This window comes from Manis javanica, chromosome 3, assembly GCF_040802235.1.
Source record: "Manis javanica isolate MJ-LG chromosome 3, MJ_LKY, whole genome shotgun sequence".
Taxonomy (NCBI): domain Eukaryota; kingdom Metazoa; phylum Chordata; class Mammalia; order Pholidota; family Manidae; genus Manis; species Manis javanica.
In genome coordinates, this window is record NC_133158.1 from 26,783,154 (window position 1) to 26,927,332 (window position 144,179).

Below are 144,179 nucleotides of genomic sequence, written 5' to 3' on the forward strand. Positions count from 1 at the left end.
GTCCTCCCACTGGCCTGTTAGAGAGAAGAGAGAGGGCCTATGAAGTCCCACTTACCGGAATTTCCAGGGCTGCTTTGGTTCAAGACATTTCCAAAGCTTAGTCTACCAATATCCATCCACTAAGTCACCCCCTCCTTTTTTTAATGTTGCCCCGAGTCAATTTCTGTGGTTTACTTTTCCTCTACCAACCCTCCTTGTGGTAATCTACCTCTTTAAGAAATTGTTTTAAGTCCACCTTGCATCTTGCTTTGAGGATAATCCCCCTACCCCACGGCTGGCACATCCCTGCCAACATCCTCACTGCTGGCAGTTCCTCGCTGCCGTGTGTATGAATCCCTTAGCCTGGCTTCCAACACATTCCATATGTCCTCTACACCTTCCTTCAGGGAAGACATGCTCCAAGTGTCAGATGATGTGGGGGAAGTAATCAGAATAGGGACAGGCAGATAATACAGGGGAAGACCTGACTGATAACTGTTCTTTTCCTTTAAAAAGGTGAATGTAAAAATAGTAAAATGTAAAATCCTTTCCTTCTCTAACATTCTATGCTTGAAATCTTGTTTTCTTATTAGCATGCAATGGTGTTTTTTTTTTGCCCCTGTATATTTTAAGGACTATATATGAATATATATTGACAGTATTTGGGCCTCCTCCCAATAAAAATGCTTGTATATGAAAATCTGAGTAAGCAGTGTGTACATATGAAAAGCACACTGTGAAAATCGGTGTTTAAGCAGAGACTACAAATAAGTTGCACTGCCTGTGATTGCCATTAATTCTGCCATTTGACAATTCTTTGCTATCTTCAAGTTTGCTGTCCCAGTCTCTCCTTGGCTCTCGGGGGTTTTGCTTGGATATTCCCAATCTCAAGTTTTATACCCCCTTTTCTCTTTTTCTCTTTCTCAATGTATTGTATGCTTTTACATTCCACTGATACAAGATATGTTCGGGGAGTTAGTCGGTCCAGTGGAGGAAGGCAGAAGAGGTCTGTTGCTTGCTTGGATGGAAAACTGGTTTAACTGCTTTTGCCACATGCAGCTGAAATGGTAACACTTCTTCAATGGAAATAGATGCTAATTTTTGGTGTCTCACTTTGGCTTTTTCTAATGGCTCAATGTCAAGATTCATGCTAAAGCAGTTGCTCTTAATGCCTTTTAATTTAGTTTTTTTCCTTTGTCCATTCAACTACTATCCCCAGATCTAAAATCATTTTTAAAAGTATCTTTTCATGAAAGGAGTAAAAATGCATCCGTTGGATTTGAGCTATTTTCAGCAGAAACCTGTCAGTCACAGTGATGGACAGGAAGTGTATTTTTCCCAAATAAGTTTCTGCCTCACTTTCACCTTGTCCTTTTTATTTTCTTCAACCCTCTGATGACTGGCAGGGGCTTCAATTCCTATAGAGAAATGGCTTTGCCTTGTTGGCCATGACTCCTCTTTCCCATTTACCATTCAAGCTAAAAACATCTAAATTTACCTTTTTTTAGGTTGTCAAGTTGTATGGTCTGTTAACTAAAAATATGAGTAGTGATTCTTCTTCCCTGGGGTGTTTGCAAATAAAGTGTGGTTTCCATTTGAAGTTAACGTTAACAGACCTTGCTACCGAGCGACCCATGCCATTCAAGGAGACAGGATGCCATGGAAGACATGTCAACATTTCCTTCCTCTCTAGTAGATGTGTAAGGTCTTAGGGGTTTGTTCATTCATTCAGCAAATACCAGTTGAGTCCCTAATACAATATGTCAACTACTGTGATGGGCATTGGTCACATGTTTGGTGGGCACAGTAAGAAGCCGTCTCTGCCCTCTTTGAAGCTCATAGGGGAATCTTAATCGTATAATTATGCATTAGTTATGTATTCCTAGGTAAAGCAGAGCCTCAAACTTAAGAGTGGAGAACAACAGACATGTATCATCTGTTTCCGTGGCAAAGGGTCGGGAAGCTGGGAGCGCAGGGACCTTAGCTGAGTGACTCTGGCTCCGCAGCTCTCAGGGGTCTGTGCACAAGGTGGTGCGGGGCAGGGCCGCAGTCTCTGGAGATTTCACTAGCGCTGGGACGGCAACTTCCAAACTCAGCCGCGTGGCTGTGAGCCGGCATTTCAGGTTCTCCCCAGGGAGCCTTTCCGCAGGGTCCTGTGACAGAGCTTCTCTAAGAGTGAGTGGTACCAGATGGAGAGGGAGAGACAGAGAAGCCAGCGTGGAGGCGGCGGTCTTTTAGAACCAAGTCTTGGAAGTGACTTCTGCCGTACTCTGCGTGTCACATGGGTGCGCCCCGGAGCAGCGCGAGGGGACCACATCAGGAGGCAGGGTGCTCTCTTGGACGGTGGCCTCCAAAACCCATATGAATGAAAATAAATCTAAAACATAGTGTTCTAAAAGGTGACCTGTGGCTTTTTTATTTTAAAGTCATGAGCAGCATAAGAGGATTTGACTTGTCAGATCCAGAAGGCGACCGACCCTAAAGCATAAAGAATGACCTGCGATTTGAAGGGTGAGTAGGTGGTGACCGGGAGAAGAGGTCGGGCTGAGCGGCGCGGAGGACCTCACCTGTGCAAGGGCCTGTGAAGAGAGGGAACAGGAACGTAGTGCTTTCAAGGAACGGAGAGAAAGCCCTAGTGTAAAGGCTGGGGAGCCGGGAGAGGAGGGTACGAGGCTACAGAGGGCGCTGCTGGGTGGAGCACAGGGCGCGTTATCAGTGTAATCCTCATTGTAATTATTTCAATGGAAGTGGCTTAAGCAGAGTCACCCAGTAAGACCAACTAGTAGTTTTTTGGTATTAACTAATGTTTTGCTGTGATAAAGTATATATAACAAAAGTTACCATTTGAACCATTTAAGTGTACAATTCAGTGGCATTAATTATATCCCTAATGTTGTACAACCATTACCACTTTCTATTTCCAAAACTTTATCACCCCAGAAAGAAACTTTATACCCACTGAGCAATAGCTTCCCATTTCCAACTACTACAGCCCCTGTAACCTCTAATCTACTTTCTGTTTTTATGAATTTGCCTATTATAGATATTTTATGTAAGTGGAACCATACAATATCTGTGCTTTGGTTGTATCTTATTTCACTTAGCCTAATGTTTCCAACATTCATACACACTGTAGCTGCATCAGAATTTCATTCCCTTTTATGGTGGAATGACATTTCATTGGATTGCTGTTACCACATTGTGTCCACCCGTGTGTTGATGGACACTCAGGTTGTTCCCCCCTTTTGGCTGTCATGAACAGCACTGCCACGGACTTCGGTGCACAGGAACCTGTTTGAGTCCCTGCTTTCAGTTCTTTAGTATGGAAACCAAGAAGTGGGATTGCTGAGTCACATGACAGTTCTGTGGTGAGTTGTTAAGGAATTGTATAGCCGGTTTCCCCAGCAGCAAGGGTTGGTGCTTGCTCTGGCAGCAGGGTAGAGACCGGGCAAAGCAGCTCATCATAGGTGGCAGGAGATTCATGGGGAGGGTCAGATGGTTTTGGTGAGATGGAATTTAAATTTGAAGTATGTATTGTGGAGCCTTAAATGGTGCACGACCAAGAACTGTGTATCATGGTCACTGAATATGGAAACTGTAGATATGCATTTGAGTTTTGGCTGAGCCACCCAGTAACTGGGTGATTGTCTGGCAAGCCTAGGCTGCTGTTTTAGGCATCAGCCTTCTTGTAAGCAAGCCTAATGGCTTATATTAGTTCACCTTAGCCATTAGGAGCCTGTGACTGGAAAGGGGAATGGCTTGGGAGAAATTTAACCCTATTGGAAAAAGAACTTAAGTAGTACTCTGCAGCATCCTTAATTTCAAGGTTTTTTGTGGATGTAAACAACTCCTAAGTTTTTGCTTTGTTACTGTATTTCAATGAGACATAAGCATTTGGATTTAAAGGAGAATTCCAGAATGTCTTTGTGAGGAGACCCACACACATTTACCTTGCCTGCACTGCTGTCTGTCTTACGTGGCAGGTAGTTTTAGCCATTTTATAAAATCTCTCTTTAGGGGAGGAGGTCATTGTCACATATGTCTTCGCTTCTTCTTCAGTGTCTCATGCTTAGAAAGCATTTGGTAAATATGTGTGGAATGGCTGAGTGAATCTGATTGTGTTGAGACAGGCTAAATTTCCTATTACTAATTTGAGAAGTTTCAGCTTTCCTTTGTAAATTATATGGGAATAAAAATAATGTTGCAATAAAAACATTGGAATTTTGGAGAATATTGTAGGAATATTCTAGGGATTGCCTAGAGTGCAGATAGGTCTTCTGTCTTCTGTCCTCTCTGGAAGAAGTCAGGAACCATGTGCTGACTTAGCCATCACGTTAACTGTCCAATCACAGAGGAGTTATATTTTTATTAAATGAGGTTGAGCTCCCAGAACATCTTCTATTTCTTTGGTTTTTCTACCCCCTTTTCAAAAAAACGGAAATAAAGTAAGTGTTTTATTAATTGATTCATGTTGTTTTTGTACCAGAAGGGTTCCACTTGTTCAGAATTATGAATAAATTTGTGCCTGAGCCTTCTGTAAGCAGAAGTACAAATGTTCAAACTTTTTTCCCCTGAATTTGGTCATTAAGCCAAGTGAGATACCAAAATCATGATCTTGCCTTCACATACTCTGTTTTCCGATCATCCCTGTGCCCGGGTTGGGCAAGTACAACAGGTACTGGAGAAACGCTGCTGAGGAAGGCGAGGGACCCAGGCACGTCTGTGAGAGAGAAGAAGAGCCATGGGCGTGTCACCTGCCCCAGGCCTATAGCTACATTCACCCGGGGATTCTGGGTAGCGGGCTACAATTCCGCTGTGTTAGACCCTGTACCCCCCAGGCTCTTGCTCCTTTGCCTTTGACTGTGAGAGAGAGGAAGTGAACAACTCCAGCCTTAGGGAAGAAATCATACTGTGAAATGAAGCCAGCTTATCAGAAGATGGGGATACTTCTGGAGAAACAGAGCCTCTCACCCAGGCATTTTGCTGGCACAAATGCTGATGCGGGCCCTCATTAACTCTCCCATCATAAAGTTGTACAAGGTGGGCTGGCCTTGCTTCGGCTGTACCTGGTCGCAGGTTTAGAGCTCATAAAAGCTCACAGCTGTTGAGCATGGTTGGCACTTTTTCTGAGCCAGTGAAAAAATGTAATGATGTTTTGTTAAAATATAATAACTCTCTCTCTCTCTCTCTCTCTCTCTCTCTCTCTCTCTCTCTCTCTCTCTCTTTATCTATCTTTATATAGTGAAAGTTCATAACATAACTCTACACATATATATTTGCAGTGAAGATATTTATTACTTAATGCTTATATACTTCATGAATTACTAAAAACCTGTCACTTTTATAATTACCATGTCAGGATACACTAAGATATGTGTATGTGGCAGAATGGCAGTGTTTTCAAAAACAATACTTGGCATGTGTGATATGACTGGTAAGAATATGTTAGTAGATACCGGATCCATATGAGCAAATTTTTGAAATAATCCTGAAAAACCCAGGACTTCAGAACCCTGCCAGTTATGTATGCGACTGTTTTCTTAGTCTCCTTTAAGTCAGGAATAAAAGCTGATTTCTTTCTTTTCCTTCTTTCTTTCTGTCCAAGGTCACAAGTGGGTCTTTCAAGCCTGCACGTTGCCGAGGGACTCTGTAAACGGATCCATTCCCAGAGCAGCCTTTCCACATTCTACCTGTAATAGTTCTGGATCCCAGCTTTGCCCTGCAGGTAGGTTATGTGAGGGCATCAATAACAAGGTCGGGGGTCGAACTAGCTTCAAATAGAAGGCAAACTGAGGCAGATCCCAGAGTCCCATCACTCATTCTGCGGCCCAAGAGGGTGGGCGCCAATGAGAGTCACAAGGAATAAAATCGTGTGACTGAATAACCGAGGCCCCTGTCAAGCACACCGCCAAGCAGAGCACCACAGCTACTGCCAAAGGCAACAGCGGGTTTCAAGTGATTGGAGTGCAAACTGCTAAACACTCAGGGGTCTGGCCACTCAGCGCCGTGTGAAGCATGTTCAGGCGCGTCATGTTTTAAACAAGCAAGGGCTCCTTTTCCCTCCAGGATAATGACTCTCAGAAGCCCTGATCACAATTATATTTCAATTTGTCTCATTTTGCCACTAACAGCCCACAATGTTTGGGGAATTAATGTGGTTTCTGTTCTGTTTCTCCAATAAGTTTGAGTTTACAGTATTTGAAATCATATCCGAATGGAAAAAAAAAGTCTTTTATGTACTGAACCCCATCACCTGTGTAGACTACTGATGATACAAGGAAGCAGATTTTTAACATATTTGAATATGTTTAAATGTAAACAGAAAACCACTCAAGCTTGTTGTATGTTTGGAGTTATAACAGAAACTGTTATCTTTTTACTGAAAACCAGGAGTTATTTTTTAAGGAAAATTCTCATCAGCTAATAGGAATCACCTAACATACTGGGAGCATACATCATTTACAAAGTGGGGAAAAAATAGTTTCCTATATGTACTAACATGTAAATTGAAATACTAGATAGTTTTCTCTTTTGTTACTGTTACCTCCTTTATGGCTGGAGCTGTGCTTGGAGCTCAGTGAAGTGTCATCTCCAGTCAGCCCCAGATGTGGACTGTGAGTGTGTGGTGGTGTGGGATGAGCAGGCTGAAGACCCTTAGAGTGGAGTACCGTGGAGAGAGAGGCATCCTGGGAGAGCGGAGCTGGCCTGTGTGTTGTGGTGGCTGTACATGAAGCAGGAGGTGGGGGTTGGTCCCACCTGGGTTCTCTGACTGGTGCTTGTGGAAGTTAGGCTGCTAGCCTCCCACAGAGCTTGAGGGACAGGAACCTTCTTCCAGTGTTGGCTGGAACAAACAGTAAATTCATTTGGCAGCCTTGAGTTTTCTCAGGCAGACCCTTTAAGGAGAGTGAGGGTCCTCCTAGGGCTATAGCCCTGAGCTGTTAGAAACTGAGTTACTGCTTTGTTCAGCCCTTTATAGGTCAAGGTTGAAGCCTAGTTGAGAAGGGGTGCAGAGGTGCCGGGCTGGAGGTTGGTGATGGAGAGACTCACTGTCGTTACACAGGGCCAGCTTTGATTCCTGTGGGAGGGGACAGCGGAATGGTGTGACTGCCCGGGGTGCACATTATTGGGGGACCCCATGGAAGGTTAAAACAAGACCTCCAGAGCTACACTACCTGGGTTCAAAGCTAGCTTCAGTCTTTTTTTAAATTTTTTAAAATTTTGGTATCATTAATCTACAATTACAGAAAGAACATTATGTTTACTAGGTTCCCCCCTTCACCAAGTCCCCCCCACATACCCCTTCACAGTCACTGTCCATCTGCATAGTAAGATGCTGTAAAATCACTACTTGTCTTCTCTGTGTTGTGCAGCCCTCCCTGTGCCCTCCACACACTATACATGCTAATCATAATGCCCTCTTCCTTTTTTCCCGCCCTTATCCCTCCCTTCCCACCCATCGTCCCCAGTCCCTTTCCCTTTGGTAACTATTAGTCCATTCTTGGGTTCTGTGATTGTGCTGCTGTTTTGTTCCTTCAGTTTTCCTTTGCTCTTATACGCCACATATGAGTGAAATCATTTGGTACCTGTCCTTCTCCGCTTGGCTTATTTCACTGAGCATAATACCCTATAGCTCCATCCATGTTGTTGCACATGGTAGGATCTGTTTTTTCCTTATGGCTGCATAATATTCCATTGTGTATATGTACCACACCATCTTTATCCATTCATCTACTGATGGACATTTAGGTTGCTTCCATATCTTGGCTATTGTAAACAGTGCAGCGATAAACATAGGGGTGCATCTGTCTTTTTCAAACTGGAGTGCTGCATTCTTAGAGTAAATTCCTAGAAGTGGAATTCCTGGGTCAAATGGTATTTCTATTTTGAGCATTCTGAGGAACCTCCATACTGCGTTCCACAATGGTTGAACTAATTTACATTCCCACCAGCAGTGTAGGAGGGTTCCCCTTTCTCCACAACCTCACCAACATTTGTTGTTGTTTGTCTTTTCAATGATGGTGATCCTTACTGGTGTGAGGTGATATCTCATTGTGCTTTTAATTTGCATTTCTCTGATGATTAGCGATGTGGAGCATCTTTTCATGTGTCTCTTGGCCATCTGGATTTCTTCTTTAGAGAACTGTCTATTCAGTTCCTCTGCCCATTTTTTAATTAGATTATTTGCTTTTTGTTTGTTGAGGTGTGTGAGCTCTTTATATATTTTGGATGTCAACCATTTATCGGATCTGTCATTTACGAATATATTCTCCCATACTGTAGGATACCTTTTTGTTCTATTGATGGTGTCCTTTGCTGTACAGAAGCTTTTTAGCTTTATATAGTCCCACTTGTTCATTTTTGCCTTTGTTTCCCTTGCCTGGGGAGATATGTTCATGAAGAAGTCACTCATGTTCATGTCCATGAGATTTTTGCCTATGTTTTTTTCTAAGAGTTTTATGGTTTCATGACTTACATTCAGGTCTATGATCCATTTGGAATTTACTTTTGTGTATGGGGTTAGACAGTGATCCAGTTTCATTCTCTTACATGTAGCTGTCCAGTTTTGCCAGCACCATCTGTTGAAGAGACTGTCATTTCCCCATTGTATGTTCATGGCTCCTTTATCATATATTAGTTTACCATATATGTTTGGGTTAATGTTTGGAGTCTCTATTCTGTTCCACTGGTCTGTGGCTCTGTTCTTGTGCCAGTACCAAATTGTCTTGATTACTGTGGCTTTGTAGTAGAGCTTGAAGTTGGGGAGCGAGATTCCCCTTCCCCCCACTTTATTCTTCCTTCTCAGGATTGCTTTGGCTATTTGGGGTCTTTGGTGGTTCCATATGAATTTTTTAACTATTTGTTCCAGTTCGTTGAAGAATGTTGTTGGTAATTTGATAGGGATTACATCGAATCTGTATATTGCTTTGGGCAGGATGGCCATTTTGAAGATATTAATTCTTCCTAGCCAGGAGCATGGGATGAGTTTCCATTTGTTAGTGACCTCTTCAATTTCTCTTACAAGTGTCTTGTAGTTTTCAGGGTATAGGCCTTTCACTTCCTTGGTTAGGTTTATTCCTAGGTATTTTATTCTTTTTGATGCTATTGTGAATGGAATTGTCTTCCTGATTTCACTTTCTATTAGTTTATTGTTAGTGTATAGGAAAGCTACAGATTTCTGTGTGTTAATTTTGTATCCTGCAACTTTGCTGAATTCTGATATTAGTTCTAGTAGTTTTTGCAGTGGAGTCTTTAGGGTTTTTTATGTACAATATCATGTCATCTGCAAATAGTGACAGTTTGACTTCTTCTTTACCAATCTGGATTCCTTGTATTTCTTTGTTTTGTCTGATTGCTGTGGCTAGGACCTCCAGTACTATGTTGAATAACAGTGGGGAGAGTGGGCATCCCTGTCTTGTTCCCAATCTCAGAGGAAAAGCTTTCAGTCTCTCGCTTTTCAGTATGATGTTAGCTGTGGGTTTATCATATATGGCCTTTACTATGTTGAGGTACTTGCCCTCTATGCCCATTTTGTTGAGAGTTTTTATCATGAATGGATGTTGAATTTTGTCGAATGCTTTTTCAGCATCTATGGAGATGATCATGTGGTTTTTGTCCTTTTTGTTGATGTGGTGGATGATGTTGATGGATTTTTGAATGTTGTACCATCCTTGCATCCCTGGGATGAATCCCACTTGGTCATGGTGTATGATCCTTTTGGTGTATTTTTGAATTCGGTTTGCTAATATTTTGTTGAGTATTTTTGCATCTACGTTCATCAGGGATATTGGTCTGTAGTTTTCTTATTTGGTGGGGTCTTTGCCTGGTTTTGGTATTAGGGTGATGTTGGCTTCATAGAATGAGTTTGGGAGTATTCCCTCCTCTTCTATTTTTTGGAACACTTTAAGGAGAATGGGTGTTATGTCTTCTCTGTATGTCTGATAAAATTCCGAGGTAAATTCATCTGGCCCGGGGGTTTTGTTCTTTGGTAGTTTTTTGATTACGGATTCAATGTTGTTGCTGGTAATTGGTCTGTTTAGATTTTCTGTTTCTTTCTGGGTCAGTCTTGGAAGGTTGTATTTTTCTAAGAAGTTGTCCATTTCTCGTAGGTTTTTCAGCTTGTTAGAATGTAGGTTTTCATAGTATTCTCTAATAATTCTTTGTATTTCTGTGGGGTCCATCATGAATTTTCCTTTCTCATTTCTAATTCTGTTGATGTGTATTGACTCTCTTTTTCTCTTAATAAGTCTGGCTAGAGGCTTATCTATTTTGTTTATTTTCTCAAAGAACCAGCTCTTGGTTTCATTAATTTTTCTATTGTTTTATTCTTCTCAATTTTATTTATTTCTTCTCTGATCTTTATTATGTCCCTTCGTCTGCTGACCTTAGGCCTCATTTGTTCTTCTTTTTCCAGTTTCAATAATTGTAACATTAGACTATTCATTTGGGATTGTTCTTCTTTAAATAGGCCTGGATTGCTATATACTTTCCTCTTCAGTCTGCTTTTGCTGTGTCCCACAAAAGTTGGGGCTTTGTGTTGTTGTTGTCATTTTTTTCCATATATTGCTGGATCTCCATTTTAATTTGGTCATTGATCCATTGATTATTTAGGAGCATGTTGTTAAGCCTCCATGTGTTTGTGAGCCTTTTTGCTTTCTTTGTACAATTTATTTCCAGTTTTATACCTTTGTGGTCTGAAAAGTTTGTTGGTAGGATTTCAATATTTTTTAATTTACTGAGGTTCTTTTTGTGGCCTAGTATGTAGTCTATTCTGGAGAATGTTCCATGTGCACTTGAGAAGAATGTGTATCCTGTTTCTTTTGGATGTAGAGTTCTATAGATGTCTATTAGGTCCATGTGTTCTAGCGTGTTGTTCAGTGCCTCTGGGTCCTTACTTATTTTCTGTCTGGTGGATCTGTCCTTTGGGGTGAGTGATGTGTTAGAGTCTCCCAAAATGAATGCATTGCATTCTATTTCCTCTTTTAATTCTGTTAGTATTTGTTTCACATATATTGGTGCTCCTGTATTGGGTGCGTATATGTTTTTAATGGTTATATCCTCTTGTTGGACTGAGCCCTTTATCGTTATGTAATGTCCTTCTTTATCTCTTGTTACTTTCTTTATTTTGAGGTGTATTTTGTCTGATACTAGTATTGCAACACGTGCTTTTTTCTCTCTGTTGTTTGCGTGAAATATCTTTCTCCAACCCTTGACTTTTAATCTGTGCATGTCTTTGGGTTTGAGGTGAGTCTCTTGTAAGCAGCATATAGATGGGTCTTGCTTTTTTATCCACTCTATTACTCTGTGTCTTTTGATTGGTGCATTCAGTCCATTTACATTTAGGGTGATTATTGAAAGATATGTACTTATTGCCATTGCAGGCTTTAGATTTGTGGTTACCAAAGGTTCAAAGTTAGCTTATTTACTATCTTACTGACTGACCTCACTTGCTTATTGAGCTGTTATAAACACAGTCTGATGATTATTTCTTTCCCTTCTTTTTTTGCCTCCTCCATTCTTCATATGTTGGGTGTTTTGTTCTGTGCTCTTTTTAGGAGTGCTCCCATCTAGAGCAGTCCCTCTAAGATAGCCTGTAGAGGTGGTTTGTGGGAGGCAAATTCCCTCAACTTTTGCTTGTCTGAGAATTGTTTAATCCCTCCTTCATATTTAAATGATAATCGTGCTGGATACAGTGTCCTTGGTTCAAGGCCCTTCTGTTTCATTGCATAAAATATATCATGCCATTCTCTTCTGGCCTATAAGGTTTCTGTTGAGAAGTCTGATGATAGCCTGATGGATTTTCCTTTGTAGGTGACCTTTTTTCTCTCTCTGGCTGCCTTTAATACTCTCTCCCTGTTCTTGATCTTTGCCATTTTAACTATTATGTGTCTTGGTGTTGACCTCTTTGGATCCCATCTCTCGGGAGTTCTGTGTGCCTCTGTAGTTTGAGCAACTATTTCCTCCCCTAGTTTGGGGAAGTTCTCAGCAATTATTTCTTCAAAGACACTTTCTATCCCTTTTTATCTCTCTTCTTCCTCTGGTACCCCTATAATGCAGATATTGTTCCTTTTGGATTGGTCACACAGTTCTCTTAATATTGTTTCATTCCTGGAGATCCTTTTATCTCTCTATGCATCAGCTTCTATGCATTCCTGTTCACTGGTTTCTATTCCATCAGTGGCCTCTTGCATCTTATTCATTCTGCTTATAAATCCTTCCCGAGTTTGTTTCATTTCTGTAATCTTCCTCTGGACATCTGTGATCTCCCTCTGGACTTCATCCCTTAGCTCTTGCATATTTCTCTGCAGCTCTGTCAGCACGTTTATGATTTTTATTTTGAATTCTTTTTCAGGGAGACTGGTTAGGTCTGCCTCTGTATATCCTTTCTCAGGTGTAACTATCTTGGTCTGGACCAGATTTCTTTGCCTTTTCATAGGTGATTGCAGTGGCTGTAGGCAGGTTGCGGGTGTGTCAGCTGGGAGAAGAAAGTCCTTTCCTGCTTGCTGGATGCCTTGCCCTTCTCTGCTGCCTGTGACAGCTACCTGCACTCCTGGAGCAGCCACTGGGTTAATCTCCTAAGATGCTGTGGGCGGGGTGTCCGTCAGAGCAGCGCAGAGCCCTTTGGGGAGTGGCAAGCATGCCAGGTGCGCTCCTCCGTGCTAGCAGTGACCCTGCCGGGCAGCTGTGTGGCAGCAGCGGCCTTTGAGTCTGGCCCGGGCCGCTGTGCGTTGGGCTGGGATTCTGGTCGGCTCCTGGGAGTGCACCTGCTCCCTCTGGCTCCACTGCCAGTGCGCTTGGGGCTTTTCTGCACAGGCTTCTACCGGGCTCTGGCTTCACTGCTGCTGGTGCACGCGAGCCATGCCCGGGGCTGTTTGGTCGTGCCGCTTCAGGCTAGCCCTGTGGCACATGGATCTGCTCTCAATTCCTTCTAGCACTTCCGCCCCTGGCGCGTGCTCCCACTCTCCTGCTACTGGGCCCATGTGTCGGGGTCTGTGCCATTTGGAGGAATGACTGGCAGGCTTCCTAGTCCTGTGAGGGGCTTCAGAGCTGCACTGCCTCTGTTTAGGGTGCCTAAGTTTCCCTCGTACTCCCAGCTGCCAGGCAACTTCATCCAGCTATGGGGTCCCTGTCTCTTTAAGATTGGCAGAAAGCACTTGCTTTCCTTTTGTCTCAGGGGTGCCAGTTGCAGGGACCTGCCCACGGGTTTTGCTTTTCCATTTCTCTAATATCCAGCACCCATGCACCTTGTGTCTCTGTTCCGGGTGCGGATTTCTAGAGCTGGTTGTTTAGCAGTCCTGGGCTTTCACTCCCTCCCTGTTCTGACTCCTTTCTTCCCACCAGGTTTTGGGATGGGGGAGCGTTCGGGTACTGCCCCCTTTGTATCTTACCCCCTTTGTGTGATGCTGAGTTCTCGCAGATGTAGATGTATCCTGGCTGTTGTCCTGCATCCGCTGGTGTCTCTTTTAGGACTAGTTGTATTTATTTTATTTTCCATAAATATATATGTTTTGGGGAGGAGATTTCCTCTGAACTACTCACGCCGCCATCTTCCCGTGATCTAGCTTCAGTCTTTTTAAGCCATGCTGAATTTATTTCCTGACCTTAGGTGAATTATTTTTGATGCTAAAGCTTTGTTTCCTTGTTAGCAAAATGGAGGCTAGTAGTCATATTTACCTCAGATTGTTATGAGGATTAAAGGAGACAGAGCTTGGTAAGCAGTAAAGGGCTCAGTAAAAGCTAATTCTCATCACTGTCATGGTTGTCACTGATTTCATAGTTTACCTGATAATGTAAATTCTTAGAGGCTGAAGGTTCTCCTTTGTCACAGAGACCACTGAAAACTAATCAGCCTCCTTGTCCTCCCTGAGTGGGATCCAGGGCTCCTGCAGCTGTGTCTTTCCATTCCCACTCTCTCATGCTTGCCATTCAGGAAAGTATTAGAGGTGCTTTGTGTTTCTGCCCTAAGATAAACTAGGGTGAGGTCATCCACTGTGCACAAACCTCAGGCTAGACCACAGTGGACACCCTCCTGGTTATATGCGTAAACATGGAAAAGATCATTTCACATAAACATGCAATTCTCACCATGCACTTTTCATAAACTCTCCAGCATAAAGGTGCATGTATATTTCTGCTCTTCTTAGAGACTGATAACTGTATTTTGGCCTTTTCATCTGTACAATCCTCAATTCAGAACAGGACAATATTTTTATACATATAATTTATTTAACTATTTTCATTTTTATGTTAATGTACATACTACAAGATGTACAAATATTAGTGTACAGCTTGAATTCTGATGTGTATACACTCATGTAGCCATCATACAGATCAAGATACCACTTTTTTCCCTTCTCCTATCTTACCCACCCCTACACTCTCCTTCCCTGTGACAACTATCAGTCTGTTATAAGTTACTTCGGTGTTTGTTTTTCTTTTCTCAGTATCTGCCTTGTGTCCCTTTGCATATATCCTCTAGGTCTTTCATGTCATCACAAATGGCAAGCAAGACTTCTTTTTTTATGGCTGAGTTATATTCCATTGAGTATATGTACCAGTTCTTCTTTATCCATTCATCTACTGATGGACATGTAGGGTGCCTTTATATTTTGGTTATTATAAATAATGCTGCAATGAACAGAGGGGCACAGTTCTCTCCAGATAGGTGACTTTGTTTCCTTCAGGTAGCTTCCCAGAAGTGCAATTGTTAAGTCATAAGTTATTTCTAATTTTAGTTTTTTGATGAACCTACAGACTGCTTTCCACAGTGGCTGCACCAGTCTGCAATCCCACCAGCAGTGTACAAGGGCCCCCTTTTCTCCACATCCTCGCCAGCACTTGTTATTTCCTGTCTTATTGATATTAGTCATTCTGACTGGTGTGAGGTGATCTCTCATTGTGGTTTTGATTTGCATTTCCCTGTTGATTAGAAATGTAGAGCATCTTTTTCATGTGTCCATTGGCCATCTGTATGTTTTGTTTGGAAAAATGTCTATTCAGGTCCTTGCACATTTTGTAATCTGATTATTTGTGTTTTTGGTGTTGAGTTGTAAAAGTTCTTTATATATTTTGTATATTAGCCCCTCATTGGATATATCATTTGGAAATATATTTTCCCATACCCATGGTTGGCCTTTTCATTTTGTTGATGGTGTCCTTTTCTGTGCAGAAGCTATTTAGTGTGATGTGTCCTACTTGTTTATTTTTGCTTTTGTTTTCCTTGTCTGGGGAGCCATATCCAGAAAAAATTACAAACACCAGTGTTCAAGAGTTTTCTTCTGGGAGTTTTATGGTTTTAGGTCTTTAACCCATTTAGAGTTTACTTTTGTGTGTGGTGTGATAGTGGTCTAGTTTCATTCTTTTGCATGTAGCTGTCCAGTTTTCCCATCACCATTTATTGAATAGACTGTACTTTCTCTATTGTATATTCTTGTCTCCTTTGTCATAAAATAGTTGACCAAATGGGCATGGGTTTATTTCTGGGTGCTCTAATCTATAGAACAATTATTATGTATCATGTAACATATCAAATATGGTCAGTGTTAGAGCAAGAGAGCCCCATGTGTTCTCTACTCTTGTTAATACTTTTAGTTGGTGTTTAGGACACTCAGACCTGAAGTAGAATCAGTTATTCAAACCTTAGCAGTGCTCTCACTAAAAGCAGAGTTGATTTCACCAGTTCTGAGGACCCAGCAACTAAACCACAATGACTGCTGATGAGAAAATTGTAAGCAACACAGATCAGTTTACAATGGGAATTTCTCACCAGTGGTCGATAACACAATATAGACACACTCACTGTAAAATCACCTCTAAGTTGGGAAGGATCTGTCAACAGTAAAAAATATGAACACGTTTATGTCAAAAGCAGAATACTTTTGTAAAACTGACTTGCTTTATGGAGGACTCACTGAGAACCTTGCTGATAGTATGGAAAAATATTTATTCTCTTGCTCACCTCCTAAATGCCCAAATGTAAAACAATTTGAGATTTCACGTTTGCCCAAGGACATATGATAAAACTGAGACAAACTGGGCTCTTAAAATTTTGTCTTACAAAATAGTACATCATAATATTTGTATTTGACTTTACCCCAAGATACCACCTGTTCTTTTACAGGAAATATAAACTCAGTTTGGCATAATAGTGATGAACTCTAATTAAATAAACATTTCTTTTTCCCACAGCTGGGGTGAAGAAGGCCTACCAAAAGTTGCAAATGAAGTACCTATGTCCCAGAGGTGTTGATAAAATGGATTTTAATGTAAGAATCATATGAATAATTCAATGCTGTGGGTCCTGTAGTGGTGGGATTATTTTGCACTACACAAGAAACATGGAGTGTGCTTTACCTTAGATGTAGGCAGCCTAGTGGGCTGGAACCAGATGTAGGCCATTGGATTTGCTCTCAGGCTGTATCAGGTCAAATGGAGAGAGATGAAGAGGTCATGCTTCTTCGTTTTGATAAATCACACACATACATTTCCTTGGAGTGTAACAGTGACGTTGCCACCATTGTTTTGTTTTAAAACTTAGGAAATACTCAACCTGGTTGTAATAAAAGATGATAACTTAATGAATAATAGGGTCACCCATCTAGAAGAGAGTCTGCATAACTGTTCTTACATGAACAGTAGAGAATTATGGCCTTTGTTGTGCACAGGGATGCAATTCCCACAGGTCATCATTCCTGCATGGAGGTTTCTTTTCTTACAGGTGTTAGCTTGGACTGGTCTCAGGGGTCCGTCAGCTGCCTACTACATGTATAAGTATGAGCCTGACATGCATAGAAAATACCAGGTCCTTTCTCAAGATGCAGGTTGAAATAGATTCCCATTTGGCAGTGTGACATTTGCTCCAAGACAGCTTCTAAGTTGCCAGAAACATAAGGTTTTTCATTTGTTTCAAGCTGGACAGTTCCACTCACATCACAAGGCTCTTGAGACACTGAAGGAGAGCTTTGAAAAGGGATGGGTGTTATTGTTTTTGGAACTGGGACTGGAGATTGGCTTTTGATTGTTTTTTGCATGACACAAAAGATAATCCCAAAATACTAGCCAGTGACATAAAAAAAGATTACATTTCCCATATCTTCAAAAATAATGCTCTCTTGGGTCTCCATTCATGTGATAGTTAGCAGTGAACTCTTCTTAGAGTGACCCCCACCCTGAAATATTGCTGGGAGGCTCCCGAGGGATGTCCAGTATGTGATCACAAACCAGTTTGTTAGCTGAGCACCTAGCTATGTCTGCTTTGTCGTTCCTGTTAGTCAGGTTCCCACATAGCTGATCTTTTGCCCAAGACATAATTATATAGGCTTCACTGCTTATAGTCAGAATTATAGTATCCAAGTCAAGAATCAAGTCTACAGATCTTAAAACATTCATTCTTGAGTTGTGGATTAGTCAGGAGAGCTACACTACGCTGCAGTAACAAATTAACAAGTGTTTGTCTTTTACTCAGCAGTCAGTGCTCGATGGTTGTCTGTGGCCCCTTTCCTCTGAATGCGGATGATGCTATCTGAAACAGGCAGCCTCAGAAGCTACCACAGAAGGACAGCAGAGCTTCATGGCCAGGCTTGATGTCTGCATCAGGTCTGCCCACATTCCTTTCTGCAGAACTCAGTCACGTGGCTCCACCCCAACTGCAGGGGAGGCTGTGGAAATGCCGTCTTCCTGTGTGTCCTGAAGAGTAAAAGGAAACATTAGGTAAATATGTAACACAGAGTCCACCACACAGAAGCAGTGCATGTCTGAGTTCTGGGCAGAAGTCTGGAAGACGCAGCCTTCCCTGTCCTCCCCCACCAGGACTCTGGCCATAGTATGACCCTACCTGAATCAGAAACAGATCAGCTTGAGCTCAGAGTCCCACTATTATTTCACTTAATTGTGGCTCTTATATCTTGAACTATCTAAGTTCAAACCGATTCGGGTGGTCCTGCTTAGAACAGGATACCATGCTCTTCTCCTAATAGTCTTTCATTCTGTTCCTACAATTCGTATTTCTAAATCTTATTCCTTACTTAGTTATAAAGCCCAAGTTACTGGCCATGCATCTGTGCAAACACAGAGGAGGAAAGGGTAGTGGGAGGTCACTCACACTAACACCATTGGGGTTCTGCCTTTGTCAGCAAAAGGGCTTTGAACCATGGGTTCTACCTGACTTTCAGCCTCTTCAGAAGACTGTGGGATTGGTGATGGAAAGATGGAACCACTGTAATTTGGAAAGCTCAACCTCCTAAAATTGCCTTCAGCCCCAAGGGACCCAGCACTTGAACAACAGTGGCTTAAAATGGTAAGGGTTCATCTTTTTTTTACCTCCCTCACTCCTTCCATTATTTTTATTTTTATTTTTTACAGTCTGAAGGTAGGTATTTGCTGGTTCCACTCTTTAATGATCCTTAATATCCAGCAATTCTGGGGTTTTCTTGTTCTTTTGCTCATCTTTGTCAACCATGGTTGCAGAAGCAGAGTTGAAAAGGTAAGTAAAATGCAAAACAATGCTAGTGTCCTCATCATTTTTTTCTTTGAAAAACTATTTTTTATTAAGGTATCATTGATATACAATCTTATGAAGGTTTCACATGAGCAACATTGTGGTTACTACATTCACCCATATTATCAAGTCCCCCCAAGTACCCCATTGCAGTTACTGTCCATCAGTGTAGTAAGATGCTACAGAGTCTTCTTACTACTTGTCTTCTTTGTGCCATACTGCTTTCCCCGTGACCCCCCAATATTATGTGTGCTAATCAAAATACCCTGTAATCCCCTTCTCCTTCCCTCCCCACCCCCTTTTCCTTTGGTAACTGCTAGTCCTTTCTTGGAGTCTGTGATCTGCTGCTGTTTTGTTTCTTCAGTTCAGTTTTCCTTTGTTCTTATACTCTACATATGAATGAAATCATTTGGTATTTGTCTTTCCCCACCTGGCTTATTTCACTAAGCATAATACCCTCTAGCTCCATCCATGTTTTTGCAAATGGTAGAATTTGTTTTCTTCTTATGGCTGAATAAGATTCCATTGTGTATATGTACCACACATTCTTTATCCATTCATCTATTGACAGATATTTAGGTTGCTTACCTATCTTGGCTATTGTAAATAGTGCTGCAATAAACATAAAAATAAAAAACAAAAAAATAAAAAAAAAATATGTCTTTTGAATCTGAGATCTTGTTTTCTTAGGGAAAATTCCTAGTGGTGGAATTTCCAGGTCAAATGGTATTTCTATTTTTACTTTTTTTGAGGAACCTCCATATTGCTTTTCACAATGGTTGAACTAATTTACATTCTCACCAGCAGTGTAGCAGGGTTCCCGTTTCTCCACATTCTTGTCAGCATTTGTTGTTCCTTGTCTTTTTGATGTTGGTCATCCTAACTGGTGTGAGATGGTATCTCATTGTGGTTTTAATTTGTATTTCTCTCATGATTAGTGATGTGGAGCATCTTTTCATGTGCCTGTTAGCCATTTGAATTTCTTCTTCGAAGAAGTGTCTGTTCAGATTCTCCGCCCATTTTTTAATTGGGTTATTTGCTTTTTGGGTGTTGAGGCATGTGAATTCTTTATATATTTTGAATGTTAACCCCGTGTCAGATATGTTGTTTACGAATATATTCTCCCATTGGTAGGATGTCTTTTTGTTCTACTGATGATGTCCTTTGCTCTACAAAAGTTTTTTAGTTTGATGTAGTCCCATGTGTTCATTTTTGCTTTTGTTTCCCTTGCCTGAGGAGATGTATTCAGGAAAAAGTTGCTCATGTTTATATTCAAGAGATTTTTGCCTAAGAATTTTATGGTTTCATGACTTACATTCAGGTCTTTTATCCATTTCAAGTTTACTTTTCAGTATGGACTTAGACAGTAATCCAGTTTCATTCTCTTACACATAGTTGTCCAGTTTTGCTAATAGCAGTTGAAGAAGCTGTCATTCCCCACTGTATATCTATGGTTCCTTTATTGTAGCAATATACATGTGGGTTTATATCTGGGCTCTCTAATCTCAGTGTCTCTGAGTATTACACATATCCCTGCTTTCCAACCTCTCTAATCTCCAGAGCACCATGTAATGTGGGTTCGTGCTCCTGGAGCAGATGTCCAGGGTTGGGTATTTGGCAGTCCTGGGCTTCTACTCCCTCCCTGCTCCGTTTCTCTTCCTCCTGCTGGTGAGTGGGGGTGGGGGAGGGCTTGGGTCCTGCCGGATTGCAGCTTTGCTACTTTACCCTTTTCTGTGATGTGTTCTCTTTTCCACAGATGTAAGCCATCTGTTGCAGTCTACTTCCTGGTCACTCTTTAAGGATTAATTGTATTTGCTGTATTTCATGTTACATGTGGTTTTGGGATATTTCTGCCTTACTTCTCATGCCACCATCTTTATCCCCCACCTGTAGTCCTCTGGAAAAAATAACTTTTTAATACAAACATTAGTTCTGTTAATAGTTAATGAGTTTTTTATTGCAGTACATTAAAAAATGCACAAATCTTACTGTACACAGCTCAATGAATTTTGACATGTGTATACAGTGTTACCATTATCTATATAAAAATATCAGATACTCTCATTAATTTTTTCCACTTCACCCATTTCCCCATTCCTCTTCCCTATGACAACCACCAGTCTGCTCTGTGTGTGAGAGTCTGTTTCTGGTTTTTTTTTTTAGAAGCCACATGTAAGTGAAAGCAAAAGGTATTTGTCTTTCTCTGTCCCACTTCAGTATAATACATTCTAGGTCCGTCCATGTTGTCTCAAGTGGCAAGGTTTCATTCTTTTCTATGGCTGAGTTCCATCATACATGTGTACCACATCTTCTTTATCCATTACTCTATCCATGGACATTTACGGTGCTTCCATATTTTGGCTCTTGCAAATAATGTTGTGATGAACATAGGAGTGCTTATATCTTTTCAGATTAGTGATTTTGTTTTGTTTGGGTAAATTTCCAGAAGTGGAATTGCTGGGTTGTATGGTTTTTCTAATTTTAGCTTTTTGAAAAACCTCCATACTTTCTCCACAGTGGGTGCACCAATCTGCAATTCCACCAGGAGTGTACAGGGAATATCTTTTCTCCATATCCTCACCAACAGTTGTTGTTTCCTGTGTTTTTGATGTTAGCCATTCTGAGTGGTGTGAGGTGGTTTCTCATTGTGGTTTTGATTTGCATTTTCCTCATTAGTAATGTGGAGCATCTTTTCATGTGTTCATTGGCTATTTGCATGTCTTGTTTGGAAAAATATATTTTCAAGTCCTTGCTCATTTTTTAATTGGATAAATTGTGTTTTTTTGTGTTGAGTTGTATGAGTTCTTTATATATTTTGGATATTAGCCCCTTGTCAGATATATCATTTGGAAATATATTCTCTCATACAACTTTTTGTTTTGTTGATGGTTTCCTTTGATGTACAGAAGCTGTTTAATTTGAACACTTGTTCATTTTTGCTTTTGTTCCCCTTGTCTTGGGAGACATCCAGAAAAAATTACAAATGCCAGTGTTCTAGAGTTTACTGCCTGTCTTATATTTATGTCTTTAATCCATTTTGAATTAATTATTTGTGTGGTGTAAGACAGTAATCCAGTTTCATTCTTTCACATGTAGCTGTCCAAGTTTCCCAACAGCATTTTTGAAGAGAACTATCTTTTCCACATTGTGTATTCTTGTCTTCTTTGCCATATATTGATAGACCATTAGGCATGGATTTATTTCTGGACTCTCTTCTGTTCCATTGATTGATGCGTCTGTTTCTGTGCTCGTGCTGCACTGTTTTGATTACTGTAGCTTTGTTGGATAGTTTGTAGTCAGGTTGCCTAACACCCCCAGCTTTATTCTTCCTCAAGATTGCTTTGGATATTTGGGGTCTTTTGTGGTTCCATACATTTTTTAGGATTATTTGCTCTATTTCAGTGAAAAATGCTATGGTATTTTGATATGGATTGCACGAGATCTGTAGATTTCTTTGGACAATATGGACATTTAACAATATTAATATCTATCCATAAGCATGGAATATCTTTCCATTTGTCTCTTAAGTTTCTTTCATCAACCTCTTGTAGTTTTTAAAGTACATGTCTTTGGCTAGATGTATTCCTACATATTTATTCTTCTTGATGCAGTTGCACATGGAATCGATTTCTTCATTTCTCTGTTGTTTGTATATAAAAACAACAGATTGATATGATAATACATATTGATATTGTATCCTGTGATTTTACTGAATTACTTGTTCTCATCATTTTTCGGTTTTGAGGTCTTTAGGGTTTTCTCTACATAACATGCCATATACAAATAGTGACAGTTACTTCTTCCTTACCAATTCAGATAGCTCTTATTTCTTTTACTTTTCTGATTGCTTTGACTAGGATGACCAGTACTGTGCTGAATAAAAGTGGTGAGAGTAGGCATGCTTGTCTTATTCCTGACCTTAAAGAAAAAGCTTCAGCTTTTTGCCATTGACTAGGATATTAGCTGTGTGTTTGTCCTATATTGCTTTATTATATTTAGATATGTTCCCTCTATACCCATGTTGTTGAGGGTTTTTATCATGAATGGATATTGAATATTGTGAAATGCTTTTTTTAGCATCTTTTGAGATGGTCATGTGGTTTATTATCCTTCCATCTCTGAAATAAATCCCAACTGGTTGTGGTGAATGATCCTTTTAGCATATTTTAAAATTTGGTTTGGTAATATTTTGTGGAAGATTTTTGCATCTATGTTCATCAGGGATACTGGTGTGTCATTTTGTTTCTTTGTAGTAGCTTGGTTTTAGTATCAAGGTGATATTGGCCTTGTAGAATAAATTTGAAAGCTTTCCTACTCTTCAGTATTTTGGAACAATTTGAGAAGGATAGGTACTAACTCTTCTTTAAATGTTTGGTAGAATTCTCCTTTGAAGCCATCTGGTCCTATACCTTGTGGGGAGGTTTTTGTTACTGATTTAATTTCATTACTAGTAATTGGTCTTCCAGATTTTCTACTTCCTCCTCATTGAGCCATGGGAGATAGAATGTTTCTAGGAATTTATCCATTTCTTCAGTTGTCAAATTTGTTGGTATATATTTTTTCATAGTAGTCTTATACTCATATGTACTTCTATGGTGTCTGTAACTTCTATTTCATTTCTGAATTTGAATCCTCTTTTTTCTTGATGAGTTTAGTAAATGGTTTATCAGTTTTATTTGTATTTTCAAAGAGCCAACTCTCAATTGATCTTTTTGTTTTTTAGTCTCTATTTCATTTATTTTCACTCTGATATTTTTTCCTTTTTTCTGTTAATATTGGACTTTGTTCTTTTAGGTATAGGGTTAGATTGTTTATTTGGGGTATGTCTTGTTTCTTGAAGTAGGCCTTCATCATCACTATAAACTTACCTCTAAGAATAGCTTTTGCTGTATTGTAAAGATTTTGAATTTCTATTTTCATTATTCTCCAAATAGTCTTTTGATTTCTTTGATTTCTTCATTTGACCCATTGATTGTTTAGTAGCATGCTGTTCAGCCTCCAAGCATTTGTTTTTTCCAAGTTTTTTTCTTTTAATTGATTTCCAGTTTCATACTGTTGGGGTCAAGAAAGATGCCTGGCATTATTTCAGTGTTCTTAAATTTATTGAGACTTACTTTGTGGTCTATCATGTGAGCTCTCCTGGAGAATGTTCCATGTACACTTGAAAAGAATGTGTATTCTGTTTTGGGATGTTATGTTCTGCATATATTATTAAGTCCATTTGGTCTAATGTGTCCTTCCAAGCCATTGTTCTATATTGATTTTTTTTGTCTGAATGATCTATCTGTCAATATAAGTGGGGTGTAAAGTCCGCGTCTGCTATTGTATTACTGACAATTTCTTCCTTTCTGTTAATATTTGTTTTACATATTTAGGTGCTCCTCTGTTGAGTGCATAGATATTTATAATTGTTTTATCTTCTTGCTGGATTATACCCTTAGTCATTATATAATGTCATTGTTTGTGGCTTGTTAGAGTGTTTTAAATCTATTTTGTTTGATATAAGTACTGCTTCCAGCCTCTTTTTTTAAGTTCTTATTTGCATGGAATATCTTTTTCTATCCCTTCAGTTTCAGTCTGTATGTGTCTAGGTCTTATAGGTGGCAAATTGGTATCTGTTCAGTGCCCCTATGTCTTTTGATTGGAGCATTTAGTCCATTTTACATTTGAGGTAATAATTGATAGGTATGTATTTATTGCCATTTTGTAAAATGTTTTCTGGTTGTTCTTCTCTGATCCTTTCTTATCTTGCTATCTTCCCTCATGCATGGTGACTTTTAGTGCTGTGGTTGGATTCCCTTCTCTTTGTGTATCTATCACTGGTTTTGGTTTGAGGTTACCATGGGATTTATATGTGATGTCTTACATATATAGCAGTAAGTTAAGTTGATGTGGTCTTCTAAGTTGATGGTCACAAGTTTGAATGCATTCTAACAACATTACATTTCTTACTCTTTCCATGTTTCATTTGCTGTCTTTTACAGTTTTTTATTTAGTAATTCCCTTAACTAATTTTAGAAACAATTGAGTTTCCTATTCTGTCTTTTAACCTTTGCACCAGCTTTTAAGTGACTGGTCTACTACCTTTGCTATGTTTGCTTTTATCAGTGAATTTCTTTTTTGTTTCCATAATTTTCTTCTAGTTATGGCTTCTTCTCTTAACAAGAAATGGTATAGGGAGTTCTTTAAGACTGATTTAGTGGTGCTTGACTTGTGTTTATCTGGAAAGCTCTTCATCTCCCCATCCATTCTGAATGATAAACTTGCTTTCTTGTTGGTTATAGGTTTTCCCTTCCAGCACTTTGAATATTTCATGCCACTCCCTCTGGCCTGTAGAGTTTCTGCTAAAAAAAATAGGCTGATAGCCTTACCAGGTTTTCCTTGTACATAACTCCTTGCATGTCTCCTGCTGCTTCTAAGATTTTCTTTGTCTTTGGCCTTTGACATTTTAATTATGATATGTCTTGGTGTGGATCTCCTTGAGTTCATCTAGTTTGGGGCGCTCTGTGCTTCCTGGACCTGGATGTCTGTTTCCTTCCCTAGGTTAAGGAAGTTTTTGGCTATTATTTCTTCAAATAAGCTTTCTATGCCTATCTCTTCTTCTGAGACCCCTGTAATGTGAGTGTTAGGATGTCTAATATTGTTCTAAAGGTCCTTTAACCTACTCTCATTTCTTTTCATTCTTTTTTCTTTCTGCTTTTCAGTTTTTGAGTGCTTTCCCCTACTCTCTCTTGCAAATTACTGATCCATTCTTCTGCATCCTCTAGTGTATTTTTCAGTTTATTGTATTCCTTATCTTTGAGTGGTTCCTTCTGATACTGTCTGAGTTCATCCACTCTTCTCTCAAGTCTGATTAGCATCTTTATCACTACTACTTTTTATCAGATGGATTGCTTAACTCCCATTTCATTTAGTTCTTTGCTGTGGTTTTGCCATGTTCTTTGATTTCAAACATATTCCTGTGTCTCCTTATTTTGCTTGACTTTCTGTAAGTTAGGAAAAAGGGCTGTCTTTTGTAGGAATGCCCCTTAGGTACACTATGTGTGCCTGGCACTTTTGGCTGGCTAGCTGGAGGCCAGGTGGGTGTGGGTTGGAGTGTCCTGGGGCTGGGGCTTCCAGGGCATAGGCTGGGGGTCTTCTAGTTTGGCACTCATTGGGGTTACAGTATTGGTGGGGTGATAAGGCAGTGGGCGAGGCATGGGGTCTGGTGATCTGTCTGGGCACCAGTGAATCCACATGGGCACTGCACTGGTGCTACCTTGGTGGGACTGCTGATTTCTGTCAAGTGTGTTTGGGCACAGGCAGGGTCCAAGAGACACCTTGGTTAAGTCTGGAGCTAGTGTGTGCACCCTTACCCTACTCTGGGCCATACTATGAATACATGGGGAGAATGTAAACAATAGCACTCCTGTTCCTAGAGTGAATTCTAGCAGTTCCCCCACCTGTTGCTGGGTTCTTCCATTCTGAAAATCAGTTTCCTTCATGTAGTGTGCCTGTCTTTTAAACTCCTAATAACAGCTTTTCCTCCTGTGCCCCAGGGCAGGCAGATCTGCACTATGGGCCCTCAGTGACATCCCTCCATACTGCAGAGCCACACTGGGAGTGAGGCTCCCTCTGTTACTGTGTCTCTGTCTCTCCTGCCTTATTTTTATGTGATATTTTTGTGCAGAAGGTGCTCTACTCAGGCCTCAGTTCTCAGCATGGATTGCTCTGGTATAGGTGTGGGTATAAATTTTATGTGTACATGGGATGAAGTGAGTTCATGCTCTTTCTACACTACCATCTTGGAACCCCTCTTGGAATAGGTATTAGCTTGCTGTTTTAAAGTAAAACACTGAAAATTGTTTCAGAGTTTAACTTCCAAAATAGTAAATATTTAATTCTCATAAGCATTGAGCACCCCACAAAAATCTTTAGCTTATTAGTAGAAAAGAAAGCCTGAAACCAAAAAATTTTTAAAAAGCTAGTTTAGAACATAAGACTGTCTATTTTTCTGTTTATCATTTGGCTATTGTTTATTGTATTTTTAGCTGTGATAATTTTATGATTTTTGTGGTGTCAAGTCCCTATATATCTCCTCTATATCTACCATTTTCATGTTTATATATCAAGTCATGATTTCCCACTCTTTTCATTTGATGAATTCCAGTATATACTCAGCATTTTAAGAAACCACTGATTATTTCCACTAGTCTTTGGGTATTTCTATGCTAGAACCAGACAGACGGCTCCCATTACCATAGCTTTAAGATATTATTTTGACACCTGTTTTCAAAACTGCTCATTTTCCTTTCCCACAATTTTATTGATTATTCTCATCCACTTAATTTTCCAGATAAAATTTAAAGTATCTATTGTTACAAAAAGTATACAGTAATATGATGATAGTAATTGTATTGAAATTATACATATCTTTAGGAAGAATTGACTTCTTTATATTTCTGAGTCCTCAACTTCTATGGAATATATATTTCTTATAGGCCCCACACTTTTGTGCTAGGTATGGGTATTTTACTGTGTTCTCACATTCTCCCTTATTGTAATGCCGCTAGCCTATCTCTGTTGGTGTTCTGACCTCCATATCTGACATCAAGTCCATACTTGATGTCAACCATGTTGTTGTTATTCATTTTTCTAACAGAGATTTTTTTTCAAAATACTTCCAAAGGAACTACTATGCCATGTGTCCCAAGGTCTCTCTACTTTAAGGACTTGTTTTTTTCCAGTTTTCCAACAGACTCAGATCTTTTTTGAGGCTGTTCTTTTCACTCTTAAGTTTAGGTTGGATTGCTCCACAAGGACTTGAACAGCTGTACTATGGATAACCCGAAATAAATATACATACTATGTTCCCAGAGTGAAGGGGAAGTGAATAGAACAAAACTTTTAAAGAATTAAAAAAATTATTTTCTTACTTGTCAAGCATCATGCAAAATTGACCCATACAGTTGGAATGATCTGGCCATTTGGAAAATAGATACCTCAGTAAAAACTTTAGATGTTATTTGAGCTCTGTATAAGATACTATGAAATACTTGCTTGTGGAACAAAAAAAGCAGCATGTATTTTTAAAGGTCTTCTTTTCAGCATGGTAATGTTCACACCGAGCAACATGAGGTCTTTCACTCAATTGTCTATTTAACTCAGTTAATATCTAATGTTAAAAATAATACAACAGGCCAAAAATGGAGTCACTTATGCTAAGCCCCATGCCACTAAACTGGAAGTTAACTATAGTTTGGGACCTCCCAGAAATGGGATGGTCAAGCAGGAATTGCCTGGTAGACCCCTGCCTTCCCCTAAAGGAAAGTAACCTGCAATAGCCAGTCCATTTTCTTGCCTACTGTAATTTCTTTGTGCCCATGCTCCTATGCTTATACAAATCTTTCATTTTGTACAGCTGTCAGATTAGATGCTGCCTGATTCATAACTGTTGAATAATACCAATAATATCTTTAAAATTTACTCAGTTGAAATTTGTTTTTTAACACTGGTGGCTGTAATGAGATTGAGGGAGACTTCTGATGGCTTTTGGCACAAGAAACAAAGGCATTGGTACCTGCTAACCCTTGGAGTCCTCTGTCTTTTTGCCATTTCTGAGGGACACAGGTAAGTTCCTTTCAGATCCAGGCTCCACTGTTTGTGTTCAGCTCCCCGTGTAATTGGCTTTCCAGTCCACATCTTACTTTAGCAGATCAGCTTGGGCTGACAAATGGTTTCAGCCAGAACCTGAGTCCCTAGCCTGTGATTAGTCTGCAGTCTGTATTTGTTGGATTCTGCTGATTCAATCTGTAGTTCACTTTGGGAACAGTTGGTAGTATGTGCCTAAGGCCTTCTCTTGGCTTGTCCATAGTTCCACTTCTTCAGTTACTATTGGTTTCTGCCAATGTATGCAGGAGGTAAAGGAATAATAGGCCTATTATTAGTGGGAATGAGGGTGCCATTAGGGTGCTTGCCACCTAAATCTCAGACACCTGTGTTATAGGATAAGTTGGTCACTGAACAGGTTAGATGGACACCAGACCACCTGCCAACCTCAAGAAAATTTCCATGCAATGAAGAACATTGTAAAATACCACACAATCATCTACCCAGTGGCAAATCCTTCTTAAGCATTAATTTGACTCAAAAACGCCCTAAGGCTTAAAGAAATGGGATCTTCAAGTTTCAGATAACTGAGTGCATCCCCTTATGGCACAACTGCTTATTTTATATCTAAACCAGAAGCTGCTACACTCTACAAAAATGGCAAAATCTTACTAAGACAACTAGAAATGCAATGGCCATTATAGGGGGCATTCCAGTTTAGACAGAAGTGTTCATTTAAGAAGTGCACTGGAAAGCAGGGGCTCCCAAATCAAGGAATAGAATGGAACACCCATCTTAACTGATATGCAGAAGCCTCCAAAAGACTTTAAGGTTCTAAAATATCTTTGAAAGATCAATGAAAAATTAAAAGTCACAAGAGATATTAAAACTAAGGATCAGACTGATGAGACTCCTGCTGCTCCTCTATTGGGGTTCCCTTCCACTCTGAAGAGACTATAAGACTACAGACAAAAGCTGCTTTTGGCCTCATAGACATTTCCATAAGCTAACTCTCAAAAGAGAGCCCCTGCATGTGGGCCCTAGCAGGGTTGGGGGATTCTCTGGGACTGTATCTCCCTTAGCAGCCAATGGAAAGCTAAAAATTAATAGAAAAGCTTGCTAAATTTTGATGTCTGCCTGGCTGACACTCTCTACCTTAAATCCCACCAGAAATCCCACTAGATCTGGAGCCTGCAGATGGGATCCTGGTAAAGCTGGCAGACGCCAGCAGAGGGTGAGCACTCTTCTGGGGTCAGCTCTCCCGCATCTCCACAGTGCCTGGGTGAGAGGAAGGTAAAGTGCCATGGTGTCCCTTCCTTTCCAAATCCCCACCTACTGGTTATTAATCCTTTCTCTCCTAGGGACAGTTATTGCTCCATGTTTTTCTTGTTTTGTGTCCTGAGAACTTAGGTTGGGGACGCCAAAAATGTGGCTTGCCTTCCATTTGCAGCTAGGATCCTACCTCCTGTTGATGACTCTCAGGACAATTGTTAAATTTTTCTTTCTTTTGGATATATTTGGGGGTGGAGAATCTTTTCTCTCTCTTTGGGGTCATTCCATACTGCTAGGAATATTTACTGTTGGTCCAAAGATGTTTGAAGGATTTTTTTTTTTTAAGTAGGTCCATCGTCAGAAGCTTGCCAGATTGCAAATTGACAGTCAGAACTTGACAAGAACCATTTTTTAGGTCTTCTCCCATCAGGGAAAATTAAACTGTATAGCCAGAGAGAAAGGAAAACCTTCCAAAGATTGACAGTTCTAAGTCTAGAACATAGGAAGCTTTTAATTCCCACCTTAGAGATCTCCTTGATTAAATAAGATGCAAATGGGTAGACCTTGATATAATTTAGGTTGGAACCCAATTTTCCAAGGATTAAGTCTTTACAAGAACAGAAATGCAGTGCAAGAACTAATTAAAAGCCCACCTGTCTCTCTCAAAAGGCTTGTAGATATTGTAAAAGATCTGGACTTACAAACATCCTTCCTGGTGAAAGTTTCACTCTTTCTTTGGCTTTTGAGGTTTCAAATTCTACCCAGTCTTCTCTGGGGATCAAGGTAATTCTTATAAGGAAAGAAAGGTTATTTGAAAGCTAGGCCTATAAAAAATCTTAAAAATCTTTGCCACAAATATTAGTAAAGTTTAAGACATCTGAGCAGGTAACCTTAACCTATGCCATCTGATAGAAACACAGTTAGGATCCAATTGTGTTTTTATTAACTAGGGAGTTTTGCATTACCATACCTATCCCACGGTTAAAATTTTGAAATTTATAGATGTCTATTTATATCTGTCTTCACATATGTATGTTAGAATGTGATTTTTCTATCCCCAAGGGTATTGCCAAAGTTAATTTGTAAAGAGCTCTATTTGCGTTAAAGGCAAATCAGTGCTATATAAATTCAGTATATTCTCGGAAATATAAAAATGAACCCAAATGTTTTTCAAGCTTACATAATATAGGACAATTTTCCTTAAGTAAAAACAAGAGCTATAAATATTAGATACAATGCAAACATAAAACTCTCATGCTCCCTATATTGGTTTACTATAAGTCAAATAAGTTCATGTTATCTCTCTCTCACAGGATTTGTCAGCAAGAAAAATAACTTGAGTGATCTAATTATTCCTTATCTACTTAAAAATAGCTTCCAAAATATTTTTGGTAACTTGAAACCTTAAAGTTATACTGATCTAAATTAAATGATGGGTATTCATTGACTATCTAGATCCTTTCCAAGTAAGATAAAATAGTGAAACATGAACTACTGAATATAGGCTTATTATCCCCTTGGGCTTTCTTTGATAGAAGAACTAAGGATATTTGAATGTATTAGTAACTGTGTTTTGTGCCATATTGAGGGAGACTATACTTCTAATGTATTTATGAGTTTGCCAAGCTACAGTATGCTAGTTTAATAGTCCTGGTTGCTTACTTTAGTTTTTGCTAGGAATTAAGGATTCTGTGGGCTAAGATTATAGTAGATTTTTCAAATGAGTTTTAATATCAAAAGCACATTGGTAAAGAACTAGAGTTTGTTTATTTCTCTGTGTTAAAAAAATGATGTTGGAGGAGGAGCCAAGATGGTGGCATGAGTAGGGCAGCAGAAATCTACCAAAACCATATATATTTTTGAAAATACAACAAATACAACTATTCCTAAAAGAGAGACCAGTGGATACAGTACAACAGCCAGGATACATCCACATCTGTGAGAACTCAGTATCTCACGAAGGGAGTAAGATACAAGCCATGGACTGCAGGACCTGAGTACTCCCCCAACCCCAGCTCCCTGGCAGGAAGAAAGGAGTCAGAGAGGGATGGGGGTGAAACCCCAGGACTGCTAAATACCCAGCCCTAGTCATCCATACCAGGAGCACAGACACACATTGAATGGTGTGCTAGATATTAGAGAAACAGAAAAGTAAAATCTGCAAGTGTGTCCCCCACAGACAGCTCCCCTGGGACAAAAGGAAAGCAAGTGCTTTTTGAAAATCTTAAAGGGATATGGGCCTCACAGCTAGCATGGAAGCGTCCCTGTACACTCAGCTGAGCAGCTGGGAATCCTGGGCAGCTCTGAAGTCCCTCATGGTGATAAATAGCCTGCCAGTCATATCCCTTCTGGCACGGCCATGCACATGCTCACAGCAGCAGAGCAGTGGGAGAGAGGCCGCAACCACAGCAACTGCCCAGAATCTCTTCCTGGCATGCAGCCACCCAGGCCAGACCCAGAACACCTGGCATGCCTGCCATTTACTGCAGGCCTCTGGGCTACCCTGACAGTGACCCCACCCACAGCATCTTAGGGGATTAATCCAAAGGCTGTGCCAGGTGTGCGGTAACCAACACAGGCAGTAGAGAATGACACGGAGACAAACAAGCAGGAAAGGACTTTACAGCTACCTCTATAACCATGAAAAGGCAGAAGAATTTGGTTCAGTCCAGAATTACCCAGACAAACCCCAAGAGAGGGCCTGGAGAGATAGATTTAACCAATCTTCCTGAAAAAGAATTCAAAATAAAGGTCATAACTATGCTGATGGACCTGTAGAGAAATATGCAAGAGCTAACGGATAAAGTTGGGAGGGAGAATACAGAAATAAAACAATCTCTGGAAGGACTTAGGAGCAGACTGGATGAAGTGCAAAAGGCCATTAATGGAATAGAAATCAGAGAACAGGAACACAAAGAAGCTGAGGCAGAGAGAGATAAAAAGATCTCCAGGAATGAAAGAATATTAAGAGAACTGTGTGACCAATCCAAACAGAACAATATCCACATTATCGGGGTACCAGAAGAAGAAGAGAGAGAAAAAGGATAGATAGTGTCTTTGAAGAAATAATTGCTGAAAACTTCCCCAAACTGGGGGAGGAAATAGCCTCTCAGACCACAGAAGCACACAGAACTCCCAATACAAAGGACCCAAGGAGGACAATGCCAAGACTCATAATAATTAAAATGGCAAAGATCAAGGACAAGGACAGAGTATTAAAGGCAGCCAGAGAGAGAAAAAAGGTCACCTACAAAAGAAAACCCATCAGGCTATCATCAGACCTCTCAACAGAAACCTTACAGGCCAGAAGAGAATGGCATGATATACTTAATGCAATGAAACAGAAGGGCCTTGAACCAAGAATACTGTATCCAGCATGACTATCATTTAAATATGAAGGAGGATTAAACAGTTCCCAGACAAGCAAAACCACAAACCACCTATACAGGGTATTCTAGAGGGACTGCTCTAGATGGAAGCACTCCTAAGGCTAAACAGATGTCAACAGCGAAAAAAAAAATCACAACAAAGAAAGACCAAGCAAATATTAACTAAAGGCAAAAAAATAAAATTAACTACTCACAAAAGCAGTCAAAGAAAACACAAAACAGTACAGAATACAACAACTAACATATACAGAATGGAGGAGGAGGAATAAGAAGGGAGATAAATAATCAGACTGATAAAAATCAGACTGTGCTTATAATAGCTTAATAAGCAAGAAGTTAGATAGTAAAAGAAGCTACCCTTCAACCTTTGGTAACCATGAATCTAAAGCCTGCAATGGCAATAAGTACATATCTTTCAAAATCACCCTAAATGTAAGTGGACTGAATGCACCAATCAAAAGACAGAGAATGATGGAATGGATAAAAAAGCAAGACCCATCTATGTGCTGCTGCTAAGAGACTCACCTCAAACCCAAAGACATGCACAGACTAAAATTCAAGGGGTGGAAAACATATTTCATGCAAATAATAGGGAGAATAAAGCAGGTGTTGCAGTACTTGTGTCAGACAAAATAGACCTCAAAACAAAGAACGTAACAAGAGAGATAAGAAGGACATTACTTAATGATAAAGGGCTCAGTCCAACAAGAGGATATAACCATTATAAATATATATGCACTGAATACAGGAGCACCAACATATGTGAAACAAGTACTAACATAATTAAAGGAGGAAATAGAATGCAATGCAACACACCACTCACTCCTAAGGACAGATCCACCAGACAGAAAATAAGTAAGGCACAGAGGCACGGAACAATACACTAGAACAGATGGACCTAATAGACATCTATAGAACTCTACATCCAAAAGAAACAGGATACACATTCTTCTCAAGTGCACATGGAACATTCTCCAGAATAGACCACATACTAGGCCACAAAAAGAACCTCAGTAAATTAAAAAAGAGTGAAATCCTACCAACCAACTTTTCAGACCACAAAGGTATAAAACTAGAAATGAATTGTACAAAGAAAGCAAAAAGGCTCACAAACACATGGAGGCTTAACAACATGCTCCTAAATAATCAATGGATCAACAACCAAATTAAAATGGAGATCCAGCAATATATGGAAACAAATGACAACAACAACACAAAGCCCCAACTTCTGTGGGACGCAGCAAAGGCAGTTCTAAGAGGAAAGTATATAGTGATCTAGGCATATTTAAAGAAGGCAGAACAATCCCAAATGAATAGTCTAAAGTCACAATTATAGAAACTGGAAAAAGAAGAACAAATGAGGCCCAAAGTCAGCAGAAGGAGGGACATACTAAAGATCAGAGAAGAAATAAACAAAATTGAGAAGAATAAAATAATAGCAAAAATCAATGAAACCAAGAGCTGGTTCTTTGAGAAAATAAACAAAATAGATAAGCCCCTAGCCAGACTTATTAGGAGAGAAAGAGAATCTACACACATCAACAGAATCAGAAATGAGAAAGGAAAAATCATGACAAAGAATTATTAGAGAATACTTTGAAAATCTCTGTGCTAACAAGCTGAAAAACCTAGAAGAAATGGACAAGTTCTTAGAAAATTACAACCCTCCAAGACTGACCAAGGAAGAAACAGAAAATCTAAGATTAATTACCAGAAATGAAATTAAATCGGTAATCAAAAAACTACCCAAGAGCAAAACCCCCAGGCAAGATGGATTTACTGTAGAATTTTATCAGACATATAGAGAAGACATAATACCCATTCTCCTTAAAGTTTTCCAAAAAATAGAAGAGGAGGGAATACTTCCAAACTCACTCACTCTATGAAGCCAGCATCACTGTAATACCTAAACCAGGCAAAGACACCACCAAAAAAGAAAATTACAGACCAATATCCCTGATAAACATAGATGGAAATATACATCAAGAGGATCATGCACCATGATCAAGTGGGTTCATCGTAAGGATGGTACAAAATTTGAAAATCCATCAACATCATCCACCACATCAACAAAATGACAAAATCCAACATCCATTCATGATAAAAACTCACAACAAAATGGGTATAGAGAGCAAGTACCTCAACATAATAAAGGCCATATATGACAAACCCACAGCCAACATCATACTTAACAGTCAGAAGCTGAAAGCTTTTTCTCTAAGATCAGGAAAAAGAGAGGGATGCCCATTCTCCCCACTTCTATTCAACATAGTACTGGAGGTCCTAGCCATGAAGTCAGACAAAACAAACTGTCACTCTTTGCAGATGACATGATATTGTACATAAGAAACCCTAAGGACTCCACTCCAAAACTACTAGAACTGATATCGGAATACACGCAAAGTTGTAGGGTATAAAATTAACACACAGAAATCTGTGGCTTTCCTATACACTAATGAAGAACTAGCAGAAAGAGAAATCAGGAAAACAATTCCACTCACAATTGCATCAAAAAGAATAAAATACTTAGGAATAAACCTTACCAGGGAAGTGAAAGACCTATACCCTGAGAACTATAAGACACTAACAAATGGAAACTCATCCCATGCTCTTGGCTAGGAAGAATTTATATCATCAAAATGGTCATCCTGCCTAAAGCAATCTACAGATTCAATGCAATGCCTATCAAAATACTAACAGCATTATTCAATGAACTGGAACAAATTGTTTTAAAATTCATATGGAACCACAGAAGACCACAAATAGCCAAAGCAATCCTGAGAAGGAAGAATAAAGTGGGGGGATCTTGCTTCCCAACTTTAAGCTCTACTACAAAGCCATAGTAATCAAGACAATTTTGTACTGGCAAAAGAATAGACCCACAGACCAGTGGAACAGAATAGAGAGTCCAGATATTTACCCAAACATATATGGTCAATTAATATACAATAAAGGAGCCATGGACATACAAGGGGGAAATGACAGTCTCTTCAATAGCTGGTATTGGCAAAACTGGACAGCTACATGTAAGAGAATGAAACTGGATCATTGTCTAACCACATACACAAAAGTGAATTTGAAATGGATCAAAGACCTGAATGTAAGTCATGAAACCATAACACTCTTAGAAAAACATGAGTGATGACTTCCTGAACATATCTCCCCAGGCCAGGGAAACAAAGGAAAAATGAACAAGTGGGACTACATCAAACTGAAAAGCTTCTGTACAGCAAAGGACACCACCAATAGAACAAAAAGGCATCCTACAGTATGGGAGAACATATTCATAAATGACAGATCTGATAAAGGGTTGACATCCAAAATATATAAAGAGCTCACACACCTCAACAAACAAAAAGCAAATAATCCAATTAAAAAATGGGCAGAGGAGCTGAACAGTTCTCCAAAGTAGAAATTCAGATGGCCAACAGACACATGAAAAGATGCTCCACATCGCTAGTCATCAGAGAAATGCAAATTAAAACCACAGTGAGATATCACGTCACACCACTAAGGATGGCCACCATCCAAAAGACAAACAGCAATAAATGTTGGCGAGGATGTGGAGAAAGGGGAACCCTCCTACACTGCTGGTGGGAATGTAAATTTAAATAGTTCAACCATTGTGGAATGCAGTATGGAGGTTCCTCTAAAAGCTCAAAGTAGAAATACCATTTGACCCAGGAATTCCACTCCGAGGAATTTACCCTAAGAATGCAGCAGCCCAGTTTGAAAAAGACAGATGCACCCCTATGTTTATTGCAGCACTATTTACAATAGCCACCTAAGTGTCGATCAGTAGATGAATGGATAAAGAAGATGTGGTACATATACACAATGGAATATTACTCAGCCATAAGAAGAAAACAAATCCTTCCATTTGCAACAACATGGATGGAGCTAGAGGGTATTATGCTCAGTGAAATAAGCCAGTCGGAGAAAGACAAGTATTAAATGATTTTACTCATTTGTGGAGTATAAGAACAAAGAAAAAACTGAAGGAGCAAAACACTAGAAGACTCACAGAACCCAAGAATGGACTAACATTTAACAAAGGGAAAGGGACTGGGGAGGACGGGTGGGAGACAGGGGCTTTATGATTAGCTTGTATAATGTGGGCAGGGGCACGGGGAGGGTTGTAGAACACAGAGAAGACAAGTAGTGATTCTACAATATCTTACTACACTGAAGGACAATGACTGCAATGGGGAATGTGGGGGGGAACTTGGTGATGGGGGGAGTCTAGTAAACATAATGTTCATCATGTAATTGTAGAGTAATGATACTAAAAAAAAAAAAGAATGACTTTCCTGTCCAGGCAGATTACTTAAACTTTTATAAATCTCTTACTAAAGATTTTATGTTTTATCAAAAAATTGATTGTGTTTCAAGGCATCTTTAACAGTTTTGGGATTACTTGAAAAATCTTCTCAATGTTAAAAGAGTCAAGTGTGCACAAGTATATAACCTTCTGTATTTACCTTCAACATCTTCAATTGTTACTTTCATTAAATAATAGGTAATTTCATAATGATCTATGATACTATTTAATGAAATATCAAACCTTTCGACACCTTCCCCAAGTCAAAGTCAAAATGGAATCTTTTTAACCTCAAACTAACTCTCAGAAGTCCTCTGGAATAGCTCAAAGGATTTCTCTCACCTGGGAAGATGTTAAACTAGGTTTACTTTAACAAGGTTTAGCATTAGTGCCTCTTTGATAATGCTTCCCATGTAATTTAACATGTGTCCTGGCCTATAACATTACCAGTCATAATTCCAGTTATTACCTTAAAATGTATGTCACAGAAATAACTAATTTTCCTTTGCAATCCTATTACAATGTGTCTTAAACCATGTGTATTTTTAAATATTCTACCATTTATATACATTTATTATTTTGCTCTTATGCTTTTGCAGAAGTGAAATTCATGGAAAGGACCCTACCAACTACCGTGGACCCTTGACACTACAAAATCACAAGATATCAAACCTTTCACAACTGAAGAAGGTTGCACCTGATATCTGATCCTATACAAATGCTGGAGACCTCAAAATCAAAGATTAGGAAGAGAAGTAGCTGGACTGAGGTAGACAGACTGCTTCCTCCCACCATGCTGAGTCAAGAACTTTTATTTCCAATTCTTACATTATGAATGAAGCTCTTTATGATTCTTGTATCTTCCTTTGGCCTTGCTCTGGCCCAGAAAAATGCCACTGTTCACATATGAGGCGTTGCATGGGGAGGTGCAATCCAGCCTCCAAACTAATGGATTTGCTGTACTGGTTATCCTATAGTTTTGTCCATTGCAAACCTCTCCCTGATTTCCAGTGCCTTGGTTTCTCAGGAACAAACTCAGCCCCTTTCTTTGGTGTCAGATTCCCTAAGCCTGGGTGTCCATTTTCCCTTCCCTTGTTAGCAGATCCAAACTCAGGGAAACTAGCACCCAGGCTCTGCACCAAGAAAGGAATCCAAGGGCAGCCAGCATAAAACTACCTGTATAGTCTACAGACCCTTAAATTTTACTGACTTTCAGAGCTGTCACCTTGCCAGTTCTGAGTCACAGGTTCCAACAGGAAGTTGTAAGAGGCATTCATGATTCAAAATTAGTTTTTTTTGGCAGGTCCCTACTCCTCTGACTAGGGGTAAGTGGAAACGAAGCTATGATCAGTAACCTCTTCTTATTGGATCTATTGCACAATCTGCTGCTAAAGGAATAGCTACCCCCCAAAAAAATGTCTAGACTATTGCCAAAGTTGTTCCTGATGAAAGAAGAGCCCTTCAGTACAGTCTTTTGTTGACATCATTGATTCTGATCAGTCTGGGTCTTGGGGCCATGGCTCTGAAGTTTGCTCCAGACACTGGGGGTTATCCTGTTTCTAATAATCACAGGAGTCTTCCCAGGGTGCTGTGTTTTCTCAAAAGCTTTAAATGCATATTCAAAGCCAATAAACACTGAGAAAATGATTTCTGTAATATTAGAACTTCAGAAAAGGAATGAAGAGAGTGATCTACTTTAATGTGAACCTGACACTGACCTATGACTACCCCACAGAGGATCAGCAAAAAACTTCACAAATTCCAGTGTGGTAGCTAGGGGTAGAGCTGATACATTAAATTTTTAGCACAAGACAACAGGTCAAAAATGGAATCACTTATGCTAAGTCCCATGTCACCAAACCAAGACTTAATTACAGTTTTGACTGTTCCAGAAATGGAATCAGGCAAGCAGGAGAAACCTGGCAGCACTAGTAAGGTAAACACCTGATAGGCCCCTGCCTTCTCCTAATGGGAAGTAACTGCAATGACCAACCTGCTTTTCTGATGACAGTAACTCCCTTATTTGCACTCCCTTCCTTCTATTTGCAGGATGGATGTTGCCTGATTCATCAATCACTGGATAAAGCCAGTAAGATTTTAAAATTTACCCAGTTGAATTTTGTTTTTTAACAAATCCATGATGGGGAATCCTATTCATTGATAAGGAGTCATGTTAGGAATAAAGAAGTTGGATATTTTAAGATTAATGGAAGTTTTTAAATAGGCATATGGCTGCAAAAAAACATTCCAGCCCCTTTTAAATCATTGTTCCTTAGAGAAACATCCAAAGGATAATTCGGAAGTACTGACTACTCATTACCATGGGTAAAAAGTAATAATATTAAATTTAGTTCATGATAGTCTACTCTCAAAGGTAGGAACAGGGATTTTTTGTTTGTTTCTATCAAATAGGTCACTTTTTAAATTGGAAAATGAGTGAATTTTTAAAAGTCTTTTAAGCTCTAAGTAAATGACATTGCCCATTATATAAAAATATACACACTATACCAGACTATTCAACTTCCATAATTGAATAGTCTAACTGTGGGGGGTCTATTCATTATAGAAAAATTGATTCATTATAAGTGAAATTTGTATATTAAATAGTTTTTCCAAATAACTGACTACTGTTCTAATGGTCTTGTTTATTTAAACAATTAGCAATTACTGAGAAAGAAAAGTTGAGGCCAATTAAAGACCAAGGTAATACACACATTGCATGTTCCAACAATTAATTGATAACTTGCTTACCAGGGGCTATCTAACAATTAACCAGGGAAATACTTCTAAGAAATAGAAGCATTAATGCAAAATGTCTTCTGGATTTATTCTTTTCAAATCCATTTACCACATTATCTAATCTGGCATAAGCAGAAAACCCCCAAGGAAGATTAATATTCAAAACACCTCTAAAGCCCTCTGGTGTTAGGAACCTTAATTGTTTTGGCAACATAAACTGTTAAAGCAAGGATTTCTAAGGACAGTTCTCAGCTATCATGGTCAGAAATGTGACTCGAAAATGGAGAATAAAGAGTTGTATAGACGCTGCACCCTCGTGGTTCTCAGTATGTTCTTGATTCATGTGGCTACAGATGATACACTCACAGACCCATGACGTAGCTGGAGCCCTACAAGGTCACTGCTAAACACCAGTCCCTGAATGCACATTACAAACAACTGTGAGAGACATTAGCCTGGACTCTTCACTATTCCATTTTTAAAAAGTCATTCAAAATTTTTTTACTTGACCTTTTAACATTTCTTAATTCAAAATTGAAGGTGACGCAGAGCGGGTCACTGTGCCGTGTTACGACATCATGACTGAGAACTGCTAAAGGGGTCCTTACCTTTCCAACTACTGTGAGTGGGACCCCCGATATTTACCTCTTCAGGTAAAATATTGAAGACTCAGCCAACTGTCCAGGTGTTCAGTTAGTTTCTGCGAGATTCAAATATTTTGGGGAAAAAAATAAGTAAAACACTGGATGGTATAAATAAAATATGTGCTTTGGGTTTTCCTAAACTCAGCAAGAATAGTTTGGGGCAGGATAATTCTTACTTGTGGAGGCCTCTTGTGCACTACAGCATTTAGCAGGATGGTTTGTACGTACTACATGCCTGTCGCAGCCCTCCAGTATGACAACAGAAATGTCTCCAAATACTATCAAGAGGCCCCCAGTTTAGAACCACTGTGTAGAACATCAAACAAGTATACACTGCTTCTGTGATTGTGTAGGCAAAGCCCTAGGAACTGGTGACTCAGAGTAATTTTCCCTTAGTGACAAACCATTTACATATGTAATCAGTTCTGACCCTATACAAGTTCTTTGAAAGAAAGGGAGAATATTCACACAGTTTGAAAACCAACGGTAAAAGGCCTCAACCACAGAAGGCCTACTTTCTCCCATTTCTGGGGATTGCCAAATGAGGTATCGGACAAAGAAGTTTATAGTTTACTAAAAATTTTTGTTTCATTGTTTAGAAGAAAATTCAATCTATTTTTCTGAATGATGTGACATTAATCACCAGAAAACTGTTCTTACCTACAGGAGATATCCTTATCCTGGCTTTTGAAATACAATAATCTCAGGTGTTCTTCAGAAAAACAAGTCTTGTGTTGGCTCATAGTTCATCTGTTTATGATGTCGTCTTCATCTGGGAAGACAGTGGAGAGAAATTACATGAGTTCTATTAAGGCTTAAACACTCCCCATCTACCCCAATAGAACACTCACAAGAAAAAGATAATATTTCTCAATACCACCATTACCTTCAGTCTGTGTGAAATTATTACCTCCATCTACAGAAAACCAATGGACCATTTCAACTATTCATCCCACTCAAGTTGTCAAACTAAAGCAGTAAAAATGCCAATAATTTACAGCTAGGCCTTAACGTACTTTAGCACCTCATAGATGCAAACCTAAACGGAGGGTGGGTGGCTTTCACCAATAAGAGAAAAACAGCCGGCTGGGCCAGGGTGAGCCAAAATCTGTGCGGAAAAACCCTCACCACGAGAAATGCACACTGAACTTTTCACTATATCTACTTTCCCATCACCATTCATGCTATTAAGCCTTGAAATAATGACCTTTTATTTCTGCATCCTGACGTGTCTAGCGCTGGGCCTTGGCCCTGAGAGAAAAGAGGCAAATTCAGCTAATTGTGTTGTTATGAGAAAGGACTGTGACATCATGATTATACAGCAGTGCGACCCTATGCAGTGAAACTAGGAAGAACAAGGTGCACCTGAAAATAAACTGATATGTATGTATCAAAATAAACATCTGCTTTATAGAATTTCACAAGGTATCAAGATGTTTGTAAGCAGACACCCAGGCAAGAGTGAAACAAAGAGAGAAAGGTTCCATGATGTAGTCTTTTAAAAAGTATAAACTGTTTCCATAAAAACAATTTAAATGAAACATACACTTGTAACACACTTGGAAAACACAAAAATAGGCATTACTAAGAAATTCTTTACAATTCTTGTAATTCTATTTCCTACATATAACACAGTCGATAGATTGACTTATTTTACATAGAAATTGTTACAATCACTTCACATAATCCAATAAATGTATCTGATTCTTTAAGTGGACAATATATTATGAACATTTCTAATGTCTTAAATATTCAAACACATTCTTCTCTAGGGTTGTATGAAATTTCACTGCATGTTACTGAGACTGACATAATCATATACTGGCTATTTAGGGTGTTTCTCAGTGAATAAAAACATCTTGTAACTGCTCTTACGCACATATTTGTGTGCCTTCAATTTCGAATTAATATCTGAGGCTATGTCTATCTTTAAGCATCTTGTCGTATCTCACCAACAGTTATGGGTTGAACTGTGTCCCCCCAAATCCCTATGCTGAAGTCCTTACTACCCAGTACCTCAGAATGTAATCCTATTTAGAAATGCAGGTGCAGTAAGTTAAAATGAGGCTACACTGGAGTGGGGAGAGGTGAGGTCCCACACAAGTGTGACTGGTTTCCTTACTCAATGGGGAAAACTTGACCCAGACACCCAGAGAGGAGCAGCAATGTAGAGAGAAGAAATGACCTGGAACAGATCCTCCCCCCTGGCACCCCCCAACTTCAAAATGAACCAGCTCCACCGACACATCATGTTGGATTTACAGCCTCCTGAACTCTGAGGCCATACATCTCCACTGTGTGAGCCGCTCAGCACGTGACACATTATTACTGCAGCCCCAGACTGGCGCCCAGCCAACAGGGAGAGGTGTCCGCCCTCCTCAGCGCTGCCCCGCCCCCGCCCCGCCTAGCCAGCCCATCACACCTGCATCAGCGCTTCAGAGGTTCAACCTCTATCTTTGATATCCAAGTCAATGTATGTCTTTCTCTATTTCCTTTCTTCCAGTCCATGGCCTTTGTAGAGGGCATTTTCTTGCCTTACTGTTCCAATGATGTTGACATAATTAAAAAATAATAATAATAGCTAATATTGACTCCTTTCTCTGTTAAGGCTTCATGCTAAATTAAACTCCTTATGTTAATTATCTCCTTTATTGCCATGCTAACGGACTGATGGAAATGAAGTGTCATCCCCATCCTTCTTTTGTTTTAGTTTGTCACAGAGGTGGTGTCCTGTGCATTCTAGACATCCGTTACATGTGGACAGCTTCTAGACATGCGTAAGTCTTAAAAAATGATTGCACCTCAATGCAGGCTGTAACTAACTGGACTAACTACAGTGGTCCTCAGGAAGGCAGACTAGAATTGGCATCTGGGTGGCATTTATTCCAGGACCTGGAATTTTCACTGAATTGAATTCCACTGAAATTCCACTCCAATTTTGATAGCATTTCAGTTCATTTAAAGCCCCGTGGCCCCCTTATCCTACAGGAGGGAAACAGCATTCAAAAAAAGACTATTCAAATGGTGGAAAAGCCAAAGAGGATGCAAATGTTACTAAGTGAGTAATAGCAAGCAGCAAGTATAAGTGTGCTGAAATCTGACGACAGAGCAAGAAATAGCCTTTGGGGGTCATGGAGCGGAGCCAGGAGAGTAGGGAGGTGGGTGTAGGGAGGCGCCAGGCAGAGAGCGCCAGGCACAGGGCACGGCCGGCTGAGGGAGGCGCCCACAGAGCAAGGTCTGCAAACAGCTGAAAGGAGGCGGCTGTGGCGAGGCAAGTGGGCTTGTGCTGAGAGCATAAAGGGATGTTAATGAGGAGAATGGGCTGACAGCAGCTCTGGATCGTCAGTCAGGCTGCAGCTGCTGGTTGATGCAGGGCCTGTCGGGGGAGACAGCTGTCAGAACCTGATGTCAGCAAACCTCCTGCAGAAGCCCTGTGCAAACACAGCCCGGGGTGGGGCCGAGGAGGCAACGAAGTTTCTATTTAGTTTTTGCTCATTGTATTCTATTTCTTACTATCAGTGAAGTGACTTGGATTTTACTCTGAATTCTGAAAGGGACCACCTAGGAAATACGTGCTCTCACATCTATAGTGGGGAAAGCTGGGAGAGGCCTATAACACTCTGGTGTTTGAAGCAGGGTGCAGCTCTGCAGAGGGTGGGGGCATGCATTTATTAATTCACACCAACGCCTTCGACAAGAGTGTCTGGCCCTAGTTAATGCTCTTCACGATTCTGCACCTGGTTCTGACGTGTGGGAGTTTTCTCATACCATCAAAGAAGCAATTCTCAAGACACTAGTTGGGATTCCTACAATTTCAACCCAGTTTTGACACTGTCGCGCTGGAGACAGCATCAGATCCACAGGTTAAGGGCTCAGTCCCCTAAGATGCCCCCACCTCAGATGCCAGTCACAAGTCCGGCCTGTCACCCGTGCTTCTGCTGTACATCAGAGGTTCCCAGGACCCCTTCCTGGGTTCAGTTAATTTGCAAGAGCAGCTCACTGACCTCAGTTTACTCACTGGATGACCAGTTTATTACAAAGGATATTAAAGGATATGAATCAACAGCCAGATGAAGAGACACATGCAAAGCAAGGTCCCCAACAAAGAGGCCCCTGTCCTCATGGAGTTCAGGGCTGGACACAGTGGCACATGAAGCTCTGGTTCACCAACAACGAAGCTCTCCAAACCCCTCCTTGTGGGTTATGGAGGCTTCATTACAAGGGGTCAATGATTAAATTACTGGCCACTGGTGATTGATTAAACTCCAGTCCTTCCCTCCCTAGAAATCAGGATGGGACCATAAGTTCCAACCCTCTAATCAGGCTTGCTTCTCCTGGCAACAGCCCCCATCCTTAGGGCCTTTCTAAAAGTAGCCTCATTGACATAGCAGAAGACACCTTTAGAGTTTCATCACTCGGGAAATTCCAAGAGTTTTAAGCACTCTGTGCCACAAATGGGGATAAAGACCAAAAATATAAATTACTTGGAATAAATAACTTAATCACATTTTTTTTTCAATCCTAAATAGTTAGTGCTGCTTCCTGGCTTCATTATTCCTCCTGGGGAAGTTACTAATGGATTATTCCCAGGGTGTGACATGGATGTCTGATGCCTTCGCAGAGAGCTTGCCTGTCTACTGCACCAGGCCCAGTGTCCTCTTCTGGGCAATAAATGCCTGTTTATGCACGAGGCTAAATGGCTAAACTGCGCCTGAAAGCAACAGCCAAAATCCTGTGTGTGCTTCCTCTGGGAGTTTGTTAATTATGTTCGCAACTGTCTGGCAGTGAAAGGCGATGTGCTTGCATTTCTCTAGTTGGAAGTTCATTCCTCTCCTATTCTGGTAGCCCACCTTAAACTTGCCCTGCCACTATCCACTACTCAGTCATTCTCCTATCACACCTGATCAAAAACCAAAATTTGCCAAACATTCACCACATGTATTTAGCTATGAGCTATTGGCTTTCTATCTCTTTGCTTCATTCAGCAACGATTTCCTGCTCAGCCAGGTGTGGAGAGAAAACAGTATCAAGAACACTTGATTCGGACTGATCATTAATCGATTCATCTACCTCTCAATCCCCTGCACTAAGCACCATCTGTGTGCCAGGCAATTCCAGACATGGGGACCTGGTGGCTAACAAACACCATCTTTGTGTGGGTGCCTCTTGCTGTGAAGGCTCTACAACCTAGTGATGACAGCTGAGGACTTGTGGGTCCCCAGGATTCCTGTCAAGCTCTAACTACTGCATTGTCACTCCACAGCAGGCCTTCAAAGTCATCCAAGCTTTATAAACAAGTCTCCGGGGAACCTTGTAATTGCCAATGGAAATGGCGGCACTGGTATATCAAAACTCTGGGGCTGGGTGCCCAGTCTGTGGCTTCTGTCTGCAACATGGTGTGCAATCAAATCCATTTGACTGCATCACCTCTGATCCTGCAGCCTGTGAATCAGGCCACCGAACTCGATCCTTTTCAAATCATAAAGGCAATGCATTCACAAAGGATGATTTTCCCCAAGAATGTGTACAGGCTCAAGGTCACAGCTGGTAAACTCTGCTTTGGTTTAAAATTTATGCCATTGTCTGCACAGGAAAGCTTTTGTGGTCTTAATACACAGCAGGCGTGACATTTGACAATAAAGTCTTGTAATCTTGGGTGAATTTTCTGGGAAGCTCTGCTCATTTGATCATTTCGTTCTAGGTAACTATAGGGCTGGCTCTCCAGCAGGAATTGATGGAATCCTCCCTCCCATCAGCCCCACTGAGGCACCATAGGCCTGGATCAAGTGTCAGAGGAAAGCAGTCTTGCCTTCTTCCTGAGCCCTCCCTTCTCACACCTGCACAGCCTCCTCTGTGTGCAGGGCACTGATACACAGATGTATGAGGCATGGCCTGCCTAGTGGTAGGAACCACAAGAATGTACTTCATTTTAACATAACATGAAAATTCAAATAAATTACAAGTAATAGCAAAAGCAAAGTCCAGGGTTTAGACTAGGGCTTCAGATGGGATGATGCTCAGTGATGGGAGAAGCTGGGATGGGTAAATGTCTATACCTATTATTTGATAGTAAAAACAGGTTTAAAACTTTACTGTAAAGATAAAGCCAGATTTGAAATAGATATTAGAATAGAAAGTAGTAAAGTGGCAGAGGGTCCGTGAAAGGAGTCTGTCAAGGTCTGGTGTTCTGGTGAACCAGAGGAGGGGGTTCACTAGAGATTCTTGAGGAGGTGATACTTGAGCTGAGTCTTGGGAGATCAACCGTGGACAAGGTAGTAATTTCAGGCAAAGGGAACAGCATGAATGTAGTCCAAGAGAAGGCATTTAGGGACGAGGCAGCATGGTACATGTGCATGAATCCCAGGTTGTTTGATATGAGTGGTAGATAGAGGACAGGCTTTGGGAACACATGATGTGGGGGTGGGATCCCGGGGAAGGCAGTAATCCCAGAGAAGACAAGTAGTGACTTTATATAGCATCTTAGTATGTTGATGAACAGTGACTACAATGAGGGTGTTGGGGGGAGTTCTATGGGTGAATGTTGTAACCACATTGTTGCTCGTGAAAACCTTCATAAGACTGTATATCAATGCTAACTTAATAAAAAAAAAGAAATGTTAGAGGAAACATTATAACTGATACCAGAGAAATACAAAGGATCATAAGACTTCTACAACAATTATATGCTGACAAACTAGACAGTCTACAAATAATGGACAAGTTTCTAGCATAGTAAAGTTGATATATGACAATTCCACAGCTAAAATCATATTCAGTGGTAAATAGCTGTAATCTTTCCCTCTAAGATCAGAAACAGGACAAGGATGCCTACTCTCACCACTTTTATTCAACATAGTGCTGGAGGTCCTAACCAGAGTATGCCAAAAAAAATCCACCCCTTCAAAAAAATAAAAAATCAAAATGGAAAGGAAGAAGTTGTCATTATATGTAGATGATATGATATTATATGTAGCAAACCCTAAAGGCTCCACCAAAAAACTTAAAGAATTCAGAAAAGTTGAGAATATACATCAATATACAAAAATATTTGCATTTCTTTCACTAATAACTTTCAAAAAAATAAATTAGAAGATATCCCATCTACTATTGTATCAAAAAGAATGAAATACCTAAAAATAAATTTAATCAAGGAGATAAAACCTATAAGACATTGATGAAAGAAATGGAACAAGACACAAATGAGAAGATATCCCATGTTCATGGATTGGAAGAATTAATATTGATAAAATGTCCAGACTACCCAAAGCAATATACAGAGCTCTATAAACACCAATTTCTATAAAATTGCAATCTCTATAAAAATACCAAAAGCATTTTCACAGGAAAAAACATTTCTAAAATTTGTATGAAACCATGAAAGATGCCAAATAGCCTAAGCAGTCTTAAGAAAGAACAACAAAGGTGGAGGCATCATGCTCCTTGATTTCAAAGTATACTACAAAGCTACATAAATCAAAACAGTATGGCACTAGCATAAAAGAGATACATAGATCAATGGAACAGAATAGACAATGCACAAAGAAACCCATGCCTATGTGGCCAATTAATTTATAACAAACAAAAGAGTCAAGAATATGCAATGGGAGAAGGACATTATCTCCTGCAAATGGTGTTGGGAAAACTGGCTGGCTGCATGTACAATAATGATACTGGACCACTATCCTACATGAAACACAAAAAGTAAACTCAAAATGGATTAAATAATTGAATCTAAGATCTGAAAACACAAAACTCATAGAAGAAAATATAGGTCATAAACTCCTTGACTTTGGCCTTGATGATGGTTGTTTTTATCTGGACACCAAAAGCAAAGGCAAGAAAAGCAAAAAGAAATAAGAACTACATCACACTAAAAAGCTTTCGCATAGCAAAGGAAACCATCAACAAAAGGAAAAGACAACCTATTTCACAGAAGAAAATATTCATCTAATAAGGGATTAATATCCAAAATATGGAAAGAACTTATATAATTCAATATTTTAAAATACCAAACAATCCAATTTAAAATGGGCAAAGGATCCATATAGTTATTTTTCCAAAAATGACATATAGATGGAAAGGCACTCAACTATCACTATCACTTATCATCAGGTAAATGCAAATCAAAACCACACTGATATAACTCACATCTGTTAGAATGGCTTTATCAAAAAGACAAGAAATAACAAGTGTTGGCAAGGATGTGCAGAATAGGGACCCTTGTGCATTGTTGGTGGGAATGTAAATGAGTGTAGCCACTATGGAATACAGTATGGGGATGCCTCAAAAAATAAAGAATAGAACTTTCATGTGATCCAGAAATTCTATTTCTGGATATTTATCTCAAGAAAACAGTAACTTTAACTAACAAAGATATATGCACTCTCATGTTTACTGCAGCATTATTCACAATAGCCAAGATAAGGAAACAACCTAAGTGTCCACTGATGTATGAATGGACAAAAAATATGTGGGGTATGTATACAATGGGCTATTATTCTGCCATAAAAAGAATGAAATCTTGCCATTTCGAATATGGATGGACCTCACAGGCATTATACTAAGTGAAATAAGACAAAGATATGCTTTATAACACTTAGATGTGTAATTAAAGAAAGAAAGCAGCTCATAGATGTAGAGAACAAGTTGCTGGTTACCAAGAGGTGGGGGGTGGGGGGACAAAATAGGCAAAGGTGGTTAAAAGTTCCAGTTATAAAATGAAAAAGTGATGGGAATATAATGTACAGCATTCATACCATATTTTCTATTTGAAAGTTGCTAAGAGAGTAGATCATAGAAGTTCTCATCACCAAAAAAAAAAAATTGCAACTGCATGGTGACGGATGTTAGGCAGACTTCTGAGGTGAACATTTTGCAATATATACAAACATTGAATCATTATGTTTGTATAGTATACTATACTATACTGTACTATACACTAATATTGTTGTATAGTATACTATACTATACACTAATATTATATGTCAATTATATTCAATAAAAAAAACACAAGATGATTCTTATGCAAGCTAATGTATGAGATTTCATCAATAACTGTTGGTGACATTTGAAGTGAATTTCAGTGTTTGAACTAGGGGGGATTCTGAAATCCCCAGTTGCTTAAACTAAACAAAGCTAGTATTGAAAACCCAGAAATCAGTCTTGGAGATAGGGAATAAAATGTCCAGTTCCTGATGCCTCCCTCAGACTAATCGAGTAAAAAGGGTGCCTCATTTCTTATTCTAATCAGAGCTCTGACACCACTACTGGCTTTGCAGATACTAAATTTCCAGGGTGACTAGGACATCCATTCATCACCACCATTCTGTGGTTATTCTTCATTACTAATTGAAATGTACTATGACAGAAAGTCTATTCTTTTATCCCAATAAAACAATTGAAATGAGCTTGATACACAGTCTTAACGCTAAAATTGCAGTATTCTAGAGTGGATATTTCTAAAATCCCCTTGTTGGAGTATTTCTAACTATACTTGGAGATAAACCCATTTTCTTCTTGGGGGAGGGACTATAGTGTGCATAAGTGAAATAGGCATAAAGCTCTAATATTTAGTATGTGATTTGTTTTAGTCTAGTGGCACTGAGAAAAATTAAAACTGCAGTGATGAAAAAAGTCAAATTCATGGACTTTGTAGCTAGTCAGCCACAGATCAAATTACAGATCCAACATATTCTCTTTGACATTTGGCAATTTAACTGTTCTGAGCGTCAGTTTCCACCTGTGTAAACTGCAGCTGGTAATGAAACATATCTTTCAATGTTGAGAGGTGCAAATGAGAGCATACACGTAAAGCAGAGAAACCAGGGTAGTGTTGAGCATATAGTAAGTGTTCAACAAAAGATAGCTACTGTTATTACGATCAGCATATATGTATATGGAGGACATGTGACTTCAACCTGCATAATGTTTTTCTCCTTTGTATTAGACAATATGCTTCTTTTCTTATTCCACTACCCCTTGCCCGTTCTGTGTTTTCTTGGTAGGGCTGTCAATCAAGTTACGTCTTCTATTCTGGCTAAGAAGTGGATGTTTGACTCTCACAAATTCACCCACAATCTCCCTACAAGGAATTGACTCTTCAGAACAGAAAATATTCAGAAAAGAAACACTTTAAGATAGTCACTAAGAACTTGTCTGTAATTCCAGCTACCTTGTCCTTGATAATGGCTGTATTTTACCCTTTCTTAGTATTAATGAGCTACCCAATTTTAACATATTTATTTGCATTTTTAGTAGAACTGGTTTCTCATCCTTATGACCAAAGGACCTTCAATGATGTATCAATACTAATGTTTTGAAGTACATCAACTGAACTCTGTATGGTTTTATAAATTTTAGATTTTCATTTGTGCAGTTTTTCTTCCTTTCATTTAGTGTTATGATATAAATTCATTATAATAACATAAAATTTTTGCAAGAATCATTTTTTAATGCCTATTTGTTATTCCACCATACAGTTCTCTTGCAGTTTAACTATTTCCCTATGTGGGACATTTTCAGTTTTTGCTATCATAAATAAAGTATAAGAATGTTTGATAATTTCAGCACTGCAAAAACCTAGTCAACCATAAATCTTCTGTTTTAAACACATACTAAATCAGGTCAGAGTGAGGCACACGTCCTCAGCATCACAGACTTTCTCATATACCTTTTGTCTTGTCCCAGTAAGCTACCAATCACATGTTCCATTTACTTAGAATCTGAGTCTTTCAAGAATATAGATGTTTGGAAATATTTTTACAATTTACAATAATATATACATTTTAACACTTGCTCAATAAACAGGTGTTAAATGCTGACATATCCTAATACTATTGGAAATAATTTCTGATACTGAAATATTGTTATACTAAGATAAACCACTATAGAAAGTAGTTCAGGAGGTGCTTTTTAATTGTATGGACTCTGTACTCCTAAAGCTGGCTTTCTGCCATGGAATCCAACCACAGAACGAGAGAAGGCCAAAAAGTCAATCATATGAAGAGACTGTACTAAAATACATTTCAAGAAACAATGATCCCAGACAGAAGTAGTCTTGTAGTCACCCTACATAGATCTATGGCCATGACTTCTTATGCTTCCAAATTATGAAATTTTTATGTTTGGACTTCTCAAGTCTTTCTGAAACCTGGACCCAGAGAGATGATTATTTTTTTCTTTATACAATCAGCATTCTGAGTGGCTTACTATTCATATGACACTACAGAAACCTGTTAGAGTTCACACAGTGTTCTGTTTCTGGAGAGGGCACAGTGTGAGTTTCTATGTCCACTGAAAGAAAGTGATTTGAGTTTGCTACTGTTTGAGGTTTCTTAAAAAGTTCTAGAAATGTTAACAGTACGTTTTATTAACACAATGAAAGCAGTCTCTTGAAACACAATTTGGGCAATTAGTTTACTTACCGGGCACCATAAATTCATTTCAGTATTAACTCAAATTCAAATTAACTTCATTATCTTCCATTTGAAAAAACAATAACAATTTTATGTGTTGGGATAATATAATGAGATCAAGTGAATCCAATTTGATTTGGTGATTAGATTTCCCACAGCCAGGTCTATTTTTCTTAGGATGCATGACCCCCTTTGCCTCCTCCTTTTGATAACTTGATATTTTTCTTTGCTTCAAGGAACCGAACACCCATGAATATGTTTTCTTAGTGTCACCAACTTCAACATAATATCAGTGACATAATTTTTCAGTGTGTTACTCTCAAACATCTCTTTAATCACTATTAGAGAGTGTTGACCCAAAAGAGCTTTAGTTCATGTAAGTGATGTCTATTGACATTTACCAATTAGAAATTAAACCTGATAAGAAATTCACTTATTTGGTTTATATAAACCATGTTAACATTAATAAAACGAAAGCAAACAACTAGTGAAAAGAGCAGTGTTGTTTAATCTCTGTGTGAATCTCAGTTGGACTTGTGTCTATTTCTGCCTTCAATTTGCTTCAATATATCGATTTGGTTGAAGTAAATGTAGCAAATCTGGCCCATACACATAGGTAGTTGGACATGGGAAAAGTGTATTTTAATATCCCATTTGGAGATATTGTGGATGATCATCTTTGATATTACAATAGACCTTAAATGGTAGTTTCTTAAAGGTTTACAATGTGGAATCTGAAATATATCAATGAACATTTTGGGCTCTGTTTCATTAATATTATTTGATCTCTCTTGTATTTGAACGATCTTATACCTAAACATAATTTTATAATATCATGTACTAGTTTCTTAAAGGATATTGGTTCACTCTGTTGTGTATATCATTGAAAAAAAATTATTCTGAGACTTGTAAAAATGTTAAGGAAGATTTTAACCAGGACTTTTGGCAATAGGTTTCAAGACTATCACAACAGGGGAGAGAGATCAGCCTCGATTCCCAATACAGCCATGTCAGCTGGGGACATAGAGCCAAAGAAACAAAGTAAGGGGTTGGGGGGTCAGTATATACAAAATTACTAAGGTAGAGAGATTTTTGCTTAAAACAAATTAATAGGATTCTGCTGAAGGCAGGTCAAGGACTTCTGTATCAAAGGTGGGCGATGAGGAACTTGATCAGATATTGAAGGTAATCAGATATTAGGGTGCAGTGATTCTCAATAAACTGACTTAGCTGGATTCTTGCCACACTGAAACTATGCAGGCCCAGCAAGGATGAGAGTCAAGGTCAAAGCCTAGCTGATAAAATGGCTAAGAGGTGCCTGACTCATGATGGTTAAAGAGAATATTTGTCAGTGTTTTCCAAACATTAACACATTTCATTATATAGTTTCAGAAAATCACATTTGTTGTTATGACAACTAAAGTAATCGGAAAAGTCTTTTAGTAATGGGAAGTTGTCATGATGACAGTGGAGGAGTTTTTCAATCAACCAACTTTTACATTGAAGTTCAAAGTCTATAAATGGCAACAAATGGTGTTAACTTTTACCTTGAAGAGGCAGACTCACATTTTTTTTAGGTAACATCTGTCAAATACCCAATGCTGAATGATCAGTTTGTCTGTTTTTTTTTTTTAAGTGAAGTTGATATTCCATAAGAAAAGTGGCTAGTTCATCTGGCAACCAACCAAATGTGTAAGAGTTTTCTCTCAACACAACCATCACACCTCAGCGTAGAGGGCGCTTCATGTGTATTTCCAGGGTTGTCATGTAAATGTTAAAAGATGTGTACTCAAGGGGTAAGAATTAACAACTTCACTGTTTCATCAATGACAGTCTTAAGTAATACTGGCAATTTTTTCTTTAAATTGCAAGTGGATTTTGATGAAGAATACAGTGAACAGTAGCACAGTTTGCTTCCACTCGATTCATAGCAAGGTGCCAAACATTTTTACCCAGCATTGCTGTTGCTTCAGTTTTACCCAGAATTGCTTGGGCTCCTAATAGAGCAAATGACAACCTGTGAAAAAAGCAATTACTATTTTTATATTAGGAAAAGAGTTTTTACTTCATGGACCTCTTAAAAGGGTCTTGAGAACCCCTGGAGTCTGCAGACCGTACTTTGAGAATTGCTTAACTTATCAAAACCTGGAAAATGGTTTATATTATACCAGCATATGATAATCTTTCACTTTCTAATTTACTGGGGGGGATTGTCTATGTTGAAGTTTTACTACTCTAATCCTATTACAATTTTTTAAATATGTGTGTGTGTGGTGTGTGTGTATGCTTGTGTGCATATGTAGAAAGAGAGAAAATAGAGGAGAGAGAAAGCAAGTGAGAGACACATACAGAAAGAATGTATGAATGACTGTCTTAAAGGAAAAAACCTGACTCCTAATAAAAGTTGAGCCTGAGACAAAGGCCTGCATGTAGGTAATTGATTGTATCCTCATGAAATGAGGGAAAGCCAGTAGATGTATTTTTTTATGTTTTATTGAGATGGCTCCCAACACCCCCTTTCTAAAAGACCAGTGCTCAATATTACCAGGATTTTCTGCAGATCCTGAGATTCATCTACCAAGGAGAAGGGGAAGAAAGGGGAAGCCTTTATCCATTGACTTCAGTGCCCCACTGCTCAAAGATGGCCCCATAGGCATTTACCCCTGCATCTTCATGGTACTATTTTTCATTTTGCATGGGTAACTTAGGAGTGGTTCTTGCCTGGGTCCCATTTTATACCATAAAAGAAATCAAAAGGCAGGAGGAGAGAGGTATGAGGATGGAAGCCCCTCAGTGGCCAGAGTAAGACATGAAGCTGAATGTGTGCAAGTGGTGTTCAATATACTGCTTTGGGCCTACTTGCATGACTATGTAGTCTTTCTTAGGAATACTTAGTGAGACTGTATTATCATCAGTCTTGGGCCATAATTATGGAGCTGAGATGAAATCTCAGAAATAATAAATGTGAAACTGCTTGGTACAGAGTAGGCTCTGAATGTGAGTCATGTGGGAAGTTGCACATGCTCTAGAGATACCTGACCATACAGAAAAAACCATTCTGATATAAATATTATCAACTTGAAAGAGAATTTAAATTTGGTTGGCTATAGGTGACATGGTAATTTATAATAAGAAATATATATTTGGTCTTGTCCCTGTCCCTGGCACAAAACTCCTGAAACCCTTGGAATATCCTGTGTTAAAAACCATAAAGAGATCTTGTGTTACATCATCGATGTGGCTTTTGGACCCACCTGAGGATGAAGGCTGGTTGCCTGTGGAACCAGCTACATGACTAGAGGGTTAGAACTTTCAGTCTTGGGAGGGGAGAAGGCTAGAGATTAAGTTCACTGGCCAATGATTTAATCAATCATGTCTACATTATGATAAAAACCCACAAGTATAGTGTTCAGAGAGTTTCCTTTTTGGTGGACATGTGGATATTCCGGGGGGAGTTACTATAAAGGTCAGGGAGCTCCATAGCTCTTTCCCCAAACCTTGTTCTGGTATCTCTCCCACTTGGCTCTAAGTTATATCCTTTCATAATAAGCTTATACTATATCGGGTTCTTTGAGTCCTTCTAGCAAATTACTTGAACTCAAGAAGGGGGTCATGAGAACCTCTGATTTAAATCCAGTTGGTCAGAACCCAGGTGACAACCTAGACTTGGAATTGGAGTCTGAAGCTGGGGGTTTGGGGGTCTTGTGGAACTGAGCCCTTGACCTGTGGGGTCTGATGTTTTCTTGGGATAGACAGTGTCCGAATTGACTTGAATTGTAGAACACTCAGATGGTATTCAAGAATTACTTGGTGGGGAGAAAAAACCCACACATTGGAATTGATGTCAGATTCATACTATCCGAAAGGAAACAAACAACTCTGCTAAGGCAACCAGCAGAAATTTTCATAACTTGTATATTTTGGGTATATTCATAAAGTTCTGATTTTCTAAAGACATAGAAATAGCAGCTAAGACTTAGGTACGTTGAGCTTGGAATGTCCACCACTGCTTATGGGGGGCCTGGACACTGCTGAATTGTCTCCAATTTACACTAAAGGTTACTCTTTGGCTTTAATGGCTGAAGCTCCCAATTTAAGACTTAAAAATTACCTTGGCCTTCTAAAATAGTAGTCCTACTTTGGGATATTTAAGAAATTATTCAGAGATGAGTTTATAAATTCATGTATAAAGAAGAATTATTTAAATGAAACTCAATACCACAACAATGTGGATAAAACTTAAGTGTTCCAAAAAATACAATTTTAGATAATTTGTGATGAATGGTATCATAAGAGATCTAATGGCATTTTTCACTGGACTAGAGCAAATAGTCCTAAAATTTGTATGTAACTACAATAACTGAATAGCCCATGCAAGAGAAAGAATAATAAAGCTGGGGGTATCACACTCCATGATTTCAAACTATCTTACAAAGCTATAGTAATCAAAACAGTATGATACTGGCACAAGAACAGATACATATGCCAACAGAACAGAGAGTCCATAAATAAACCCATGCCTATGTGGCAAATCAACATATCATAAAGAAGGCAAGAACATACAATGGAGAACACAGTCTCTTTAACAAAGGGTTTTAGGAAAGCTACAATCAAAAGAATGAAACTAGACCACTGTCTTACACCATATAAAAAAGTAAACTCTAAATGGATTAAAGATATAAATATAAGACATGAAATTATAAAATTCCTAGAAGAGAACATAGGCAGTAACTCTTGAACATTGACATTAGTAACTTTTCTCTGGATATTATCTCCCCAGGCAAAGGAAGCAAAAGCAAAAATAAATAAGTGGGACTATATCAAATTAAAAATCTTTTGAAGCAAAGGAAACCATCAACAAAATGCAGAGGCAACCTACTGTATGAGAGAATATATTTGCAAATGATAAATCTGGTAAGGGGCTAATATCCAAATACATAAAGAACTCCCACAACTCAATACCAAAAAAAAAAAAAAAAACACAACCAAATAAACCAATTGAAGATAGGCAGAGGACCTGAATAGACTTTTTTCCAAAGCTATACAGATGGTCAACAGATACATGGAAGAGATGTATCAACATCACAAATCATCAGGGAAATACAAATCAAAACCACAATGAGATATCACCTCACACTGGTCAAAATGGCTAATATCAACAAAGTCAGAAATAACAAGTGTTAATGAGGATGTGGAGAAACACATCATATACTGCTAGTGTGACTGTAGATTTGTGCAGCCACTATGGAAAACAGGTTTGTCAAAAAACTAAAAACAGAAATACCATACAATTCAGCAATTCCACTTCTGGGAATTCACTTAAAGGAAACAAAATCAGCAATTTGAAAAGATACATGCACTCCTAAACTTATCACAGCATTATTTATAATAGACAAAATATGGAAACAACTTAAGTGTCCATCAATAGATCAATGGAAAAAAAAGATGTGGTACATATGTACAATGGAATATTACTCAGCCATAAAAAGAATGAAATCTTGTCATTTGGAACAACATGGATGGACCTGGCATTTACTATGCTGAGTAAAAGAAGTCAGAGAAAGACAAATACTATATGATTTCAATTATATGTGGAATCTAAAAAACAATAAACAAAGAAAACTGAAATAGACTCATAAACACAGACTGATGGTTGCTTTGGGGAGGGGATGAAAGAGAGGGAAAGGGTGAAATAGGTGAAAAGGGGAAACTAGTAGTGAGAATGTCTGATATCCTGATCTGGGTGATAGTTACATGAGTATATACACATGCAAAAATTCACCAAACTGTACATTTAGATTTGTGCATTTTATTGTTTGTACATCAATATAAAACAGAAAAAATATTTTACAGATATTAAAATCTTATTTTGAAATATGGGAAAATCTTCATATTCCAAATGGCCATGTATAAATGTAGGACAGTAAATCACCTATTCAAAATAACAGTTTTGGTGAAAAAAATAGGTGTACAGAAACTAAAAAGAAAAAAAAGCCACAAACTTTATTTAACATTGGTTTAACAAAGGATTTTCCCCTACTTCAAAGAGGTAGGATTTGGGATAATTTGTATTTTGTATAATGATTGCCAATATTATCCCTGTATTTTTATTGTGAGTATGTGATGTTATCAGAAAAAAAAGAGATGATGTTAATAAAATACTGGAAGGAAAAACTAAAAAGAAGTGGCAGTTAACCACCTAGTGTGATTGAGAGCTCAAAAGCAGTTCAAGAAATATTAAACATTTACCAGGCCAGCCAACTTTTCACTTACTTCTTTCTGTCACCCATGTCAAGCTTTGACTTTGCTAGTAATTTTTCTTCCACCAGAGTGCATTGTAGCAGAGCTAACCAAAGCATCGTATACTGACTTCCTAGAAGGCTGCTTGTCTCTATTCCCGCTGGTGTTGGGCAGACTATGTCATCATTCCTTCACTTCACACTCCAACACTATTTCAATGTCTGTAACAGTCAAGAGGAAATTCTGGGAGAGTTCATAGACTCCAAGGTAAAGGATTTTCCTCAGGCCCGTCTGATGCTGCTCCTGCAGCCTAAGTTCCCAGTGGGACACAGGGTATACTACACAAGGCTGGAACAAAGTCCATATGGGCAGTCACCAATGCTGAATGAACTTGATCTAGTTTTTGTCTATACTCTGTCCTACGAAGGGAGGCTCTGCCATCATGCTGCTACAACAGCTGGAAAGACATCTGGCTCAGTACATTACTAAGAAGTCTACATTTCATGTACATGAATATTCTTTGGAATACTCAGAGTCCAGAAGGCAGTTTAAACATTTCTTTACCCTTCTATTCAAGTCTGCCCTTCTGTCCATAAGCTGTCTGCCTCTCTGGGAGCAGCTGCATGTCCTTCTTGCTTGACCTCCTTCTCTCTGCCTTTCATTATCTCTTTCCCCTTTAGATCTAGCTTCTTGATTCTGCTGCCTTTTCTTACAGGTGAGCTAGAAAGTTCCATAGTTGTAGTTGTCTTCTATTTTCTGTGGACCTATATTCTTGAGAATGGGTCTGTAAGACAAACCTTTCTCTTGACAAAATAGATTACTTCTAGAATATTTTCTGGAGTCTAGACAGACATTAAAATAGTGAGTAATACACATTGCTTTAGAAACTCAAAATAGCATTTCACCAAACAAACAATCCTAAAATTTGTCTGGAACAACAAAAAACTCCAAATAGTTAAAGAAATCTTGAGAAAGAATCACAAAGCTGGAGACATCATGCTTCCTGATTTCAAACTCTATTATAAAGCTACAGTACTGAAAACAGTATGGTACTGTCATAAAAAGAGAGGCATCTATCCATAGAATGGAACAAAGAGCCCAGAAATAGACCCAATATATACAATTAATTAATTAATTTATAACAAAGGAGCCAAGATTATACAATGAGGAAAGGACAGTCTGTTCAATAAATGATGTTGGGAAAATGAGACAGCCACATGCGAAACAATGTAACTGGATCACTATCCCACACCAAACACCAAAATTAACTCAAAATGGATTAAAGACTTGAATATAATACCCAAGGCAATAAAATTCCTAGAAGAAAACATAGTAAGCTCCCTAACATGAGTCTTAGAGATGAGTTTTTGGATCTGACACTAAAAGCAAAGGCAACAAAAGTAAAATTAAACAAGTAAAAAATACTGCATAAAATAAGCTCTGCACAGCAAGAGAAACCATCAACAAAATGAAAAGGCGATATAGTGAATGGGAGAAAGTATTGGCAAATTCTGTATCTAATAAGAGGTTAGCATCCAAGATATATAACAAACTCATAAAACTCAATAGCAAAAAAAAATAATAATAAAATCCAATTACAATCTGGGCAAAGGATCTGAGTATTCATTTTTCCAAGGAAGATATACAGGTGGCCAACAGACACATGGAAAGATGCTCAAAACCTCACTAATCATCAGGGAAATGCAAATCAAAACCACAATAAGAGATCACCTCACACTAGTCAGAATGGCTAATATCAAAAAGATAAGAAAACAAGTGTTGTCCAGGATGTGGGAAGAGCAAATCCTTGTGCACTGTTGGGGGGAATGCAAATTGGTACAGCCACTATGGGAAACAGTATGGAGGAGGTTCCTTGAAAAATTAAAAATAGAAATACCATTCAACCCACTAATTTTACTTCTGAGTATTTACCTGAAAAAAAGAAAAACACTACTTTGAAAAGATTTGTGCATCCCCATGTTCATAGCACCATTATTTACAATAGCCAAGATATGAAAACAAACTAAATGTCCACTAATAGATGAACGGATAAAGAAAACATAGCATGCGCGCATGTGTGTGTATGTGTGTGTGTGTGTGTGTGTGTGTGTGTGTGTGTGTGTGTGTGTGTGTGTGTAGAAGAGTATTATTTAGCCATTAAAGGAATGAAATCTTTTTGTGACAACATAGATGGACCTTGAAGGAATTATTCTAGTTGAAATAAGTTAGAAGAAAGGTAAACACTGATTGAGCTCATTTATATGTGGAATTAAAAAAAAAAAAACAAAAGAACAAGTTCAAAGATACAGAGAATAGACTGGTGGGTAGTGCCAGAGGTGGGTGGTGGGTGGTGGTAAAGGAGTGAAGGGAGTCACATGGCACAAAATCCCAGTAGTAATATAAGTAAGTCATGGGGATGCAATACATAGCACGGTGGCTCTAGTTAGTAACACTCTAGTTTGTATTTGAAATTGCATGGAGAGTAGATCTTAAGAAACAAAAAATCCCCTTGCATTTCTCTCAAAACAGGTCCTTTGCTTCCACAGTCCCTCACTTCATGATCAATCATCATTAATATTGCTTAAAAGAGCATAAGCAGACTTCCTTATTAATTTGCAACAATGGATATTTCTCAACAACTGCTGTGGATTGGTTTTCTAAAAACAACCTGTGTATGAAAATTTGTGGTTGAGGAATTACAAAACACATAGGCTTTATTGTATAGGTTGGCTAACCAAATTTGGAAACAAACTTATGATTGAAATCTCACATATACATATTCATCATTCACCAAATAATGAAGACATAAAGAAAATGTGGTACATTCACCAAATAATAAAGATATAAAGAGAATGTGGTATCATCTGGAATTAGCAACGATGGTTACTTAACAATTTCTGTCCTGTTAAAAACAATAACCTTTAAGGATTTTCCTCCTCTAAACGGTCAGTGGCTTCTCTTACTGGATGGTGTAAACCAAAGACTGTTTTGTGTCATGCAGGCATCTCCTACTTGTGCTATACTAACACACTGGGGTGGAGGCAATACGAGGAATGACAACAGCACCTGCTAACCAAAGGAGGCAGACATGAAAAGACCTGGGGACTCTTTGCAGTATTAATTCACAGTTTGCCCTTCATTTTGGTTGAGGCCTGCCATTTGCACACAATGCATAGATGCTCTCCTCAGAATGTTCAGCAGCCCTTGTCTCTACCCCTTTTATGACTTTAGCCATGTTCTACTTTCTTGTATAGCTGTTGGTCCAGTTTATCACATTCACTAGACAGTAAACTCCTTGGGAAAAGAACTGACTGAGCTGTGGAACTGTCCTCAGGCCTGGATCTCTGGTGCCCTGGGTATTAGGAGGCAGGTGCTTCAAGGAAGGAACAGGTTTGTGTTTCCCTGAATGAAAAGCACTTTGTACACACATATGCTTTTACCTTTAAGAATCTTACAATAATGGTGTAACACATTGAGCCTCACTAATTCTCAAAATCACTGAGACACTGAAAGCCACAGAAAATTTGTTCTATACAGCAAATAAAGTAAGTAAAGGCAAACACTGTCACAACCAGGCCTATCTTAGTCCTTATGACACCTACTGTGAATTGTACAGTAAGCCCTCTCCTGCAGGTGAGTCATTCCTTTGCCAGGACACACACACTGGTGATCCACAAGCGGGCTGGTTTTCAGCCTTTATCCACCTGCTTGGGGGGCCACACGCAGGGAACAGCCTGTCCAACTATACATGTACCCCTGATCACTGTTTACCAATTCATAAAGTAAAGGTTACATCAAGGAGCCAGACCCAGGGTACCCAAGCCTTCAGGTATTGAACTAGTTTAAACTGGTAGTACCCAGGGCACACTTTTAAGCTCTCCAAATCTAACTAGAATTTGAGGGACATTTTAAGGAAGCTGGTAAGTCTAAAGAATGCCATGTAAGGTACTTTCAAAATCACATTAGAAATATTCTCATCAGAACCTTGGTGCATAAGTTTATAAATACCCTATGGTTCTTTCCACACTCAATATTCCTGAAAAAGTCCCCTGGGGGACTTTCTAGTCCTTCAAAGCTCAAAGACAGCCTGGGCCTTGCCATAAACATAGATTGTTATCAAAGAAAGAGTTTCTAAACCCTTCACACTTATATTCCTAGCTGCAGTGCACTGAAGATTCCACACACCTCAGGTAAGAAGTTTCTATATACGGATCATAAATGTAACGACCACCATGTGCTAAGCACTTCTCATGGTTGATCTTCATTCCTCACAATAGTCTTGATGAAGTCTCACAATTTGATGAAAAACTGATGCTCAGAGAAAGTAAACATTGTGCCCAAATTCACTTATCCAGAAATTGTAAAACCAGAATCTTCTGATGAGAGAAGCTAGATTTTAACTGGTTCATTATACTTGCAACTGTCTTAGATGTTACATAATTTTTTAATTTTGTAAATCAAAAGCCTAAGTTTGTCTAGATAAGCATCTTAGCTGGAACACATTCAGCAAATGACTTCCCATGATCTCACTGAATACCTCACAGGATGGGATAAACAAGATCCCAAAGGCAGGCTTCAATGATGGAAAAGTAATAATTATAGAGAGATGGTATACTGAGTTGAAATCAAGCACCTTGAAATTTCTACCTAGAACTGCATATTTGTACATAAACAGAATTAAATCTTCCTCTTCTGTGTATCTACATGTCACAAGGAAAGACAACTGTCATGATTTCATAACCTTCCCCTACCCCACCCCAGTGTAGTTTTCCCCTTTTAGACTTGAGCATTCCTGATCATTCACGTATTCTCCATATACTGTCATTGGGTTTGAGCACCTGTCTATCTAACTGGGGACCTTTAACTGGGCATGTTATAAATTAATAAAAAATATTTGCTATTATGATGCTCTAAACTGAACATAATACCATAGGTGTTGTTCAATCAGTGTACAACAGGGAGGTTTGGTGAGTTATTGCTTGTATTTGTCATTCAGGCCTAGTTACACTTCCTGCCTAATTTTGGCAAAGGGTTTTGCCAGGGAGGACTGACTTCAGTGGACCTAAATTCTCAATGATGCCAGTTTCCTTTGGAGGTCGGGGCTATTATTTTTTCGCTGTCTTTGGTTAATACCTGCCTTCTGGATAAAATGCAAAGCCAATTCCCACTCAAAAGGAGGCAGAATTTAAGAATGATTTTTATAGTGAGAAAGACATTAAATTTATTCCCCACTTTGTAATGTGCAACCTTTATGACCTTGGAAAATTCTGTACCTTCCCTGAGCTTCAGCTTCCCCATCTATAAAGGGGGGAATCTGATCCCTTTCTTCTGGTGGTGGTCTGCAGGTTAAATCAGAAATTAAATTAATAAAATGCTTATTTCAGTGTCTGACACATTGTAAGAGGTAACAAAAAAGGGGGCTGTTGTTTCTTAATTGAACTAATTGAGACATTTCAACGATTATTCCCTAGTAACTAGTCAAACACTGTTTATATGAGAATTGACCCAGTTTCAGAGTACTCCAGACTGCACTGCCCCTGATAACAATGAACCATTCCTCCAGGGCTCAAGGCTTTGATAAAAAGATACAAAACAAGGTTCCCAGTGCATCCACATGTTTATGCTCATACTTATATAGGTTTAGTTGCTGAGTTTAAAATTTTTCAAACTATGCTTTCTTAATTACTCTGCACAATGATCACATATAATAAGTTATTGCGACTATACTGGGGCCTCGCTGACATTCTCTAATATCAGGCCATTATTCTCTCTCTCCTGGGCTACAGGAATGACTCTGACTTGCATCACGCTGAGACTAAGTTGCCCCAGTTTGAAATGAAAAAGATGATACCTGACTTTCCTGGATGCCTGTGAGGGTAAACTCAAATATTTGTATATGATTAGCAGATATCTGCCTCATGAGTTTAAAAACAACAACCCTTAATTCTGTTCCCCCAGACGATAGGGAGAACTTGGTGACAGGAATATGTCTCACTGCCCTGATGCCTGTTCTATGCTGACGCATGAGAGCATCCTGTAAATGAATCCATGAGTGGTCCCTTATCTGGGTATCCAAGGCCTTTTCCTTTAGCTTTCAAAAGACCCTTTTCCAAGGGAGTTCTAAGGATGAGGGCAGAAAGACAATCTTGTTTCACATTCAGTACCATATGCTAAGTATTCCCATTATTTAAGTTGCATTTTGGAACAACATCCTGAGGTCAGTGGCACTGTTAGGCAGAAAGACAAATATGAGCAGGTCAAAAAGAGTGGGCCTCCCAAAATGACTCAGAAAGTTGATCAGATGAAGCCACAGGGTCCAACAGTGACTCAGGAAATGTCCAGGGTCTCCCCAGGAAAGAAACATCAGAAGCACAGGCACAGCAGAGCCCATGTCCTCATTTCACCAACCAGAACAAGCCTAGAGATCTGAGAGCTGTCAATCAAGGGCCTCTCTGCCCTGCCAAAACCACATGAAAGAAGCCTCAGAATGAGAATGTCTCACCTTAGGCAGGCCCACTCTGTTACTCTACGCAGAGTGCATTAAAACTTTTGCTTTCTTAACTTTGGTTTCTCCTCTCACTATACCTGACTTCTCAGAGACACAGAGCCAAGTTCCTTCCTTCCTAACAGCAGGAGGTGGCTGGAGTTCCTGTTCTGAATATGCATCTCAATTCCTGTGGGGGAGCAGGACTGGGGAAGAATTGCTTGATAAGCAGCTGAAAATTCTATTTCCTCTCCCTACGTACTACAATTACAAATGCTATCAAACATGGTGAGTGTCAAACATGTGCTATAATGCCTCCTGAGAGAGCAGACCCCACAATTTCCTTCAGACATCAATGGCAGTGACACGACAGATCAGAAACAGTCAGTTGCCTTCAGTCTTACTAAATACATACGACAGTCACATTCATACCAAATGATTCCAAAGTTAATGTTATTCAAGTCAGCACCTATAAATTAATCATTTCACCATTATTTTAGTGATAACAAGACACCTTAATGGAGTCATTTGACAAAGACTATTCACATTAAGTTGAAAGGAGAGGCAAAGATGTCAAAAGCTAATTATTGGTGGACAAATTCTATGGAAGATTTTGAGTTGAGTCTTAGGGTCCTTGCTTTTGGAAAATTTCTCTTTAGATTACTTTATCTGGTCCTGGCCTCTCTTCTCTCAGTTTCCAAAACGCAGACAGAATATGTTACCTATCTGGGTACTCTTGTTTTAGAGAAGGTATGTTCATACTCCAATTAAAAATTAACATCACAGGTAAAGTTTACTGAACAATTAGCATGTTAAAGGAATTGTGCTTAGACTATTATACAGTTGTATTACTATTATACATTATATGTTGTATATACCTTATGTATATACATTATAACATTATATATACATTATACACATATATTATAATGTATGTACATTGTATATCATACATGTTATAATGTATACACATTACACATATATTATAATGTATATACATTGTATATCACATGTTATAATGTATATACATCATAATATATAGTATATATACATTATATATTAAAATGTATGATTATAATCCCTTTTTTCAGCTAACAAAAAAATAAGGTATAGAGAAGGAAAGTAATTTGTTCAAGGTCTATCTATTTAAACACCAGCTGGTTGTCTCCTTACAGATCAAAAACTATAACCTCATTGTTGTTTCAGGACTCTTTCTTGCCATTATGACATATTCTTTCTTCAGAGAAAAGCAAACTCAACTTTCTTGAATCAAATAAACAGTAAACTAGTACGCAGTGTAGTTTCATTGTGAGAGAGCCACATATTCCTTTGAAATATTCTATTTCTCAGTTCTAGAATTTCTATTGTTTATTATTGACTTTCTCCGCTGAGATTTCCCAACTTTTCATTTATTATGAGCATATTTCCATTTGCCTAAGATAATTATAGCTGCTTTAAAGTCACTGTCTCATAATTACAATAGATAATTTGGGGTTTTCTTTTGTCATATTTTGAGTATTGGTCGCACATTCCTGTTTCTATGTATGTTGAGTAATTTTGAATTGTATCCTGGACATTGTGGATGTTACATGTTAAGAGTCTCTGGATTCATTATATTTCTCAGAAGAGGGGTAACTTTTTGCCTTAGTAGGAAATTAACTTGGTGGGACTCAAAAGTACAAACTCTGTCTCTTGGGTGACAGCTGAAAATTCACTTCACTCCAACAATTTAAATGATAAGTATTTATATGGGGAAGAAGATTCTTCAGACCTCTCTCACTAATTTAAGAATGCTTTTATCCCATGTTGACTTCTCTTCCCTCACTTTTTTTAGGAGGAGGGAATACTGATTTGATGTACCCTATGGGTTAGTGGACAGGGTCACTGTGGAAGGCTGTCAAGTATTCATATTTTCCTCTCCAGGTGGTAGAATAGCAACCTACTTAGCCAAACCTGTATGTTATGAGACATTGCTTTTGGCTCCTGTATTTGAGGCCACTGAGGAAGTAATAATATTTCCAGATGTCTAGATGGGCATGTAAGGAAGCAACAGGTTCTATTTACCACTTGTACTAAATTGGCAGTCCCAGTCCAGCTTATATGATGCCTGCATGTGATGGCTTTAGCATTAGTATAACTAATTAATAAAGTAGTATTCTTTATTCACTTAGTTGCTATTTTTTCAGGTGGAAATTTTCCTCAGTTTGTCATTAACACAGTTCTGCAGGGAGCCGTATCAACTGATTAGAATTAGCTTGGAGGTAAAACACTTGCTCTGCAGCAGCCATTCTGTCTGGAAGCATATATACTCATTACCTTTATTTGGGCTAATTGTATATGTATTTAAATCAGTCAACTATTGGTTTTCTACTATAGCTACTTTGAAGATGTCAGGAGTCACCATGGAGCATCATTAATAACTGTGTGAAAAGACTCAGTAGGAAAATTCAAACAGTAAGAAAATTGGTCAGGGATTACAGAAGCAAAATTCAAAGATACTTTAAATTTATTATAAGTTCCTTGAAAAATCATTGGTTGTTTGCATATTTTTGGAATAGACTGGTGATCCCCTATTCCTTAGCAGTAAATAAGGTTGCATAAAGCAGAGTCTTAGGAAGCAATCAAAGAAATTTAGGTGTATTTTCTTTATCACCTGGTGACTAGAAAAATAAATATATCAGCAAAAATTTAAGAAATACATACTGAGGATGAATTACTTTTGGGTGAGACAGATGTGATTTTTGTGGAAACTGGGAAAAGCACCAGCTTGTTATGATCAAACTCCAGATTTATTCTTGAACTTCTGTCAGTTTGAGTATTCAGCTACTGTGTGTTTTGTAATATTATATATGAATAACTGAAGATCAGTGTTACATCTTGGATGACTCTGGCCCTAAATGCCCCACATATACTTTAATCAGTTTCTCAAACGTGGTCCATGGATTCCCTGCATCAGGATCGTCACCTGGGATACTTGCAAAAATGCAGATGCCAGTTACCATCCTAGATTTATGGAATAGAAATGTCAAGGTGGGGGTGCAATGTATGAGAATCTGAAATTTTTAACAAAAATAATAGATGATTTTAAAACCTAATGCTGGGAACAATCATTTAGACCTGTGCTTAAACTTCAGTCAAGCTTTGATAACCACATATTCTTGACCAATTATTGGAATACAGGTTAAAATATTCAGCTTGATCTAAGATGTTGGTGTTATAACCTTGGTATTATAACTAATTGGAATCTAAAGAGAATCAGTTCAAGTGTTTTCTTCCTCCTACTGTATCTCCTTTAAGTGTAGTTTCATTGGGTTCAATTTTTGGAGGTATTCAAAAGCAGTGAGAATGAAGAGGAGGAAAATTAACATTTATTGAAAGGTTAGTAAAATTATTTTTCTTTCTTTGCCTAAGGTAAGTTATGTATTGTTAAAAAAATCTGTTTTTGTTTTGTCTCAATGTAAAATAGGTCTGTTGTATAACATACTTGTTTTAATGTCAAATAATAGCCAAATCGAAGCCTGAGGCAAGCAGAGTGAGAATGTAGGGCACAATCTGCAGGAAGATGACAATTTAGAAACTGTAAATGTCTCACATGAAGGCATCCATCAATAACACTGAGTGATACCATTGCTCATTGCAATGTCCACGTAAATTGAAATGAATACTCCTACAGAAACTCTCATTTGACTCTGCCCTGACAGAATAAAATAGGATTTTATTAACATCTGATACAAGTGCATTTAGATTCTGATGACCCATTTCTGAGTATGACTGTCAAAGAATCAAATTAGGGGGTAGAAAGTGACTTTACGGTGACATCTATAAAGGCAAATTAAAGTGGGGAGAAGGTGGAGATTTTTTTAATAATTCAGGCAAGTGAGGGGAAAAATATTTTTTGAGTTCCGAATTATTTATTCAGGCCTTCTATGTTGATCCAATCCATCACGGTCATTACTAAATCCTACTTTCCTTGTGTAGCTGTAGGCTGCAGCGTGCTCCTTCCAGTGCAATTCTAGGAGGTTCAGTTCGTAGCCTGAATGGGTTTCCCCAATCTTCTTATTTGTATGCAATGATCATTTGGATAGTAGTAAACATTTATTGAACATTTATGTGCCAATGACAGCTCTAATTACTTTACTGCTTATTCATCATTTATTACAGCTCTATGAAGTCGATATTAATATTCCTATTTTATAGGTAAAGGAACAAAGACCCATAGAGCTTAAATAACTTGCACAGTCACCAAGAAGCAGATCCAGGACTCAAAATTGTGCCCCTAATTCTAAAGTCTTGCTTTTATGAACTATACTATGCAGAGAGCTTTGAAAAAGAGGTTTGATTGACAGGCAATCTTGGTGTTGCTTTTGGTTCCCATTGTATAGCTTGGTTAAGAGCAACTAGAATGGAAGAGAAAAACATGGGGAAGAAACAGCACTGGGTGTCAGATCTGGCTTCCTGAGAGTCAGATGAGAAGCCCACAAGTATGTGAGGGACGAAGCTTGCTCTGTGGAAAGTGGGAGGTGGAAGGGATGGGGCAGATTAATTTCTCCTTCTTTCTCTTCCCCGTGGCCTAAGATGTGATTTTTCCAGTCCTTCTGGTGAACTTGTATGTGGCAAACAAACATATCTGCTGGCTGTCCTACTGGACTCTCAGCAGCTTTTTGTGAAATGGTTGATGACATAGAAACATGTCATGTGTCATCATTTTCCTCTTTCCTTGCCTACCTTCTTTTTTAAATCTCATCTTCACAGTCTTGGGCTCACACCTCCCAAATAAAATGTCAGCACTTTAATGTGGTGTCTCAGGGATTGTTTCTTAGAGGTCCTGGGCTGAAACAATCGCTCATACATACCTTATAGGTGCCAGACTCCATTCTTAATGCTTCAGATACATTAACTCATTTAATCCTGGCAACAACGCAATGAGATATCATCACCATCCTCCTTTACAGTTAAGGAAATTAAGATATAGAAAGGCCTTCTTTAGGAGGCAGCATAAAAAAGGATGTTCTGTATATGTGTATGCATATGAGTACATAAATGAATAAGTGAATGAATGCAAACTTGCTCAAGAGAATGAAATGACAAGGAAAATTTCCACTTCCAAAATTCATTGTGTACTGCCACTTACATTATGTGCTATTTGCTGAAAAAAGAAAATCAGCCCTGCATCCAGCAAAATGCACTGCACAGAAGAGATACTCAACACTTAATAAAGTAATGCACACAGTATTCCCTATGCCCAGTTTTTTTTATTACATATATATTTCTTCAAATATGCACATACATGAAAGTGATAAATAGCATTACTCTTGCATGATTTAAGGAGCTCAGATTATGTAATCAGATAAGGTAATCGTGGGGAACTAACTTGGGAGATGCTTTGTCACACTTGTTTTATTTGAAACCAAATTGAGTTGCTGGAATTCTAAGTTCCTTAGGGTTTTAGGATCAACAATAAATAAGTGATAAATAAAGAGACTGCCATGAAAATCAATGTGGTGTCCAGAAAATGAAACAGCCAAGAAATGAGCACCTTTTGTGTGCTCTATGAATTTTCCTTGGCATGAGTTGATCTTTTGTTAAAGGTCTTTGTGTCCTATTCAATGTAAATGCTCATGTGCAGTGACCCCTGTTCAAGTATTGATGAGAAGTTTGAGAGACTTGAGAAAACTTAAAGATGAAGACTGGAAACAAATGACTGGGGAATGGAAATGATACGGCATTGTCAAATATTAACCCAAACACATGGGTTTTTAATGGGTGGTGCCTCAGACTTTCTTAGGTATTTCTGCAATTTTTCCATCTTTTTCCAGATAGTACCTATTTTTAAAGAAGCAAATTAGTTTGTAAAATGAACTGATTTTGTGTAAAGAGTGTAACAGCAGTTTACAGTGAAATTTTAACTAAGCCCAGTTTATTTTACTATATTGCAGATCGTTTCTTGAAAATTCTTAAGTATTATAGACAAGTTTTTAAAGCATGCTATTTTCTGTTGCACTGTAATCAAACATCTCACTGACAAACTACTTCTACATGGCTGTGTAAGGGAAGCTGTAAGTGCTTTCGTTTCACCTCTGCAGAATTCTCACATACATTGTTAGGTACCAGTTGAGTCCTATAGTTGTAGAGTTAGAATATGAATACTGATGGGATGAATGCTTTTTTAATGTTTTGAAATGGATCTTAAGCCTTTGAATGAATAGGGCAAACCTATGAAAAATTCCTTTCCTACTCATAGTATTGCTAGCAACTGTAGCTCCCTCAACTGGTTCCTGCAACGGCCCTAGGGACTGATAAAAGGCTTATCTGGGTAAAGGTATCATCCCACTACTCTGGTGACTGTTTTGGGAATTGGCATATTTCCAAAGTCAAAAGCAATCATAATCCTCCTTGGCATTTTTCTGCTCAAGTTAGCAGGAGAGGAAAGAAAGCAGAACATGTATTTATTCATCCTTAGAGTTAGTAATCTGTTATTTTAAAAGTTCAGATTCCCCATTTGTTTGGGCAACTATCTTAGTTAAGTTTTTCTTTATATTTGTCCATTTTATCCAAGTTTAAAATTCATGAGTATAAGGTATCCAAAATATTTTATTTTATAATGTTTATAGTTATGTTCCCTTTTTTAATTTCAATGTTTATTTTAATCCTAATGTCAGTTGCACCTTTTTTCTCTTTTTTTCTCTTGATCAATTTTGCCAGAGATTTGTTAATTTTATTAGTCTTTGTAAAGAACCAGATTTTGGTTTTGTTCAGAATATTGTATTATTGTTTATATATCATAATTTCTGCTTATATTTGATTTTTATTTCTACTTTGTTGGGGTTTTTCCAATAGATTTTTTTTAATGTTTTGAAATGGATGCTTAATACATTTATATTCAGGCTTTTTATTTTCTACAGTACTTAATGCTACAAATTTCTAGGCACAGCTTTAGCTCATAACAGTTTTTATATGCCATTTATTATTGTTTTTTTCTAATTTCCATTATGATTTCTTATTTGACTCAGTAATTTAGACACATGCTTCTTAATTTCCCAAAATATGTAGTTTTCAAGTTTTCTTTTTATTACTGATTATATAATGGTTAGAAAAATAATTTATAATTGATCAATTTTTTTTCCTGAAGTTTGTTAATATATGCTTTATGTTGCCCTATGAGGCCAGGTGTGTGTGTGTGTGTGTGTGTGTGTGTGTGTGTGTGTGTGTGTATGTTTATGAATTAAGTGTGCTTAAAATGAATATTTGTACTGTATTAGTTGAGTTCAGTGTCCTATATGTATATATGTATAAAACAAGTTTTGAGTTAAAATCTTTTATATCCAGTTTTACTTTTCTTTTCTCCTGTGTTATTTTGTGTTTTTATTTCTCCTTTTGGTTTGCCTGTGCTATCAATTCTTAATAGAAATGTGAAAAATCTGCCACTATGATGGTGGATTTATGTAGTTCATTTTTTTATTAATGTACAGTTACCTTGTCCTTCCCTTCCCATCCATCCTTCCCAGTCCCTTTCCCTTTGGTAACTGTTAGTCCATTCTTGGGTTCTGTGATTCTGCTGCTGTTTTGTTCATTCAGTTTTCTCTTTGTTCTTATACTCCACAGATGAGTGAAATCATTTGGTACTTGCCTTTCTCCACCTGATTTATTTCACTGAGCATAATACCCTCTAGCTCCATCCATGTTGTTGCAAATGGTAGGATTTGTTTTCTTCTTATGGCTGAATAATATTGCATTGTGCATATGTACCACATCTTCTTTATCCATTCATCTTATGTAGTTCATTTTATAATTTTTTATTTTAAAATAATTTTAAATTCACAAGAAGTCACAAAAAAAGTACAGAGAGATCCTGCCCACACTTCACCCAGCTTCCTTCAATGGTAACTGTAATACATGGTCAAAGCCAAGAAACTGACTTTGGTGCAATGTGAGCATATAGACATGTGCCATTTAATCACATATGTAGATTCCTGTAACATTTATTCCATTGCAATGAAAATACAAAACTATTTTAGCATAACTAAGATTTCTCTCCAGCCACAATCCCCTTTATAGTCCTCTCTCTTCCTAACTCCTGGCAATCACTAAGCTGTTTTCCATCAGTATAATTTTGCCATTTGGCAATGTCATATAACTTGATTATTAAGGTATGCTTTTGAGGTTGGCTTTTTAAACTCAGCATCATGCCCTTGAGATCCATCCAAGGTGAGTGTATTAACAGGTTGTTGCTTTTTATTGCTGAGTATGGATGTACCACATTGCATGCTTCCAGTTCTGGCTATTATATCAGGACTGTTATAAATATTTTTATATGGACATACACTTCATTTTTTCTGGGTAAATGTCCAGAAGTGAAATTACTAGGTAAGTGCATATTTAGTTTTTTTAAGAAACTGTCAAACTATGTTCCAGAGTGGCTGTACCATTAAAAAAATTTTTCTTTGTATATTTTGAAGTTATATTTATAGATACAAACACATTTTTAATTTTATATCTTCCTCTGTATATTATATATTGAGTCTTTTTTTGAAATCATACTCTTAATTTCTCATAATGTTTTTTTGTTTTAATATCCATTTTGCTTTATATTAATATGGATATTTCAACTTCAAAAATTTTTATTTACTCAATAAAACTTTTTCCATTCTCTTACATACTTTCATACTTTAAATGTTATAATATCTCCTTATAAACAGCATATGGCTAAAATTTGTTAATTCACTTTGACAATCTGTGTCTTTTAACTAAACCATTTAGTTCATTTAAAACTACTTGCATTTAAGATTTTTTTCCTATCATTGTAGTTTCTGTTCATTATTGTTTGGCCTTGTCTGTTTTCTTTCCTTCATTTATATTGTTTTATTTTCTCATTCAATATTTCCCTCTGCTTGTTTAGAAGGCAACTCTATTTAATTCTGTTAGTTACTCTAGAATCTTAAAATCTATACTAATTATGAAAAAGATAATCAGTACCTTTCTCCTCAACAAAAAGCCCTTAAAACACTAACTACAATTAGTCATTCTTTCAATTTATACACTGTATACTTGTTTTCTTGTTATTGTTTATAAGGTTTTGTTGTATACAGTTAAGATTTACTTGCATATTTACATTTTATTACTCATGATTACCTCTCTTATTTTATTCCTTTCACTAGAAATCGTTTTTTTCTGCCTATAATGTACTTATTACTTAATTTCTCCTAAGTACATGTCTGCTGGTGGCAAACTCTATATTTTCACTAATTTCAAAAGGTCTTGATTTCACTTATGTTTTAAGAAAGATTTTTTTGACTGGAAGTCCTATCCAGAGTAAGTAATTAAGAAAAAGAAATAAAAAGTATCTGTATTGGAAAGGAAGAACTAAAATTATCACTGTTTTGCAGATAACATATTGTATACAGAAAACCCCAAAGACTCCACAGGAAATTGTTAAACCTAATAAACAAATTCAGTAAAGTTGCAGGATACAAAATCAATATACAAAAGCCTGTTGTGTTTGTATAAATTACTAATGAAATATTAGAGAAATTAAGGAAACAATTCTATTTACAATCACATCAAAAAGAATAAAATATATAGGAAAAAATTTAACCAAGAAGGTGAAACATGCATACACCAAAAACCGTAACACTGATGAATGAATTGAATAAGACATAAATAAATGGAAAGATATTCTGTGCTCATGGATTGGAAGTATTAATATTGTTAAAATATCCTAACTACTCAAAGCAATCTACAGATTCCAGAGCAATCCTTATTAAAAATCCAACAGCAAATTTCACAGAAATATAACAAACAATTCTAAACTCTGTATGGAACCACAGAAGAGCCTGAGTACCCAAAGCAATCTTGAGAAAGAACAAAGAGGCAGGTATCACATGCCCTAATTCCAAATTATACTATAAAGCTACAGTAATTAAAACAGTATATTACAGCCATAAAAACAGACACATAGATCAATGGGACAGAACAGACAGCCAGGAATAGACCCACACATATATGGTCAAATAATTTACAACAAAGGAGCCAAAAATACACAATGGGGAAAAGGGAGTCTCTTCAATAAATTGTGTTGGGAAAACTGGACAACTAAATGAAAAGAATTAAACTGGACCACTATCTTACATCATATAAATGTTAACAAATGGATGCAAGATTTGAATTTGAGACCTGAAACTATAAAACTCCTGGAAGAAAATAGAGGTGGCAAGCTCCTTGACAGCAGCCTTAAAGATGATATTTGGATTTGACACGAAAAGCAAAGTCATCAACAGCAATAATAAAGTGGAACTGCATCAAACTAAAAAGATTTTGCAGAGCAAAGGAAACCATCAACAAACAAGGCAACCTACTGAGTGGAACAAAATATTTGTAAAACATGTATCTGATTAAGGGCTAATATCCAAAATATATAAAGAACTCACATAATGTAAGAGCTAATAAATAAGCAAACAACAAGCAATCTTACAAAATGAGAAGATATGAATAGACATTTTTCCAAAGACGACATATAGATGGCCAACAGACACATGAAAAGTTGTTCAACCTCATCAATCATCAGGTAAATAAAAATCAAAAACACAGTGAGATATCACCTCACACTCATTAGAATGGCTAATATAAAAAAGACAAGAATTAACAATTCTTGGCAAGGCTATAGTGAAAAGGTAACCCTTGTGCATAGATGGTGGGAATATAAATTGGTACTATGGAAAGAATTTGGAGGTTCCTTAAAAAATTAAAAATAGAGATCATTTTCAAGATGGTGATGTATATGAAGTTCCTTCCCACAAACATACTAAATTTAAAGCTACATAGAGAATAACCTCTGGAAAACAAAAAAACTAAAAACAGGCTGAGTGACTCCTATTTTTTGGATGAATGAGAGAATTCCCATATCAAAGCAATAGGACAGGCTAGGACAGAATCTGACATAAACATCCTGGCATGGCAACCTACAGTCAAAAGGAACTCAAATCCCAGAGCTTCTTCCTAAGAAGTGAGGGTTTGAATTCTACATGGCACCCCCAATTTTTAACACCTTCACCAGATAGATAAGCCCCTGAAACTTCTAGCACTGAAAACCAATGGGGCTCATGTCCACAAGATACACAAGGCTACAGTTATCTGAGAAACAGCTCTTATAGAGTCTGTGCTATGTACTTGGACTCATTTAGCCTAGGGCCCAGACAAGAAGTGATTATAAAGGGTCATCTGGACTTTGTATGGAAGATCCTCATTTGCAGATCCTGGAACTTTGGCCTGAGAGGCAGACTTTAGATTTGGTACACATCTAAACATCTACAGACATGGTCTCAAGGAATGTAGCCTAGTGCATACCATTTGGCACTCTCTCTCTACCTTGATACAGCTCAATGAAATCTCCCAGATGAGATTTTACACTTGCCTGGAGCCCCAATTCTTGTGACCGCCGCCAAGTTGACCTCTTTAGATTATCTGGAACTGGTAACCAATGGGGCTACACTTTAGGTCCACAGGACTATGTATTTGCAGATTTGAAAGGTTGCTGCTTGAGAGTGTGGATTCCAGTCAGCCTAAAACTAGGTACTGAAATTATCTTCTTAGAGACACTGACTGCTCTTGCACACTCTCAACTACTGGGAGTCATTAACTTAAAAAGCTATTTGGACAATCACAAAGGTTTAAGAGACAACCAAAAGCTAGGGCAGATTGAACAAAAGGTTCATCTCCTATATAAGTCCACTCCTTCAAGAATGGGAGAGGTGGCTGTTTTATTTAATGCACAGAAACCAACACAGAAAGTAAGCTAAAAGATGAAACAGGAGAATATGTGCCAAATGAAGTAAGAACATAAAACCTCAGGGGAAAAAAAAAACTTAAACAGAGATAAGTAATTTACATAATAAAATGTTCAAAGTAATCATTATAAAGATGCTCACTAAATGGATCAGCACAGTGAGAACATCAACCAAGAGGTAGAAAATATAACAAAGTACCAAACAGGAGTCACAAATCCAATGTATACATTAACTGAACTGAAAAATACACTAGAGGGGTTCAGTAGCAGACCAGATGATGCATAAAAAAAGTCTCAGTTAACTTGAAGACAGGGCATTAAAATTCACCCCATCAGAAGAGCAAAAAGAAAAAAAAAATGAAGTGGAAATAGCTTCAGAGACTTATGGAAACAAATCAAAGCTGATTAACATTCACATTATAGGGGTCATAGAAGGAGAAAAGAGAGAAAGGGGGAGAAAATCTTATTTGAAGGAAAATGACAACTTCCCTGACCTGAAGAAAGACACAGACATCCAAGTCAAGGAAGGCCAGAAATTTTCAAATAAGATGAACTTAAGGAAACTTACATCAAGACACATTACAATTAAAATGTCAGACATTAAAGACAAGGGCAGAATATTAAAAGCAGAAAAATAGCTTGTTATGTACAAAGGAACTCCCATAAGTCTATCAGATTTTGCATTAGAAACTTTGCTTGGTAGAAGGGATTAGCACAATGTATTCAAAGTGCTGAAAGGAAACAAAAATCCAACAAAGAATACTCTATACAGCATTATCATTCAGAATAGAAGGAGAGTTGAAAGACAGGTAAAAGGTAAAGTTGTTCATCACCACTACTGGCCTTATAAGAAATGTTAAAAGAACTTCTTTAAGCTGAAAAGAAAGGGCACTTATTAAAAACAAGAAAACATATTAAAATAATAATCACACTGGTTAAAGGTAAATATATAGTAAAAATTGGGGATCAATCACTTTAAAGCTAGTATAAAGTTTAAAAGAACAAAGTTGTAAAAATAACTGATAATTTTGTAAGCAAAGCAAATAATCAGTTAATTAGATAAAAAGATATAAAAAGTGACATAAAAAATTGGGAAGAGTAAAAATGCAGAGCTTTAGATTTCATTTAAACTTATGTTATCATCAACTTAAAATAGACTGTTAGAAATATAAATTGTATGTAAGCATCATGGGAACCCCAAAGCATAAACATACAGTAGACACACAAAACTTAAAGGAATCTAAGCATAACACTGAAGAAAGTCATAAACCACAAAAGGAGAAAGAGAAGAAGAAAAAGCAGAAAGGAAGTATAAAACAGTCAGGAAATGATTAACAAAAGGACAATAAGTACATACCTATCAATAATTACTTTAAATGTAAATGGATTAATTTTCCGTGAAAACAGAAAGGCTGAATGGTTAGAAAAACAAGATCTTTCTATATGATGCCTACAAGAGACTCAAACCTTCACATGTGCCTTCAGATGAAAAGACACACATAGACTGAAAGTGAAGGGATGGAAAAAGATATTCCATGTAAATGAAAATCAACAGCATATTGTGTAGCCATATTTACACCAGACAAAATAGACTTTAAAACAAAGACTATAATAAGAGACAATAAAGGACATTACATTTTGATAAATGGGTTAATTCAACAAGAGGATATGTCATTTGTAAATATTTATGAACCCAATATAGAATCTCATAAATATATAAAGTAACTATTAACAGACTTAGAGGGACAAATGGATAACAACACAATATTACCAGGAGACTATAATATCTCACTTATCTAAATAGAAAGATCAAGACAGAATTTCAGTTTAAAAAACATCAGCCTTGAAGAAAAGATGGTGGCATGAGAAGTAGGGCAGAAATATTCTCTCAAAACCACATATAACATGAAAATACAGCAAATACAACTAATCCTGAAACAGCAACCTGAATATTGTGACAGATGGCCTACATCTGGGGAAAACCTCACATAAAAGGGTAAAGTAGCAAAGCCACGATTTGGCAATACCCAAGCCCTCAACTGACCCCAGCCCACAGGTAGGAGGAGGAGAAATGGAGTGGGGAGGAAGTAGAAGCCCAGGACTGCTGAACACCCAGATGTGGAGATCTGCTTCAGGAGCATGAACCCATATTACATGGTGCTCTGGAGATTAGTGGGGTTAGAAAGCAAAGATAGACAGAATATTCATAGAGACTGAGATTTCAGCTGTTTGTGGAGAACAGGTATGAACAACTGACCACTCCAGGACAAAAGAAAGGAAGTCACTTTGAAACGTTTCCCAACAGTGAGAGGGGTGATAAAGGGGCAAGGATTACACAGAGCTTGCTGCTCAGAAGAAAGGACAGGTGGACAAAATTGTCCTGGCACACTCAGCTAAGCAGGTTGAGAATGTTCAGGAGCTTGAGATGTTCCATATCCCTGACTGGCAATGCAGCACAGAGGCCCCCCACAATGATATGGACCCTGCAACTCCTTCTGCCTGAAAGGCACTGGTTCACAAATCTGCTGCCCCTGCCATCATGCTAGGCCAGCTGGAGGGCTGCCCCACCTATGGTAGCTACAAGGGCATAATGCAGAGGCTCCTCTCTGCACACTCGGCCCACAGGTCCTGGCAGTGGAGGCAGGCATGGCAGCTGGGAAGCAGAAAAGCACTCTTTCCTCCTGACAGGCAACAATGCCACTCACCTGTGACCTCACCATCACTACAGGTGCTGGGCATCTCCAGAGAGTAGAGCTCCTGGGCACTAGAGAGCACAGCCTACACAAAGTTATTCTGTACTAATCATTAGAAATATGAAACAGCAAAGAGAATCTTGTACAAATCAAAATCCCTCAAACACCAGAAAGAGGTTTAAGTGAAACTAAAATCACCAATCTTGCTGATAAAGATTACAAAATAAAAATCATAAATATGCTCATGTAGCTACAGAAAAATATTCAAGATTTCAGGGAGGACTTCAAAAAAGAGACAGAAACATGAAAAATACAATATCTGAAATGAAACATACAAAGGAGGAATGTAAAAGCAGATTAGATGAGGCAGAGGAGATGGTAAATGAAACAGAAATAACACAACAGGAATACAGAGAAGCTGAGGCACAGAGAGAAAAATTGATCTCTAGGAATGAAAGGATAATAAGACAACTCTGTGACCAATCCAAATGGAACAATATTTGCATTGTAGGGGTACCAGAAGAAGAAGAGAGAGAAAAAGGGATGGAAACTGTCTTTGAGGAAATAATTGCTGAAAACTTCCCCAATCTGGGGAAGGAGATAGTCTGTCAGGCCATGGAAGTCCACAGATCTCCCAACACAAAGGACCCAAGGAAGACAAGACCAAAACATATAATTCAAAATGGCAAGGAGCAAGGACAAGGAGAAAGTATTAAAAACAGCCAGAGAGAGAAAAAGGACTACATACAAAGGCAAATGCATCAGGATATCATCCGACTACTCAGCAGAAACCTTACAGGCCAGACAGGAGTGGCATGATATATGTAATGCAATAAAACAGAAGGCCCTCAAAACAAGAATACTCTAACCAGCAAATAGTCATTTAAATTTGAAAGAGGGATTAAATAATTTCCAGATAAGCAAAAGTTGAGAGAATTTACCTCCCACAAATCATCTCTACAGTGTATTTTGGAGGGTCTGCTATAGATGGAAGTGTTCCTAAGGCTAAATAGAAGTCACTAGAGGTACTAAAACCACAGAAAAGAAAGTAGATGAATTAATTACTAAACAAATGCAAAATTAATTCAACTACCCCAAAGTCAGTCAAGGGATAGACAAAGAGTACAGAATATGATACCTAATATATAAAGAATGGAGGAGAAAGATAAAGGAGGAGAAAAAAAAGAACCTTTAGATTGTGTTTGTAATAGCATACTAAGTAAGTTAAGTTAGACTCTTATAGACAGTAAGGAAAGTAACCTGGAACCTTTGGTAACCATGAATCTAAAGCCTGAAATGGCAGTAAGTACATACCTATTGATAATCACCCTAAATATAAATGGACTGAATGCACCAATCAAAAGATATAGAGTCACTGAATGGATAAAAAAACAAGACCCATCTATATGTTGCCTACAAGAGACTCAGTTCAAACCCAAAAACATACACAGACTAAAAGTGAAGGGAAGGAAAAACATATTTCATGCAACTAATAGGGAGAAAAGAACAGAAGTTTCACTACTTGTTTCAGACAAAATAGACTTCAAAACAAAGAAAGTAACAAGAGACAAAGAAGGATATTATATTATGATAAAGGGGTCAGTCCAACAAGAGAATATAACCATTATAAATATCTATGCACCCAACACAGAAGCACCTACATATGCGAAACAAATACTAACAGAATTAAACTGGGAAATAGAATACAATGCATTCATTTTAGGAGACTTCAAAGCACCACTCACTCCAAAGGACAGATAAACCAGACAGAAAATACAGAAACAGAGGCACTGAACAACACATTAGAACAGATGGACAGACATCTACAGAACACTCCAGCACTCCACCCAAAAGCAGCAGGATACACATTCTTCTCAAGTGCACATGGAACATTTTCCAGAATAGATCATAAACTAGGTCACAAGAAGAGCCTCAGTAAATTCAGAAGGACTGAAATTTCACCTATAAACTTCTCAGACCACAAAGGTTTGAAACTAGAAATAAATTATGCAAAGAAACAACAAAGCCCACAAATATATGGAGGCTTAACAACATGGTCCTAAATAATCAATGGATCAATGACCAAATTAAAATAGAGATCAAGCAATACTGGAGGCTAATGAAAAGCAACAACTTAACACCCCAACTTTCGTGGGACACAGTGAAAGTAGTTCAAAGAGTGAAGTATATAGCAATACAGGCTAACCTCAAGAAACAAGAACAACCCCAAATGAACATTCTAAACTCACAATTAGTGAAACTAGAAAAAGAAGAATGAATGAGGCCCAAAGTGAGAAGGAGGGACATAATAAAGATCAGAGCAGAAATAAATAAAATTGAGAAGAATAAAACAGTAGAAAGAATTAATGAAAACAGAAGCTGGTTCTTTGAGAAAATAAACAAAATAGATAAATCTCTAGCCAGACTTATCAAGAAAAAAAGAGAGTCTACACACATAAAGAGAATCAGAAATGAGAAGGGAAAAAAATCACTATGGATACCATAGAAATAGAAAGAATTATTAATGTATGCTATGAAAAATTCTAGAAGAAATGGAAAACCTTGTAGGAAAATACAACCTTCCAAGATTGACCCAGGAAGAAACAGAAATTCTGAACAAATTACCAGGAATGAAACTGTATTGCAATAAAAAAACTATATAAGAATGAAACTCATAGACCAGATGGCTTCATTGCTGATCTTTGTCAAAAATTTAATGAAAACCTAATACCCATCCTCCTTAAAGTTTTCCAAAAAGTAGAAGAGAAGGGAATACTTCCAAACTCATTCTATGAGACAAGTATCATTCTAATACCAAAACTAGATGAAGACACTATAAGAAAATTACAGAGCAATATGCCTGATGAACACAGATACAAAAATACTCAACAAAACATTAATAAACTGAATTAAAAAATACATCAAGAAGTTCATATATCATGATCAAGTGGGATATTTTTGCAGGGATGCAAGGATGGTACAATATTCGAACATCCATCATCAACATACATCACATCCACAAAAGGAGAAAAATCACATGATCATCTCCATAGATGCTGAAAAAGCACTTAACAAGATACATTCATGATAATAACTCTACCCATTACGTTGGTAGATGTTACATACCTCTACATAATAAAGATCATATATGACAAACCAAGAGCCAACATAATAATTAACAGCATAAAGCTGAAAGTTTTTCCTCTAAGATCGGGAACAAGACAAGGATGCCCACTCTCTCCACTTTTATTCAACATTGTACTGGAGGTCCTAGCAATGGCAATCAGACAATAGAAAGAAATAAAGGTATCCAGATATTGGTAAGGAAGACGTTACACTGTCGCTGTTTGCAGATGTCATGATATTATACATAAAAAACCCTAAAGAATCCACCCCCAAACTACTAGAACTAATAATCGAATTCAGCAATGTTGCAGGATACAAAATTAATACACAGAAATCTATTGCATTCTTATACACTATGAACTAGCAGAAAGAGAAATCAGGAAAACAATCCACTTATAATTGCATCAAAAAGAATAAAATACCTAGGAATAAACCTAATCAGGGAGGTGAAAGACCTATACTCTGAAAAGTACAATATTCATGAGAGAAATTAAAGAAGACCCCAATAAATGGAAATACATCCCATGCTCATGGATAGGAAGATATAATATTGTCAAAATGGCCATCCTGCCAAAAGCAATCTACAGATTCAATGTAATCCCTATCAAAATACTTACAGCATTCTTCAATGAACTAGAAAAAATAGTTCTAAAATTCATATGGAACCACAAAAGACTCCAAATAGCCAAAACAATCCTGAGAAGGAAGAATAAAGCTGGGGGGATTACACAGCCAAACTTCAAGCTCTACTACAAAGCTACAGTAATTAAAACAATTTGGTACTGGCAGAAGAAGAGATACATAGATCAATGGAACAGAAGAGAGAGCCCAGATATACACCCAAGCATATATGGTCAATTAATATATGATGAAGGAGCCATGCATATACAGTGGGGAAACAACAGCCTCTTCAATAACTAGTGTTGGCAAAACTGGACAGCTACATGCAAGAGAATGAAACTGGATCATTGTTTAACTCCACACACAAAAGTAAACTTAAAATGGATCAAAGACCTGACTAAGTCATGAAACCATAAAAGTGTTAGAAGAAAACATAGGTAAAAATCTCTTGAATATAAACATGAGCAACTTTTTCCTGAACACATCTCCTCAGGCAAGGTAAACAAAAGTAAAAACGAACAAATGCGACTACATCAAACTAAAAAGTTTCTGTACAGAAAGCACACCATCAGTAGAAAAGGTGTCCTACCTTATGGGAGAATATTTTCATAAATGACACATCTGACAAGGGGTTAATGTCCAAAATATATAGAGAACTCACAAAATATATAAAGAACTCAAAATATATAAAGAACTCAACACCCAAAAATCAAATAACCTGATTAAAAAGTGGGCAGAGGATATAAACAGACAATTCTCCAAAGAAGAAATTCAGATGGCCAACAGGCACATGAAAAGATGCTCCACATCGCTAGTCATCAGGGAAATGCAAATTAAAACCACAGAGAGATATCACCTCACACCAGTTAGGATGACCAACATAGAAAAGACAAACAACAACAAATATTGGCAAGGATGTGGAGAAAGGGGAATCCTCCTACACTGCTGGTGGGAATGTAAACTAGTTCAACCGTTGTGGAAAGCAGTATGGAGGTTCCTCAAAAAACTCATAATAGAAATACCATTTGACCCAGGCATTCCACTCCTAGGAATTTACCCTAAGAATGCAGCAGCCCAGTTTGAAAAAGACATATGAACCCCTATTTTTATCACAGCACTATTTACAATAGCCAAGACATGGAAGCAACCTAAGTGTCCATCATGTGGATGAATGGATGAAGTAAAGAAGAGGTGGTACATATACACAATGGAATATTATTCAGCCATAGGAAGGAAACAAATCCTACCATTTGCAACAACATGGATGGAGCTAGAGGGTATTATGCTCAGTGAAATAAGCCAGGCAGAGAAAGACAAGCACCAAATGAGTTCACTCATTTGTGTAGTATAACAACAAAGCAAAACTGAAGGAACAAAACAGCAGCAGACTCACAGATTCTCAGAAGGGACTGGTTGTTTCCAAAGGGAAGAGGGTGAGGCATGTGGGTGGTGAGGGAGGGAGTAGGGGATTAAGGGGCATTACGATTAGCCCACATAACATAGGTGTGAGGTAGGGCACGGGGGAGGCAGTATAGCACAGAGAAGACAAGTAGTGACTCTATAGCATCTTACTATGCTGATGGAGAGTGACTGCAATGGGATGTTGGGGGGACTTGATAATACGGGTGAATGTTGTAACCACAATATTGCTCATGTGAAACCTTCATAAGACTGTATATCAATGATACTTTAATTTAAAGAAATCAGCCTTAAATGACACATTAGACCAGATAGACCTAACAGATATATACAAAACATTCCTTCCAAATGCAACAGAACATACATTCTTTTAAGTGTATCTGGAACATTCTCTAGGATAGATCCTATGTTAAGTCACAAGTCTTTAGTGTGAAGAAGAGTGAAATCATATTAAGCATCTTTTCTGACCACATTGTATGAAACTAGATATCAATTATGAGAGAATTGTAAAATACACAAATATGTGGAGCTTAGACAACATGCTACTGAACAACCAAAAGTCAAATGAATAAATAAAAAAGAAATAAAAAATACTTTAAGCAAATGAAAATTCAACATACCAAAAGTTATGGGTTCAACAACATAAGTTCTAGGAGGGAAATTCATAGCAGTAAATAGAAGAACACAGAAAGATCTAAAAGAAATGATCTAACTTTACTTCTAAAAAAACTAGAAGAAAAAGATTAAGTCCAAAGTTAGTAGAAAAAAGGACATAATAAATTCAGCACAAAAAAATAAAATAGACATTAAAAAGACAATAGAAAAGAACAATAAAATTAGGTGAGTCTTTGCAAAGAAAAACAAAATTGATAAACATCAGCTAGTCTCACCATGAGAAAAAGTGAGAAGACTCAAAATCAGAAATGAAAGAGGAGACAGATTGATAGTACAGAAATACAAAGGATTATAAGAGATTACTATGAACAATTATATGCCAACAAATTTAATAATCCTGAAGAAAGTGATCAATTCCTGGAAATATACAACCTACCATGATAGAATTATGGTAAACAAAGAATCTGAACAGACCTATTACTAGTAAGGAGATTGAATCAATAATCCAAAACCTCCCAAAAAACAAAAGTCCAGGAACAAAGGGCATCACTAGTTAATTCTACCAAACATTCAAAGAATTAATACCTATGCTTCTCAACCTCTTCCAAAAAATAGAAGAGGGAACACTCTCAAACTCACTTTACAAGAACAGCATTGTCCTGACAGCAAAACCAGAGAAGGATTCCACAAGAAAATTGCCAGAGAGAGAAAATTGCATCGTTGATGAACATAAATGCAAAAATTCTCAATAAAATACTAATAAATGAAATTCAACAATACATTAAAAGACTCATACACCATGATCAAGTGGGATTTATTTCAGGGATGCAAAGATAATTCAATATACACAAAATAAATTTGATACAATTTTACAAAATGAGGGATAAAAATCCTATGATTATTTTAATAGATGCAAATAAAACACTTGACAAAATTCATCATCCATTTATGATAAAAAACTCCCCCAAAAGTGGGCATAAAGGCAATGTCCCTCCACATAAAGGCTATATATGACAATACCACAGCAAACTTTATTCTCAATAGTGGAAAGCTGAGAATATTTCCTTTAAGATCAGGAAAAAGATAGGGATGACCACTGTCATTCTTACTAGAAGTTATAGTCATAGCAATTAGCCAAGAAAAAGTAATAGTCATCCAAATTAGAAAGGAAGAAATAAAATGTAACTATTTGTAGATGACAAAATTATATATCAAAACTGCTAAATATTTTCAACAAAAATATAAAATAAATTCAGTGAGGTTGCAGGACACAAAATCAATATACAAAAATCTGTTGCACTTCTATACCCTAATGACAAACTATCAGAAAGAGAAATTAAGGAAATAATTCTATTTGCAACTAGGTCCAAAGGAATAAAATACATAGGAACAAATTTAACCAAGGAAGGGAAAGACCTGTACACCAAACTGTATAAGACTTTAATAAAAGAAACTAAAGACACAAATAAATGGAAAATATTTTGTGCTTAAGGGTTGAAAAAATTAACACTGTCCATACTACCCAAAACAATGAAAATTTCAGTAGCTTTTTTTTTTTTTTTAACAATCAGAGCAAGCAATCCTAAAGTTTGTATGGAACCACAAAGAACCTGAACAGTCAAAGCAATATCAAATCAGTGTGCTGTACACCTGAAACCAGTGTTATATGTTAATTACATCTACATTTTTAAAAGTAACATTTTTTTGATGAATATACAATTACAAGTTAACTACTCTCCAAGAACACTGCACATCAGTTTCACTCCTGGCTTCTTCTGTTGCTTTTGAGATGTCAGTTGCCATAAATTACTATTTAGTTGAAAGTAATGTCTTTCCTCTATAAATGATTTAAAGTTTTTCTCTTCATCGTTGTGTCCTGCATATTCCGTATGATGTGTACAGATACGGATTATTTTTATTATTTTTCTTTCCTTTTTGTTATCACTGTGGAATCAATAAATTGTTTTTCATCTGTTATGAAAGTTCTTTGCTGTAATCTCCTCAAATATTGCCTTTTCACCACTCTATCTCCTGTCCTTTTGGAACTCCAATTAAATGTATTTCAATTTGATTCTTTGTGGTCCCATTTTTAATTATTATATTTTCTATCACTACATGTTTTTTTTTATCTTTTTCCCAAGAATTGCTTAGTCATTTTGAGATCTCTTATTCTCACATTTTCAATTTACTTCATTCAGCATATTTGTCATTAAAAAAATATATATATTTTATAATTCTAATACAGATTTTCTTTACTGGTCTATTTCTGCTGGCTTTTGTTCTGGTGCCTTATTTCCTTTATGTTTCATGATTTTTTTAAAACTCTGTAATAATCTTTGAGGCCTTACCTGAAAGCGAATTCTCCCAGAATGAATTTTCATGTTTCATGTAGGTACCTGAGTAGTACCGTTATCCTGGGAAATTTTTAATGAAATTTTATTCTTTGGTGTGTAGGATCAAATAGGAAGTACATATTGGGCTTCAAAGTCACAGGAATGGAAGGTGAGGATATAAACTTTTAGACTTTTTTTCTTCCTATACTTTGTATTACATTTTAAATGAGAAGTTTTCTTTGCATTCCCCTGCAAAGCTAAGTTTGTCATTTACTCTAAAATGAGGGTTCCAGCTTAATGCCTGGGTTCCTACTGGACCCCCCTTTTCTCTGGCTACCTCGATGGGGCTTGTTGTATTTCTGTCTCATGTAACCTGTGAGGCTGTCAAAAGGGAAGCTCAGGCTCACCAAATTCAGCATGCACCCTCAAGTTTAAAGCCAGCTTCAATCTCTGCTTTTATTTAGTCTTTGGTCTTTTGAGTATTCCTTACTTTGTTTCAGTTTATCGATACCTTTTATATTTTATTTAAAGTATTATATTCACATACTATACAAAAAACAGAAGCAACCCAAATACCTAACAACAGAGGAATGGAAAAATATACTGTATTTTATTTATATAACACCCTACCATACAAAAAACTAACTACACTATTCAACCAGTTACACACAATGTAGATGAATTTCACATTTGTGTGGAATGAAAAAAAAAATGAACACAAAAGTGGCATAATTCCACTTATATGACATCTAAGAACAGGTGAAAGCGCTCAGGGTTGATAGAAGCCCCCTGATTACTTTTACTAGTTACTCAGACTTGGTTGGGGGGATGGGGCTGAAGGGTATTGGTTCCTAACCTAGGAGGGCTATGAGGAAATTTTTGGGGCTTTGGAAATGTTCCAGATCTTGATCTGGGTGATGGCTACTGAGGTATATAAACTCATCTTGCTGTACATGCAGGATTAGTGTTATACTTTATATACTGTAATGTATGTAATGTATGTTATATTATAACTCAATAAAGTAAAAGAAAAATTATCCCCCAGTTTTAGTTGGTTTGGCCAGGGTATCTCATGTGACTTATTGCTGCAAATAAAAGTCCAAGTGCTTTACAAATATGCGGGATTTATATTCATTACCTACATTACCAGCATGAAGGAGAAGATCGGACAGTTATTTGGAGAAGGCTATGAGAATATAAAACTGCCACTTCTCCCTTTTTGGCAGTAGGGTTTTCATTTTTTTTTTTACCATAACAAACTCCACATTTTATTTGCTTTTATAGTCAGTGTCTGAATAACTGGAAACATCTTACAGAGAAAATGTATTAAAACAAAGTATTAATATAATTACAGATATAATTTCTAAGGGTATAGTAAAACTATTATTTTTATAACAAGTCTTGAAAATGAATGTAGTTTTAATTCTTTGATAAATGCTACCATGAAGACCACAGGCAGTTCGATCTGAAGGACTGTAATTAATTTTTCTAGTGTCTCGTTTCTGGACACCTCTATCATTTCTACCACTGCACACAGGGTATTGTTTTTCACATGTAAGTGCAATTCATCTATAAACTACATTTGTGTCTAGCAGTTTACAAATAAGGAAGATTTTATTAGCAAAAGGAAAAGGCGTAGTTATGTGGGCTTATTTATATGTTTAATGGCCGTTGTTTACACGTTTGCCAACAGGATCATTAATTGCTTTTGCAAATGAAGAGTATAAAATAGAGAACAAACTGTAGATGATGCAAGATGCTTATCCTCCGCATAGCGAAGCTTGCAACTAATGTTTTACTGATAGAATGGCCCATATGTCTTTATACATCTTTGTTTCCCTCAGCAGGTTTAGCAAAGTGTCTAACATATAACAGGCTCTCTGAAATGTTTGCCAAGTAAATAACAATAATCATAACCCACCTCTCATTTTAAATCATATTCTTAAAAAAATCCTACCCCAATCCTTCAATAGCACTCAAGTTTCACAGTAATGTGATGGGCAAAGAATACTATAACTATTTTGATGAAACAAATACAAGTGTGTACTGCTACCATTTCTTCTAAAGCAAACAATGGCTTCAGGGTATTTGAGGGAATAATTACAACAATGGAAACCAATTGTTACCCACCAGATTCCTCAGCATCAAAAATTTAAATCAACAAATATTCACTAAAATCAGTATTTACAAGGCAACCACATGGATGTGGGGATCTTAAAATACCCAAGACATCACTTTACTTGGGAGATGGAATTTTGATAGTAAGTGGTCTCAAAACAATTTTAGTATGATGCTTTAAGGGGGTCCTGGTATAAAAGAGGTCTAGCTGTTTGACTTAACAATTGAATGACTAGCATAGCTCCTCAGGATTTCTGCAAAAATGTTGGGCTGGGGGTAGTTAGTAATTTTTTTTTGATAATTTGTGTGCTTTTATTTGGTTAGCTCCTCACATTACCCCAAGCATCAAGGCTATCCTTTGTGTTCTTCTATGTAATTTCTTGTTATTCCTCTGATTCTTCAGAAGCCAAAGACAGATGTGGCACCTGACAGACGAAATTTAGAAGCACTGGTTCTTAGGAACCGACTTAGCTCAATGAGAACACACTGAATACCTTTTGTAAAGCATGATTTCTATACACCTTGGTTTTCATCACCTAATAATTTGGGATGACAACATTACTGACTTTACAAGGTGATTATTCTAACTGAACAAGATTATCATCTAGCTCAGGTGACTTGTACTTTGCCTGGAATATATATAAATAACGCTTAATGAACATTAGCTATCATTGTTATTGTGTTCTTCATTATCTTTTATGTTATTCAGTAGTAGCTAAGAGTCCAGACTTTGGAATCAGATCTGAGATCCTGACCTGGATCTGTCACTTTAAAGGTATACAAACTTGAAAAATGACTTCATATCTCTCATCTCAGCTTTTCCATCTTCCAAGTGGGAGTAAGAAAGAGCCCTTAATACATGCCATTGCTCTAATACTTAACTGAGACAATGTGTGTCAGTCAAGGCTTCAGTGCCATGCTTAGCACCCAGTAAATGCCCAATCGATGTAAGTGAAGATGGTAATGTCGTCTCTCTGTAAGACAACAAATACCTCAGAACAGATTATTCATCTCTATTACATGGTTTGTCTCTTACTTCATAGGGCCAGGCATGGAAGAAGAGATAAAGAGGGCAGATACAGTGTGTCATGGGGACACTCTCAGATCAAGGAAATGAAAGGAGAAGCTGAGAGGGAGTTTGATCTGAGTACAAGGACCTCATAGACAATTATTTGCTACAACCTTTTCTAGTCCGAGGAAGCCTTGTAGGGTCCCTCACAGAGGAGTTTTACCAACTCAGCCAGGTTTGGAACAGTGATAGAGAAGTTCAGTAACAGTAACTCACTGGAAGACCATGCCTACAGAATAAGACATCCACAAGGCTATTTTAAGTTCAAGATTAACTTTACCTGAATTATTTGGATACTTGCCCTGGTCTCTAATGCAAAACCCCTGCATTCTCAATGATAGCCCTGTGAACTGCCTAAGCATAAGTGTCCTTAGAGCTGCCCAATGGTGGCAGAGAGGACTCTGCCAAAGGGTAGTAGAAAAAATGCAAGGAACAATGACTTTAATTTGTGGACTGGTTTTGTCTTCTTGCCAGTCCCCAGACTTTCATTCCCCTAGTGAAAGCCAATTCACATAACAGATCAGTTGTCATTTTTACTTACATTCTTGGCTTGGAAATATTTCCCACCAACGAATGCCTCTGCGGCTTTTTCTTGGTGGTAAAATGCCTTCTTTTATGGCCTTTGTCATCCTCCTGTCCCTTATTCCTCTAAATCTTCTTTAATCTTATTCCCACTCCACTTACCTTGTGCAATAGCAGATGGCCCTGTGGACAAGTTAAGGGGTCATGCTTATCTGAGAAGTCCTGCCTTCCACCAAAACATGTAAGAATAAACTCTATAGGATACTGAGAAATGTGGAGGAGAGATTTGCAGTTGGAGGGCTGAATTCTTTTACCTTGTCAATGTCAGCCTGATTTAGTTTTCCCCCCCCTCCTTGCTGTCACTTACAATTTCTCATGTCACAAAGGCAAATACGGAAAAAGACACACTAACTAGGGCTTCTCAGTCTTCTGTGTAGCTGATCTTATTGAAGAAGTTAAATCACTTGGAAAATGAGTGGAGAGGGACAGCAGTCATTCTGTAATTCCTGAAAGCATTGTGCACCCTAGGCATTTTGTTGTGGGAGAAAAAATAGGTTACGCATATTAAAGAAGTAAAACACATTTTTCTTTTTACTACTCGACATGCTGAATCCTTTACAGCTTTGTAATTGGGAAAGAGTGGTTCAACTCCTTTTGTGCCTTACTTTATCATGCTATATAATTACATCTGCTAAAGCCCAGCATCTAATTTTGCCTTTCATGCATGCATACCGTACATCACTGCAAGTGACATTTCTTCTAGATGTTGCTGGTTGCTTAGTACTTTCATTTTGTATTTTTTTCTATCAGTACTGATTCCAGTAATCAAGTTTTACAAGGCATCTTCTCATTGTGACTTGCCTTACTTCCATACAGAAATGATCATTGCAAATGGTACCTTATAAAATCTGTATGCAGTGGTTTTAAACTGAGCGTTCATTTCCTTTTATTTCTTTCCTTCCTTATTTCTTTGTCTGCTAAGTGTTGGTATGTTTTATACACACTACATTTGAATTAGCGGCCAACATATTGAAATTGGGACATTTCAGCTGGAGTGAGTCGCAACAGCTCTTTAGGTGAGGGTGGATGGGCAGATGGGGCATACACAATGCCCTTGGCATAGTTTCTATATTTCCCTACAGGCTCCCTGATACCTTGCTGATTAATTTAGTACCAGAACTGTGAGAGGAGGTCATAATCCCTATTATAGGTTGAAGTGAGAGCTGCTATCCCTTTGTTTTTGCTTCAAATTGAGAAACCCGCATACATGCTAGCAATCCTCAAAGGGTTAAACTGATCTGACAGGCTTCACACTTTCCTTAACTTGTGGTTCAAGCTTGTGTTGAAATCATAGCACTGCTGCTCTGTGACCAGGAGGAGGGATTACCCGGCATTTTTGGAAGACAACACATTATTATGCAGTCACAACCTTAATGGTGTTTGGTCTCTTTGTCACAAATATTCTACTCCCAGGAACTTAAAGCATGATTTCAAAAACTAAATTATATAGGTAGAAAGGTATTCATTAAAAAGTCTGTAACAACCAGGAAGGTTTTAAAATGTTAATTAGGAAGACTGTGTTGAAATGTGAAAAGTAAGTTATTTAAAAAATGACAAGTGCAGGGGGCAGAGAAAAAGATGGCAGAGTAGAAAGGCAAGGTGGAAACCTCCTCCCAAAAACATATAAAAGAAGAAAATACAGAAAATACCCTCACTCTGAAAATGAGCTAAAGACTGAAGACCAGACCCCCTACACCTGGGGAAGAAGACAAGCCCACACAGAAAAGGGTAAAGGGGCAGAGCCAAGATGGAGTGGGACCCAAGCCCTCCGCCCACCCCAGCCCACAGGCGGGACACAGAAGAACTGAGCAGGGTGGAGACAGGAGCCCAGGAGCACACCTGGCCCTGGAGATCCGCTCCAGGAGCACGAGTTCACATTGCACTGGGTTCTGGTGATCGGTGGGGCTGGATACCAGGGACAGGGGGAACACCCTGGGAGGCCGAGACTCCAGGCTCTTGTGGAGAACAGGCACACTCCAGCAGTCATGAGACCCAAAGCAGGGGTGGTAGTTTGAAAGACTTGCCAGCAGTGAGAGAGGTACCAAAGAGGACAAGGGTTGGACTGAGCTCTGCACTCAGGAGAGGTGGATGAGACCTACCCAGTCCTCCCTCGGCCCAACAGGCTGGGAACTCTTGGGTGCCCCATCCCCCTGGCTGGCAATTCAGCCCCGAGCCACCTCCCTGTGGGCACTTTCAGTGAGCTGACCCACTCGGCCCAGCAGCATCAGACTTGGCTGCCTGGCAGGCAAAGGGAGACTATCCCAGCTTTCTCCCTGCATTTCAGCCCAACTGGGGAGGTGCCTGCAGGAACCAGTCCCAAGAACTCATTCCTCCCCACAAGGTTCAAGCCTGGGGATGCACATTTCCCCCTGCCCCAGAGCCACACGACAGCCCCTCCTACCCTATTACCCTACAGCCTCACCAATGCTATAGGACTGGCAGAGGGCAACCCCGGGCACAGCAATCACAGCAGAGCCTTCTGCTCTGATCACAAAGGCAGCTGAGATCTGAGTTGCAGACTCAGACCACTACTGGTAGATAGACAGAAAGGCAGCCCTGCCCACTGCACACCAACAGCTGTGGTGGCAGCAAAGGAGAACAAGACACTAGAGAGTAAAGAGTCTTGACCTGGGAACCCTTCATAAAGCTATTACTCTAAAGCCCAGGAAGCATAGCAGATCCATCTAATACAAAGGAAGAAACATAGAAAACCTGACAAAATGAGGAGGCAGGGGAATATGTTCCAAAGAAAACTACAGGACAAAACACTAAAAACAGGGCTAAGTGAAAGAGATCACAGACCTTCTTGACAAAGATTTCAAAGTAAAATCATGAACATGTTCACTGATTTACAGAAAAATATTCCAGGTCTCAGGGAGGACTTCAACAAAAAGATAGAAGCAATGAAAAAGAGCCACTCACAGCTGAGGAATACAGTAACTGAAATGACACATACAATGGAGAGAATGAACAGCAGATTGCTGCAAGTAGAGGAGACAGTCAATGAGATGGAAATTAGAGAACAGGAACACAACAAAGCTGGGGAAGAGAGAAAAAAGGATCTCTAAGAATGAAAGAATGATAAGAGAGCTGAGTGACCAATGCAAATGAAACAATATTTGTACAATAGGGGCACCAGAAAGAGAAGAGAGAGACAAAGGGATAGAAAGTCTCTTTGAGGAAATAATTGTTGAAAACTTCCCCAGTCTGGGGAAGGAAATAGACACTTAGGTCATGGAAGTACAGAGATTTTCCAACAAAGGGAATCCCAGGAAGACAACACCAAGACATATAATAATTAAAATGGCAAAGATCAAGGATAAGGAGAGAGTACTGAAAGGAGCCAGAGAGAAAAAAGATTATTTATGAAGGAATCCTCATCAGGCTATTAGCAGACATCTCGGCAGAAACTTTACAGGGCAGAAGGGAGTGGTGTGAAATATTTAATGTACTGTAACAGAAGGACTTTCAAAAAAGAATCCTCTACCTGGCAAGATCATCATTTAAATTTGAAGTAGGTATTAAACAATTTCCAGATAAACAAAAGTTGAAGGAATTCACCACCACTAAACCAGCCTAAAGGGACCGCTGTAGAAGGAAATGTTCGTAGGGTTAACTAGCTTTCACCAGTGAAATAAACCCACAGTAAAAGTAGTAGACCAATTAATTACCAATCAAGTATGAAATTAAAATAAAGGAAGCAAAATCAACTATACACAAAATCAGTTCAAGGGATAAACAAAAAGTGCAGATTGTGACATACATGAAGTGTGGAGGAAGGAGGAGGAAAAACAAATTACCTCTTTAGATTGTGTTTTAAATACAGTAATTGGCAGCTTATAAAATTATATATAATTACACAGTTATCTAGTAAGGAAGCTATCCTTGAACCTTAGGTAACCACAAAACTAAAGTCTACGATAGACACAAAAATAAATTAGAAAGATAAATCTAATCACAACATTAAAAGAAAATCATAGAGAAAAATAAGAGGAAGACGACAGAGAGAAGCTATAAAACAACCAGAAAAAAATTAATAAAATCACAATAAGTAACCCTTGTGTACTGTTGATGGGACTGTAAATTGGTGCAGACACAATGGGAAACAATATGGAGGTTCCTCACAAAATTAAAAGTAGAACTATCATATGATCTAGCAATTCTAGTTCTGGGAATACATCTAAAAGAAACAAACACACTATGTTGAAGAGATATCTGCATTCCCAAAGAGATATCTGCATTCCCATGTTCATAGCAACATTATTTATAATAGCTAAGACATGGAAATAAACAAAATGCCCATCATAAGACATTATATATATATATATATATATATATATATATATATAATGGAATGCTCTTCAACCATAAAAAGAAGGAAATTTTGCCATTTGAGAAAATCCGATTGGATCTTGCCAAACTCACAGAAAAAGAGTTCAGATTCATGGTTATGAGTGGGGAGTTGGTGAGGAGGAATTGGATGAAGGTGGTGAAAGGGTGTAAATTTCCAGTTGTAAGATAAATAAGTACTGGGATATAATGTGCAACAAGAAGACTATATAGTAGTTAATACTCATATGTGGTATAGGTGAAAGTTGTTAAGAGAATAGATCCTAAGAGTTCTCATCACAGGGAATATTATTTTCCCATTTTCTTTATCTATATGAGATGACTGATATTAACTTATTGCAGTAATCATTTCATAATATAGTTGACCCTTGAACATCATGGGAGCCAGGCGCACTGGTCCCAGCAGAGTTAAAAATCCATATATAACTCTTGATTCCCCCAAAACTTAACTATGAGTAGCCCACTGGTGACCGGAAGCTTTACCAAAACATACATAGGCAATTAACACATATTTTGTATATTGTATATATGGATATATGTATATATTCTATACTGTATTCTAACAAAGTAACAAAAAAGTTGCCTTTTTTATTAGATTATATTTTGTTTTTCTATTGAGTTGTTTTGAGTTCTTTGTACATTTTGGATATTAACCCCCTTTCAGATATATGGTTTGCAAGTGTATTTTTCCCATTCTGTAGGTTGTTTTTTCATTTTGTTGACCATTTCTTTTGCTGTGCAGAAACTTTCTAGTTTGAATTAATCCTATTTGTTTACTTTTGCTTTTGTTCCTTACACTTTAGGTGTTATATCCAAAACAACACAATAATCTCGAGGGAAAAATTTTTTTTAAATCTCAAATCTCCATAAATTTCCAATATACAGGGAAAATCTGCATAGAAGTGGGCCCATGAAGCTCAAACCTGTTTTGTTCAGGAGCCAAGTGCATATGTGAGTGAAATCATTGTGCTGTACACATTAAACATATCTAGTGTTTGCACATCAATTTTACTTCAAAACTAAAAAAAAAAAATTGAGTCCTACATAGTTATTAACACACACTTGATATTCTTTGCTTTTAAAATAATGAAAATTTACTCTTAGCAATTTAGTTTTTTATTAGAAGATGTTGAAACACATGTTCATTTTAGAAAGTTGCCATGACTCCTTAGAAATGCTTACTACACAACTACTATGTGCTTCCTCACTGATTCTGAATTGTAGTTTTTGTAAACTGAGTATCTTTAAAATTATTGTTTAAAATATGATTTCTACGTAATGTACTTTATTGGTAATAGATTATGAACTTCAATAAAAAGAAAACTTGAGGAAAGTCAGATCTCAGAAGGAAGCAACTGGTATCTTGGTCTATGAAGAAAAGCAGTAGGCATCTTACGCTTTTTCTCTGTACAGCTGTTTAAATCAGGAATAGAAATTATCAGAAGGAGAGTATTTGGCCTATATAGAGAAATATTTAGAATTGAAGTCACTTTAATGAAACAAATACAATATAATCATTGAATATATATTATATCTTAGAGGCCTAAGATAATAATTTGTCCACAAAAACATAGAACCAAAATATTTATCTTCTCAGTTCTCTAGTAGTCATTGAAAAAAAAAAAGCCACCACATAATCACACCCACTGATTTCTTTTTTGCATTTTCCCCGTTTTATTTTGAGCACTCAGCTGTGTTAGATACAAAATAAAATGCATTAAAATTTGCATTATCATTCATCTACTTAGTCCATTTCATTTACAAACTAAGAATTTGCTAGAAATAATTTTTTAAAGAAAATAGCTCTAGTACAACCAATGAATGCACACACACACTTTTTTCTTTATATAAGTATAAAGGAAGTTTGAAAGAAAGTTCACCAAACTTAATCCTGGCTGCCTGTGGGGAATGGACTATTAGAGGGGGCTGGTAAACTTCCTGTTTTTACTTTAGGACTTTTGTACTGTTTGTTACAGTAAACCTAAAATCTTTTATAATTTCTTTTGTGATTTGTTACAAAATAAGCCTTCATGATCATAAAGTATCTTACTTTATTGGATTTGTAATAGCAATTACCATTTGATATAAGTAATTTATGATCTAAAGTTACATGGTATCATTTTGTTACACCACATAGATAAATGAATACAATACCTCTTCTCTGATAGATTTTGAAGTGAAGGTATTTTTTTGGTGTGTGTTTGGACAAGGATCATGTCATGGTTTTAATGTAAGCAAAGCCTTTTCTCCAACCACTTTAAGAGGCTTAACCGCAGAGATGACAAGTTTCATATTTGGCTGTGGCTTCCTAGAGAGATGTATTGAGAAGGATCCTGAGGTCATATATACCTGAGATCAAGAATACCATGGTCAGTAAAACTGGCCTGACATAGGTACAAGAAGATGAAGGAAATGTCTGATTATTGGCCATGTATTTACCATCCCTAAAGCCTACAATTTTAGGTGATAAGTTTCTGGACAGAGACAAATATTTCTTTATATTCAAATATTTTAAGGATTTATTGTCTATAATCTTTATTACTTAATCAGATATTTTCCATAGTTAGTAGACAGTTTCCTGATAAATCATGTTAAGATTTCAAGGACTCCACACCCACTGGTTTTTGTTAGAAAGTTTTTGTTTTCTTTGGGGAAACTATTCTTCTCCACTTTAATAGTTGGTACATAGTAACAGCTTGGCCCATCAGAAAGTTCCAACCTCCTGACCACCAAGAAATGACCCAAATCTATTGGAATAAAGGAAATACTGTAATACTAGGAATGCATTAGAATTTTGAGGAAAGAAGGGAGCTCTTTCCATAGAAATTATAAAATTTAGTAGAAATGCCATTATATGGGAAAAGGGTGCTTGAGACGGAAAATTGCAGAGAAGAAAGAGGAGCCCAGAAATGGGAAGAAACCCAAAGTGTTAGTGAGGCTTAGAACAAACTAACCTTGCATATTTCAGCTCCCATTTTGGTTTATTACAGTTTGAGTTTTTTATTTTACCAAAAAAGGCCTTATTGCTAGAACACTTCATTTAACTGTCACACTAAAGGGGAGCTCAGAAACAGACCTTGTGAGATGGTTTTTCTGCTCAGAAAATTTAATCTAATCATGAAAAAGGAGGGAACATTTTCAAAATAGAAAACTGATAACACATGCATTTTCTTGTCTGGTATTTACCTAACCAAATACGGAGTAAATTATAGGCCAGTTAAATAATTTTCAAGATACTTAGACATACCCAAGATTCCCTTAGTCTCAAAAATTACCATATAAGTATTTCTTTTCAAATCAGTTGATATTTTTGGGTGGTACTTTATATCTACTTATTACTGAGAATGCTTTTAATTCCCTGAGACCAAATTACACTAATGGGAGCAGGATGATTACTCATACAAGTTTTGGGTACAAGTAGAAAGTCTCATTTTAAAAATGCAAATCTCCATGTATAACGCTTATCTGGATAGTGAAAATTGACAGCAGTTCATGTAAAAAGGAAACCAAAAGTGAGAATAGTTTACAAATTATCTTTGCCATTCTTCTGAAATTAGTAAATAACTGGGAAAAAAAAGAAAGCTTTATAATTCATTTTTATGTAGGTATCCAGAAATAATAAAACACGGGCTAAGTCTACTAAGATAAGACAAAGTGCTGAGAGAATTATTTGCATGATTAATTCTAGAAGAAGATTATTATGGAAAAGGAACATAAATGTTGGAGAGAATTATACTATCTATGAAAATTTATTAAATTATCTGTATAACTTAGTCATTACTACTTTGTCAGAAAGAGCTCATAGATGCAAATTTTCCAACCTGAGATAGCATAGGCTTAACTGGTTGCCCCTATCATCATCATTACTATTGTTGATATTGTTCAGGTGATAAAAAAACTATATTCCATTTATATATTGTATTACGTGTCATATATAATATATATATAACACATCTATACTATACATATATATAATTATCAGGCTTTATACAGATACACCCACATATAATTTCCAGATTATATATAAGTATGTGTATGCCTGTGTGTGTATATATGATATGTATATTTTATACATATCTACACATATTATATATATAGCACACATGATACATATATACTTATTATAAACATATATATGTATTCTATGTATACATTATTATTACCAGGTAAGAGTCACAGGATCATAATTCACAGGTTAATGTAGATAGCAATAAAAACTGGAGTAGTTGGTACTAAGAGACAGAGGGTTTAAGCAGAGATGTAAAGGTCTAGACCAACTACCATGGAATGTTTGCTGCTTGGATCTGCATCTCAGTCTATCTCAGCTTCATCTCTCTGTGATGTGCACACAGTCTGTAACCAGAAATATTTTTCCTGTGTAGGGTCTACCCAGGGCTGACCGATCTCCAAGGAAAACAATCAATTATCATTCATGCATTTATTTATCCTTCAAACCTCAATAAATCAGTGTCATATTACCCCATCTCCTTTTAGGGCTTTTCTGTAGACTCTCTCCCTCAGGCACATACATTTGTTGCACTGTCAAAGGACATTTTTCTCATGTGTAAAACAGTTAATCCTCATATAAAGGGTTTGCAGTAAGAGTTACAAACATTTCTCAATCTCTAGGTTATTTTCATTTATGTAGCCTCAACAAAATATAGCTTCAGCACTTTGTTTTTTTGTTTGCTTGTTTTTTTTTTTCCCACCTCATTGGGTATTTTCCCTCTGTTTCATTTGCTGGCTCTCTGCTCAACATTTAACGTTGGAGGACTCCAGAGTTTGAACTTTACAATTGTTCTCTTTCTGAGGATTTTGTCAGGTCTCATGGTTGCAATGTCATCTATAGGTTGACCCACAATTTATTTCTCTATTCTTGACTGCTCTCCAACTCAGGGCTCAACTGCCCATCTGACTACCTACCATGCATCTAAAACATATATAAAATACAAGTATCATTCCTATGAGCCCTACTTGCACATCTATCTTTTCTAGAATTCCCTGTCTTAGAAAATGGCACCACCTGTGTTCAGTTAAAAAACTGTGGAGTTCTGCTTATTTTATTTCACTCTTTCACACCTTTTTAATCCATCAGGAAGTTCCATTGATTCAGTTTCCAAAATATATTCCACATCCCAGTGCTTCCCTTTATACACTGTGATCATTCTAATTGCAGCCATTATCTCTTACCTTGATTAAAAACTTGAATGAAACTACCTCCTCGCTGAGCTTACTTGCTGATCCTTGCCCTTGATACAGCACTCTCAGCGGCCAATAGCTTCTTATAATGTTTATAAAATCAAATCTCCCTACTTAAAAAACTTCACTGACTTCTTATCACACCTAGAAAAAAGCCATGACTCCTTCTATTTCCAATAAACAAGAGATTTGGCTCAACCTTCACTTACATCTTCCCCTATTTCCATTCTCTGTTTCTAGTGGCCCCACCTTCTTTCTCTGTCTGAATCATAGCATGCACTTATTATTTCCCCTCCTGGTATGTCCTCTCTCCAGTTCTTCCCTCTGCTGGGTTCTCATGTTTCACATCTCAATCAGCTTTTTCTTTCCAGAGAAGCTTACCTTATGATCTATCCAAAATAAGAACAGTGGTACTCTATCATATTGCCCTCTTTTATTCTATTCATTTCATTCATTATCAGAAGAAGCATAAGAAATAAATTTTTGTTTAGAAATGATTACTTATAATTCAGCCTAATAGTATCAAAAACATACTCATTTGTTAAGAGCAGAGATCTTGTTTGTCATATATGGTGTTCCCAGTGCCAAGAACTATGCCTAAAATATAAGGAGCTCAAAAAAACATTTCCCTAAAAATGAAGGAGTGAATAGAGTCTATGAATCAATACTAGGGAGATCTGGCTTAGAGAAGTCAGGAGGGCTTCTATTTGGAAGTGACACTTGAGCAGAGGTTTAATGACTTTAAGCATAATACAGTTTCATTCTCAGAGTAGTGGCAGGGGAGAAGGAAATGTTGAACATTTTGGGCAAGAGTGATGGCATGTGCAGTGATCCAGTTGCAGGAGTTAACTTGGTGCACTGGAGGGACAAAGAGCTGGTGTCAGGAGCTAAGTGGGCAAGAGGGCTGGTGGTACAGGAGGTGACCTGTCTCCAAACTGTGTCAGTGAAAGCTCTTTGTCCTAAGTAAGGCTTCATGTGGAACTCTAATACATTCCTAAGACCCACTCACACTTCCTGCCTCTTTTGTTCTGTGAGGACCCACAGAAATCTGTATAGCTTACCAGTTAAAAATTGCCAATTTGGAACAGGGAGCCAAGATGGTGACATGAGTAGGACAGTGGGAATCTCTTCCCAAAAACATATTTATTTTTGAAAATACAACAAATACAACTATCCCTAAAAGAGAGATCAGAAGACACAGGATAACAGCCAGACTACATCCACACCTGCGAGAAACCAGCGCCTCATGAAGGGGGTAAGACACAAGCCGCAGCCCAGCGGGATCCGAGCGCCCCTCACCCCAGCTCTCGGTGGGAGGAGAGGGGTCGGAGCAGGGAGGGAGAGGGTGCCCAGGACTGCTGAACACCCAGCCCCAGCCTTCCGCACCAGAGCACAGACACAGTGCATACATGGGGTGCTGGAAACTAGGGAAGCAGGACAACAAGACCTGTGAGCGGGTCCCAAAGCTGGCACACCTGGGACAAAGAAAAGCGAGTGCTTTTTTGAAAGTCTTAAAGGGACAGGGACCCCACCGCTGGACGGAAGCATCCCAGGTCACAGTCCAGCAGCTGGAAATTTCAGGGAACTACGGGTGCACTAACCCCCTGGGCAACAGCTCTGAGACCCCTCACGGAGATAAACAGGCCCCGTCCATTACCCCTTCGGGGCTCCACCATAGCAGAGGAGCGGCCTGAGGCTGGCCACGCCCACAGCAAGGGAGCTTCCTCCATACTGGCAGGGCAAGATACAGATGCAATTGCTCAACACAAGCCACTAGGGGTCGGAGTTGTCCCAGCAAAGAAAGGCCAGGAGCAAGTGGAAAGAATCTTGGCTCTCCCAGCTGACAGATGAGTCAATAGCATACCACTGCGCCTGTCAACATGAAAAGGCAAAAAAATTTGATCAAGACAAGACTAACCCAGACATCTTTGACATCTTCTGCATCTTCCCCTGAAAAGGAACCTGGGGAGATAGATTTAACCAGTCTTCCTCAAAAAGAATTCAAAACAAAAGTCGTAACCATGCTGATGGACTTGCAGAGAAATATGCAAGAACTAAGGAGGGAGAATACAGAAATAAAACAATCTCTGGAAGGACTTCAAAACAGAATGGATGAGATGCAAGAGGCCATTAATGGACTAGAAAACAGAGAACAGGAATGCAGAGAAGCTGATGCAGAGAGAGATAAAGGGATCTCCAGGAATGAAAGAATTTTAAGAGAACTGTGTGACTAATCAAAACGGAACAATATCTGCATTATGGGAGTACCAGAAGTAGAAGAGAAAAAAGGGATAGAAAGTGTCTTTGAAGAAATAATTGCTGAAAACTTCCCCAAACTAGGGAAGGAAATGGCCTCTCAGACCACAGAGGTACACAGAACTCCCATGACAAGGGATCCAAGGAGGACAACACCAAGACACACAATAATTAAAATGGCAAAGATCAAAGACAAGGACAGAGTATTAAAGGCAGACAGAGAGAAAAGAAAGGTCACCTACAAAGGAAAACACATCAGGCTATCATCAGACTTCTCAACAGAAACCTTACAGGCCAGAAGAGAATGGCATGATATACTTAATGCAATGAAACAGAAGGACCTCGAACCAAGAATATTGTATTCAGCACGATTATCATTTAAATATGAAGGAGGGATTAAACAATTCCCAGACAAGCAAAAGTTGAGGGAATTTGCCTCCCACAAACCACCTCTACAGGGCATCTTACAGGGACTGCTCTAGATGGGAGCACTCCTAAAAAGAGCACAGAACAAAGCACCCAACATATGAAGAAGGGAGGAAGAAGAATAAGAAGGGAGAGAAGTAAAGAATCATCAGAACGTGTTTATAATAGTTCACTAAGTGAGTTAAGTTAGACAGTAAGATAGTAAAGAAGCTAACCTTGAACCTTTGGTAACCACAAACTTAAAGCCTGCAATGGCAACAAGTAACATACCTTTCAATAATCACCCTAAATGTAAATGGTCTGAATGCACCAATCAAAAGACACAGAGTAATAGAATGGATTAAAAAAGCAAGACCCAACCATATGCTGCTTACAAGAGACTCACCTCAAACCGAAAGACATGCACAGACTTAAAGTCAAGGGATGGAAAAAGATTTTTCATGCAAACAACAGACAGAAAAAAGCAGGTGTTGCAATACTAGTATCAGGCAAAATAGACTTCAAAATAAAAGTAACAAAAGATAAAGGACATTACATAATGATAAAGGGCTCAGTCCAACAAGAGGATATAACCATTATAAACATATATGCACCCAATACAGGAGCACAAATATATGTGAAACAAATACTAACAGAATTAAAGGAGAAAATAGAAAGCAATGCATTCATTTTAGGAGATTCCCACACACCACTCACTCGAAAGGACAGATCCACCGGACAGAAAATAAGTAAGGACACAGAGGCACTGAACAACACACCAGAACAGATGGACCTAATACACATCTATAGAACTCTACATCCAAAAGCAACAGGATACACATTCTTTTCAAGTGCACATGGAACATTCTCCAGAATAGACCACATACTAGGCCACAAAAAGAGCCTCAGTAAATTCAAAAAGATTGAAATCCTACCAACCAACTTTTCAGACCACAAAGGCACAAAACTAGAAATAAACTGTACAAAGAAAGCAAAAAGGCTCACGAACACATGGAGGCTTAACGACATGCTCCTAAATAATCAATGGATCAATGACCAAATTAAAATGGAGATTCAGCAATATATGGAAACAAACGACAACAACACAAAGCCCCAGCTACTGTGGGATACAGCAAAAGCAGTCTTAAGAGGAAAGTATATAGCAATCCAGGCATATCTAAAGAAGAACAATCCCAAAGGAATGGTCTAATGTCACAATTATCGAAATTGGAAAAAGAACAAATGGGGTCTAAGGTCAGCAGAAGGAGGGACATAACAAATATCAGAGAAGAAATAAATAAAATTGAGAAAAATAAAACAATAGCAAAAATCAATGAAACCAAGAGCTGGTTCTTCAAGAAAATAAACAAAATAGATAAGCCTCTAGCCAGACTTACTAAGAGGAAAAGAGTCAACACACATCAACAGAATCAGAAACGAGAAAGGAAAAATCACGATGGACCCCACAGAAATACAAAGAATTATTAGAGAGTACTATGAAAACTTGTATGCTGACAAGCAGGGAAAACTAGGAGAAATGGACAACTTCCTAGAAAAATATAACCTTCCAAGACTGACCCAGAAAGAAACAGAAAATCTAAACAGACCAATTACCAGAAACGAAATTGAAGCGGTAATCAAAAAACTACCAAAGAACAAAACCCCCGGGCCAGATGGATTTACCTCGGAATTTTATCAGACATACAGAGAAGACATAATACCCATTGTCCTTAAAGTTTTCCAAAATATAGAAGAGGAGGGAATACTCCCAAACTCATCTGTGAGGCCAACATCACCCTGATACCAAAACCAGGCAAAGACCCCACCAAATAAGAAAACTACAGACCAATATCCCTGATGAACGTAGATGCAAAAATACTCAACAAAATATTAGCAAACCGAACTCAAAAATACATCAAAAGGATCATATACCATGACCAAGTGGGATTCATCCCAGGGATGCAAGGATGGTACAACATTAGAAAATCCATCAACATCATCCACCACATCAACAAAAAGAAAGACAAAAACCACATGATCATCTCCATAGATGCTGAAAAAGCATTTGACAAAATTCAACATCCATTCATGATAAAAACTCTCAGGAAAATGGGAATAGAGGGCAAGTACCTCAACATACTAAAGGCCATATATGATAAACCCACAGCCAACATCATAGTGAACAGCAAGAAGCTGAAAGCCTTTTCTCTGTGATCGGGAACAAGACAGGGATGCCCACTCTCCCCACTGTTATTCAACATACTACTGGAGGTCCTAGCCACGCCAATTTGACAAAACAAAGAAATACAAGGAATCCAGATTGGCATAGAAGAAATTAAAGTGTCACTATTTGCAGATGACATTATATTGTACATAAAAAACCCTAAAAACTCCACTCTGAAACTACTAGAGCTAATATCAGAATTCAGCAAAGTTTCAGGATACAAAATTAACACACAGAAATCTGTGGCTTTCTTATACACTAACAATAAACTAATAGAAAGAGAAATCAGGAAAACAATTCCATTCACAATAGCATCAAAAAGAATAAAATACCTAGGAATAAACCTTACCAAAGAAGTGAAAGACCTACACCCTCAAAACTACAAGACACTCTTAAGAGAAATTAAAGAGGTCACTAACAAATGGAAACATCCCATGCTCCTGGCTAGGAAGAATTAATATCTTCAAAATGGCCATCCTGCCAAAGCAATATACAGATTCGATGCAATCCCTATCAGACTACCAACAGCATTCTTTAATAACTGGAACAAATAGTTCAAAAATTCATATGGAAACACCAAAGACCCTGAATAGCTAAAGCAATCATGAGAAGGAAGAATAAAGTGGGGGGATCTCACTCCCCAACTTCAAGCTCTACTACAAAGCCACAGTAGTCAAGACAATTTGGTACTGGCACAGGAACAGAGCCACAGACCAATGGAACAGAATAGAGACTCCAAACATTAACCCAAACATAAATGGTCAACTAATATTCGATAAAGGGGCCATGGACATACAATGGGGAAAGACAGTCTCTTTAACAGATGGTGCTGGCAAAACTGGACAGCTGCATGTAAGAGAATGAAACTGGATCACAGTCTAACCCCATACACAAAAGTAAATTAGAAATGGATCAAAGACTTGAATGTAAGTCATGAAACCATAAAACTCTTAGAAAAAAACATAGGCAAAAATCTCTTAGACATAAACATGAGTGACTTCTTCTAGAACATATCTCCCTGGGCAAGGAAAACAACAGCAAAAATGAACAAGTGGGACTACATTAAACTGAAAAACTTCTGTACAGCAAAGGACACCATCAATAGAACAAAAAGGTATCCTACAGTATGGGAGAAATATTCATAAATGACAGATCTGATAAAGGTTGACATCCAAAATATATAAAGAGCTCACACACCTCAACAAAGCAAGCAAATAATCCAATTAAAAAATGGGCAGAAGAGCTGAATAGACAGTTCTCTAAAGAAGAAATTCAGATGGCCAACAGACACATGAAAAGATGCTCCACATCGCTTGTCATCATAGAAATGCAAATTAAAACCACAATGAGATATCATCTCACACCAGTAAGGATGGCTACCATCCAAAAGACAGACAACAACAAATGTTGGCGGGATTGTGGAGAAAGGGGAACCTTCCTACACTGCTGGTGGGAATGTAAATTAGTTCAACCATTGTGGAAAGCAGTGTGGAGGTTCCTCAAAATGCTCAAAACAAAATACCATTTACCCCAGGAATGCACAACTCCAGTTTGAGAAAGACAGATGCACCCCTATGTTTATCGCTGCACTATTTACAATAGCCAAGATATGGAAGCAACCTAAATGTCCATTAGTAGATGTATGGATAAAGAAGATGTGGTACATATACACAATGGAATATTACTCAGCTATAAGAAAAAACAGATCCTACCATTTGCAACAACATGGATGGAGCTAGAGGGTATTATGCTCAGTGAAATAAGCCAGGTGGAGAAAGACAAATACCAAATGATTTCACTCATATGTGGAGTATAAGAACAAAAGAAAACTGAAGGAACAAAACAGCAGCAGAAGCACAGAACCCAAGAATGGATTAACAGTTACCAAAGGGAAAGGAACTGGGGATGATGGGTGGGAAGGGAAGGATAAGGGCGGGAAAAAAGAAAGGGGGCATTACGATTAACATGTATAGTGTGTGTGGCGGGGGGGCACGGGGAGGGCTGTGCAACACAGAGAAGACAAGTAGTGATTCTACAACATCATACTATGTTGATGGACAGTGACTGTGAACGGGTATGTGGGGGGGACTTGGTGAAGGGGAGAGCCTAGTAAACATAATGTCCTTCATGTAATTGTAGATTAATGATACCAAAATAAAACTAATAATAAAAAAAATTGCCAGTTTGGAAAGCATCAAGCTGTACTAGGGAAGATGGACTTTCTAGATTTGCTTAATGGGCTATACTTCTCTGGAGAGAGGTGCCCATTTCATGTACAGCACCAAGACCAGCCCTGCCATACTTGGAATTTGGTACTAAAATGTTCCTGGGGAGCTGAAGTGACAGCTGAGCTGGGTGTTGGAACACATGGGCTTTTATACAAGGGTTACTATGTAAAAACAGGACCATCGTGCCTCCATGATAAAACACACAAAAACCATAGGCTCATTGCATATCTATGTATCAGAGCTCCAGATTCCTCCAAAAACAAAAGCAGAATATAGAGTATATATGTTATTCCAGATAAAGAAAGAAATAACTAGAACTGAATCCTAGCTGTCAGTTATTACCAGTATGACCAGGAGTGAATTATCCCACCTCTCTGAATTGTGAGAATTAAACAGAATGATATATTCCCAGTCTTGGAGCAGTGCTTGGTACACAGTGATGGCATAATTGAAATTATTATTTTCTATAAAATTGTTTCCCAAACTGGTCAAGCCTTAATTCTGTGGTCATTCCAGTGAATTCTGTGGTCACCCTAAAGCAGTGGTTCTTGACTAGGGGCAATTTTGTTGCTGCAGGGGACATCTAGTAAAGTCTGTGGACATTTCTGTTGTCACAACTTTGGGGGTGGGTACTACTGGCATCTAGTAGGTAGAGATCAGAGATGCTTCTAGAATTTACAAAGCACAGAACAGCCCCCTCACCCCACAAAAAGAAGTATCTGGCTGTAATTGAGAAACTACAGTCTTATCAAATCGGTCCTTGTAACTTTCCCACAGGGGCCTAAAACTTGAGCGTTTCTTTGGTTCCAAATTTGCTTACCTCCCCTGGTTCCTACTAACTCAAGCAATTACACTTTGCATGGAACACCAGCAGTAAGCAGTAAACAATGTTTTGATTAATTGAATGCAATAGAAGGAATAGTTTGTCTCTCCCTACCCCCAACCTAGTTAACTTTTGCAAGGAATGTTTGGTAAACTGTTTGGTGCATCTGTAATTAGAACTCAGATTACAAGCTTTCAAGACTGAATTAAACTGGTCTCTCAGCACCAGTTTTTTACTAAGTATTTTTACTTAGTATTTAGTAAGTATTTAGAAGCAGGAGTAAATTTTATTAACTGAAAACCTCTTACACAAAAATTTAATCTCTAGTGCATGTCATCAATTTAGCTACAGGGTTAAACTGTTTTACTTTATTTGTTCCATTCAGAACCTGTAAGAAAGACACCTTGAGAAGAGAATTCCTGCATGAGAGATTGCTACAAAAGTGGCCTCTCATACTCTTGAAGGGGAAGATTCTGACTTAAGGGAAATGACAATTTTATGTACCATACCCGAGGTTAAAAAACTCGCCTGAATTCAAGTGAGAAGCCTATTTTCAGAGGGCAGAGAGAAGCTCCTAAGAACTAATGAGGCTAAATGGGCTATGGTCCATGCTTCTCAACCCTGGCTGAAAATAAGAATCACCTGGGGAAATTAAAAACAGATGCCAAGACCTCCAACCCTCACTATTTTAAGCAAAATCTCTGTGTTGAATGGACTTGGCAGGGCATTACAAAGCTCCCTATGTGATTTGTATAAACTGCCAAGGCTGATAATCCCCGATTAGGTGAAGAAAAAATGGCTATTATGAAAAAATTTGAGCTGTTTCTGAGAGCTCAATCAGGCTTTTAATTTGCAATATTAATAAATGTCTAGCTACACAGGGAACCAACAAATCTTACACAGCACCATTATTAACAATACTTTACATTTGTGTTTTTACTGTCCATTTTCATATATATTTAATATATTAAATATATTAAATATATATTTAATTCTCAAAGGTACCCTCAAAAGTACTCAAAAAAGCATAGTATTTGTTTGTTTTATAGGTTAAAAAAAAAAGTGAGCTCAGAAAGCTCATTTGACTTACCAAACTCGAGTTGGTTGTGTCCTTCTTTCTTTCCTCAATTCATTTTTTTCTTCAGGAGCATGTACTGAGAGTCGGCTGTGGGATGGAGGCTTGTGAATTAATTAGATTCCAGGCAGAAGAAGGCCCCTTGGCTACAGGAAGTTGCGGCAGGCAGGAATAGGCTTCCTGTGAAAAGTTTTCTCTCCTTAGGGCGCTGTGGCTGGGATCTTAGTTTTGAATTCATTGCAGCTGGGTTGCTCTGCTGATATGGGTTCCTTGTCCTCAGCACCTGTTCTCCTCTCTTCTCTCCATTCCAGGCATTTAATCTCTACTTTTAACACCAACTCTTCTCTGCTAGAAAATTTTTCCCCCTTGTGATACTGATTGTCCTAACACGCACGCTTCTGCTACCACCGTCAGCCACGTCAGTCCCAGCTTCTCATAGTGATTGGCTTAAAATGTGGTCCCGTGTTTCCCATGTGGCCAATCACAGATCTCCTATGTGATGTCACCCAAGGAAAAGGCGAGACACCTTGTGGATCGTGATCTGGGAGGTGCCTTCTCTTTTGCCCCTTAAAGAGAGAGCTGTTGGGCAGGAGACACTCAGGTCAGCTCGTGAGGAGGGGTGCTGGCAACAGAGGCGTGAGATGGAGAGAGTAGTTGCTCAGACCGTTCGGTGCTGATCCCTGGGTCCGTCAGTGCCTTGGATTTCCCAGTTACGTAAGGCAATCAATTCCTCTTACTGCCTCAAGGACTATGAGTTGTATTTGTCAGTTTTGTAATAGAAAAAATCTGATCATTATTTCACATGTCCTTAAGATTTGGGGCATTTGAATGTCCTTTTGATTAACGACTTTCAGCTCAAAGTGGGGCTCTTACACATCACTGAAAATCTTATATCCAATCACAGCTTTTGCCTTGGCTCCAAACGGCATTCCTCTAAGCATGATAGAGTGTGAAACATACTTGGTGCAGTGGTTCTCAAAGTGCAGTCCGGGACCAGCAGCATTGCAGGGGAACTGATTGGAAATGCAGTTCTCAAACCCTTCCCGGGACTTTACCGAATGAGCAACTCTAGGTGGACTCCAGCAATCTGTAGTTTCACAAGCCCTCCAGGTGATCCTGATGCATGCTAAAGGTTGAGAACTGCTACAGAGTCAAAACGTGCCCCATGCCTTATTTATGAGAAGCAGTGTCTTTGCCAATGGGTTTCAGCCTCGGGCAGGTTCACTACGGATTCAGTGTGACCAAAGAAATGATAGTAAAATGTTCTTGGGATGAAAGGGTTATACTCAACTTTATTTCCACGGTGGCAGGTCAGTCGTTAAAATCCTGTTCACTCAGAGCGAGTCTGCATGCAGCAAGCCGGTCTCTGTCTCTGGGCCTCTGTCCTCAGCGCTGTCACCACTCCAGCCTCTGCTCTGCTCTCCTGCAGCCTTGCAGCCCTGCCACTGTGACCCAGAGCACTGGGTGAAGCTCTTTATATAGAGTCAATAAGAACATATTGCCCACAGGTGTGCAGTGAGCTAGCCACCCAGCGCCAGGTGAGAATCCTGACCACAGGAACTCTCATTTTATCCACAAGCAGTTAAAGTACATTTTGAGTGATAATGTTATGAAACGCTTCTCTCTCTCTCTCTCTCTCTCTCTCTCTCTCTCTCTCTCTCTCTCTCCCACACACACACACACACACACACACACACATACACACACACAAATCTTACCTAAGCAATTTGCCAGACCTAGATAACCTGAAAGTGTCTTAACCTATTTCTGTTGATTAAAAACAAATAGTAAAAATAACAGTAGTGAAACTTCATTGAATGCTTATTAAATACCAGGGATCATACCACTTTCTGTATATGTATTACTTCCTTTTTGAACGTTTGCACTGTAGAACTTTCTGGCTTCAGTGTCTCCCGAAAATGAATTTTCAATACCCTGATAAACATCCTGGATTAGTAACTCAGAAATTTTTGATGGTGAAGAGAAGCTTTTGCAAGGAGGTTAGGGATGGAAAACCCTTACAAACAACTCCATGTTTGGCTGGTACCATGTAAGCATATCTAACCCAGGTGAAATGATGGTACAATTTATAAGCCATTTGTTTTCAATAGGATGACTTGAAGCTAATAAAAATAGCTCTGGTACTGTGAAGAGGGAATCATACGTTATTTATTTGGTAGTAGTTGTTGTTTTGAGCTCTTGAAAAAATATTAGAGAGATTTTTACTGTAGCAGTTTCAAATCCATACCAGCCAGCTGGGCATTTTAAGAATTACACAGGGGCTTGTGGAAAGTGTACTTTCCTGAGAGTCTGAGTCAGATTATCTGGAATGGAGTCCAGGAATCTGTGTTATATGGAAAGGCTTTTCATTTAACACTGGATACCTCTCTACATCAAGGCCAATGGTTTGCAAACTGTACACTAACTCTTTGGGGGTGTTGTCCTAGGGCTATAGGCAATCCATCAATGACTGATGCTTTTATCTCTTTGATAGTTTGGAATTTGGTATGCGACCTCATTTAAAGAAAGGGATGTATTAGAATTTTCTTTTTTCATCACTATTTTGGTTTATTCTCTTGTTTAGGTTTGAAGGAGGATTGGGATGGGAGCCCAAGCCTTCTGACTCCCATTACAGTGCTCTTTCTGCATGCATCAATGGGCCAACAAGGATCAAGGACCACTTTCTCAGAACTCTCCAGCTTTCCAGCTATGGGGCAAGTTTAGGGATATGCTGATTGGGTCACATCCTCTGTAGCTTCTAACTTGTGATAATATTTAAAATCTGACACTTTCTGACCTTGGTTTTTTTCACTCAGAAATCCCCTGAGAGGTTACATCGTGTCTGTATGTGTTCCCCGATGTCCTTTGAGTGACAGCTAGAGGGAGAATGGTTAAAGTTGCGGTAGGCTTAGGGTTCAGGGCAGAGAAAGTTGCACTTTTTCTCCCTCTTTCAGGGGGTCTCCTCTTGGATCTGGTTGTGCATCTTTTTAGGAGATGTACAAAGACACAGGATTTAAGATTCATGTTCTGGAAGTAAAAATAAAGAAACCCCAATTTATAAAACTCCAGGAGGGTGCTTCTAATGTCCCCTTTGTACATATGAGGCAAGCAACAGGAAAAAAAAAGTGTTATGGTCTCTCTTACTAACGGGATACCTTCTGTCGGCAGCTTCATGCGTCATCACGTGATCCACAAAAGGACGGATTTTGCTCAACAGATGATCCCTGGGCAATATGATACTTCTTACAGACTATTGCCAGTTTTCTTTTCTTTTTAGTGAAAAGAGAAGATATGTTAACCTGAAGTAAAGGATTAGGAAGTTCTTTTACCAAAGGGATGTTCAACTACTTGCCTCAAACAGTACCAGGTCAGGGTGTTAGGAGCAGCGCCTCTTATTTAGGTAATATGTCTCATGACATCCAAAGAAGGCAGTGATTAGGATTCTTCAGAGAAAACAGAGCCAACAGAATATGTATAGAAAGCAAGAGATTTATTATAAAGAATCAGCTTAAGTGATCGTGGAGGTGGGCGAGTCTTAAGATCTGCAGGGTGAGTCAGCAAGCTAGAGGCTATGGTGAGTCAATGGTACACGCAGCTAGGCAGAAAATGATCAGACCTTCATATGTGGGCAGACTGAAAGGTTAAGTGAAATTGTAGACAGTGCTCTAAATTATACTCTGTTCTCCAATCCCCAGTGTTTGGGATTAATTATTTCATTATTCACTATTTAATTATTCACAATAGTATTTAAGCTATTTTCTTTGTACTTTGATGATTAGCATTCATAAATTGGGCCTTAAATAGTATGATACAACTTTCCAAAGAACTGGATGGAATCCAAAGAAATCATTTTTGTTTGTAAATTGTCCCAGAGAAAAGAGATACGATAGGCTGGGAGCAGGGAGCGGGGAGGAGACTTATTTCTCTCATGGACCAGTAATTCAATTTTACTTAGATCTGTACTATATTGTTCCTTTTAATGGCCTTCCAGCCCGACCTCTCAGTACAGAGCTCAGTATATAGTTGGGGTGCCTGTGTCTGACCAAATTCTCTGATTATTTCTGGCCTAGATTATTTCAAAACACCTTGATACTTTTTCACCTTTTCCATAAATCCTTATGCCTCCAGACTCTGAATGTGGTGTAAGCATCAATCCCGAAATAAGAAAGTAGATTCTGACAGAGCTATATAATCAAAAGTAATTTTTCTTTTGCAACCATTCCACAAAGAAAAATAGAACATTTGAAGTTTTTCAGCTACTTCCATTGTCTTACATCAGTATTCTTTTTTGAGAGTTGTCATATAAAGCCAGGGCAAAACTGAAATAATAATATCCTGTATCTTTTTATTTTTCAGTTTTGTAGTTTTCCCCTAACTTACTGCCTGTCACTTTTCAATATTCCCACCATCCTTTTATATTGCCTGCTGGGCCAATCTTTTCTCAAATCAAACAGTTGAATTTTCTCATTATGTTTCAAGTGTCTTAAAGATGCTCCTGTATTTCCAGAGCCCCTTGCAGCTAGGCAACAGACCCATGAGCTCCAGCCCACATGGGGAGAAAGAGTGTGTAGCTAGGGGACCTTGGTAAGGGAATCGAAGGCTTGAGGGCTAGAATCTCCCATTTGCTGACTTTGACTTTGGAGACAGGTGAGCTCAAGGTGAAGATAAAGACTGATGACAACAGAGCTGTCCGGAGTTTTTTAGAAAACATGGTGCAAATTTGTCTTCTAGTGAAAACAAATGAAAAATAGAAACATACATTTTAAAGAATAAGCCTTTGGAGAAGTCTTTTCTCACTCCAACCCCAAATCAGAGCACAGCAAGTTCTAAGTTCCAAGGTAAGGATGCAACTGTGATGCTTTTTAAAGTTGGCAGGGAGAGGTGACAAGCCAGAACAACACTGTAGTTGGGGATATGCCTGTGGATGCCACTGTTACTGTGAAGTTAAGGGGGAAGCACTAGACATGGATTATGCATGGAGAGTTCAGAGGGTCATGAGGGAAGATTCCATGAAGCAAGTGGGATTTGCCTTATGGCTTAGACCATGTATTATGTACAGTGCTGCCAAAATTTCTTGACTTGGGAATGACATGGCTGTAGGCATAGATGCAAACTGTCGGCCTGACACTTGTGATAGCTGATAACATTTTCCTGTGTCTCACCATCCAAAACATACAGAAAAGTAAGACAAAAAGCCAATTTGTATGCATACGTAATATCTGTCAGGCACACTGGCAAGGGCTTTGCATACATTATCTCACAGCATCTGCCCAGCAATACAGCCAGCTCTATTACCACTTCACACATGAGGAGATGCAGTTGAACAACATGAAGTACATTGTCCATTCAGCTAAGGAGTGTGGAAAAAGGAGTATGACTCCAGCAGAACCAGCTACATAATTTCAAAGATCCTTTATTTAAAAATATTATCATTATTTAAAAAACAGCTTTATTAACATAATTGATATTTAAAAATTACACATCTTTAAAGTATACAATATGATGTTTGGACATACATGTACACCTATGAAACTATCACCATGGTCAAGTTTCCTTGTGTCTATTTTGTGTGTGTGTGTGTGTGTGTTAAGAGCACTTCACATGAGGTCTACCCTTTTGAAAAATTTTTAACTGCCTAGTGCAGCACGTTAACTATAGACACTAATGTTGTAAGGCAGATCTCTACAACTTACTCATCTTGTGTAACTGAAATTCTATACCCATTGAACAAACACTTTCTATTTTCCCCTCCTCCCAGCCTCTGATGACCACCATCTATTCTTTTGTCTATGAGTTTGCCTATTTTAGATACCTTGTAAGTGGAATCATGCAATATTTGTCCTTCTGTGACTGGTTTATTTCACTTTAATATAATGTCTTCTGGGTTCATCCACCTTGTCACAAACAGCCATATTTTATTAAGGCTGAATGATATTCTGTTGTATGAATATACCACATCCTCTTTATCCATTCATCTGTCAAAGAATTGTTTCTATATTTTGGCTACTGTGAATAATGGTGCAATGAACACAAGAATGCAGATACCTTTTGAAGTATGGATTTCAATTATTTTGGATATATAACCAGAAGTGGAATTGCTGAAAAATATAGTAGTTCTATTTTTTTTGAGGGATCTCTGTACTATTTTGCATAGCAGCTGCATTATTTTACTTTCTCATCAACATTGTACAAGGGTTCTAATTTCTCCACATCTTCATCTACACATTTTTGTTTTCATAATAGTTAATCCTAACTGATGAGATGGTTTCTCATTGTGGTTTTAAGTTGCATTTCTCTTACAATTAGTGGTGTTGAGCACCTTTTCATATACCAGTTGGCCATTTTTGTGTCTTCTTTGGAGAAATGTCTATTCAAGTCCTTTGCCCATTTTAATCGAGTTATTTGTAGTTGTAGGAATTTCTTAGATTTTTGAATATCAGCCTCTTATCAGATACATGGTTTGCAAATATTTTCTCCCAGTCTGTAGGTTGTCTTTTCATTTTGATTGTTTCTTTTGCTGTGCAGAAGTCTTTTAGTTTGATGTAGTCCCATTTGTTTATTTTTGCTTTTGTTGCCTGTGTTTTTGGTGTCACATACAAAAAAAATTATTGATTAGACTAATGTTAAACTCTCTCCTTAGGCTTTCGTTAAGGAGCTTTACAATTTCAGGTCTAACATTTAAGTCATTAATCCATTTTGAATTTAATTTTGTCTGTGATGTATAATAGGGTTCTAATTTAATTATTTTACATATGGTTATTCAGTTTTCCCAATACCTTTTACTGAAGAGACTATTACTTTCCCATTGTGTATTCTTGGCAGCCTTGCGGAAGATCAATTGACCATATAGGTGTGGATTTATTTTTGGGGTCTCTGTCCACTGGTCTATCTGCCTGTCTTTACACCAATGCCATCCTGTTTTGATTACTGTAGCTTTTTAAGATGTTTTCAAGTCAAGAAGTGTGATAGCTCCAGTTCTGCATTTGTTTCTCAAGATTACTTTGTTAATTTAGGCTCTTACAGTTCCATATGAATTTTAGCATTGTTTTTATAATCCAGTGAATAATGTCATTGGGATTTTAATTGGGATAGTATTGGATCTTTAGGTTGCTTTGGGTAGCATGAATATTTTAATAATATTAATTTTTCCACTTCATGAACATGGACATCTCATTTATTTGTGTTTTCTTTAATTTATTTCATAAGTGTTTTACAATTTTAAGTATAGAGATCTTTCATCTCCTTGTTTAGATTTATTCCTAATTACTTTCTTCTTTTGGATGCTATTACAAATGGAATTGTTTTGACAATTTCCTTTCTGAAATATTTGCTTTTAGTGTACAGACATGACACTGATTTTTATATGTTGATTTTTTATCATGCAACTTTATGGAATTAGTTTTAGTTCTACTAGTTCTTCTGTGGAGACGTTAGGGTTTTCTTTTCTGTTAAATTTTATTTTTGTATCATTAATCTACAATTACATGAAGGACATTATGTTTACTAGGCTCCCCCCTTCACCAAGTCCCCCCCACATCCCTGTTCACAGTCACTGTCCATCAACATAGTATGATGCTGTAAAATCACTACTTGCCTTCTCTATGTTGCACAGCCCTCCCTGTGCCCCCCCACACACTATACATGCTAATTGTAGTGCCCCCTTTCTTGTTTTCCCACCCTTATCCCTCCCTTCCCACCCATCCGCCCCAGTCCCTTTCCCTTTGGTAACTATTAGTCCATTCTTGGGTTCTGTGATTCTGCTGCTGTTTTGTTCCTTCAGTTTTCTTTTGTTCTTATACCCCACATATGAGTGAAATCATTTGGTACTTGTCTTTCTCTGCCTGGCTTATTTCCCTGAGCATAATACGCTCTAGCTCCATCCATGTTGTTGCGAATAGTAGGATTTGTTTTTTTTCTTATGGCTGAGTAATATTCCATTGTGTATATGCACCATATCTTCTTTATCCACTCATCTACTGATGGACATTTAGGTTGCTTCCATATCTTGGCTATTGTAAATAGTGCAGCGATAAACATAGGGGTGCATCTGTCTTTTTCAAACTGGAGTGCTGCATTCTTGGGGTAAATTCCTAGAAGTGGAATTCCTGGGTCAAATGGTATTTCTATTGTGAGCATTTTGAGGAACCTCCATACTGCTTTCCACAATGGTTGAACTAATTTACATTCCCACCAGCAGTGTAGGAGGGTTCCCCTTTCTCCACAAACTCACCAACATTTGTTGTTGTTTGTCTTTTGGGTGGCACCCATCCTTACTGGTGTGAGATGATATCTCATTGTGGTTTTAATTTGCATTTCTATGATGACAAGTGATGTGGAGCATCTTTTCATGTGTCTGTTGGCCATCTGAATTTTTTCTTTACAGAACTGTCTATTCAGCTCCTCTTCCCATTTTTTAATTGGATTATTTGCTTTTTGTTTGTTGAGGTGTGTGAGCTCTTTATATATTTTGGATGTCAACCATTTATCGGATCTGTCATTTATGAATATATTCTCCCATACTGTAGGATACCTTTTTGTTCTATTGATGGTGTCCTTTGCTGTACAGAAGCTTTTCAGCTTGATATAGTCCCATTTGTTCATTTTTCCTTTTGTTTCCCTTGCCCGGGAAGATATGTTCAAGAAGAGGTCACTCACGCTTATGTCTAAGAATTTTTGCCTATGTTTTTTTCTAAGAGTTTTATGGTTCCATGACTTACATTCAGGTGTTTGATCCATTTCTAATTTACTTTTGTGTATGGGGTTAGACAGTGATCCAGTTTCATTCTCTTACATGTAGCTGTCCAGTTTTGACAGCACCATCTGTTGAAGAGACTGTCATTTCCCAATTGTATGTCCATGGCCCCTTTATCAAATATTAATTGACCATATATGTTTGGGTTAATATCTGGTGTCTCTATTCTGTTCCATTGTTCTATGGCTCTGTTCCTGTGCGAGTACCAAATTGTCTTGATTACTGTGGCTTTGTAGTTGGGCTTGAAGTTGGGGAGTGAGATCCCCCCTACTTTATTCTTCCTTCTGAGGATTGCTTTAGCTATTCAGGGTCTTTGGTGTTTTCATATGAATTTTTGAACTATTTGTTCCAGTTCATTGAAGAATGCTGTTGGTAGTTTGATAGGGATTACATCGAATCTGTATATTGCTTTGGGCAGGATGGCCATTTTGACGATATTAATTCTTCCTAGCCAGGAGCATGGGATGAGTTTCCATTTGTTAGTGGCCTCTTTAATCTCTCTTAAGAGTATCTTATAGTTTTCAGAGTATAGGTTTTTCACTTCCTTGGTTAGGTTTATTCCTAGGTATTTTATTCTTTTTGATGCTATTGTGAATGGAATTGTCTTCCTGATTTCTCTTTCTATTAGTTTATTGTTAGTGTATAAGAAAGCCACTGATTTCTGTGTGTTAATTTTATATTCTGGAACTTTGCTGAATTCCGATATTAGCTCTAGTGGTTTCGGGTGGAGTCTTAGGGTTTTTTATGTACAATATAATGTCATCTGCAAATAGTGACACTTTAACTTCATCTTTACCAATCTGGATTCCTTGTATTTCTTTGTTTTGTCTAATTGCCATGGCTAGGTCCTCCAGTACTATGTTGATAACAGTGGGGAGAGTGGGCATCCCTGTCTTGTTCCCGATCACAGAGGAAAAGCTTTCAGCTTCTCGCTGTTCAGTATAATGCTGGCTGTGGGTTTATCTGGCCTTTAGTATGTTGAGGTACTTGCCCTCTATTCCCATTTTGCTGAGAGTTTTTATCATGAATGGATGTTGAATTTTGTCAAATGCTTTTTCAGCATCTATGGAGATGATCATATGGTTTTTGTTTTTCTTTTTGTTGATGTGGTGGATGATGTTGATTGATTTTTGAATGTTGTACCATCCTTGCATCCCTGGAATGAATCCCACTTGGTCATGGTGTACGATCCTTTTGATGTATTTTTGAATTCAGTTTGTGAACATTTTGTTGAGTATTTTTGCATCTACATTCATCAGGGATGTTGGTCTGTAGTTTTCTTTTTTGGTGGGGTCTTTGCATGGTTTTGGTATTAGGGTGATGTTGGCTTCATAGTATGTGTTTGGGAGTATTCCCTCCTCTTCTATTTTTTGGAAAACTTTAAGGAGAATGGGTATTATATCTTCTCTGTATGTCTGATAAAATTCTGAGGTAGGTGGAGCCAAGATGGCGGTGTGAGTAGAGCAGCAGAAATCTCCTCCCAAGACCACATAGATTTATGAAAATATAACAAAGACAATTCTTCCTATAATAGAGACCAGAGGACACAGGACAACATCCAGACCACATCCACACATGTGAGAACCCAGCACCTCACGAAGGGGGTAAGAATCAAGCCCCAGCCCAGCGGGACCCAAACACCCCTTCCCCGAGCTACCGGTGGGAGGAGAGGAGTAGGAGTGGGGAGGGAGAGGGAGCCCAGGACTGCTGAACACCCAGCCCCAGACATCCACACCAGAGCACAGACACAGTGCATGCGTGAGGTGGTGCATACTAGGAAAACAGGGCATAAAGACTGGTGAGCGGGTCCCTGAGGCCGGCAGCCTAGGAAAAAGAAAAGGGAGTGGCTTTTTATTTTTTATTCTTTTCAGTGAGTGCTTTTTGGAAGTCTTAAAGGGACAGGGAACCCAAAACTGGACAGACGCTTCCAGGGACACTTAGTCCAGAGGCAGGGAATCTGGGAATATGTGGGCACTCTAAGCCCCTGTGCAGCAGGGAGCACAGAGAACCCTCACGGAGATAAATAGCCTACCGGCTGCTCCCCTCCAATGTGGCTCCACCATTTTGGAGCAGCAGCCCGAGGGAGGCCACCCCCACAGCAACAGTGGAGATAAACTCCATGGTGGCCAGGAAGGAATAAGAAGCCCTGTCTGCACTCAGCTTCCCAGCACAAGCCACTAGAGGTCGCTGTTCTCCCAGGACAGGAAGGCCACAAACCAACAAGAAGGGGAGTTCTTCTAACCATCACTTATCCCACCTCTGCAAACTATTTCTATCACCATGAAAAGGCAAAGTTACAGGCAAACCAAGATCACAGAGACAACACCAGAGAAGGAGGCAGACCTAGCCAGTCTTCCTGAAAAAGAATTCAAAATAAAAATCATAAACATTCTGATGGAGATGCAGAGAAATATGCAAGAGCTAAGGGATGAAGTCTGGAGGGAGACCACAGATGCCAGGAAGGAGATTACAGAAGTGAAACAAACTCTGGAAGGATTTATGAGCAGAATGGATAAGATGCAAGAGGTCATTCATGGAAAAGAAACCAGAGAACAAGAACACATAGAAGCTGACATAGAGAGAGATAAAAGGATCTTCAGGAATGAAACAACACTAAGAGAACTATGTGACCAATCCAAAAGGAATAATATTCGTATTATAGGGATACCAGAAGAAGAAGAAAGAGGAAAAGGGATAGAAAGTCTCTTTGAAGAAATAATTGCTGAAAACTTCCCCAAACTGGGGGAGGAAATAATCGAACAGACCATGGAATTATACAGAACTCCCAAAAGAAAGGACCCAAGGAGGATAACACCAAGACACATAATTATTAAAATGGAAAAGATCAAGGACAAGGAAAGAGTTTTAAAGGCAGCTAGAGAGAAAAAGGTCACCTATAAAGGAATACCTATCAGGCTATCATCAGACTTCTCAACAGAAACCTTACAGGCCAGAAGATAATGCCATGACATATTTAATGCGATGAAACAGAAGGGCCTTGAATTAAGGATACTGTATCCAGAATGATGATCATTTAAATATGATAGATGGATTAAACAATTCCCAGACAAGCAAAAGTTGAGGGACTCCAAAAGCAACAGGATATACATTCTTCTCAAGTGCACATGGAACATTATCCAGAATAGACGACATACTAGCCCACAAAAGAGCCTCAGTAAATTCCAAAATATTGAAATCCTACCAACCAACTTTTCAGAAAACAAGGGTATAAAACTAGAAATAAATTCTTCAAGGAAAACAAAAAGGCTCACAAACACATGGAGGCTTAACAACATCCTCCTAAATAATCAATGGATGAACGAACAAATTGAAATAGAGATCAAGGAATATATGGAAACAAATGACAACAACAACACATAAAAACCCTACATAAAAACCCTAAAGACTCAACTCTGAAACTTCTAGAACTGATATCGGAATACAGAAAAGTTGCAGGATACAAAATTAACACACAGAAATCTGTGGCTTTTCTATACACTGACAATGAACCAATAGAAAGAGAAATAAGGAAGACAATTCCACTCACAATTGCATCAAAAAGAATAAAATACCTAGGAATAAACCTAACCAAAGCAGTGAAAGACCTATACCCTGAAACCTACCAGTCACCCTTAAGAGAAATTAAAGGGGACACTAACAAATGGAAACTCATCCCATGCTCGTGGCTAGGAAGAATTAATATCATCAAAATGGCCATCCTGCCCAAAGCAATATACAGATTTGATGCAATCCCTATCAAATTACCACCAACAATCTTCAACGAACTGGAACAAATAGTTCAAAATTTCATATGGAAACACCAAAGACCCCAAATAGCCAAAGCAATCCTGAGAAAGAAGAATAAAGTAGGGGGGATCTCACTCCCCAACTTCAAGTTCTACTACAAAGCCATAGTAATCAAGACAATTTGGTACTGGCACAAGAACAGAGCCACAGACCAGTGGAACAGATTAGAGACTCCAGACATTAACCCAAACATATATGGTCAATTAATATTTGATAAAGGAGCTATGGACATACAATGGCAAAATGACAGTCTCTTCAACAGATGGTGCTGCCAAAACTGGACAGCTACATGTAGGAGAATGAAACTGGACCATTGTCTATCCCCATACACAAATGTAAATTCAAAATGGATCAAAGACCTGAATATAAGTCATGAAACCGTAAAACTCTAAGAAGAAAACATAGGCAAAAACCTCTTAGACATAAACATGAGTGACCACTTCTTGAACATATCTCCCTGGGCAAGGAAAACAACAGCAAAAATGAGCAAGTGGGACTATATTAAGCTGAAAAGCTTCTGTACAGCAAAATACACCATCAATTGAACAAAAAGGAACCCTACAGTATGGGAGAATATATTTGAAAATGACAGATCTGATAAAGGTTTGATGTCCAAAATACATAAAGAGCTCACCCACCTCAACAAACAAAAAGCAAATAATCCAATTAAAAAATTGGCACAGGAAGTGAACAGACAGTTCTCCAAGAAAGAAATAAAGATGGCCAACAGATACATGAAAAGATGCTCCACATCACTAATTATCAGAGAAATGCAAATTAAAACCACAATAAGGTATCACCTCATACCATTAAGGATGGGTACCATCCAAAAGACAAACAATAACAAATTTTGGCGAGGCTTTGGAGAAAGGGGAACCCTCCTATACTGCTGGTGGGAATGTAAATTAGTGCAACCATTTTGGAAAGCAGTATGGAAGTTCCTCAAAATGCTCAAAATAGACTTAACATTTGACCCAGGAATTCCACTCCTAGGAATTTACTCTACGAATGCAGCACTCAAGTTTGAAAAAGACAGATGCACCCCTATGTTTGTCATAGCACTATTTACAATAGCCAAGAATTGGAATCAACCTAAGTGTCCATCTGTAGATGAATGGATAAAGAAGATGTGGTACATATACACAATGGAATATTACTCAGCCATAAGAAGAAAACAAATCCTACGATTTTCAACAACATAGATGGAGCTAATGGGTATTATGCTCAGTGAAATAAGCCAAGTGTAGAAAGAGAAATACCAAATGATTTCACTCATCTGTGGAGTACAAGAACAATGGTAAAACTGAAGGAGCAAAACAGCAGCAGAATCACAGAACCCAAGAATGGACTAACAGGTACCAAAGGGAAAGGGACTGTGGAGGATTTGTGTGTAGGGAGGGATAAGGGGGGGGAAGAAGAACGGGGGTATTATGATTATCATCCATAATGGGGGGGAAGGGGAGGGCTGTATAACACAGAGAAGAGAAGTAGTGATTCTACAACATTTTGCTATGCTGATGGACAGTGACTGTAAAGGTTTTTGTGGGGTAGACCTGGTATAGGGGAGAGCCTAGTTAATATAATATTCTTCATGTAATTGTAGATTAATGATAACAAAAAGAAAAGAAAGAAAAGGGGGATTACTCCCTGATAGGATAAAAGTAACTATAAATCAATTATTAATGCACGCTTTAAATATCCTTAATTTTGATCATTTAGATGGTATCTGATGATCAGCTATGGAAATACATTTTTCTGATAATATTCCTTTCTCTTAAAAAAAGCAGTTCCTGTGTGGTGATCTCCAATAAGTTCGTTTGTGTTTATATAGAGGATCAAAGCCTAATTTGCCCACCCAGAAAACGAATTAAGATACGATATGAAGAAGAATTTCCAACATCAATATTCTTTGGAAGAGTCATTCCAGAAGATGATCATCAAAAAACTTCAACAAAGATCCTGGCATTGTTGCAGTTGTAGCTGCATGCATCCCACCAGTTCCTGGACTTTCCATTGGAATGAAGAAGGAGATATGTAAGCTGGCCTGTGCATACAGTAAAACAACAAATTTGACTGGATTTATACTGTCGGAACTCAACCAAGAATTAGGAGAAGTGCAAGTTGCAGCGCTCCAAGATCTTGCGACTATAGACTATCTACTGTTAAAAGAACATATGGGATGTGAACAGTTCCCAGTATTGTGTTGTTTTAATTTGTCTGATTTTTCTTAAACTATTCAAATTCAGGTAGACAATATCCATCATATCATTGATACGTTTTCACAAATGCCTAGGGTGCCTAAGTGGTTTTCTTGGTTTCACTGGAGATGGCTGGTAATTGTAGGTCTGCTTTGGTTATGTAGCTGTATTCCTATTATGTTAATGTATGTGTGCAATTTAATTAGTAGTTTAAAACCTATACATGCTTATGTTACTCTATAAGAAGATATGTCAAAGAAATAATCAATCTTCCCATGTTTTCTTCTGTCTGCTACTTCTATAGCTTTTCTTCTTCCTTCCTAATTACAACCCTTAAGTAGAATTCATGCCTCATATCGAAATTACTGAGTATGATAATTCTTCCAAGTGGTAAAGATACCTCAAGACAAATGCTGGGCATAGAAGCCACAGGGCATAAATCTGCAAAGAAGGAAAAAACTAACCTTTTCAAAGAATATTGCTTCTCTCTCACCTACCAACTTTACATTTTCCTGTATGGCCCTGGAAGAGGACGGATTAGCCAGAGACGGGTAAGATTCCTCAAGGGAGGAACAACCTAAGACAGGCACAGTTGCAGGGGGGCCATCAGGTGATAAATTGGGGATCAACAGAGGTGAGGCTTAGAACCTCCCCCACCTCCCCCCTCCCCCCCCCGTTTTGAGAGAAATCTGCATCCGTGGATGTTTTGTTGCCCTTGTCTAGCTTGGATTAATACTTAGTCTATAGGCAGAGACCTGATCATCTACATTTGCCCTCTTACAGCACTAAACTATGTTTTCTAACTTTTTCTTGCATCTACCTACCACTTCAGCATTGTATTAAAAAGAATAATAATAATAATAATAATAATAATAATAATAATAATAAAGGAGAAATGTGGGATTCACATATAAATCAAGTAAAAAAATCAAACGAATATTCATATTTGACCTGATTGTTTATAGTTAATAATGCGTGATCAAAACCGAAAGTTTCTGTGATGACTGCCCTTGCACTGTTCACCATGTAAGAACTTATTCACTATGTAAGAATTTGTTCTTCATGTAAGAACTTGTTTGTTATGCTTCAGAAGATTGGAGACTGTTGAGAATTAGGCTTGGGGTTGATTAATGATTGTTCATTGAGTCCCCTATACACAATATTATTGTTGTTAACAACCATTTGATCAAGAAATATGAGAGATGCCCTCTAAAAAAAAAAATTCTGAGGTAAATCCATCTGGCCCGGGGGTTTTGTTCTTTTGTAGTTTTTTGATTACCGCTTCAATTTCGTTGCTGGTAATTGGTCTGTTTAGATTTTCTGTTTCTTTCTGGGTCAGTCTTGGAAGGTTGTATTTTTCTAGGAAGTTGTCCATTTCTCCTAGGTTTCCCAGCTTGTTAGCATATAGGTTTTCATAGTACTCTCTAATAATTCTTTGTATTTCTGTGGGGTCCGTCGTTTCTGATTCTGTTGATGTGTGTTGACTCTCTTTTCCTCTTAATAAGTCTGGCTAGAGACTTATCTATTTTGTTTATTTTCTCGAAGAACCAGCTCTTGGTTTCATTGACTTTTGCTATTGTTTTATTTTCTCAATTTTATTTATTTCTTCTCTGATCTTTATTATGTCCCTCCTTTAGCTGACCTTAGGCCTCATTTGTTCTTGTTTTTCCAATTTCGATAATTGTGACATTAGACCATTCATTTGGGATTGTTCTTCTTTAGATATGCCTGGATTGCTATAGACTTTCCTCTTCAGAGTGCTTTTGCTGTATCCCACAGTAGTTGGGCCTCTGTGTTGTTGTCATTTGTTTCCATATATTGCTGGATCTCCTTTTTGATTTGATCATTGATCCATTGATTATTTAGGAGCGTGTTGTTAAGCCTACATGTGTTTGTGAGCCTTTTTGCTTTCTTTGTACAGTTTATTTCTAGTTTTATGCCTTTGTGGTCTGAAAAGTTGGTTGGTAGGATTTCAATATTTTGGAATTTACTGTGGCTCTTTTTGTGGCATAGTATGTGGTCTATTCTGGAGAATGTTCCATGTGCACGAGAAGAATGTGTATCCTGTTGCTTTTGTATGCAGAGTTCTGTAGATGTCTCTTAGGTCCATCTGTTCTAGTGTGTTGTTCAGTGCCTCTGTGTCCTTACTTATTTTCTGTCTGGTGGATCTGTCCTTTACAGTGAGTGGTGTGTTTTAGTCTCCCAAAATGAATGTATTGTATGCTATTTCCTCCTTCAATTCTGTTAGTGTTTGTTTCACATATGTTGGTGCTCCTGTATTGGGTGCATATATATTTATAATGGTTATATCCTCTTGTTGGACTGAGCCCTTTATCATTATGTAATGTCCTTCTTTATCTTTTGTTACTTTCTTCATTTTGAAGTCTATTTTATCTGATACTAGTATTGCAACACCTGCTTTTTTCTGTCTGTTGTTTGCATGAAATATCTTTTTCCATACCTTGACTTTAAGTCTGTGCTTGTCTTTGGGTTTGAGGTGAGTCTCTTTTAAGCAGCATATGGATGGATCTTGCTTTTTTATCCATTCTATTACTCTGTCTTTTGATTGGTGCATTCAGTCCATTTACATTATGGTGATTATTGAAAGGTATGTATTTATTGCCATTGCAGACTTTAAGTTTGTGGTTACCACAGGTTCAAGGTTAGCTTCTTTATCTTACTGTTTAACTTAACTCGCTTATTGAGCTATTATAAACACAGTCTGATGATTCTTTATTTCTTTCCGTTCTTATTCCTCCTCCTCCCTTCTTCATATGTTGGGTGTTTTGTTCTGTGCTCTTTTTAGGAGTGCTCCCATCTAGAGCATTCCCTGTAAGATGCCCTGTAGAGGTGGTTTGTGGGAGGCAAATTCCCTCAACTTTTGCTTGTCTGGGAATTGTTTAATCCCTCCTTCATATTTAAATGATAATCGTGCTGGATACAGTAATCTTGGTTCAAGGCCCTTCTGTTTCATTTCATTAAGTATATCATGCCATTCTCTTCTGGCCTGTAAGGTTTCTGTTGAGAAGTCTGATGATAGCCTGATGTGTTTTCCTTTGTAGGTGACCTTTTTTTTCTCTCTGGCTGCCTTTAATAGTTTGTCCTTGTCTTTGATCTTTGCCATTTTAATTATTATGTGTCTTGGTGTTGCCCTCCTTGGATCCCTTGTCATGGGAGTTTTGTGTACCTCTGTGGTCTGAGAGGCCATTTCCTCCCCTAGTTTGGGGAAGTTTTCAGCAATTATTTCTTCAAAGACACTTTCTATCCCTTTTTCTCTCTCTTCTTCTTCTGGTACCCCTATAATGCAGATATTGTTCCATTTTGATTGGTCACACAGTTCTCTTAAAATTCTTTCATTCCTGGAGATCCTTTTATCTCTCTCTGCATCAGCTTCTCTGCATTCCTGTTCTCTGTTTTCTAGTCTATTAATGATCTCTTGCATCTTGTCCATTCTATTTTGAAGTCCTTCCAGAGATTGTTTTATTTCTGTATTCTCCCTCCTTAGTTCTTGCATATTTCTCTGCAAGTCAGTCAGTATGGTTATGACTTTTGTTTTGAGTTCTTTTTCAGGAAGACTGGTTAAATCTATTTCTCCAGTTCCTTCTCAGGGGAAGATGTAGAAGGTATCGAAGCTGTCTGGGTTAGTCTTATCTGGATAAAATTTTTTTGCCTTTTCATGTTGATAGGTGCAGTGGAGTGCCTTTGATGTGTTTATTAACCGGAGGAGTCAAGCCTCTTTCCACCTGACTCCTGGTCTTTCTTTACTGGGACAACTGCGACCCCTAGTCGCTTGTGTTGGGCAATTGCATGTAGACTGGGTCTCTGTATCTTGCCCGGCTGGTATGGAGGAAGCTCCCTTGCTGTGGGCATGTGGCCAGCCTCAGGCTGCTGCTCTGCTATGGTGGGGCCCTGGATGGGTAATGGACGGGGGGCTGTTTGGCTGTTTACCTCTGTGAGGGTTCTCAGAGCTGTTGCCCAGGGGGTTAGTGTGCCCGGAGTTCCCTGGAGTTTACAGCAGCTGGACTGTGACCTGCGATGCTTCCATCCAGCTGTGGAGTCCCTGGCCCTTTAAGACTTTCAAAAAGCACTCGCTTTTCTTTGTCACAGAGGTGCCAGCTTTGGGACCCACTCACAGGTTTTACTGTCCTGCTTCCCTAGTTTCCAGCACCCCATGCATACACTGTGTGTCTGCGCTCTGGTGCGGCTGGCTAGGGCTTGGTGTTTAGCAGTCCTGGGCTCCCTCTCCATCTCTGTTTCGACTCCTTTCCTCCTGCTGGGAGCTGGGTTGAGGAGCCTTGGGTCCCACCGGGCTGTGGCTTGTATCTTACCCCTTTCACCAGGTGCTGGGTTCTCGCAGGTGTATATGTAGTCTGGCTGTTGTCCTGTGTCTTCTGGTCTCTGTTTTAGGATTAGTTGTATTTGTTGTATTTTCAAAAATATATATGTTTTTGGGAGGAGATGATTCCCACTGTCCTACTCACGCCACGATCTTGGCTCCGCCCTCGACTTTAGGGTTTTCTATATGTAAGATCATGTCATCTGCAACAAGAGAACATTTTACTTCTTCCTTTCTGATTTGGATGCCTTTTATTTCTTATTCTTTCCTAATTGCTCTGGGTAGGAATTCCAGTATTTTGTTGAATAGAAGTAGTAAGTGTGGGCATCTTTGTTTTGTTCCAGATCTTTGAGGAAAAGATTTCTGTGTTTTACCATTTCTGTAAATTGCCATTCATGGCTGTTAGTCATCAAGGAAATGTCAGAGCTATTAGGAAAAGTCATGACAGATAAAGAAGCTATCTGTCCTTCTAAATTCACTGCAGTTTCACTGATGAATTCTAATTCTCTACAACACATACTTCTCCATTCTCTTTCTCATATTCTTCTCTGACTTTTCGCTCCCATTTATGCCAACCTCCATGTACAGATGTACTCTGCATGTCTATATGGCAACCCTATCTCTGATAGAGCCCATACTTCTCCTCCCTTTTCTCTTCCTTCTGCCTCTGAGTTATTTCTTCCTCCCCTACCAGTCTGTGTATTCACTTGCCATCCTGTTAATCTCTATGAGAAAATAATCACCTTCAATTAGCTATCAGTGTTTCACACTTGGGTCATATTGCTGTGCTAATCATGGCATTTTCCAGAGCAGACATGGTGAGGTTCAATGAGATGTCCTGAAGTGTACTTGCCCTTTGAGCTATCTGTAGTAGAGGCACTGTATAAATCAAATCAGGTATTTCCACAGTCACAACTTCAGTAGCAGCAAGCGGCAGTAGTCTCCCCTTGAAGTGTTTATTCTCACATGGATCTGACCACACATTTATGAATTAATATTTCAATGCTACAAGGTTTTTTACTTCATTTGAAACTAGTAAAGTCATGTTGAGTTTATCTTTTTATTCCCATTGCAGGGGGGAACCATAGGTAGTATCAACCATGGCCCAGACATGCATATTACTGGAAGATGTCTGCTATTTTTATAGCTGTGGCTTGCAACTTTCACACACTGCTAGTGGGATGAAGTGATATACTGTCCTTTAGTTTCTGATTTGTAGTAATTTTCATAGCAAGTTGTGGGGTCTAAAAACCTGAAGGAAGACATCAGTGAACAGCTGTTCCAGTAGCTTAGTTTTTTTCTCTCTCTCTCTCTTAATTTTATTTCATTTTTATTTGTTTATTTATGTATTTATTGGTTCACTGGGCTAACATCTCTTATTGGGGTTAGGTTTGCTCCAAGGATAGGAATACTTTTGAAAAGAACTATATCCCTGAAAATTTGGGGATATGGGGAACAGAAGAGAGAGAGAGGAAAGTTAGGAAGAAAAGAAGTGTGACTTTTACATCAATGAATTAAACGTGAGATAAAGGAAATTTCAAAAGAGACAAGGGATCTATCAATCAGTTTTCTTCCCCCCCTTGAAAAGCATAGTGATGTGATTTCATGTCTTTCAAACAGATTCTGAACAGCATTCTTCTAAATTTAAAATATGACAAAAAGAAGAGAAAGAAACAGACTAGCTTTTGCATAAAGTATACTTTAGCAGTAGATAACCATGGGTGGGAAAGGGACAGAGGAGCAGATTTTTTAAATGTAATATTCTTAGTTTTGTTTTACAATTGAGTCATGAGTCTACATGTTTGAACTGGTTACTAGTTTCTTTAGATTTTGAATGTGAAAGGAATCTTGCACTGGCTTTATTGCCAAGATCATATATTCTAGGTATCCTTATGCCTAAGATTTCAATTTTACACAAGGCACTTCTAATTGTAATTGCTGAAAGATACTACTTTATGAGATGTGAGCAAATTCAATTTGAAAAAAAATTACTTGAGCTCTCATTCTTTGTATAGCACTGGGCATCATGGAGCATACAAAGGAAAGGGAGAGCTAATGATGTGGCATGTGATCAGCTATGTGGAATAACTGAGGGGTAACATGCGGCAGCTTGTGGTGGGACTCAAAGTATGGCATCTCTGTAAGCTTGCAGGGAGCTCAGAGGAAGGAGGGATCAAGTCATGTGAGCAGGGCTTGAAAAAATTTTAAAAGATATGAAGGTTTCCAATACATGACAAGGGAAAGAAAAATAACTGTAGCATGGAAAACAGCCTCAAACCATTCTGAAGGTGGATAAATGCCCCCTGCATTCTAAAGGCCTAATGAGGATTGTTCCTGGATGTCATATAGCATGAACCAGTGAGCTAGAGAGTACTGGGTGAAAATGAGATTGTGTATGTAGATGACACATTCATTAAATGACTAATGGATGCTGAATGCCACTTTAACAACTGGGGTTACAAAACTAAGTAGGATTTGATACTCTAGAACTTCACTGTCTCCTGAAGGAACCAAAACAAGCAAGTCAATAATCTCCGAATTAGTATAATACATACAATTATGGAGGGTTTAAGATCTCCTAGTGGCAATAAGAAAGTGTCATCTAGGTGGTATCATAAATAGTTTTCATCAAAAACTATTCAGGTACTTTTGTGTGGATATTATGGGAAAAATTTTAAAGGTAAAGATGGGAATTGTTCTTCTTGCAAATTAAGTTCTAATGTGTTCTCATTCAAAAACAGTGATTCTTTCATCTGGACCATTTAGCCTTAGCTTTGCTACTGACACTTTAGGGGTTTGACAAGCTTATGAGGGGGAAAAGAGAGACCTGGAATCCAAGAATGTTTTTGACTCCTTAAGATGCATTTATAATAGCGCACACCCCCCAGTTAGAGCAGCATAAGCTCCGCAGACTCAAGCTTCTGTAGTTTGAAAGCCAAATGAATTGTTTGAGGGAGTGTGGTTTCTGCTGATAATTGGAAGAAGGATAAAAAGGCTATAAACAATGGGCTGAAAAGTAAACATTTAGAGAACAATTTTATTTGGTATCGCTACTTCTCATAATTAAGTCTCAGCTCAGTAATTTGTTTGGAACTCAATTTTCAATAAGTTTTTGCAAGTCATAGGATGCCAGGTCTGTGGGCATGCCGTGTTAAGCTGACTTACTGAAGTTAAGGTTGAAGAACTACAGCACGGTTGTGGTGAGGTTTTAATTATTTTACACTATCCATGTTGGAAAATTGTTGTCGTATGGGGAGGAGAAGAAAACAGGTTGTTTTATTTGCAGGCATTACAAAAAATTCAACATTCATTCATTCATTTATTCGTCCATTCACTAACTATTTATTGAGTACCTTCCACAGGCCAAGCATTGCATTATACTCTTGTTAAGATATTTGGATCAAGACAGTTTTGTCTTTGAGATCCAGTTAGGCAGTTTGCAATAGTTTATTATAGTAACAATGCCAGGAAAATTTATTGTACACTTGTTGTGTGCCAGGCACTTTTCTAAGTACTAACTCATTTAATAATCTTACATGTTTTATGAGGTATTATTATCTTCCTTTTTATAACGGAAGCCACTGAAGCTCAGAGGGCATAAGAAACTACCAAGGCCACAGAGTCAGACAGTATTCCAATAGAGGCAGACTGACCTCAGAATTTAACTCGTAAATACTTTGATAAACATAGTGCACAGCTTCTCTGTCAATCTACAAGAATGTATTGAGTGTATTCACTTAGATGTGAACTTTTCAAGAGCAGGGACCTTTTCTATATGATCTCCTTATGTTCAGCACCTAGCATGGAAGCCCATAATAGATATTTAATAAATGACATTGAATAAGTTCTTCGAGGAATTCTCAAAATATATAAGGTTCCTACTTAAAGCTGTTTATAACCTAGTTACTACTGCAACTATACCTTTAAGAAAAAGTGTTCAAAACTTGGAAATAAGGCAAAAGAGTGTATATGTTCATTGAAAGTCATCCTGTTGTACTATTTAAGAGACCCACCTAAGAATTATCTCATTCTTTAGGAAAAGTATCTGCCTTTGACTCTATTGTTTGCTAAGTAATTAGAACCAGACAGTATGAACTTACGTATTTACTTGTAGATTCTGTATGGTAAAAAGATAACTTCAAATATTATTGCTCTACAGGAGAACCAATTTTCTTAGCAAGCTGATTCTCACATTGATTTTTAAAAAATGCTTATGTATAAATATTCTGTTCCTACATGATCTTGGAACCAACTTTACCATCTATCTGACTTCCTCACTAATGACTTAATAAATCTATGTCATATAATCATTCTGTACATGTTTTGCAAGTTTTAATACATATATTGACCCTTTTCTCATGGGGATTTAGTGACAAATATAGAGTAATACCAGTTAACCTTTTGTTCATATGAAAATAATAATCATACCTGACAATTATTAAGGCATCATTCTAAATGTACTCTGTGGATTATCTAACTAAATCCTTACAACAACCTCATGAAGAAAGTATTATTATCCTCTAAATGTTGAGGAAGAAAGTAACCTGCTTAAGGTTACTCAGTGGTACTTATGAAGTCTGGAGGGATTTGAGATCAAACAGCCTGGTTCTAGAGACTACCCTATTAACCACTATATGAAACCCTTACAAACACATGATACCTAACATCCCAATATGTCAATTACATTAATGTGAAATAATACATTAACCTATAGACAATGGGCTAAACAATATACCCGACTTGTTTAATGTTTACCATGTCAGACAATGTGACAAATGTTTTGTATATGTAACATTTAATGTTCACACAACATTCTCATGTAGTTATTACTCTCATCCCAATTTGATAGAAGAGGAAACAAAGAATTAGGAAAATTAAGAGTCTAAAGTTACACAGCTGGGGCTCAAAAACTAGTCTCTTCTATATGACACCCAGGCTATCTTCTTAAACCCTTTTGATTCTTAGAAGACCATACATTGCTAAGACATCTTTTAAAAACCTTGTATCATTAGAGCAGCAGGAGGTGCCATTCAGCTTAACAGCCTTTATAGTAGCAGACCATGAGTTAGAGCCAGCTTTGGTGGTCACATTTTTATCTGAGTTTATCACAGAATCTGTAAAAATGAGAATACTGATGATGATTATCAAACCAGATTTCTAGTCATTCAATCTATATGAGAAAGTTACAAGCTACCATTTGGAGATCATCAGCAAACAATGGCAAAGATACTAGAAACAAGAATAATTTTTTATGAGTGAGGGTGAGAAGTTGGTGATAAACACTCAGAGTGTGAAATTTGACACTTAAAAAGCCATAAAGGTAATGACAGTCTTTTCAACAGATGGTGCTGGAAAAACTGTACAGCTACATGTAAGAGAATGAAACTGGATCACTGTCTAACCCCATACACAAAAGTAAATTCAAAATGGATCAAAGACCTGAATATAAGTCATGAAATCATAACACTCTTAGAAAAAAACATAGGCAAAAATCTCTTCGACATAAAAATTAGCAACTTCTTCATGAACATATCTCCCCAGGCAAGGAAAATAAGAGCAAAAATGAACAAGTGGGACTATATCAAGCTGCAAAGCTTCTGTACAGCAAAGGACACCATCAATAGAACAAAAAAGTATCCTACAGAATGGGAGAATATATTTGTAAATGACAGATCCGATAAAGGCTTGACATCCAAAATATATAAAGAGCTCACACACCTCAACAAACAAAAAGCAAATAACCCAATTAAAAAATGGGCAGAGGAGCTGAACAGAGAGTTCTCCAAAGAAGAAATTTAGATGGCCAACAGACACATGAAAAGATGCTCCACATCACTAATCATCAGAGAAATGCATATTAAAACCACAATGAGATATCACCTCACACCAGCAAGGATGGCTACCATCCAAAAGACAAACAACAACAAATGTTGGTGAGGTTGTGGAGAAAGGGGAACCTTCCTACACTGTTGGTGGGAAAGTAAATTAGTTCAACCACTGTGGAAAGCAGTATGGAGGTTCCTCAAAAAGCTCAAAATAGACTTACCATTTGACCCAGGAATTCCATTTGTAGGAATTTACCCTAAGAATGCAGCAGCCCAGTTTGAAAAAGACAGATGCACCCCTATGTTTATCGCTGCACTATTTACAATAGCCAAGAAATGGAAGCAACCTAAGTGTCCATCAGTAGATGATGGATAAAGAAGATGTGGTACATATACACAATGGAATATTATTCAGCCATAAGAAGAAAACAAATCCTACAGTTTGCATAAACATGGATGGAGCTAGAGTGAAATAAGCCAGGCAGAAAAAGACAAGTCTCACATGATTTCACTCATCTGTGGAGTATAAGAACAAAGGAGAAACAGAAGGAACAAAACAGCAGCAGAATCACAGAACCCAAGAATGGACTAACAGTTACCAAAGGGAAAGGGACTGGGGAGAATGGGAGGGTAGGGAGGAATAAGGGTGGGGAAGAAGAAAGGGGGTACTATGATTAGCATGTATAAAGTGGGGGTGGGGGAAAGGGGAGGATTGTGCAACACAGAGAAGACAAGTAGTGATTCTACAACATCTTACTATGCTGATGGACAGTGACTGTAATGGGGTTTGTAGGGGGGACTTGGTGTAGAGGAGAGCCTAGTAAACATAATGTTCTTCATGTAATTTTAGATTAATGATAACAAAAAAAAGAAAGAAAGAAAGACACATTTTAAAAAAGCCATAAACGTTTATCTCAGTCACAGGGAATCTGTATGTCTGCCTCTGCCACACTCCCACCCCCACAAGTACATACTCTCTCCTCACAGAATTTACATTGTCTTACAACTATATCATATTCCTCTCTGCTTTGTGTCATCCCCTGGAATACCTTTGCACCTCCATTGTACCTTGTCTAAATCCTACCCACTCTTGCAGACTTGACTCAAAAGCATTATCTTCCAGGCAGACTTCCCTGAAACCTCAAGCCCTGGGTCATATCCCTAGTCGCTTATATTCCTATGGCAGAGATTCTCGATGTGTTTAAAAACCCTGTGGGGTGCTTATTAAGATGCAGATTACTCGACTCCTCCCCCAGAGTTTCAAATTAATACATCTGAGGTGGGATTTCAAACCAAGATATATGGGGAATCTGTAATTTTAACTAGCTCTCCAGGGAAATACTGGTTTAGGAGACCTGAATATGATTGTGAAAAGTACTATCCAGAGCTCTCAGGATTCAGAGATGAGAGGGAAATGCATTTATTTGATCAAAGTGGAAGCATCTCCAGACCCTCTCTCCTTGCTCTCTTCTGTATTTCCCTGTCCAGTTTCCCCTGTCCTGAATTTTCATTAAAGAGAATCAGAAGACTAGGTAGAGACCAGACTAGAGGACAGAGAAGGTCCTGGACTTAAAGTCCAAAGAAAACCAGAGAAAGGTAAGAAATAGCAAGAAAATGAAGGAAAAGATGGGAGAGAGAGAAAGGTCAGGAAGGAAGAGCAGAGAGAAAGGACTGCATGATGAGGCAGGGATTGGGACCAGGGCAGTGGCTGGATGTGAGATCAGCAGGGAGGCAAAGAAGAGAGACTAGAAGTCTTGCTATGGATTGTGAATGTCTCCTCTTTGATGGTCTAGGAAAGTCACAGAAAAGAATGAGAGAGCCAAGATTGCCGCATGAGTAGAGCAGCAGAAATCTCCTCCCAAAACCACATTTATTTATGAAAATATAACAAAGACAACTCTTCCTAAAATAGAGACCAGAGGACACAGGACAACATCCAGACAACATCCACACCTGCAAGAACCCAGCGCCTCGCGAAGGGGGTAAGATATAAACCCCGGCCCAGCAGGTCCCAAGTGCCCCTCCCCTCAGCTCCTGGCAGGTGGAGAGGAGTCAGGAAGGAGGGCTAGGGAGCCCAGGACTGCTGAACACACAGCCCCAGGATTCTGGACCAGAGAACAGACACAGTGCATGCATGGGGTCCTGGATACTAGGGAAATAGGGTGGCAGGACCGGTGAGTGGGTGCCTGAGGCCAACGCCGGAGAACAAAGAAACGGGAGCGGCTTTATTTATTTTTTTTTTGCGAGTGCTTTTTGGAAGCCTTAAAGGGACAGGGAACCCAATACTAGGGAAACAGAGCAGCAAGACCAGTAAGCGGGTGCCTGAGACTGGTGCCTGAGGACAAAAAAAATAGCACATTTTTCCTTTTTTTTAAAAAATTATTTATTTCATTTTTTTTTCTATTTTTCTTTCGTTGTTGCTGTTGTTGTTTTGGTTTGGAGAGTGCTTTTCGGAAGTCTTAAAGAGGCAGGGCAGGACACTTAGTCCAGAGGCAGGGAATCTGGGGATTTCTGGGCACTCTAACCCCCTGGGCAGCAGGGAGCATGGAGCCCTTTATGGAGATAAATAGCCTCCCAGCCGCTCCCCCTCCAACGGGGCTCCACCATTTTGGAGGAGCAGCCTGAGCCAGGCCATGCCCACAGCAACAGTGGAGATAAACTCCATAGCAATCGGGCAGAAAGCAGAAGCCCTGTCTGCGCACATGTGCCAAGCACAAGCCACTAGAGGTCGCTATTCTCCCAGGAGAGGAAGGCCACAAACCAACAAGAAGGAAAGCTCTTCCAGCTGCCACTCGCACCATCTCTGCAAACTATCACTATCACCATGAAAAGGCAAAACTACAGGCAGACAAAGATCACAGAGACAACACATGAGAAGGAGACAGACCTAACCAGCCTTCCTGAAAAAGAATTCAAAATAAAAATCATGAACATGCTGATGGAGATGCAGAGAAAAATGCAAGAGCAATGGGATGAGATGCAGAGAAAAATGCAAGAGCAATGGGATGAAATCCAGAGGGAGATCACAGATGTCAGGAAGGAGATCACAGAAGTGAAGCAAACCCTGGAAGGATTTATAAGCAGAATGGATAAGATGCAAGAGGCCATTGAAGGAATAGAAACCAGAGAACAGGAATGTATAGAAGCTGACATAGAGAGAGATAAAAGGATCTCCAGGAATGAAACAACACTAAGAGAACTATGGGACCAATCGAAAAGGAATAATATCCATATTATAGGGGTACCAGAAGAAGAAGAGAGAGGAAAAGGGATAGAAAGTCTCTTTGAAGAAATAATTGCTGAAAACTTCCCCAAACTGGGGGAGGAAATAATCGAACAGACCACGGAAATACACAGAACCCCCAACAGAAAGGATCCAAGAAGGACAACACCAAGAACCATAATAAATAAAATAAAAATGAAGGACAAGGAAAGAGTTTCAAAGGCAGCTAGAGAAAAAAAGGTCACCTTTAAAGGAAAACCCATCAGGCTAACATCAGACTTCTCGACAGAAACCCTACAGGCCAGAAGAGAATGGCATGATATATTTAATGCAATGAAACAGAAGGGCCTTGAACCAAGGATATTGTATCCAGCATGACTATCATTTAAATATGATGGCGGGATTAAACAATTCCCAGACAAGCAAAAGTTGAGGGAATTTGCCTCCTACAAACCACCTCTACAGGGCATCTTACAGGGACTGCTCTAGATGGGAGCACTCCTAAAAAGAGCACAGAACAAAACACAGAACATATGAAGAATGGAGGAGGAGGAAGAAGAAGGGAGAGAAGAAAAGAATCTCCAGACAGTGTATATAACAGCTCAATAAGCAAGTAAGATATGCAGTAAGATACTAAAGAAGCTAACCTTGAACATTTGGTAACTAAGAATCTAAAGCCTGCAATGGCAATAAGTACATATCTCTCATTAGTCACACTAAATGTAAATGGACTTAATGCACAAATCAAAAGACACAGAGTAACAGTAACACATCTATATGCAGCTTACAAGAAACTCACCTCAAATGCAAAGACATGCACAGACTAAAAGTCAAGGGATGGAAAAACATATTTCAGGCAAACAACAGTGAGAAGAAAGCAGGGGTTGTAGTACTAATATCAGACAAAATAGACTTCAAAACAAAGAAAGTAACAAGAGATAAAGAAGGACACTACATAATGATAAAGGGCTCAGTTCAACAAGAGGATAAAAGCATTCTAAATATATATGCACCCAACACAGGAGCACCAGCATATGTGAAACAAATACTAACAGAACTAAAGAGGGAAATAGACTGCAATGCACTCATTTTAGGAGACAACAACACACCGCTCACCCCAAAGGATAGATCTACTGGGCAGAAAATAAGTAAGGACACACAGGCACTGAACAACACACTAAACACACTAGAACAGATTGACCAAATAGACATCTATAGAACTCTACATCCAAAAGCAACAGGACATACATTCTTCTCAAGTGCACATGGAACATTCTCCAGAATAGACCACATACTAGCTCACAAAAAGAGCCTCAGTAAATTCCAAAATATTGAAATTTACCAACCAATTTTTCAGACCACAAAGGTATAAAACTAGAAATAAATTCTACAAAGAAAACAAAAAGGCTCACAAGCATATGGAGGCTTAACAACATGCTTCTAAGTAATCAATGGATCAATGAACAAATAAAAATAGAGATCAAGGGATATATAGAAACAAATGACAACAACAACACAAAGCTTCAACTTCTGTGGGACGCAGCGAAAACAATCCTAAGAGGAAAGTATATAGTGATCCAGGCACACTTGAAGAAGAACAATCCAAAATGAATAGTCTAACATCACAATTATCAAAACTGGAAAAAGAAGAACAAATGAGGCCTAAAGTCAGCAGAAGGAGGGACATAATAAAGATCACAGAAGAAATAAACAAAATTGAGAAGAATAAAACAATAGCAAAAATCAATGAAACCAAGAGCTGGTTCTTTGAGAAAATAAACAAAATAGATAAGCCTCTAGCCAAACTTATTAAGAGAAAAAGAGAATCAACTCAAATCAACAGAATCAGAAATGAGAATGGAATAATCATGACAGAATCCACAGAAATACAAAGAATTATTAAAGACTACTATGAAAACCTATATGCTAGCAAGCTGGAAAACCTAGAAGAAATGGACAACTTCCTAGAAAAACACAACCTCCCAAGACTGACAAAGGAAGAAACACAAAACTTAAACAAAGCAATTACGAGCAAAGAAATTGAAATGGTAATAAAAAACTACTCAAGAACAAAACCCTGGGGCAGGAAGGATTTACCTCAGAATTTTATCAGACACACAGAGAAGACATAATACTCATTCTCCTTCAAGTTTTCCAAAAAATAGAAGAGGGGAACACTCCCAAACTCATTCTATGAAGCCAACATCACCCTAATACCAAAACCAGGCAAAGACCCCACCAAAAAAGAAAATTACAGACCAATATCCCTGATGAATGTAGATGCAAAAATACTCAATGAAATATTAGCAAACAGAATTCAAAAGTATATCAAAAGGATCATACACCATGACCAAGTGGGATTCACCCCAGGGATGCAAGGATGGTACAACATTTGAAAATCCATCAACATCATCCACCACATCAACAAAAAGAAAGACAAAAACCACATGATCATCTCCATAGATGCTGAAAAAGCATTTGACAAAATTCAACATCCATTCATGATTAAAAACTCTCAGCAAAATGGGAATAGAGGGCAAGTACCTCAACATAATAAAGGCCATAGATGATAAACCCAGAACCAACATTATACTGAACAGCGAGAAGTTGGAAGCATTTCCTCTGAGATTGGGAACTAGACAGTAATGCCCACTCTCCCCTCTGTTACTTAACATAGTACTGGAGGTCCTAGCCACGGCAATCAGACAAAACAAAAAATACAAGAATTCCAGATTTGTAAAGAAGATGTTAAATTGTCACTATTTGCATATGACATGATATTGTACATAAAAAACCCTAAAGACTCCACTCTGAAACTTCTAGAACTGACATCGCAATACAGCAAACTTGCAGGATACAAAATTAACACACAGAAATCTGTCACTTTCCTATACACTAACAACCAAGAGAAAGAGAAATAAGGAAAACAATTCCATTCACAATTGCATCAAAAAGAATAAAATACCTAGGAATAAACCTAACCAAAGAAGTGAAAGACCTATACCCTGAAAACTACAAGTCACTCAAGAGAAATTAAAGGGGACTCTAACAAATGGAAACTCATCCCATGTTCATGGCTAGGAAGAATTAATATCGTCAAAATAGCCATCCTGCCCAAAGCAATATACAGATTTGATGCAATCCCTCTCAAATTACCAGCAACATTCTTCAATGAACTGGAACAAATAATTCAAAAATTCATATGGAAACACCAAAGACCCTGAATAGCTAAAGCAATCCTGAAAAAGAAGAATAAAGCAGGGGGGATCTCACTCCTCAACTTCAAGCTCTACTACAAAGCCATTGTAATCAAGACAATTTGGTACTGGCACAAGAACAGAGCCACAGACCAGTGGAACATATTAGAGACTCCAGAAATTAACCCAAACATATATGGTTAGTTAATATTTGATAAAGGAGCCATGTACTTACAATGGCGAAATGACAGTCTCTTCAACAGACGGTGCTGACAAAACTGGACAGGTACATGTAGGAGAATGAAACTGGACCATTGTCTAACCCCATATACAAAGTAAACTCAAAATGGATCAAAGACCTGAATGTAAGTCATGAAACCATTAAACTTGGAAAAAACATAGGCAAAAACCACTTAGACATAAACATGAGTGACCTCTTCTTGAATATATCTCCCCGGGCAAGGAAAACAACAGCAAAAATGAGCAAGTGGGACTATATTAAGCTGAATATCTTCTGTACAGCAAAAGACACCATCAATACAACAAAAAGGAACCCTACAGTACGGGAGAATATATTTGAAAATGACAGATCTGATAACAGCTTGACGTCCAGAATATATAAAGAGCTCACATGCCTCAACAAACAAGAAACAAAAAACCCAATTAAAAAATGGGCAGAGGAAATGCACAGACAGTTCTCTAAAAAAGAAATACAGATGGCCAACAGACACATGAAAAGATGCTCCACATCGCTAATTATCAGAGAAACACAAATTAAAACTACAATGAGGTAGCACCTCACACCAGTAAGGATGGCTGCCATCCAAAAGACAAACAACAACAAATGTTGGCGAGGCTGTGGAGAAAGGGGAACCCTCCTACACTGCTGGTGGGAATGTAAATTAGTTCAACCATTGTGGAAAGCAGTATGGAGGTTCATCAAAATGCTCAAAACAGACCTACCATTTGACCCAGGAATTCCACTCCTAGGAATTTACCCTAAGAACGCAGCAATCAAGTTTGAGAAAGACAGATGCACCCCTATGTTTATCGCAGCACTATTTACAATAGCGAAGAATTGGAAGCAACCTAAATGTCCATCAGTAGATGAATGGATAAAGAAGATGTGGTACATATACACAATGGAATACTACTCAGCCATAAGAAGAGGGAAAATCCAACCATTTGCAGCAACATGGATGGAGCTGGAGGGTATTATGCTCAGTGAAATAAGCCAAGTGGAGAAAGAGAAATACCAAATGATTTCACTCATCTGAGGAGTATAAGAACAAAGGAAAAACTGAAGGAACAAAACAGCAGCGGAATTACAGAACCCAAAAATGGACCAACAGGTACCAAAGGGAAAGGGACTGGGGAGGATGGGTGGGCAGGGAGAGATAAGGGGAGGGGGAAGAAGGGGGGTATTAAGATTAGCATGCATGGGGGGGTGGGAGAAAATGGAGGGCTGTTCAACACAGAGAAGAAAAGTAGTGCTTCTATAACATTTTGCTATGCTGATGGACAGTGACTGTAAAGGGGTTTATAGTGGGGACCTGGTATAGGGGAGAGCCTAGGTAACATAATATTCTTCATGTAAGTGTAGATCAAAGATTACAAAAAAATGAAATAAAAAAGAAAGAAAAGGGGTATTACTCCCTGATAGGATAAAACTAATTGTAAATCAATGATTAATGCAAGCTTTAAATATACTTAATTTTGATCACTTAAAGGGTGTCAGATGATCAGCTATGGTGGTACACTTTTCTGATAATATTCCTTTTCTTAATAAAAAAAAAAAAAGCAGTTCCTGTGTGGTGACCTCCAATGAGTTCTACACAATTGTGTAAAGGGCATATCAAAGTGTGGGCAAAGGGTCTGTTTGTTTTTATATAGAAGATCAAAGCCTAATTTGGCTACCCAGAAAATAAGCTAAGATACAATATGAAGAAGAACTTCCAACATCAGCACTCTCTGGAAGACTCATACCAGAAGATGATCATTAAAATACCTCCACAAAGATCCAGGCAATGCTGCGGTTGTGGCTGCATCCATCCCACCATTTCCTGGACTTGCCACTGGAATGAGGAGGGAGATGTCTAGGCTGGCATGTGCGTACAGTGAGACATTGAATTTGAGTGGATCTGTACTGTTGTGACTCAACCAGGAGTTGGGAGGGGTGCAAGTTGTAGAGCTCCAAAACCTTACTACTATAGACTATCTACGGTTAAAAGAACATATGGGATGTGAACAGATCCCAGAAATGGGTTACTTTAATTTGTCTAATTTCTCTCAGACTGTTCAAGTACAGTTGGACAATACCCATCATATCATAGACAAATTCCCACAAATGCCTAGGGTGCCTAACTGGTTTTCTTGGCTTCACTGGATATGGCTGGTAATTATAGATTTGCTTAGTTTATGTCACCGTATTCCTATTATGTTAATATGTGTGCACAAGGTAGTTATTAGTTTAAAACCTATACATGCTTAAGGTACTCTACAAGAAGATATGGCAAAGAAATAATCAATCCTCCCATGTTTTCATCCACATGCTACCTCTATAGCTTTTCTTCTTCCTTCCTAATTACAACCGTTAAATAGAATTCGTGCCTCATATCGAATTTACCGAGCATCATAATTCCTCCAGGCAGTAAAGATACCTCGAGACAAGTGCTGGGCATAGAAGCCACAGGGCATAAATCTGCAAAGAAGTAAAAAGCTAACCTTCTCAAACAATATGGCTTCTCTCTCACTTACCAACTTTACATCTCCCTGTATGTCTCCGGAAGATGACTGGTTAGCCAGAGACGGGTAAGATTCCTCAAGGGAGGAACAACCTAAGACAGGCACAGTTGCAGGGGGGCCATCAGGTGAGAAATTGGGAATCAACAGTGGTGAAGCTTAGAACCTCACCCCCCCTGTTTTGAGAGAAATCTTCTGCATCCGTGGATGTTTTATTGCCCTTGTCTAGCTCGGATTAACACATAGTCTACAGGCACACACCTGATCATCTACAATTGCTCTCTTACAACACTAAACTATGTTTTCTACCTGTAACTTGCATCTACCTACCACTTCAGCATTTTATTAAAAATAAAAATAATAATAATAATAAAGGGAGAAATGTGGGATCCACATATAAATCAAGTATAAAAATCAAACGAATATTCATATTTGACCTGATTGTTTATAGTTCATAATGCGTGGTCAAAACCGAAAGTTTCTGTGATGACCGCCCTTGTACTGTTCACCATGTAAGAACTTATTCCCTATGTAAGAATTCATTCACCATGTAAGAACTTGTTCGTTATGCTTCAGAAGATTGGAGACTGACAAGAATTAGGCTTGAGATGGATTAATGAT

General features: G+C 38.2%; 1 long non-coding RNA gene across 2 annotated transcripts; it reads right to left on the reverse strand.

The window, feature by feature from the left end:
* Positions 1 to 17,547: 17,547 nt before the first annotated feature.
* On the reverse strand, positions 17,548 to 109,851 carry LOC140848322 (uncharacterized). 2 transcript variants are annotated; one of them, XR_012128983.1, is made up of 4 exons: positions 109,494 to 109,851; positions 41,086 to 41,197; positions 40,390 to 40,481; positions 17,548 to 17,661 (listed from the first exon to the last, which is right to left on the reverse strand). It is a non-coding gene; the product is annotated as an uncharacterized lncRNA (long non-coding RNA). The 2 variants fall into 2 exon arrangements; XR_012128982.1 differs by lacking the exon at positions 109,494 to 109,851 and adding an exon at positions 41,633 to 41,771.
* Between the last annotated feature and the right edge of the window lie 34,328 nt (positions 109,852 to 144,179).